Genomic DNA, 116,224 nt, shown 5'->3' with positions numbered 1-116,224 from the left:
TCAAGCAGAGGAAGGGTGGAATTCCATCTGTTCCATCCAGTTCAGTTCAGTGAACTGGTTCGCTTTCAGTGGTTCACTGGGCTGTGACACTTTGTAGAAATTAGGCTAAATTAGAAAAAGGGGGGAAGCTTTAGATAATCATTTAAGAGGCTGCATGGTAGGATTGCCAGAAAGTCTCATTGCCTCAGGTTTCTCCTTTTTGCCATAAAGGCAAATTTAGCACATTCCATTAAGGATAAAGGATCCTACCTCCCAGATTTTAAACCTGTTAAAACAGACAACATCCTCTTGAAATTAATAAGATCTGCTTCAGTGTAAGCAGAGAAGCTTTCTCTGTCTCTCTGTCCCTGTCTCTGTCTCTCTCTCACACACACACACACACCACACATACGCACACACAAACACACAGAGATATCCTGCATGAACTCCTGCCTGATCCTTTCTCACCTTCTATGGCTGTCCACAGACTATGAGAGAATTAACAGCAAAATTGTACTTATGGCAATTTGAATAGAAAGCATGGTGTCTAGCTGATTGAATAGACTTTCATTTTGATTCAATGCCTTTTTTAATCAAGCAAGTCAGAATAATCCACATCCTTTGGCTAACTAGCAAAGCACTTCTCTTTTTTTGTTAAAAAAAAGAATCAAATGCCAAATATGAAAGTACATACTTTGTAATAAAAAGTTGCACTAAAAAGTCAGTTGTGTGCATAATTACATCAGTGTAAATTATGTTGATTTAATCGAGGTGCATATCTGTGAAAATATTAGTAACATCCAAAAATGTTAGTCCTTCCTTAATCAAACCAGAATGCTTTAGCACTGGCAATGTGATCTAGGAAGATTTAACACATGAGAAGCATCTATTCTGTGAGAGCAGCTTCACGATTTCACTTATTTTCTGGCTCATAAGAGCATGATTTAAAATGCACGAATGAGAATTGTAACAGTGAAACATCAGCAAGTGACACTGCTGGGATCTATTTTAGTTATGTAAGTGACAAAGGATTAAATGGTACAGCTACAACCAGGAAAGGAATCTGCAACTCCAAGCACGAATTAGCCTAGAACAAGGAGAGACCCTGTCTATATACCATGCAACAACAACAGAGTTTATGTTTGGGGGAAGCAGGAACAAAGGGTTGATTTCATCTCTCCATTGTCCCTAGCCTCCATGGCCAACAGTAATGGATGCAGAGAGTTGTGTAGTTCAGCCATAATTGGAGGATCAAATATATTCTATCCCTTGCCTAGAAACACAGCTTCCAGCAGCCGCAAAAAAATAACCATGGCTGAGATCCAATACTGGCCAACTGTCCATAGAATGGAGACCATAGGCAGAATGATCACATGCTTTTCAATGTTAGTTGAGGTTCAAAAATCTTCCAGATCAGATTTTGGGGGCAGGATATGAGCAAAGAAGACATCCTTAAGCATAGAAGCTGTCTGGGTGACTTTAGGCCGGTCACTCTCTCTCAGCTCATTCACCTCACTGGGTTATTGTGCAGAAAAAAAGAGTAAAAGGAAATATGTGTTCCCTGCCTTGTTTTATATATTTAAAAAGGCAGGATTAAAAAGAAACTTTGGCATCGGAGCTTTACTAGAGAAGCCTTTCGCATGATGCCTACTTATTTGTATTACTATAGTATTATTAATTAATTAAATGTATATGATGCCCAACTCCCAGTGACACTTGGCAATTACAGTGCTCCAAGAATGAAATAAGAATTATATTTTGGGGCACTAAGACCAAACCTTTCCATCCCATCAGACTGCAATGGGACCACTAAAGTTATCTTTTTGTTCCTTTGGGTTATTAATGCTTTGAACAGCCTTCCCCATATGTACACGTTACATTTTTTCAAGACATGACTTGAAATTATGGTTATGCATTAAAAACAAGTGGCAAAAGGACCAGCTTTTTGTTCCAAATGTTTATCTTAAATCCGTCTTCTTCCTGCTCTTCTTTGTCTATCTTTCTTCAATCTTTTCCTTTCTTTTTGAAACATTGAACATATTGACTAGCAAAAGTTCATATTTCTAGCAAATTAAAATATAGTAATTAAAAATAAATTTCATGTTACAAAAATATGGCAATAAAAATAACTGCAGCCCCAGTTAAAAGAGCTACCTGTTTCTTGTAAGTTTTGCTATTGTCTTCAAATGATATGGGATGTTGACTATTGATCCATACTCAAATGTGGCCAAAGTATAAAAATGGACAGATCGGATAAAACAAGCAAAGTAAGTTTTATTGTATCTAGTTATTCCTCTTAGCTGCTTAGAAATCTCTTCTGGAAACAATTGTGCAAAAAACCCAGCAGCTATTTTGCTTTTTTATCTTACTTCAAATTCAACTCTTTGTGTTACCAAACGTTTTTTTAGATATCACAGCAGGTGGCAGCACTTAGCTGATACTGGTTGATCTCAAAAAAGCTAAGCAGGGTCAAATCTGGTTAATATTTGGATGGGAGCACCCAAAAAAATCTAAGAGTTGCAAATTAGACTTACAAATAAATGAATACATTAAAAAAACACACACCAGGAGGAGGCAGCAATCTAAATTTGTGTTATTACCAAGATAACAACATGATGTTATTCATGTAATCATTAAGAGCTTGAAACTTACTTTATTTCTAGAAAGCTTATTCAGTAACATATGTGCTGGCTAAAGATTATGAGATGCAGATTAATGGGGTACAGACCTAATTGACAGCATATACCAGTCCCTGGATCACAGGCACTACACTTTAAATTCCAACTGAAATAGTGACCCACTTTGCCATGTTAGTAAGCTTCTCAAATGTGTCTCACTGGCTTCTATATGAGACAGATGTGGACTAGATGAGTCTTTAGCCTGCTCCCCCAAGGCTCCTTTTATGGTTTATGCTCACACATGGAGGGTATATGTTTAGAGAGGTTACACTGAGCAAAGTGGATGAAGTATTTCAGCAGGAAGATAGAGTTAAACATTATGTAGTGACTGCATCGATTTTTAGCAAATATATTTACAATTGAAATAGAAGGCAGTTTATCAATGATAGTTTTCTCTAAATAATCTTGTAAAATATAAATTATGGTGAAAAAGTTTTTCTACTCACTTGATTTTGCTTTTGAGTTTTTTTAATAAGAAACTAGTACAAAATTAGCAGCTAGGACTCCTAGGGAATACAAACTACCCAATTTAAATTTAAAGATATACCCATATTTGCTGCATATAAAATGTCATTTCTATAAATCATAATTCCTACAGGCACTGGAAGCATAGTGAAGGCGACAATTGGGATTTTTTTTTCAAAAAATCTAGAAGGTACATACTTCACATTTCTATTTAATGAAGATCATGTAAAGAAAGAACTGAAATAGAAAACGGATACTGTAAGACAAAACTCTTTGAACCTGAGTAACATGGACTTCATAGGCAGTTCAACTTAGAGCTTTTAGCAGTCATACAGAAATTGTCTACCCTTGCCTCCTGCCAAGGTGTTTGTTTGTCCTCATAGATGAGACCAAATCCCTGGGATTTAATTTATTTCAGTTTGTCCCTATTGATTCTTCTGTTCAAATGTCTCCAAAGTCTGTTCCTTTCTTTCCAGCTTTTCTTGCAGAACTCCAGTAAAAGTTCTGCAGGTGAAAAAGATAAAAAATAACAAGGGCAGTTAATTTAGAAAATGTCCTCCTTTCACTCACCAATTATTTAAACCTCTTTATTCCTTTTGCTGCCAACATGGCTCCCCCAAAGTATGAAATAGAAAGGCAGATGATGTAGAACATCATGATCAGATAAATACTCAAGAGATTTTTCCCTATATTTTGACCTATTTTTATCATAGCTAATTTTTTTTAAAAAAACCTCTCAAGAACTGGAAATGAAGATATCAAACTGAAAGACATTTTGCTTTCTGGATTTATCCCAGAGTAGATGATTTTTGATCTAAGATTATAGAGCAGTTTTAGGTATGGTTTCAAAAGTATATCCCTATGCCCTGATTGGTTTGGGATGTTGGGATCATGTCTTATGGGACAAGAACTGATTATAATTATTTGTAGCAGCTGCCAATAACTGCAATTCTACATTATGGTGACAAGAGTAATCTCCCCCAAGGGAACACGGTTTACAAAATGAAAAGAGTTTACAGAGAGGAAAAAGATTATTGCCATAATAAAACTGATTCCTGAAATTATGGCATGATGCCAAAAACTTCTCTTCCTGCAAATAAATACAGCATATGGGAGATTTTCCAGAATATGTTTCCTCTGTGAATAAAAGCTTATGCCAAAATCATATATGATCTCTTGACAAAAAAATCATAGATGACTTCTTGCATTTTTGGCCAGTGAAACAAATCACCCAGTAGAGTTCTTCTGTGTTTCCTGCAGCACAGGTAGCTTGCAAAGTCTCTCATGAGCTTTTAATAGGGGAATTTCCCAGTGTTTATCTGAAGATACTGAAGATTAAAACTGGCCTTTCAAATGCACAGATATGCTCAGTCCTTCAGGGCTTGTCTGATGCCAGTAGTAACAGGAGCTATTTTGCAGGAGTCAATTAATTAATCAGCTCCCAGTAATAGACAACTGATCTACACTGTATCCTCAAGCAGAAAGACATCCAGAAATTGAGATTTCAGTCCATTTGGTAAATCTTTCTTGAAATGGAGTGTATTGCACTAGCCCAGTGTCTATTATGCCAAAAATCATATATATATATATATATATATATTCTTAAGTTTTCGTGGGTACTTACATGTATGGTATTCAGCTTTGTTGGTATTTTCCCACGTCATTATAGTTGTGCTTTTAAAGTTGTAGCAACGTTTCATCAGAATCTCATCTGCCATCATCAGGCTTCTGTATTGTGTTGTATCTGCAAACGCTTGCTACAACTTTCAGCACAACTACAATGACATGGGAAAATACCAACAAAGCTGAATACCTATATATATGCCATACATGTAAGTACACGAAACTTAAGAAACTATATATGTATGTATGTGTGTGTGTGTGTGTGTGTGTGTGTGTGTGTATATATATATATATATATATATATATATATATATATATATATATATATATATATATATATATATATGGTATTCAGCTTTGTTCGGGTATTTTCCCACGTCATTGTAGTTGTGCTTTTAGTTGTAGCAACGTTTGAAAATCTCATCTGCCATCATCAGGCTTCTGTATGAGGCTTCAGGCTCAGATGAACACTACAGAAGCCTGATGATGGCAGATGAGATTCTGCTGAAACGTTGCTACAACTTTAAAAGCACAACTGTAATGTCTTGGGAAAATACCCGAACAAAGCTGAATACCATACATGGAAGTACCTGCGAAAACTTAAGAATATATATATATAATATATATATATAACATGAATGCTAAATATACATCTGATTTAATGTATATTTAATATATACCAGCAATATATATATGTTGGAGGGAGCTTGAGATCCAAAGCAAGCTTTCTTGACAACAAGCATAACCCTTGGCAATGTTTGGCTACTGTTTACTCATTACTAAATCTATCCCAATTATAGTTTTTTATCTGAATTTACAAAAGGAGAGAGAAAAATGCATTTACATTTCTCTGCAAACTAGAATGCAGAACAGAATTTTGCAAAGAACAAAACACATACTAATGACTTTCTTGACATTACTACTAGTAATTCTAGTCAAGTGCATGCCACTCCTAAAATGTGACTTCAAGGAAGTTAGTATTTATTTCCTGCACAGGACAACTTCAGGAAGAAATCCTAAATTTTCAGGTGATGTTTCCGTATAACCAAATGATCCCCTCAAATTTGGGGATCCTTTCATTGTTTCTGCATGAAAATGAGTAAAGGTCTGCTCAGAGTAAGAAACCTAAGATGTGATTGATGGCTAAAGTGAACTGATGCTATTTTATTTCCCATCTCCTGCTCTGACTTCTCTTTAACACTCAGGTAACTGTCAAAAAATGGACCTAGCTATTAAGGATGACAAGGGGTAAATGCCTTCGTGTTGTCCTCCAAAGGTTAAAGTTTACCAGCTCAGTTGGAAGCCACAATCTCCAATAACCATTAATCCACTAAACTGCAGTAGGAGTGAACATATTTATTGCTGTAGTCACTAAAGGGTGAAATAAAGATTAGTTTTTAGTTAGGAACGCAAAGCTTTTTAGATCAATACAGACCCACTGCTGGAATCAATCTAAAGTTTGAAATTTTTAGGTAAAGATTTACAGGGTTATTTTTTGCACTGTTAATATTCTAAAAGTAAAGGCTTGGAGGGGGGGGGAGAGAGAAAACCACTCTCTCCTACATTATATAATAATCAAATGGAAAAAAATACTCACAACTTTATAACTGACATCAACTGTGCTTCTAGCAAATGAGTCAACCACCAGTAATGTGGGCCATAAATTTGCCAATAAACAGGTAAAGCCAAAATACATTCATAAACTAATATGATAAAATAGTAGCTGCATTTGCCTATTTAAAAATATACATAATCAATAAACATTAATAATGGAATTGTTGTTGCATTTCTTTATTACTATGCATATTAAGCATTTCAATTATTTCTACTTAGTTTGATAGATAAATGTACATACATGGTTTATATTTGGCCTTGAGAAGAATATAGATTTGCTTTATAAAAATAAAAGTCATTGTTTCTCAGTCCACTGGGAATAGGTATGTAATTTATTATGTAATTTCTTCAGATCTGATAAAGTAATTGTCTGGCAAACCATGCAAAGTGTCTGAAGGTGGAGTAGCGACTTAATAGATCAGTTTCTGTTAAGATATTACTAAATCTGGCTGAAACATCTTTGAATATTAGTAGCTCGGGTTGGTAGTTATATTGTTGGTTTGAGCTCTGAGCTTGACAATTATTAAATCTTTTAGATTTGAGGCAGAACCCAAATTATCATGAACATTACATGAACATACTGCGGCATTCCATATATTAAATTCATTGTCATCAACAAAGCCAACATCAACATGTATTCCTGAACCAAACAGGTATTTCCCAATTACATGTGGTGTAGGTTTATATGCACTGTTTAATATAACTGAAAAAAAGAAAAGAAAATCCTTGCTCAGCACGAAGGCAACTTTTTCCACATGGCTTATAATGTTCTCATATTATAGACTGTAGTATATACCTTATTATGTAGATCAGATAAAAATATATTGTAATCATTAAGGCATATTTACCTGTTGTTCAATTATTACATAAAATAATCTTCCAACTCAACCAATCAAAAGAGAAACATTTTATTTAGCTCTCTGCAATCCTTCAGTTGGGTCTAACAATGCAAAATGTAGCAGAATTATATGTTGAACATAAGCAGGTATAGAGCTCAGGACCTATATGGTCCACATTATGATATTTAATTATGAAAAAACCCAGAGTATAAAGGGGAATATACATGAGGCTTTGATGAGCTAGCCCATACATGCAAGGTGTGCATTGCCCAGACTTTTTTGAGAAGCAAGCCAAAAAGAGTACAATTGAAGGACCTCCTGCATCCATCACTGACAATGAAGGCACATGGGAAAGTAGAATGAATGCCTTTTACTGGCTTGAGATAACAGCTTTACAGATGTATACAAGTCTTTGATGGCAGGAATAACCTGGCACAAGTTCTGCATACACTGGTGACCTCAAGGAAGAAAGGTCTTATGGTATACCCTTATCAAAGAGGCATGTATAGCTTACATGCCTCTAGTTAAATATTTTGGAAGTTTAGACAAGCCATTCCTTCAAGTTTTCTATATTCAATTTGTTATAAAGTGTTCATGCTACAGTAAGATAATGCATTTGACTTTTCTGTGTTGATTATTGACAGAATTTTTAGTGTTTCTTCCTCCTAAAAACATTTTAACATTATAATACGTCTTAATAATGTTGATTATTGGGAGTTTTTAAATTATAAGGATATCCTCATGAGAAGCAAGCGCTAAAAGATGCAATCAGCTTACCAAAAATAATAAAAGGGCTGTACATTATCACTGCCTATACTCTCTGCAATTCCTTTAGAAGAACATCAAAATCAGTTAAAGAAATATCTATTTATCTCTTTATATTTGTTTATTTCATTATGAATCTATAGAACTTTATAATGAAAACATTTACACTACAGCAGAAGTTGGAATTTATTACAATAGAAGAGCATCTAAGGCAGGTGCAATTAAAATACAGCCAAAATGAAATAGGTATGTAAAAATCTTTCAGATCCTCGCTAATCTCTGTTTTTGTAGTCCTACAGAAGAATGTTTCACTTAATTATTTCGTTTGTAGTTACATTTTAAGGGATACAATATTATGAGTTACCCTGAATTATCACTCTTATATTAACTAATGTTTTGGAAACAACAGCCAACATTTCCCAGTTATCACCACCAATTGTTTAAAACAAAGCAATAATAAATAGGCAGGGCTTCAAAAGTAACTTTTTCAAAGAGATTAGGTCTTCCTTGAGCTAATAGCCAATCAACCTGTTTTTATTCCTTTCACCCAAAGGAATGTTGAAAAGAAATTGCATAAAGGGACTCAGGAATCTCTTCTGTTTGACTATAAGGAGTATTACTCTCCCCAAACAGAACTGAACAAGATCAAATTTGTTTTGATAGGAGAAGTTGGAAAAGAACAGACAAATGTTCCTAGAACTTGAGTGTTTTCTGATGAGACCAATCTATCAGGGCAACCTGGTCTACCCAAATATGGGACAGAACATACTGCTTCCACTTAGTACCCCAGGTTCGAATCACAGAAAGGGTATGGCTAGCTGACGAGAGCTAAAAAGCTAAATAGCTTGAAATAGATCTATACTAATCTCCCTTTACTTGTTGTTAAAATATAAGTTCCTAGAGCTTGTGAAGGAAAAGAAGAAGAAAAAGGAGAAGCAGTGGCTGGAGAACTTCTAGCTCCATAATTAAGTCCTTCCCCGACTTAGTCTCATGATCCAGAATGAAGCAGCCATTGAAGGGTTAGAAAAAATTCCAGGTTGCTTTCCATATGCAACCTGTCTTGTGCACTCATACAAACACATGAAACATAATGGAACAGAGAAACACAGGGAGAAACAACCTCTACTAATCTATCCTGGTTATACCATCACTTATGCACATACCTGCATTAATCCTTGGGGAGAAAGGAAACGTATACAAGTAAACAAATGATATAATACCTGGCAAGAATAGAAAACATATATACAGGTAATACATGTGCACAAACCTTGATTAGACATTGGGGAAAAAGTGCATCCATATAGATACTCTCATGTCATTATTTATTTAGTGTATGATAAGAATGTGGCAGAAGAGAAATAAACATATACACACAATTCATATAATTATATACAAAAACTTCTATGGGTATATGGCAGTGGCCTCATAACTGGATGTCCAATTCAGCTATCCAGGTGATCACCTCTGGTGTTTCATGCAGATCTTCTAGGGGAACCAGAGAATGCACATTGTGGAAAATCTTGCATAATATGTTTAATAGTTTGCATATCAGCACCACGGTTGCAACAAGGGGAACCTTTCCATCCCTACTGATAGTTACATAACAATGCATTACAAAGAGAGCAGAAATGCACACACATGGATGCAACAGGTTACCTATTAAAATACACACCTCCTTCCTATGGACACTGCTGGTGGAATAGATAGAAGGAATTCCAGAAACTGGACTCTCTCTACTTTGTTATTATTTCCAGCCCAAAAGAGTATCATGTAAACTGGTTCAGAAACCTGCTGTCATCAGGAAAACTAAAAGTTGACCAGAATTTCAACAAATTTGGTATGGTGAAAAAGCAATAGCAATAGCACTTAAACTTATATACCGCTTTAGTGCTTTATAGCCCTCTCTAAGCAGTTTACAGAGTCAGCATATTGCCCCCAAACAATTTGGGTCTTCATTTTACCCACCTTGGAAGGATGGAAGGATGAGTCAACCTTGAGCCTGGTGAGATTCGAACTGCCATATTGCAGGCAGCCGGCAAGCAACAGAAGTAGCCTGCAGTACTGCACTCTAACTACTGCGCAACAATGGCTCAAAGGTTAGCAAAAAACATTTATGTTAAAAAAATGGACCTGATCCTTTTATGAGTTGAGAATAAAACTATTCAAGAAAAAGTTTCCTTAAATGCATCCTTATGGAAAAGGCATTTGAACAGCACCATGGCTTGGAAATATGGTTACCTCTTCCATTTTGACCCTTCTTCCCTCCTGTTTACATGCACACACACACACACACACACACACACACACACAAATGTGCAGAGACACAACATGAGGTGGGAGCAGAACCACACAGATGCATTAGGTTACTTCTTCACGCAAAAAGAAAATGGGCTATAAGCTCTGCCAGTAAAGTGGCTAGAAAGAATTATAGTAGCAATATTTACTCTACATGTGTTCCCTACTTTGCTTATTATTTATATGACATTGTGATCTGTCTTGTTCCTGGCAGGGGATGGTTAAAGAAGAGTTGCAAAATGTAATTTTTATGGTGCTTTTTACATAGTTATATAATCCCTGTGTTTTGGTTAGCTGAACAATATTAGTACTAATGTTGCTTTTTTTTAGTAACCACTCAAAAATATTTATTTTGGAATTATCTTTATAATGAAAAGTATCACAACTGAAGCTATCAATTCATCACATCTAAGTTTGCAGCTATCATGGGTCCATAATTATTTTTGGTCTCTCCTGACCAAAGTCCGATTTCAGTTGATGATTGGATCATGAACATTTCTATAAACTATTATCAGTTGCCTAAGGCATCCAGCTCCCCCATAGTTTCTTACTGTAATTTACCTTTTTTAGAGTCCCCTGGAAGTTGAACAATTCACTATTTTTAAAGAAGATAACCCATTTACTGACTGTACAATTTTTACACTGCTAAAGAACTATCATAATGTTATTTCTCATCTGCAATGTTCATATATAAACCAAGAAAATAGCAAAAATACTTTAGCTCTTCCCCCAATGAGATTAAGCCAAAATAGTGTAAATGTTGGGCCCAATATGCACAGACTGGATATTTTAAGCTTTAATCCTGGTGTATTGTTGTTTTATTTTATCCTTAACTTCCTACACAAATAAAAGCAACATTAGGAAGTGGGGCAATTATGCACAGCTAGTGGAGCAGGATTAGAATCTCCCTGTGACCAATGCCCCATCAGTTCTAAGGCCAATACCATTACAAGGGTTTCTATCAGTATGTCCACACTAAGTTGGGTTTCATTTTTATGTGCCTTTCTCATTTACTTGGTTTACACTGAATGTATTTTTAATTTATTCTTCTAATTAAAAATATTTAAACATTGAAAGCATTTTAATTACTTGCATTTGCAAATCAAATTGACAATATTTAGATAGATTTTCTACTGGAAAAGGTTAAGAATTCCGCTTCTTCCCTGGCATTTCTTTGCATTGATATATTTTTAAATACTCAGATTTATTATTATATAGATTTATTTTTATCATAAACATTTCCTCTTTGCTTTTTAATATTTTTTTTAGTTTGCTGGCTCCATGTTTTATCTATGACTTTGCAGACAGTTATCTGCTTCCCTATTGTTTTTATAGATATTATGATAGTGTTTTTCAAAAACATTTTCAAAAACATTTCAAAAACATTTGAAACAGGATTAAATGGGTTTATCAAATAAACCCAAGATGTTTTAAAGCAAGTCTACACTGAAGACTATAATGTTGCCAGTCTTAACTAAACCAAGCTTTTATTAGTAACCACATAAAAATGACCATAAAAATTAAGAGGGAGGAATTTCAAATTTTCTACAGATTTTTTGATAATTCTCTTTTTTCTCTCCCACCATTATGGAGTTATACTGAATAAACCATTTAACTTAATGCAATTCCACTTCTGGCTGGGATAATATTTAGTTTGAAGGAGATTTTACTTTCAATTTAGCACAGCTGAAGATATTTCATAAGGAAATAAACCTGCACAGCAAAACTTCACATTCTCATAGATCTAATAAACATTTATAACAAAGGGGAATAGTAACCTCTTTTCCATCCATTTGCAGTACCACATATAAATTTTTGTAAATTATTCAGGGAACAAAGTTCAGTAGAAGAAAGCAGCTTCCTACTGAGCAAATATTGGTGCATGAAAACACTTTAAAATCAAGTTTACTTGCCATAACTCTATTGATTTCAATAAATCTTATTTTTTGCAAATACATTAAGGATTGTTCAATTGGTTTCTTGAAGCTTTGATGAAGAATAGGAAGCAGCAAAGCCTGGAAAGGCTAAATCTATCCTTTGAATATTATCCACTGAAAGTAATACGAATACAAATTCAAGAAGAATAAATAATATAATCAGAAAAAATGTTTGTATTGTATGATTTAAATAAGGATTTGAAAATATTAAAAAAGTTATTTGCCCCAAAGAGCCAAAAAAATGGTTACAGAATTATTTGTTTCACAAAGCTAGAATCTTAAATTCTGAGTTGGAAGATTTTGAAATTAATAGTCATTCAAAAGTGATTTTAAACTGTACTGCAAATCTTGGCCTAATGTGTAAATTTTTGGTGTCACTCAAGAGTAAGACAGTCCAGCTGTATTTAACCCTTAAATTTATGAGCATAAAACTACCGATGCATCATTAAGCACAAGTGGCATGACATGAAAACCTTTATGACCAAAGAGGCAGTCTGGAGGATAATCTGGTCCTTGTGAAGAAGAATAGGAGCTTGGGATCTTCCCCATTCCCCTTCCATTATACATTCCCACTTCCCAGCTTGCTTCACCTTCCTTGTTCCTCCTAGCAGCCAAATCACAAATGGCTATGGAAAGAGCGGTGCTCTAGGGGGGCAATTGAACCCCTGCAAATTACTGAACCCTCTCAGACTCTTCCTGCATGCAATATTGAATGTTCAACTACAAAAAACTTGTTCCCTTTTCTCTTGGAGAATACCACTTTCTGACCACTCTACTTTGATCCCGCCTCTACCTGCCTCAGCAGCAGGCTTGCCACAGGACGAAGACTCCAGTCGAGGACATCTTCCATAAATGGTAAATACTGTATCTTGTAGCTTGGAGAGGGATTATTGGTAGGTGAACTCTTTGTGATGAACTATTTTTGTTTCCTTTTTTTCCATTAGGTCTTAATCTTGGGAACTTTTATTTTTATTTTGGTCTTTTGCTTCTTTCCAATACTCCATTTCAGTTACATGACAAGGAATAAAGGCTTAAAAAATGCATGCACCATATTATGTGATTCTCAATAACATACATAAAAAGGAATATATTACTCTTTTTGAGATCTGTAAATTGTTACATTTGTACAAAATCAAAAAAAAAACCTAATAGCAATAGCATTTATTTATTTATTTTTGATTTGTCAATCGCTTACAAGATAATAGGTATAAGTATATACATAGTTATGAATACATGAAATGGGTACAAATAAGAAAAATAAAAGATGCAATAGGACAGGGATGGTAGGCACATTGGTGCGCTTATGCGTGCCCTACAGACCTCTTAGGAAAGGGATGAGGTCAATAGTAGACAGTTTAAGGTTAAAGTTTTTGAGGTTTGGGGAAGAAACTACAGAGTCAGGTAGAGTATTCCAGACATTGACCACTCTGTTGCTGAAGCTGTATTTTCTGCAATCAAGTTTGGTGCGGTTAACCTTGAGTTTGTATCTATTGTGTGCTCTTGTGTTGTTATGGTTGAAGCTGAAGTATTCATTGACATGTAAGTCACTCCAATGTATGATTTTATATACTATACTTAGATCAGACTGAAGACGGCGTAATTCAAGGTTTTCTAGGTCTAGAATTTCAAATCTGGTGGCATAAAGTATTCTATAACGAATAGAGGAATGGAGAACTCTTCTTGTGAAATATTTCTGGACTTTCTCAACTGTGCTAATATTGGATACGTAATATGGGTTCCAGACTGATGAGCTGTATTTGAGTATTGGTCTAGCAAATGTTTTGTATGCTCTAGTTAGTAGTGCAATATTACCAGAGAAAAAGCTGCGTAGGATTAGGTTCACAACTCTGAATGTCTTTTTGGCTATGTAGTTACAGTGGGTCTAGCACTTAGATCATTAGAGATGAGTATTCCAAGGTCCTTTACAGAGCTTGGATCATCAACAAGGTCTTGACTATTTAGACTTATGTACCATTTCACAATGCTTTACAGCCCTTTCTGAGTGGTTTACATATATTTTCCCCAACAATCTGGGTCCTTATTTTACAGACCTTGAAAGAATGGAAGGCTGACTTAACTTTGAGTCAGTCAGGACTGAAGGATTCAAACTCCTGAAAATGTGACAAGTTAGCCTGCAATACTGCATTCTAACCACTGCATCACCATGGCTCTAGTTCAACTATTTATAACTACAGTATATTGGAGCAGATAGACATTATACTTTGAAAATGTATTAGTATAATAACCACTGTCAGCAATGGTCTATCCTTACTGGTCCTGCCATCACCAATGGGTTAGAGCAGCACTCCCCAACCTTTCTGGCACTATTCCATGGACCGGGAGGGGTTCTGTGTGCAACCTAGATCCTGCGTATGTGCAGATGAAGCTTTGCTCGCTTGCATGGCCTAGTTCCTAACAGGCCATGGACCCGTACCAGTCTGCAACCTGGGGGCTGGGAACTCAGGATTAGACGAACTCTCAGACCAGATTCTGGATATACAAGTCAAGCTGTAGAGAAGAGAAAGAATTATAAAAAAAATGCTCAGCACACCATTTTGTAGGTAGATGTTTCTCATAACTTAGTGCAGAAACCCATTTAATCTGGACTACTGACCATGTTTGGAATGTTAATGCTCAGTCAGGTGCTACAGGTGAGAAGAGGGCAATCCCAAAAGAAAAGAACAAAAAACAAAATCAGATAGGGGATAGAGGCTGGAAGTTCCTAAAAGAGAGGTCTGCCAGCACATTGGTACGGACAGAAGACTCCAGGTGTTATGTCTAGAGCTCCATGTCCAACAAAAAGAATGTTTTGGTAAAGAGATCAGGATGAAAAGAAAATCCTGGGCAACAAGTTCCAGATGTCCAAAAATGTTTTGACTAGAGTTCTGTAACTACTATAGTATCTAATTGCCATCCTTCCCATGGCAAAGTACTTTTAAAACTGGGAAAAAAAGATATGTAATATCTTCTATTGGGATTTGTAGTTTCATAGGGAAAGACTTTTTAATTCTTCAGTTTAGCACTATTATGCAGAAAAAGAACTCCTTTAAAAGGTTTGGAAAATAATTATAAATTCATATGAATAATGTAAGTAATAGGTAAGCTACTTCTCAGAGGCAGAACAGAACATAATCATGGAGCATTTTTATTTTGCAATAATTTGTCATCAGTACAAGGTATGGCATCATTTAATATCACTTTGTAGTCCAGTAATGCAGATTTTCCTGATCTCACTCTTTTCAAGATGTGTCAGATTAAACTACTATCACCTCCTTCTGACCAAGGACTTCTGTTTGCAGATGACAGGAATGGCTTCCCATCATACCTGAGATGCATCAGAGTGGGGAAAGTTGTTTGAGTTTCATTTGGATTTCAAGTATCTATTGTCACTTGATTGGATAGACTGGTGTGAAGACATGAAACAAAGGAGAAATTCTACACTATCATGAAAAAAAGGTTATGGATATCTTTTCATTTGCACCAGGATGTTATGCACCAGAGACAAATTCCTTGTGTGTTCAATCTTTTATTCTATTCTATTCTATTCTATTCTATTCTATTCTATTCTATTCTATTCTATTCTATTCTATTCTATTCTAGTCTATTCTAGTCTAGTCTAGTCTAGTCTAGTCTAGTCTATTTCTATGCTCTTATTCTATCCTATTCTAATTTGGTGCATTGTTATAAGATTATACGCGACTCCTTTGAAAATCATAATACAAATTGAGTTGTGAATCTCATAACAATGCCTTCAAGATGTGAATTATACATTTACACTGGGTTTATGATCACATTTACACTGCAGATGAGACAGTGTAGATCAAAATAAATATGACATGACTTGTAAACATAATAGGGTTAGCAACAGTAATTGCACAAGTGTGATACAAAACCTTATATTTCGTAGAAAAGACACTTATGGTTGCTACTCAGTATCTGTTCTTTAGTTATATATCCACAAGTGGAAGTACTGGAGCAATTGTTGGAAATGAGAGAAGTTCTCTGCCTTGTTCTCTTGGTGAACAGTTATTGAGCATAAAAGAATTACAGTAACATTTAGTGGATATTTAGCATTATGTCTTTTGTTAGTAAAAATTTAAAAACCTAATGTACATGGTTGTTCCTCATGTTGAATGATATTGAATGATAGTTCTTTGGATACCTAAGAGGAAAACTGTTGCTCAGCTGAATAGGTTAGAAAATTTCTGCACAGTGAAAATCAATAAATCATAGGATATAATACTATACAGACCCTTTCTACATACAAAAAAAAAAAAAATCTAAACTAACTATATATTTTCTACAATATGAAAACAGGCTATGGTCTATATATGAAATGCCATCCTTCTTTCCAGTTTCTAGAGACAACTGGAATTATATTGCTGGAATGCAGTGACAAATCAACACGAGGAGATATCCCCACTTTTCCAGCCAGAATCAAGAAAATTGACAAAGAAGCAAACTCCCAAACACAAATTAAAATTCGACCCTATTCAGTAGTATGATAGTGATGATATCTTAATGCAACAAAATTACCTATGTTCTATAACCGGAAAAATTGAAATCTATACATTACATACATAAATGTTTTCTTAAGTTTTTGCGGGTATTTATATGTATGGTATTCATACATATACATACATATACATATTTGTATATCTAGATTATATAATGCTGAGATTTCACCATACCAAGAGTGCAGTGAAGAACTTACTATAGTTTACAAAAGTTCTAACGCATCTCTTTGAAAATTAAATGTTTTCCAGTATTAGAATTTTTGAATACAATGAAACTTACCATCAAGTCTATCATGTTGTAACATCTTAACAAGTAGCACTTTATGCTTTTGACACAACATAGCAAGTGATAGAAATGTAACAGATTTGGTCTTATGAGTTTCCAAGAGTTTTGTGCCTCTGTATAGACACAATAGACTAGGTAATGTATTTACCAGGCTATACTGGGTGGAAACCAGAGGAACTATAGCTCAGCATAGATGCCTGGCAGCACGTTGGCAAAGGCTAATGTCAAGCTAAGGCTAAAATTGTCAATGCAATTAATCCAAAACATTGGATAATGTTTAATAACAACCATTTTAGAGACAACAAGATGTAAATTATATTACAAAATGTGTACAGTAATTTGAATCATTTGACATTAGCACTATTTTATGGTATTAGGGACCTCATCACAATCAGGGTCCACCCGCTTTATGATTCAACTTCCAGCTGGTTTTCTCCTCTCAGCATATACTTTTGCATCTTCTGCAAACTAAGAAGAAAATAAGGACATCTCTTCTTCTAAAAATCTAGCTTCAAATTCTTAAGATTCTTTTATTCCAAACTTCCTCTGAATTGCTGATCTTCAGCTTCCTTTAGCTTCTTCAAGGTTGTATTTTCTTTTGGGGCAACTGAAAATTTGAGCAGAACTATAAATCTGAGAAGGTAATGTATCATGCGATCAATTGTGGAGACCTTACCCTCTGCTTGAGTTCCTACTCATAGAAGGAATAGCCTAAAATATCCCCAACCAACTATTATAAACCAACTAAAAGAAAAATGTGTTCCTCAGAAAGGAACATAACTGTCTCCAGATCAAGGGAAAAGTTGAAAGGGTTTGTCTAAAGACTAGTCACCTCTCTACTCTTCAAGTCATCTCCTGCACGGCAAAGTCTCTAGACTCCAAAAGAAATCTGACAATATGCTAATCTGATAATAAAAGTGACTTCTGATGTTATCCGTTCAGCTGACAGTGAAGTACAGAGACGGTTGTCTAACCAGATAAAATGATAGAGAAAATATGCTTTCAAACTAGGGTATAAATCTCAGATGGCCCAGATGAACTATTAAAATGGAATAGTTATAGTAGCCATACTATGCACTAGCCTCATTTTACCTCCATCTTTTCCTTTCACAGATGCATGAACGAGGATGTACCCTGTCAAGCTAATAACATAGAGTTAAGAGGGTGGCAATATCTCTTATACCTAGATCAGAGTTTCCATCACAAGGGAGGGGGCAGAAAAGAAAATAATGGCTAGTATGAATCTCGGAGCATACTGTACAGGCACCAAAGTTTGCATATTGCACTTGGTGCCTGAAGATCATAAATCTATGCATGAGAAAGATGTAGTGGAAATTTTTTGGGGGGGATTAGAGTTTATTTTTGTCATCTCTGTGAGACAGCTACTCATTCATCCAGATCACAGCTAAGAAAAAAAGCTGGTCACAGAAATTAGCAGTTTCAGCTCAGCAGCAAAGTCGCCAGCCTGTGAAGGCAGAGAGAAATTGACTAATTAGCAATGCGCACTAAAACTTGACGGTTCTTTATAGAGAGAGAGAGGAGCGAGAGGCAGAGGAAGGGAGGGGGGGGTCGCTTTCTCCCCTTCTTTCTTCCAAAGATGTTTGAAATCGCAGTCATTTACGCTCGACAATTTTTACAATAGCCTTGAGCCATAATTTTGCGAGTCTCTCCAGCATCCATCCCCCTGTATGGTCTCTCTCCACTGGCCATGCACGACCGTTTCTCTCCCCAACCGTGGATTTCCTATTACTCTCGTTACGACTCACTGAGCCCCAGGCCCAAGGATAATGATGTGTTGTTTCTTGGTAGCATAATTTGTCACACGTACATTTTTTCTTCTTCTTCTCTTGCAGAAAGCTCTGCGCGCTCTCTCTTTCTCTCTCCCCTTCTCCCTCTCGTACATTTTCTTGCTGTTGCTAATTCATGGTGATCAAATGATGTACGACAAAATAAATTGTAAAGAGTGACTGCTTGGAATTGGGAACGAGAAGGTTTTTTTTGTTTTTGTTTTGAAGGAGCGATCAAACCTTTAAAAAGGAAGGACAATTGATTTTTTGGGGGGGAGCTTAAGTGAACCTTTACTTTGGCAGCTGGTTTGTGAAGCAGGTAAGTTTCTGGCCTTCGGTCTAACCGTCTTGGCTGTATTTTCTTGTGGCTTGTTTATTGTCGTGAAGACGGTGTATGCCTGTATGTGTGTATGCGCGCGATTTTTGTGGACGAGAAGTACGGAGGGGGACTTGTATTGCACACACGTCTTTGGAGAATAAACTCGAATTGTAAGAAATGGCCAGAGGAGGGGAAAAGAAAAAGGGGGAGGGAGAATGGGAGGTGTGTATATGTGGATGGAGGAGAGGAATGACCAGATCCACTTAAAGGGAGAGGCTCTCGGAGGTTTCTTAAAACCTGACTGCTGGGAGGGCAGGAAAGTGGCCGGCAAAAGGGACTCCTCCGGTCGCAGGAGAAAGCGGGGAGTGCAAGCAGTGCCGAAAAAAGGGGGACGGCACAATGGAAGTAGCTGGAATCCTGCAGAGGAGAGGCGGCGGCGGCGGCGGCACCGGCACTTGCCGTGCTGTGGCGGGCTCTGCTGTCCCCGAGGCGGGCTAAAGCCACCGCGGGTCCCTTTCCTCTTCACCGCTAGCAGGTGCAACTGGCAGCAGGTCTTTCAAGGCTCGTCTTTTTCCTTCCCCGCCGCCTCCGCCCTCTCAAGAGTCCCGCGACTTTGGCAGGGACGCTTTCTCGCGGCGCAGGGACGCTTTTTCCCGCCTGTATTTTCCTCCTCCTTTTTCCCAGTCGCTCCCAGGCCCTCCGAGTTCGCTCCCCCGCCCGCTCCCCTCCCCTCCCCGCCCCCGAAGTTCCCAGAGTTGCCCGAGTTAAAGCGCCGCCGAAGAAAAAACCCATCCCGGACAACACGAGCACCGGGCGCAGAGCCGACCGGCCTGCCTCTCTGCCCCTATGCCCAGTGTTCAAATGCAGCAGGCGCCCGAAGCTCTGGCCAAGAGTTCGGTGCACGCGGCTGCGCTCCCCCTCGCTCGGCACCGAGAGCCTTTCCCCTCCCTCCTTTCACGTACTGCCTGCTTCAAGGCGAAGCGTCTCTCGCTCTGCAGAAACAGTGGCTTTTGCAAAGGCGGGAAAGGCGCAGTTGGGGAGGGAGGAAGGGGAGGGGCATCCGAAGGGGGGCAGCTCAGTCTGCTTGGCTCAAGGGATGGCCTGGCTCTGGACTTTGGAAGGACGGGCTGGCTTCTCTTTCCTTTCCTCTCCTTTCCGTGGGGTCATCGGGGGAGTCGTTCTGCGAGCTTTCCCCAGCTAACGGAACAACAACCCCAAACTCTTCTTGTGTCTCTATTCCCTCCCCCCACACACACAAACCTTCCGCCTTTCCCTCGCCTCCCCCTCCCCGCCCCCTCGCATGGGAAATGCCCCGTTGCAAATTAGACAGCAACCTGCTCGCAAGTGGCGCGCGCGCCTCGGTTTCTAAGCGGAAAGAAAGTAGTTGCCCGCAACCCCCACCCACTTTGGGGAGGGAACCCGCCTCGCCTGCCGATGAAGGACGAAGCCCCTTGGCGGGGGGGTGCAGAAAATGCCATGCAGCCCGAAGGCTGCCGCGATGGGGGGAAGGGGACGGCTGGCTGGGAAACCTCTCGGCTCTTGCAAGTCGGGTGGGCAAGCCAGGCCTGCAAAGCTCCCTGTGTATGACTACTCTGTGTGCCCCCTCCCAACCACTCATTCTTCCTTATTCCCCCACCCCCGCCTTGCCCCTCTTTGCCCAGGTCGGAGGTGGGTTTCCAGTCAGGTGCGCTGAGGCTGCTCGCCATGTCACGGTCCGGGGACAGGACGTCTACCTTCGACCCCAGCCATAGCGACAACCTGCTTCACGGCCTCAACCTGCTGTGGAGGAAGCAGCTCTTTTGCGACGTGACCCTGACGGCCCAAGGCCAGCAGTTCCATTGCCACAAGGCCGTGCTGGCCTCCTGCTCCCAATACTTCCGATCGCTCTTCTCCAGCACCGCCGCTGGAGGAGGCGGGGGAGGCGGCGGCGGCGGCGGCGGCGGGGGGAGCGGGCTTAATCACCCCTTAGGCGTTGGACCGGGAGCTCAGGACGGCCTGCTTCCGAAGGAGCAGCAGCAGGAGGAGCCCGGCACGCCCTCCTCCTCTCCGGAGGACAAGCTGTTGGCCAGCCCTAGGGCCATCAACAACCTGGTGTTGCAAGGCTGCTCGTCGATCGGACTGCGACTGGTGCTCGAGTACCTGTATACCGCCAACGTGACCCTCTCCTTGGATACGGTGGAGGAGGTCTTGTCGGTCAGCAAGATCCTGCACATCCCGCAGGTCACCAAGTTGTGCGTGCAGTTCCTCAACGACCAGATTTCCGTCCAGAATTACAAGCAAGTGTGCAAGATCGCAGCCTTACACGGCCTCGAAGAGACCAAGAAACTGGCCAACAAGTACCTTGTGGAGGACGTGCTGCTGCTCAACTTCGAGGAGATGCGCGCCCTACTAGACTCATTGCCTCCCCCGGTAGAATCGGAGCTGGCGCTCTTCCAGATGTCCGTCCTGTGGCTGGAGCACGATCGGGAGACCCGCATGCAGTACGCCCCGGACCTCATGAAGCGCCTACGCTTCGCCCTTATCCCGGCTCCGGAGCTTGTTGAGCGAGTCCAGTCGGTGGATTTCATGCGTACGGATCCGGTCTGCCAGAAGCTACTTCTGGATGCCATGAACTACCACCTGATGCCTTTCAGGCAGCACTGCAGACAAAGTCTGGCCAGCAGGTAAAAGAAGCGGGGGGTGGGGGGTGGGGGGGGAGGTAGTGGAATTCAGCAGAAATCTAGTACTTCACAGGGCATTAACTAAGTGTACATGAAACAAAGTTCAAAAGTTGACATCAGCTGAAGCAGCTAAGGGGGTGCCTGAGAGGGATTTGCTGAGTAGAGTTTAAGGGCGGGGTGAATGTACTTCCCATAGGTATTGTAGGAAAATAGAAAATAGCCGAAAATCTATTCTAGCAAAAAAACACAGGTATATAACTTAGGTCGCAAAAAGGAACATCAGGGGCCAATTCATCGCCTTTGAAAATTGTAATTTATTATTTGGTGAGTCTGATTGTTGAAAGTTTGCAGGATTGGTCAGAATCTATTTTTGACAATACTGATTGTCAAAATGATCGAGGACTGTTGATCAAGGACTGTTATCTTAAGGCAATGCTTTTAGAAAAAAAGTTTCTGAAGAACAATCAAAATGATTACAATGCGTTTCCCCCTCCCTTTTACTGGAAGAGATGTTGTTTGGGTAATTGAAGAAAGAAAGTTATGGAGTCCTCCTCCTTCTAATTATAGGGCTTATTAATTTGGGGGACAGGAGAATGAACTATTGGAGAAGATGTATAAAAAGAAGAGCCTATTGAGAGCAAAGAGTATAAGTGAGGACACTCCTAGGTAACATATTGTTCTGTTCTTCGGGTTCTGTACTGTTAGATGGATTTAAAATGCCTTGTCCATCCAACCAATTTTAGAGGAGCTGTGTGCAATACAGCAAGTAAGATTGGTAACAGGGGAAAGTGAAATGTGCTGGATAATTCAGTAGACATCTCTTAAAATACAATATGGGAAGGAAGGCAAGCAGCCATGCCTTGGTACCATTAGTTTTAAAACCCATTAGGAGCTCCCTGGATTCTCTGGGCCTTTTCTACTTAGAATTAGTGTTTTGCTGGTTTGTTATCTGTGATCACAAAAATAACAAACGCAGTGATGCTACATTAAATGTAAATATTATATTTAGTTATCAGAACAGGCAAATAATTATGGTCTCTTACCTTTTTTCCAGTTTAACATTTTAAATTTTAAAAAGCAATTCAGAAATGGAGTAGATTTTAATGGTCTGAGTTTATATCTTACAATCAGATTATGTATATATTAATACTAGACATAATGAAATAATCCCTGTTGTATTGAAAAAAATGAGTATCATGTCTATGACATCACAAGCATTTCCCTTTAAGGGAATAAAGCTGTGAATATGATATCAGAGTGGAAAGTGGCTCATACAAAAATTTAAATGGATAATTTAGGAAATAAATGTACAAAATAAACAGAACACACACATATAAATTATGCTTCATATTAAGTAAACAAACTGAAAGTTTGCATATATCAAAACTTTTACATTTTTCTACACAAAGCAATACTTTCCGACCTAATGTATCAGAACATAAATCGGATTTGTAGTATTTTGAAGTGTATTTTGTTGCTTTGTGTAGAAGAACTTATACAAAGTTTGTATAGCATTCAGTAAGGGATACCTGAAGAATTTCTCATGTTCGTTTCTTGAAGGCTTTTTAAAAATACCCAACTGCATTATGAACTATTAAGTATCTTGGGGGCTCAGCACTGTTAGATCATCTCTGAGATGAAATAGCTTTCCCATATGGTGGAAGATTGTGGTGCTTTCCTTAGCTTGAATTCTGTGCACCACTTGTGATACGATGGGTCTTTCCTTGAGGTGGATTTGGTTCAGTGCAAATACCTTCCAGCTTCATTGGTCCATATCATTTGAAGGATGTGACTTCGGAACGTTTACAAGTGTCAAAAATAGTGATAGTGGCCTTCCTTTGCTGTCATCTTATTTAAGCCTGGGTGGAACCTACTATCCAAATTCAGTGAGGTTTGTTTTCAAGAAAACACACGTAGGTTTGCATTGTATTACCTTTTATATCTAAAAACATACTCAGATTTGGATATAGAATAATGTTGGACATATTTAGAATATTAAATGAAAGAAATTACTCTCATATGAAAAACAATGTTATCTGATTAACTCTGTTTTTCTGATCTTATCTTAATGGTAATATTATTCAGCTTTATCACTTAGATTGCTAACAGGCCTAACCATACTATTGTGCTGAATTATCACACATATATAAAAAGAATAAAGATCAGATCAAGTACCTTAAGAAATGAAAAAGTACATATACACTAAAGGTGTAAGTGTACGATTTATGCCATATGATTTTGTAAAAGCTGTGATTGAACAACCAAGACCCATTTTAGATACTCAGTGAAAAACTGGGCCATAAATATTTAAAAATAAAATGCTCTTAATAAGTAGCATTAAACAGAAGAAATATTTTAGAAGATGTGCACATATCAGATATAAGGTTTTAATTTTTTAAGGAAGTTATGAAAGTAAAATAAATTAAGATAAATGAACTCAGTGAATGGTTTTTAGGTACCTTTATTGATTTCTGGAGGAAATAATGACATTGTAAATTATCATGACAAAAAAATGCAAGCATTGGGAAGTAATACACAAATCTGATGCTTTCCCACCTTCTGATAGTTTTGGGTACTGAGAGATAAACAATGGAATGCCATAAGTAACTTCTTGCTGTTCAAGAGTGAAGAAACAGAATCAATACATCTACTCTTAAATTAACATTTAATAAAAACCCTTATTTCCTTTAATAAGGCTGTCTCAGGCCTTCAGCATATTTAGTAATCATATTCCTTATTTGCTTAAAATAATACCTTTGTTTCCCAAACCCTACTTATGTAGTACAGTACATAGTACATAGTTGCTTTGGGATTTGTAGTAATTATCTATTTTAAACTGTTATAAAAGAAAGCAAAACTAAATAGCAAAAATGTAAAAACACCTGTAGTACAATGCTGATATTTTTGATAATGATCTTTATTAAACTGACATTTAATTTGAAGCATGGGGCCATCATTAAAATTTCTTTCATTTCAAAATTATTAAGTTTACAGTTCTGAGTTTCAGACTTAGAATAAAATAACTTCTTTGACACTACATTAATATGTATGTGTGTTCTACAACCTATTTAACAGCAAAACAAAATGAAATTAAACCTCTGTTAAACCTCTACATTTTGAATAAGGTGAAATTGAAAAAATCTAGCTCAGGTTTTAATCTCTGAAATTAACAGGAATTCATTCTAAAAATACTTAAGGAAATTGCAACTCTGTAAAGTACTAGGTGTTCTGTATTCGGTTGGTAAAGAGTTAACTTTTAATTATATGTACATTTCATTCTCATTATTTAAAAGTTTAAAATGAGAATTTTTTTAAAAATGATGTTTTTGTATGCTTACATTCAAATGCTGTAATTATAGTTGTAGGTAGGGTGGACCAGTTCCAATAATGGAAAGCTGGAATGTGTCTTTGCCCTTCACTGTCTGTATTCAAACTCTTAAGACCATCCTGGAAAATACTGCTCTGGATGTTTTCTGTTGAAGATCTTGAGCTTTCAATTATTCTCCCCCGGGTGGCATGTCTAGTGCCTGTAACCTTTCTGACTTAAAGTAAAAACTTTTGTGTTCCCTTTAATTCTAGCGTATTCATGTTTTGTACTTGATTTTACCTTTCATTTTTTAAAGCTAATATTATCACCAGTTTAGTTTGATTCTAACTAATCATTTAAATGCTAATGTTTTAAGGCTTATACATGTGTTTTATAAAGCTGTTTTTGTTTGGAGTCATTCTATGCTATTTTCAATATGGCTTTTTAAATTGATTTTTAAATTATTTACATATACTATTTTAGCAACATTTCTAACCATAAACTGGAGAATGAATTCAGTTGAAATTAGTATGGTACAAATAGAACCTATCACAAGATAAGTACTGTGATGCATGTCTGATTTACCCTTTGTTCTTGATTCAGTAAGTGCTAACAGCCTTGCTTCTGCACACTGATCTTGCTGGTTGAAGTGAAAATCTGATTTTATGGTTGCAATTTTGAAAATGGCAGTTTTATAAGTTTTCCTTTAGCCAGAAAGAACTTGTTTTTGAGAAAAGGGGTTCTGAAGAAATGCCTTGCTATGTTAGAACTATGTGAAGGATTGCTTAAATTGTGTCTTGTTGAATGCCCACCCTGCCCCTTCAAAAAGATTTATTTAGGATAAATTGCTCTAGGAACTACAGACAGCAGACAAATGATGTCACTGTATGATTGACCTCATTATGACTTCTGCTGAACACCTATGCTCAGAAAATATGAAAAAGCCTAACTACATTTTTATCCCTTTAGTGGGAGTTGGGAACTAGTCAATCCATGCAGCTTCAGGCTGCTTTCATTTACTGACACAATAAACATAGCACACTTGTGCAGAGTGGACTTTAAAGCAAATTTTTTCATGGTCAGTTTATTGCAAGCAGCATACCCTCATTTGTAAGTATTAAGTTAAGCTCACTATGTAAACAGAAGCATTTTTAGATCTTTAGAATCCAAACAGTATCTCTTCCTACTGAATATGCAATGGCCTGTATTAACTGTGCCAAAAAAATTGATTTGAATATAGATCTGTTTTCTATGAAGAAATTCTAAGACAAATACATGCATTTTGAGAATATGTTACAACTTTGCCCAAAGAGATTATGCACTATAATTTTTCTTAGAAACTTCTTACTTGGGGTCTTTACCTGCCAAGTTATCATAGTCATTGTGATATCAATCCTGCTTCAGTGACAATCTTCTTCAATCCATTTTCATTGCATTATACATTTGCTGCCAACCAATCTGGAGTATGAGAACATAGTATAACATCATCTATTCTGTTCTATTCTATTCTATTCTATTCTATTCTATTCTATTCCATCTACAGTTAATACAATCTTAATGATTAATTTTGGCCATGTCCTATTATTTCCCTAGCATACAATTATGGATATTGTTATATTTATTACTAGTTAAAGAATATATGTATTCACTTATTTATTAAATTTATTAAATTTATCTGTCACACATAGTGTATATATTCCATTCTTCTGCCAGAAGGATTGGTATTAGGTGTGAAATCATTCTATTTTATCTTCTCTGCTTTGAATTCACTAGATTAGATTGAAATGAATGGGAATATTCAATGATCAACTTGTAACAGCATGTCTGGTTATGATTTGAACCTAAGTCTCAATTGAAAAATTCATAGCATTTGGGTCAATTTACTTCTCATCTCACAAGAAATGCTGGTCTCCAGTTACTGAATATTTTGTTTTGAAGTAAACAAATGTGTTTAATGTTGTTTTATACATGCAAAAATGTTTTTTAAGGATATCTCTTGTATTTGGTTGGAAGCTGTACTTATCTATAGTTCAGTATGATTTAATTGTTATATCAATCACATGAGAAGCAGTTCTATTTTAAGAAATACCTAAAATACAAGTAAGCAGTATAAACTTGTATTTAATTTATTTTTTCTCTTGGGCAGCAACCCTGCACACTGGGATTTACTGGGATTTAAGCAATTTAACTGTAGAGGATTGCAGAGGTACTGAATAGTGATTTAAATCAAAGTATCCTGCTGAGTAATAGAGGGTCAATCTACTACCTGCTGGTTTTGAGCTTAATAAAATAAATATTGGCCTGTGGTTGCCATTTCTTCATCTTCTAGGTAAATTTCCAAATCTGAAGTTGTTTGGTTTTCCTAAATCCTTTTTCCAAAGAGCCACTTTTCTTTGGCATTATTGTTTGAGTTCTCTGTAGAAAGCCTGATACATGATATGTTTCTATCACACTGGCATGAATAATTCCTAACTTTAAAATAGTATCATTATTTATATTTGGCAAAAATGAATTAGATTGAGTTATTCTGACAAATAATCAAATATGCAACAATATGCTGTAGGTGAGTGTTTCCTAAAGGAAAGTCATTAGCTGTTTATCAAATTATAATATTCTAACAAAATTTGTTTTTAAAGAATCTTGTCCTCAGCTTTATGAATCTGATTAAATTGCCACCCTGGAATGCTTTCAGAAAGATCATGGTTCCCAAGATTTCTTTGAACATAGTATAGCTGTGTCATTTCAAGGGATATAACTGATTTAGCACATATACACCCTGCCAAGATTAACAGAAGCAGACTGATTGGGGGGTGTCTGGAGAAAGTAATGGCTGAGAAAGCAGACACACACAGACATACCCGCACCTCTGAAAACTCTTGTCTTAAAGGAAATCTCCGAGAAAATATTGTCTGACTTAATAAAGGAACAACTATCTGTGGAAGGTTAAATTTAGCAAAAGATTCAGAATACAACATTTGTAATGTTTGGATTTGGTAAAATAAAAAAGATAATCACCATATAATCAAATATTTGATAACTCCATATAGGTAGGCCCCAAATTTGAATGTAGTGAGGATCCAGGGTGGCACCAAGTAGTTATGAGGGTAGTTAGGCACATTTTTGAAGTGACAGACAGAATGAGATATCACATTAATTGTCTAGCTTTTCAAGGAAAGGGAATGTTGACAGTGTGGTGCCTGTCCTTTCTTCTAATCCATCTGCCTCTTCCCTGGTCTCTCTATTTCTTGCCTTTAGTGAATGCCAATTTTCTTGGCAAGTTTTTTCAGAAGATGTTTGCCATCTCCTTCCTAGAACTGAGTGAGAATGACTAACCAGAGGTGACCTGCTAATTCAAATGCTGAGAATTAACAGATACATAGAATTCTGTTAACAGAATTAACAGAACCGTAATTTAAAATCTGGTAGATTCACCTCTGTCCAGGAGTGCAATATTATCTTCTTCTCAATGGTCCATATGTGATTTAAGCAAAGTTCTCAAGTAATGGATAAATTCTCAATTTTTGGAATGAAATTTAACAAGATACTGACATCTGCACTTGGAGCAGTAGCAAAGAGCCAGTAATAGAAGTCTTCTCCATGGTTGCTACCACTAGGCTGTGATAGCGACTACTAGGGTGTGACATTTGATGCTATAAATGTTGCTGCCACTAGGCTGTGACATTTAATGCTATATAAGAATGACAGGCTGAGTGACCTGAATTGGCCACAATGCACTGCCTCAGCCTTTGGGGCTAGAGCCACCTAGCAGCAGTTGCCTTCTGAAGCTCTCTTTCCTTCAAGGATAGGATTCACCAGCACATGTATTTGCTTCCCTCTGTTGAAATTTCATGCCAGACTATAAATAGGCAGTTCAGTTGGCAGTGATTAGAAAGGAACAAGCTCTATATGGGGGTGAGGGGTGGTGGGGAGCAGAGGGCTCACCTCTTTCCCTCATATTGTTAATCATGTAAATGAAATTACTGAGTGACATCATGTATTGTTTCAAGATTGAGGTATCATCAATACCCAGTTCTTTGCTTCTATTCTGGGCTGGATAGAAGATTCAGTAAATGCCCTCACCTGGGGCATAGAAGCACTAAGGGGATTGGATAGGACAAAACAATTTGCAACTGAATCACAGCAAGAAAAAGTAACATGGTTAATCCTTATGCTGTTTCTGGATGTAATCATTTTCCCTCTAAGATGCCAAGTCTATGACATGAGCGTTTCATGAATTCAGAGCACCTGCTTAATCAACAATAGAGACTGTGGCTCATGGGCTTTTTGGACCAGGAGGTGCTAGAAACAGTTACACGTGACTTTATCTTGAGACTTGGATATTTCAATTGCACTATTTGGGGCTCTCTGTGAAAGACTACCTTTAGCGGGTACAGGTGGTTTATGAAAGTCACGTTAGCAGTTCTCCTATGGCTGGTTATCCAATGGTTACCAAATTGTTTCTGAGTACAATTCAAGTGAGTACTTGAGTACTAAGTACAATTCAAAGTGCTTTTTTTGACCTACAAAAGGCTATTTAGTTTGAGTCCAGATTATTTAAGGGACTATCACTTTCAGATAGAATCTATGTGCCCTGTTTGAGCAGCAGAGGAAGGGCTTATTTGGTGCTATTTAGATTTTAAGGCACAGCCTGGAAACTTTCAGTGATGCCCTTGTATCTCTGGAACATGCTACCTCTTATCCTCCTGATCCAAATGGCCTACACACTTTTATTATTTCACAAACAGGTAAACACCTGTCTGTTTCATCAAATCGTTGAGAATTAAAATTTCAGTTACATCCAGCTGTTTTAATTTTATTTTAATGATTGATTTTTAAAAAAACATTTAATTGCCAGTAATTTTCTTAGTGGCCTCCATTATTTGTAACTTGCTTACCTTGGAGTTTCATACAGTATCTTCTTTCCTAAACTATTCTAATCTACTTCTAACTCAAATTAATTTTATATGGGCATTTGGGGGTGAGATGATTAGTTTTAATGTTTTGCTTTTTATACAACTACTTTGTTTTGTACTGCCCAGTGTCTTTTGATTTGGGTGATTGGGCAGACAATAATCTGGAGACTCAAAAGATTTATAAAGAAATGAGATGGCTAAAATTAATAATGACAAAACAAAGAATACCAGTCTCAATTCTGAACATTTGCATATAAAATACCACTCACAAATGTAAATGATAAGAATTAGGATAGTTAATCATTTCTTGACAAACTATTAAGGGAGGTGCATTGAAAACCAAAAAGGAAATTAATATATAGCTATGAAATTCTGTTCATAGCAGAGTAGGAAACAATAGGGTTGAAGAAAACCAAGTGTTACATGGCAATTCATTTAAACAGGGCAGAAATCTGAAGTCCCATTTAGCTGAATGAGCAGGAGGACGTCCAAATGAAGCAGGGTTAAACTTACACATTTTGAAGTGAATGAAGTAATGCGTATTATCATCTAAAGAGTATCTCCAATTAAGTCTTTAGCCTAAGATTATCTTTTTGTATCTCTTCTCATTAGATTTGGATTAGTAGCATCTGGGGAATATCAAATTGGTGGGAAAGCATGTAATATCTAGAATGAGGTGGAATATAGGGAAATAAGATCAAAATAGTTAAACATGTTACAATTTAATACAATTTAATAAAAACAACTTGTCCCAGAAGATGATTTGATGAAATCAACCATGAGAACTGTTGCTTTGTCCTGGGAATTTCAGGTTCATCAAAGAAAGATAAAGTAAACAATAAATTAGACTGTGGCCATCAAGGAGATTTTGTACAAACAAAATTACAAGAAGACAAATGAGACCTCTGTAATGGATAGAAAAACATTTTCAGGTACCAGAAAAAATGATTTTAAAGCAGGAGATTATTTGATATAATTGATCTTTATCCAGGAATAGAAATAGGAATTTGGATGTATTTTAAACTTTGGGGTGATCCTGGGAAAATCCTTTCACTAACACAACACTGAAATGTGTTCTGGATTTACAGTCTGTTACATTTCTTTGAAATTTGGTTCTTTTCTCCTTAATGTAGTTGCTATACTGGCTGTGTGTGTGTGCGCGTGTGCACATATGTGTCTGAATGATACCAATGCTTTCTGTATCATACATTATTTGTGTCAGACCTTTTGGTTCTTCACTTTTTGTTTATCACCATTATAGCTGTCAAAGTGCGATACTTTAAAAGATGAACCTTCTACCTGTGATTGCACAAGTTTGGATGTGTTTTTAGAATGACTGCTACAGCAATAATTAATTCAGTTTAACCTAATAGAATGAATACCTCAATTTTTTACACACACACACACACACACACCAATTTTCATTTTCTACAGCTCTAACACAACAGAAAATTATTTACTTTTAAAAATAAAGTTATGCTTTACTTTAAACATAAGTTTTTTCTTCATCAGGCCCTGGCAAACATAAAAACACTTCATTCATGTAAATCATTTGGCTATTCAGAATGTTTTATTCGTTATATCTGTTCATTTGATGTCAATATTGCTTTTCCAAGCACACATAGCTTCTGATCAGAAGCACCAAATCATTCAAACAATATTACCTCTGAAAGGACCTAATGGCAAAGACTGCAATGACGACACCATCAAAGCAAACCTCTTTAACACGTTCTTTGGCTCAGTATTTGTAAACAGCAATGGATCAAGCCCAGTACTTCCTAGTCAAACCACAGACAACTACAATGATCTAATACATATCGATTTTACAGAAGACATTGTTGAAAAAGCACTACACAATCTAAATCTATCTCTATCTATTGGACCAGACGGAATATGTGCCTACTTCTTAAAAAAGCTATCCACTGCCATAGCAGAACCTCTAAGCTTCTTGCCAAACCTATGGTCACTAGCCACGGCCATCCCCATCTTCAAAAAGGGAGACCCCAGCCTAGTTGAAAATTACAGACCAATCTCCTTATGCTGTGTCAACTGTAAAGTCATGGAATCAATTACTAACCAAACCATTATCCTCCACTTAGAAACAATAAACAATTTGGTTTCAGAAAAAAACTATCCTGTAATCTGCAACTCTTACACTGCAAAAACATATGGACTACACAACTCGATCAGGGCAAAGCAATAGACGCAACCTACATAGACTTCTGTAAAGCCTTTGATTCAGTGGTACACGACAAACTACTACTAAAACTAAAATCTTATGGTATCTCTGGACACTTATATAACTGGATAGAAGCATTCCTGTAAAACAGACAACAAATGGTCAAAATTGGGAGTGTCCTATCAAATTCTGTACCTGCCAATAGTGGTGTCCCCCAAGGCAGTGTTTTAGGACCAACTCTCTTCATACTCTACATAAATGACCTCTGTGATCATATTAAGAGCAACTGCGTTCTCTTCGCTGATGATGTAAAGCTATTCAACACCACAGATAATACTACTACACTCCAAAAAGACCTTGACTATGTATCAGAATGGTCAATCAAATGGCAACTTCAAATCTCAACAAATAAATGCTCTGTCTTATGTATTGGCAAAAAAATCAGAAAATAAAATACAAGCTAAATAGTCAAGACCTTGTTGAGGATCCAAACTCTGTCAAGGACCTTGGAGTATTCATCTCTAATGATTTAAGTGCTAGAGCCCACTGTAACTACAAAGCCAAAAAGGCATTATGAGTTGTTAATCTAATCCTATGTAGCTTCTTCTCTGGTAATATCACACTACTAATTAGAGCATACAAAACATTTGCTAGACCTATACTCGAATACAGCTCATCAGTCTGGAACCCATATCATGTATCTGATATAAACACAATTGAAAAAGTCCAGAAATATTTCACAAGAAGAGTTCTCTGCTCCTCTACTCATTGCAGAATACCTTATGCCACCAGACTTGAAACTCTAGACCTAGAAAACCTAGAATTACACCGCCTTCGGTCCGGTCTAAATATAGTATATAAAATCTTACATCGCAATGTCCTACCTGCAAATGAATACTTCAGCTTCAATCATAACAATACAAGAGCACACAATAGATACAAACTCAAGGTTAACCGCACCAAACTTGATTGCAGGAAATACGACTTCAGCAACTGAGTGATCAGTGTCTGGAATACTCTACCTGACTCTGTGGTTTCTTCCCCAAACGCCAAAAACTTTAACCTTAGACTGTCTGTTGACCTCACCCCTTTCCTAAGAGGCCTGTAGGGGGCGTGCATAAGCACACCAATCGTGCCTACCGTCCCTGTCCTATTGTTTCTTTTTATTTTTCCTATAAGTATCTATCTCATGTATTCAAAACTATGTTTATTCTTATACCTGTATCTTGTAAGCAATTGACAAATCAAATAAAAATAAATAAAAATAAATAAATATTTCCATGTTAGCAGACTGAAGGCAGTACAACAGTTCCAAAACAATTGCCCTCAGGATTGTCTTTATGATATTGCCAAATACGTTGATATATTTGTACTCTTGGTAAGATTTATACTTCTGTGTTCAGTTTTATGTTTGATCTGCCTGTTTGAAATCTCACCTAAGCTTTCAGTTAAAATAACTAAGCCTCAGGCTTAAAGAAAAATCCAAAGCCATAAAACAACTTGAATGGGAAGGCATGGTAGTAATTAATAAGATTTTTTTTTCTATGCAGAACTAGTAGTTGTGTATTTTGTCACTTGTGCATAGATGGCCTTCTTTACACTGCAAATGTATCTTCTTCTCTCTTTTTAATTAAAAACAACTATTACTTCATTACATTACACCTGAACAGAAAACAGTTAGATAGATAGATAGATAGATAGATAGATAGATAGATAGATAGATAGATAGATAGATAGATAGATAGATAGATAGAAATTTCTAGGCAACTCTTCATATTATTGTATATGAAACACATATTAATGTAATTGATTTATGGCTTAATACATGCTAGTTGCAAAATTTGAAAATCTTTAGTTTGAAGTTTCAGAGTTTCCATCACTCCATCATTCAGTACCATTTTATACATCCCTTATTTGCAGGGAGTATTGTCATCATCCATTCAGGAGAGACTTGTAGCTTATTATGGATTTTCAACAAACATTTATACAGGATGTCTTCATTTCCAAATGTATGTACCATACACACGCAAATTCTCCCTCCCTCTCTCTTGAACACACACACTATCTACAGTTCTAATGAGAGAAATAGGGTAGGTTTTGCCATAATTATTTCAGTAATAATTGATTCAACCATCAGTGGTATGAGAGTTACAACAGTAGTAATTACCAAAGAAAAGCAATACGTTGTAAGAACGTATGCCACATCTTAAAATATACACACTGCTGTTTAAATGATTCATTGGAATAGTGCACTGATACACAAGATACCTTTTAATAATTCATTAAGGTAACCATTTTTTTCAGGTTTCTGATTGAGCCTGAAGAAAGATACCGCTGTTTTAAACATACATTAAATTTAATGAATGGCTGTGACTAGCTAGTTTTTATTTATGTTTACTTTGTTGGCATAATAATTTGGGATTACTAAAGTCCATTCGTGTCCAAAAGTTATTGTAATTAATTATTTTTGTAAGGAAGATAAAAATAATTTCTTTGTTGTAAAGTGTATCATAATTAATTTCTATAATGCATTGCCGATAGAATGAAGAGTACTGATTATTTCCTTATGCCTCTTCTTGAATTTATAGGTAAAAGTCCTTTGAAAGAATATCTTGAATAAAGATGACTAAGCTTGTTACTTCAAGATGTACCAGTTGAATACAGTTTTAAATACCTATCCTAAGCTGGGGTCTTCTAGGTGTGCTGGAGACAGAGTTGGCTATTGGAAGCTGTAGGTCTGATAGGTCTTAGGCTGGGAACAGTTACTATAGAGCTTACTTTATAGGGTTATTGTCAAAGATTCACCAGTGAATTTTATCAATGCATTCAGCAGAATTTTAATCCAGTAAGCTTTTTCTTACGAGTTCCCAGAATAATCTACCCTTATCTACCCTTATATCCATGTTATGACATATATGCAAATATTTTCTGAATAAAATAGCTCACAGTCATTCCAAGCTATCAGATGCATTGGCTACAGTGTAGATGTCATTTCCCTCCCTTAAGTTGCTTTGATTATTTTTGCTTTGATTTATTTCAATTACTTAAAGATGGAGGAAAGATTGTGTGCAGCCTTCTGCTTATATTACCCTTGTCCTTTTTGGCTGATTATATATATATCTTATATGGAGAAATGGCTGGAAACATTGATTTGGGTGATAAGGACTGACTTACTGAAGAAGGAAAGTATGAAATTGTTCTTAAAATTCTTGAAGTTGGATAATGCTTAGACATTAATTTGATGTATTTGTTAAGGCACTGGCCTAGAAACCAGGAGACTGTGAGTTCTAGTCCCACCGCAGGCATGAAAACCAGCTGGATAACTTTGAGCCAATCTCAATCTCTCAGTCCAATTTACTCAATAGGTTGCTGTTGTGGAGAAAAAGAGGAAGAGGAATAAGTATTGTGAATGTTTGCCATCTTGAGTTACTTACAGAGTAATAAGGGCAGGATAAAAAATCTAATAAATAAATAAATACACACACTCACACACACACACAAACATACATTCCTGATATTCTTGGAAGGCATATATTAATAAAACTTTTTTGGTTTGGCTTTAGGCATGGCTTTGGATCAAAATATATTTAGTTGTTCTGATGAACAAGAAAAGTTGAGAGAACAGAGAAAATAAGACTCATTCTTGCTGAAAGCATTTAATTTTAGTGGCTTATAATAGCTTCTTGAGCTACAGTTAGGATAGGAGTCATAAGCGCTGGCATAGCAAAAACATATGGCAACTATTCCATCTCCTTACCCATATTTTTAATATTTAATTAAAGATCATAAGTGATCTGAGGATAACGTCTATATGAAGCTTGCCAGTGTGTTAAGGATTTTAACTGCATTGCTGATTAAATTTTTTTCATCTTTTAAATTTAGTTGACTGACTCAACCTGCACGTCTTTGCTGTGATTTAACTGAAGATAGTCTTTATGGGTGCTGACTATTCTGTTAATCTGTGTTACAGTTAATTATATTTTCTAACGGTAGGCTTTTATAATATTTGTCTAAACTGTCAGACATATATATGAAATAAGTGAGAATTAAATCCATTTCCAAATTCATACCTAACAATATTAAACATTCCCATTTTGGTGTAGGATAAATTGAAAAAAAGTGCCTGGACATATGAATGTATGACTATAGTGAAATTTTAATCTGGCAGTCGTGATAAAATAGGCTTATTTAATTAAATGAAAAGTCCATTCCTAAATGTGCTTGCATAGAAGGAATTCCCAGTGATTTTGTTATTTCCAAGTACACTTCTCAATTGGCAGAAATAGTCTTTCATGTACATATCTAAATAGATTGGAATCTATCAGTACAATGGATGTTTTGAATACTGATGTGTGGCAGTGGATATTTGGTTTTAATTAATTCTGATCCTCTGCTTTTTCATCTGCACTGAACAGGTAAGCTGACAGTTTCCGCTAATTTCAGATGCCTATGCTTCTGTGCATAACACTAATACTTGTGCAATTTTTCACTGGTTCCAAGCATGTGCTGCACATTCTGTTAGACTTGAATAAATATTAACTTTTATTCTACATCAAAGACAAATGAACCTGTATTGTTCTTCATTCTGTTATAATGCTTTGAGGCTGGAAAGGGTGATTTGGGAAAGATTAAAATGTAAAAACTAATACAAAATTGAAAAAAGTTTTCTTATTGACTAACCTTAAAGCGTTTTGAATTTTAAAGAACAGCTGAAGTTAATTGCTATAAAAACAGAACATGTTTCACAAAGAGGTTGAAATGAACAATTCATTTGCTTATTAAGGATGACAATGCTTTAGTGAGTTATGGCTTAACATCACTGAGGCTCTTGTAATATATTTAGCCATATACATTTCACATTTAACAGTGTTATAATCTACCTCCTAGACAAAGAATTTGAAGCATATGGAAATTTTTATGATTCAGTCGTGAGATTGAAGATAATCCTGGATTGATTCTGAATTTGAGGGTCAAAATAAGGCGAGTTCTATGCTTACTAATTTGTTAAGGATTTTCTATATTAAGTTTCTTTATACATTTGATTATAAGAGACAATCATAATAACAATTTTAAATAGGTTGGCTAGAAAACTAATTCTAAGCATCTTTCTTCATATAGTGATGGACACACACTAGATCAGGGGTGTCAAACTGAAGGCTGGGGGGGAGCAATCCGGTGTGCAGGGTGCTTAGATCTGGTCCATGGGGCTGCCCTGGAAACAGCAAAGGACCGGCCCGCGGTGCCTCTGCTAGCAAAAATGGAGCTCGCTAGCACCGTTTTCCCTGGCAGAAGGTTGCAGAAGGCCATCACAGCCGAAATCAGAGCTCAAGAGCCACTCGCGCTGCAATTGCTCTCTCTCTCAACTGGCTAGCCAGCGCTCCCTTTCCTTGGGCAGCCTGCCTAGCAGGAGGGTCTGTGCCAAAAACGCTCCCAGTACCTTGATCTTGGCTCTGGGAGCGATATTGTAGTTCGGTGCTTTGGTGTGAAAACAGGAGCTCCTTTGCAATTTTGCAGGCACGAAGTTGTATCTATGCCTGCAGCTGTATTGCATTGAGCATGAAGGCAGAAGGAAGCACTTTGTGCTTTTAGTCCTCTTAGGGCTGTTTGTGGATCAATTCCAAAATAAAAGAGAATTAAACTGCCAGCATTCCTCTATTTGTAAAAATAGAGGAGCTATCAAACAGCACGTCTGTTCAGCCAAGACTGAATAGAATAACTAGGGAAGGTGGCCCAAAGGGGGCGTGTCTTCAGTTTTTTCTATTCAGTCTACAGCCAAGCACAGCTGAATATATCCCACACATGGATCCTGTTGAAACCATTCTGGAGAATGTTTCCACTGGCAGAATGCTCAAGCCACCACAGGTGTCCCCCAACGCAAGTGATGTCATGCTGGCCCCACCCACCCTGCCCCCCGAGGTCAAACACAACCCTGATGTAGCCTTCAATGAAATCAAGTTTGACACCCCTGCACTAGATTATATTGTATTTCCTTATTGAAATGCATATTGTAAATGGGGAAGATTCAGCACACTTTATTAAGCATCAGAAACTCTGATTGTAATCTGAATGCAATTCAGAAATGGACTCCAAACATATTTTTAATGTTCTTCCCACTGCAAAGGACGAATTACTATCCCAAAAGTTATTAACAAATAAGAATTGAGTCAGGGTCAGTGAGGAACAGGGTTTCACACCATTCTCTCGCTCTTCCATATCAATACTAGCTGCTTTCTCTTTAGCTTTGATTTTTCTTTTATGATACTAATGACAAAAGGCACTAGTTTCTTCCTCCTTCCCCTTTCTAAATATCCAGCACCACTGTATCTATGTGCTGAAAAGCAAAGATTGGTGGGAATGCTGCTTCCAATCTTTGCTTTCCAGCACATAGATACAGTGGTGCTAGATATTGCTGCTTCCAATGCCACTAGTGCTGGGCAAATGGTTTTGTTCAGTGCTCAAAGCCAAATAAAGCCTATATTAGCATGGATATTGGGGAAAAGAGAAGAAGCAGGAAGTAGGTGGGAGTTAGCCTGATGGGCGAATTGGGAAAAGGAAGGATCTAACACTGTTTCATTCCAGTATCATAATTTCAAATGACAAAAATGGACCTGTTCTCTGAACCCAGTTTTAAACAAAATCAAGGTGGGAATGTCCCATCAAAAGCTATTAATGACATAGATAAAATGGGAAAGCTAGCACTTTTGGACATGAACATAGTTTTCTAGTTGCAGGTGCTTGAACTTGAGTTGGTTAGGCCCAATATAAAACCATCCTATGACATAGTAATGAGTAGCGTAATTTTGGCAGTGTGATATTATATATGATATGTACCATATTTTAATACATTGGTATAATCCTTTGCACATTCCAGAAGGCTTTCTCAGTAAGAACTTTCTGTTTTAATTGTTATTAATTCATTCTTAATATACTAATTATAGGATGTACAGAAAATGTTACAAATGTCTTATTTTGCTTGGTTGTTTCTAGTAGATTACTGTGCCAATTATGTACATGCACACTACATGCTAAGCAGGCGGATCTTTTAGAGATTTCAGCACATTGACATTGGTAATAAAGCTCCCTCTCAGGAACTTTTATTATTATGATTGGTCACACAGTCATCCAGATGTTTAGCCTGGAATTGACTGGAATTTATCCATCTATTAAGTAGTTCCTGAGGACCTGGGATAGACAAATTTTATTGTTTGATAGTGTTAAAGGTATTATTGCGGAATATAAGCTGTTATAAGTAAAGTGGCCTTTTGCAATTGACTATGACTATGGTGATTTTGTTAATGCCAGTGCTGTTCAAGTGGTGCTCTAGATGTTTTGGAGTTGACTCTGTTGATAGCACCTTTACTTTTCTTTTGAAAGCAGAGATTATTGTTATCATTATCACTAAGCATATACATCAGAAATGTTGTCCACTTTCTACATGTGTCCAAATAATTCAGTCATAATGCAGAATGATGAATGGAAAAGAAATCTCCTAAGGATTAATACAGCTGTGTGAAGGATTAATATAGTGAATAATAGAAGCTAACTTCAGTAATATCAAGTAGCTCAGTGGCACAAAAACTGGTATTATATGGTAATACATAATTTTGGGCATATATTATGCAATGTATGTTATTTTTTATTATACTAGAATGAATTACTTAACACAATTCCCTTTTTGGGGCTTTTATTACTTTCCAGGCTTTGTATAACTGTTAGATACTCAATTATATGTAAAGTGACTATTAAAGAATCAGTACTCATCTAGGGGTCTAGGTCTCCTTTCCTCTTTTCTCTTGAATTTGTGTTAAAACCATTAGTGTTGCAAAGAAATGTGCATTCATCAGGTATAGTGATGGAGGCCAGGGTGCATATTACAGCTTTTACTGCCTATGAGACATTGAAGCCCTGTTCTTAAGAACTGCCAGGAAGATTGGGAATCACGGTCACGGTTAATAGCAGCGAATTGCCAGTTCTTGATGGGTGGGTAGTCACTCTTCTCAGTGGCTGCCCCCTGGGGGAGAAGGTAGAAAAACAGAGGGAGGGAATTAGAGTGACTTTGCACAGTTGAGCAGGTTCATGCTGCTGGATCAGTGGCAGGCATTGGCAGGACTCCACTCTGGGGAGGCTCTAAACAACATCAGACTCTCATTTTTACCAATTGGTGTTGCTATAGATGGCAAAGAAAGGAGGGGCAATGGGATGGGGGCAGAACGGAGGAAATTGGAAGGCCAGGCTAAAGTAAGCAACAGAAAAGTTCTTTAGATCTAAGTAGAGTACAGTGTATAACTATGGTTGAAATGCTTCTAATTGTACTGGTATGTTGGAATTTAACTTGAAGTATGTAATTAAGGAGTTGGCTTGCAAATTCTTTGCATTCTCCAATGGTATAAACATGGGGAACGCTGGAGAAGCAGCTGACTTGGGGCACTGAGGCATGTGGGACATGCTTTAATTTTCCTTGTCCCACACATTCAACAAATCTGGTTACCAATCCTGGATGCAAAAATGCAGAAACCAACAAAGAGTTTGCAGCATCTCTTTGCAAACAGTACGATATAGTGAAGAGAAGCACAAAAAGAAGGAACAATGAAGTAGGGATGATCCACTGCTTTTACATAATAGGGTTATGGTTTCAAACTCCAACCTTAGGAAAGAAAGCAGAAATATTTGATGTATTTTTTGATGCAGGGCCTTTTTTCTCACTGTTCCCCTAGACTTTCTATTATTTCTGCCCTCTAGGTTTCTTATTTTCCTCCCTCATTTGAAAGTCCTCTTTGTGGAGTAACATCTGTAAACTGTCATTTGGAAAATAAAATGATGGGATAAGAATTTTTTTGAAAGCAAGTGTAACAATTACGAAACTTGTCAGGGACTTGGCACCCAGGCCATCCTACTACTAGTGTGGTACCTCAGTGGGGTTTTTTTTTTTGGGGGGGAGGACTAGATAACACAGCTTAGGTGTCATTGTCTTAATTTTTTTTTCATGGTTCTTTGGGTTTAGGATGGCTTATAATAATAATTTTGACTAATACGATTTTGACATGCAACTTTAATGCTTAACCTTAGTACAACTCCAGAGCATTCCGTGTGCATTCAGCTGTAAAGAGTGATGATTTAAGGGAATGATATGAAGAAAAAGGTCGTTCTAGATTGAACCTTTAACAAATTGCATGAAGAAAACATATTATCCCACAAGTAAAAGGCTGCAAAGCTTTTCGGATTTTTTTTCCTGTTTGATTCAGAAAGTTGTTGAGACATAATAAAGAAAATAAGGAAATAAAGGGAAAAAACAAAAAAGTGGATTAGAAAATTGTAAACAGTGAAAATTCTTGTGAGATTTCTGATTGCTATTGCTAAAACACTCTCCAATAACATAAGATTTTTATTTTCTCTCTTTTTGGGGGTGAAGAATTCGTTCCAACAAGAAAATGCTTTTATTGGTTGGAGGGCTGCCTCCTGGACCTGACCGGCTTCCCAGCAATTTGGTTCAGTATTATGATGATGAAAAGAAGACATGGAAAATACTGACAAGTAAGCAATTTATTTATGCTAAGTTACCTTGATGAATTTTAAAACATGGTTAATCAAATTAGGCACTTTATTGATTTGCTTCCCTAAAGAGATTTGTTTATATAGCAATGGAATTTAACAAAGGACAAATAAATTGAGATAGAGGAAGGTAATATATTTTCTGTGAATAAGCCCAAATTAAAACTGGCTTAAAATCATTTAATAATGGTTTAGCTTTCTTACCTTCTCTAAATAAGCAGGCATTTTTAGTGCAGGGCATGTTACACACTATGGCTACTGTCCAGTAAAACTGAATTTCAAGAACAGTTATGTCTGTAGGACAACTGCACACTGTTTATATCATAAACACTACAGCTAATAAAGTTTGGGAAGTTTAACCTTGGCTGAACTGTGTCTAATTTATATTGTATTTTGAAATTCATGGCATTCTGTATTACATTCTATTATGTATCTTTTACTGTGGTGCGATTACTGTATTACTCTGAATATGTGTACAATTTTATTGAGAATTTTAAACACAAGAATGAAACTAATACAAATTTAAAAAGAGCAAAAAAAGAAAAAGAAAAGGAAGATTTTTTAGGGAAAAAAAGATAAAAATATAAAAGATCTTCCGATCTCCTTCACAGCAGCTATATAGGTATGGTTATAAATTGATCTCTTTCCAAAGTTATATCATGACTCTCTTTTTGTATACTTTATCTCTCTCTCTGATCGTTAAAACCATAAATCATAAGTTCACGTTTTGTTGTTGCTTTTTACACAAAAGGTCCATAAGGGATTTCCAGTCACCACAAAACATAGATTTTGTCTTATCAGTAAAGGGGAATATTTGTAGTTCAGGACTGAAATGAGTGGTCCTTTGTGTTCTCTGAGCTTAGTTGTTTCCTTGCAGACATTTCATTACCCAAACTAGGTGATACCATGCTGATGATGTTACCTACTTTGGGTAATGAAATGTCTACAAGAAAACAACCAAGCTCAGAGGATACGAAAGACCCTTCAAATTTTGTCTTTCCATGAGTTCAGTCATCTTTAGTCTTTCCTCTGTAATAGTTACTGCTGAGACTTTCTATCTTTGTACATACAATAATGTTGCAATCATTATATAACAATGGTCCGTGATTCTTTTCCAACTGTTTGTCCAAAGAGGAAAAGTTCTGATTTCAGTTGACTATTAATCTTTAAAATTCCCTAAATAATTGAATGTATTTGAATCCAAAACTTTTTAACTTTTTTGCATGTCCACTAAGCATAGTAAAATGTTGTATTTTTATTAGTTAATTTTCCCATTAATGTTTCTGTTTCCTTTAGTGGTCCTTCAAAACCAAGATCAAGTTAACAGCAAATGCCCTTAAGTTTTTACATCTTTATTCCCACAATTCAGTCATCTTGACTTATATTCAGTGATTCAGTAACTAAAATAAATAGGACAGGAGACAACTGGCATCCCTGTCTTGTCCCTTTTTGCATCTTAGAGTTTTTATTAAATCTCCATTGACAATGGTATGTGCTTTCTATGAAGTATAAATTGATTTCTATGAATTATAAATGTAACTTACAATTACTTACTTATTGTATACATTCTCTCCCATATTCCTATCTTCCAAAATTTTAAACAGGAAAGCCCAGTTCAAATTGTCAAAGGCCTTTTCTGCATCTAAGACAATCAATGTGGCTGATTTTTCATTATGTTCCTCCCAGTAATCCAAAATATCCAAAGTATTTTAACATTATCCTTTAAAAATCTTTTAGATAAAAATCTACGTTTATCCTCATAAATAAATTATTGAATAACTATTTTCAATCTCTCAGTCAGAACCACTATAAACAACTTATAATAATGATTCAATCATGATATTGGCTGATAGTTTCCTATTAAAGTCAATTGTTGTCCCTCCTGAAATATTAATGCTCTTTCCAGTTCTCTGGTATCTTTATACTCTATAACAGGGGTCTTCAAACTTGACAGCTTTAAGACTTGTGGACTTCAACTCCCAGAATTCCTCCTCCAGCCATGTTAACTCAGGAATTCTGGGAGTTGAAGTCCACAAGTCTTAAATTTGCCAAGTTTGAAGACCCTTGCTCTATAAAGTAGAATTCAACATATTTTGTAAAGATAGTAAGAAAAGTGTAACCCATGTATGGTCCAGGAACCATTCCTGTTTTAGACTTTTTCTAGTTTTACAAACTTTCCTTATTGTTGTAAGTCCATTTGTAATCTATTTCTTTTTTCTCTGCAATCCACAATAAATTTTGTGCCTTTAAATATTGATCTATTTCCTCCAAAAATTATTGTCCTTTATCTAAATTAGAATAATATTGATTAAATAAGTTTTTATAGCCACATTATCTGCTATTACAGCCACATTATCTGCAATTTCAATATCATTTTCTTTTCATAATTTGTATGCCAATCATTTCCTTGGTTTATTTGCAAACTCAAAATTCTTTTATCTTCCATAATTCATTTTCATTTCATATATTTTTTACATAGATAATTGTTTCTGTAAAAGCTTAATTTGTTGAGAAATACTGATCTTTTCTGGGAACTTCTATAAATCTTTTCTTCTTTTTATATAATTTAAAGTAGCTTGTGTTTTCTTTTATCTCTTTTCTTTGAGTTTACCATTATGTTGTAAAAAGTAACCACTAATGGGAGCTTTGCTTATGTACCAAACCATTCTTAAGTCTGTAGCTTAATTACGATTAAGGTTAAGTACCTTAACTTCTGTACTCTTTTAGCTTCTTTTTACAGTCTCAGTTTTGCCTCTTTCTGTAACAGTATTTTATTTAACCTTCATCTCATATGTAAACACCAATCTGAAATCTCCATTTAAAAACCGACTCACTGAATTAAGAGCAGAAAAAAGTATTTGGTAGTATGTCTACTTTATAAACCTTAGTGGCTAAATTGATACCTATTCTTTGAAAAGACCTATGTTTAATTTCCATTTTTGTGCTTATACCCACGCTAGATGAGTCTGTCTTGTATCTCTCTCTGATGCGGCCTTGTGTCAATGCACAATATTACTTATAATTGCCCAACTCTGTTCATCTCTTTTCTTAAAGGGAACCTGTATACTGAGATTTAGAAAATACTATTTGATCAATTACAATTTCCAAACTTACTTGGTTGTAGAATCAAATAAATGTTTTTTGGGGTTGATTGGCTGCATTTATATATCAGTTCCTTTGTGGGTAGGTTAGCTCCATTGGTCAATAAAGCTAAAATTTTCATTGTCAGAATTGCCTAAAGCTATTCAGATAAAATTATAAATGAGCACTTTTCATCCATAAATCAGATCTATACTTTAACAGCTTGACTAGTGAAATTGGAGGCTTCTAAAATAAATGTTTTCTAGCAATCTGATCCTAAGAGCAATTTTATCTAAAGTCATAAAAGTAGGAACTTGGAAAAAGTACAGAATTGAAAAATACTATACAGAGGCATGTACCTACAGATTAATTGATTAATTAAATGCCATCAAGTGGGTGTTAACTTTTAATAACCACATAGCTACCATCAAACTTCTCCATGAAGATTTGACCCCAACCTAACACTTCAGGTATTCTAATAGTACACCCATTGTGTCTGTAATCAATTCTATCCACTGTCATCCACTTTGCTTTCCTTCACATTTTTTAGTATTACACAAACACAAGAGTGTGAGTTCTTCACCTAATGTGTCCAGAATATTACAATTTGAGCAAGTCTTTTGTAGTCTTGAGTGAGAATTCAACATAACACAAACACAAGCAACAGAACATAATGACACCAGAATCTTGGGTTTTAAAAGAGCTGATTTTAATAAACGCAGAGAGAACTTGGGAAAGATTCCATGGATGAAAATCCTAAAGGGGAAAAGAACTCAAGAATCTTGGGAAACTGAAAAATATGATCATAGAAGCCCAGACCAGCACAATACCACTGAGAAAGATAAACAAAAAATCCAAGAAGAAATCAGCATGGCTGCACAAAGATCTCTCTGGCAAATTGAAAGAAAAAAAGGTATACAACTAAGGCAGAATATCAGCAGATAGCCAGAATCTGCAAAGACGAAAAACATCAAGGAAACAGTCAGTCCACTAAAGAGAGAAGACGGCAAGCAAGTAACAGGCAACATAGAGAAAGCAGAACTGCTTAACTCATTCTTTGCATCGGTCTTCACGCAAAAAGAAACTATAGTTCAACCCACCAAAAACATAACTGTGAAAGACAGACCAGTACTCAATGTGTAGTCCTTGATGGGTCTAAGTCTACATGGAGGGAAGTAAGCAGTGGGGTACTACAAGGTTCTGTCTTAGGCCCAGTACTCTTCAATATCTTCATTAATGACTTGGATGAGGGAATAGAGGGGAATTTGCCAAATTTACAGATGATACTAAACTGGCAGGAATAGCTAACACCCAAGAAGATAGGCTCAAGATCCAGATGGATCTTTTTTTTTTAAACAAATTTTATTCAGTTTTTCACATAAAAACAAAAAGCTCTTTTTAGTGGACAACATATTTCCGAGTCATCACTTTTACATACAAATATGACAATAGTTATACATTCATATATGCATACTTAATTCTATTATTACCTTTTCCATTCCAAACTTTCAGAAAGAAGAGAAACAAGCAATTTAATCATAGTCTCTGCTTAATTTCAATCCAAACATCTTTTCATTTCATTTCAATTATTTCAAATATAATCCTTTGATATTTATTTTAAAAACAAAAAATAACAATATATGTTTACCTAATAATAAAAATAATAATAATAAAGTTACCAATATTTCTCCTTCCTTTTAATAGTCTGTATTAGCTTATTAATTAAACTAATTCTTTAATCTGTCATATTTGTTTTCCATCACACATTCTTTCTATAAATTCTAGATTAATACAAGTTTTAACACAAAAGGAAAAGAAACAAACATAGGTTTCCCCCCTTTTACTGCTTTGAGTGTGACACCTCAGTGGTTAAAATATACCTTTATTCCCTTATCTTAATTCCCAATAAACCTTTATTTTTAAGTAGTTACAATAATAATCATTACATCTTTTCATTTGGATTCCGCAATATATTTTCCCCCCTTAATTTTATTTCTAATTTCAAAAAAAAGAGAGGGGGGAGGAAAGATTGACTATTTAATTCCTGGTCACTGATATTGACCTCATTTTTAAACATCTTCACATTCATTTCAATTATTACAATTTCTTCAATGGACCTTAACTTTTCTTTTAAAGATAAAAATAAAAATGTATATTCATCTAATAAGAGTTATCAGTATCTGTTCCTCCATTAATAATCTATATTACCCTATTTTCTAAATATTTTTAATTGCAAATATATTCTTGTTACCCCTTGTCACCCTGCAGAATCCCCCTTTTAATTCATCAACCATTATCTCTGAAAAAAACATTTCTTTTCGTCATTTTAATATTTTAATATTTCTTTATTTCCTGCACCTGTTTCTTACTGCCTCTCCTCCCCCTCTTTTTCCCATATCTTTTCTCATTCCGGTTTATATCCCTCTCTTTCTTGATATCTTCCTTTCCCCTTTTCTGCTGTGCCTTTCTACCTCTCCTGATTTCACATGTATTCCCCTTTTTGATTGTCTTCTTAAATCTCAACTTTTTAGCCTTCCTTCTTTCCTCTCGTCTTTGTAGTGTTCTTTGTGTTAATTGGCTATTTAAAATGGCTTCTCCTTGAGTCGACTCCTCCTCCTCTGAAGCTCTTTCTTCTTGTTCTTCAATCGCCATTTCCATTTCTTCTAACACAGAGCAAAGTGAGTCGCCTCTTTCCTGTAGTAATTCTCTCATATTTTTAAGTTCCATTTTTAATTCCCGAAGAGATATCATCATTACACACTCTTATATTTTATAATCATTGAAATCCACAAAAAACACTTTTACTTTCCTTCTTTCTTCTTCAAGTTTTCTAAAGTTCTCAATTGTTCCAGCCCAGGGTCTATAGCAAAAACATCAATCAATCCCACAGGCAGTCTTTCCTTGCTTCTTTCTTTATTCTGGTTCCACTTTCACTTTCTAAAATTCTTACTTTGTTTCAATATTTCTTTAACATTATATTGACATAAGTTCATACAAAAACAGGATGATTTCCCTTTTGTTGGAGTTTAAGTTATTTGTCAGAAGATGGCACTCTCCGTTATACAAAGTCTTCACCTTTTTCCCCCTATTTTATTATTTAGGGTTTTTCGAACCTCAATATCCCAGCACAATCCAATCTCCAGTTTATAAATTTTATTATTATTTTTTGACAATCTTAAGTCCAGCTTTATTTTATGCCTTTTTATTGCCAAAATATTTTAGTCCAATTTAATTCTTTAGTTCCAGCTTCTTCCTTTCCCGGTTCGAAGCCCTGCTTAGCTGTCAAAATTATTGTCTTATTTTTTTCCTGTCCCTTTGTATTTCCGCCACTCACTTTTCTTTTCTTAAAAGTTTGATGTTACCTTAATCCTGGGGTACTTTTGTTTAGTTGTTTCGCCCAATTGTCCCGGCTCAGATGTTATCCATCTCTTTCTTCACTCCTGCACAAATCTTAGTCCAGCTGAGTCCTCCTCTTCAGGTTGGCCATTTTGGACCACTGCTTCAGTTGTCTTTGGGGGGGAAAGAACCAAGCCCAGGAGGGGAGATGTGGCTCCCCTCAACCTGGCTTGTGGCTTCCCCTCACTCCACCACCCCTCCAAGGCAGCTTCAGCCCCTAATCACAGTGATCGGGGCTCTTCAATGAAAGAGCATGGACCATAGCCGTGGACATTCGCAATCTATGGTCCATCAGCGAGGAGGGCTCAACTCAGAAGTCCAAGATCCTAATGGATCTTGACAGACTAGAACACTGGGCTGTATCTAGCAAAATAAAATTCAATATAGAGAAAAGTAAAGTCCTACACTTAGGCAAGAAAAACCAAAAGTACACATATAGACTGGATGAAACCAGGCTCAATAGCAGTAACTGTGAGAGGGATGTTGGAGTCTTAGTGGACAACCAGCTAAATATGAGCCAGCAGTGTGCAGCAGCAGCCAAAAAAGCTAGTGTAATCCTAAATTGCATTAACAGAGGGACACAATCAAGATCAAGTGAGGTACTAATACCACTCTATAAAGCCTTAGTAAGACCACAGCTAGAGTACTATATCCAGTTTTGGTCACCACATTATAAAAAAGATGTTGAGACTCTAGAAAAAGTACAGAGAAGAGCAACCAGGATGAATGGGGGCCTGGAAACTAAAACATACGAAGAATGGTTACAGGAACTGGGCATGACTAGTCTAGTGAAGAGAAGGACCAGGGGAGACATGATAGCAGTCTTCCAATATTTGAAGGGCTGCCACAGGGAGGAAGGGGTCAAGCTATTTTCTGAAGAGCCTGTAGGCCAGACAAGGAACAATGGATGGAAATTGAACAAGGAGAGATTTAACCTGGAAATAAGGAGAAACTTTCTGACAGTAGGAACAATCAACCAACAGAACAATTTGCCCTCAGAAGTTGTGGGAGCATCATCACTTGAGACTTTCAAGAAGAAATTGGACTGCCATTTGTCAGAGATGGTGTAGGGGGGTTGGACTAGATGACCTACAAGGTTCCTTCCAACTCTGATTATCTGTTATCTGTTAACTCTTGATTGATTTGTTTGACGATGCATTTGTTGGGGTTTGGGGGGCGTATTTCTAGCATTCTTAGGAGTTTTCTTCAACACTAAAGATAAAAAGAGCAGTGTTTTTTCTGTCCTGCTTCTTCAAACTTTCTGTATGGTATCTCAGGGGAAACCATTGTCTGCATGATTCTGATCTTTGTAGGTATTAGTACATCATCACAATTTATGAATAAATTTTCCAGGGCCTTCCCAGCTTGCTTTACCAAGTGCTGATCTAAGACATATTTTTAACAGCTTATTTTTACTGTTCATGATTGATCCTAAAAGGCAAAAACTATATACCATTTCTTCAGTGTCAATTTAAGAGTGGTTGCTATGTTTGTCATTAGTTGGTCTTTCTAAGTTTATGGTACTCCTTGATTCTCATTATTAGAGTTTACGGATCATTTGCATTTCAGCTATTGGAATACCAATATCAACATAGAGCAAGTTATTGATGTTTCTTCCTGCAATTTTATAATTCCACTGGTCTTCTTCCAATCTAACTTACCTCAATATATTGTCAACATGCAGGTAGTCCTTGACTTACAACCACAATTAGGATCAGAATTTTCATCACTAAGTGACACAGCTATTAAGTGAATTACAGATTATGCCCTTTTTACCATGGTATTAAGTGAATCACCATAGCCATTAAATGAATCTCACTTCCCTCGTTGGTTTTGCATGTTGGAAGCCAGTTGGGAAGATTACAAATGGTGATCATCTGTTTCCAAGATGCTGCAACTATCATAAACACATGCTGATGGCCAAGCACCTAAGTTAATAATTGTAAGCGTGAGGACCGATTGTAAGTCAGGACTGTCCTAACAAATTGCAGTTCCATTGAGTTCCATTGTTATTTGGCCTGGAGTAGAGCTGTTAAAGTTGGGTGTCATCAGCATATTGAAGATAATTAGCCATAAATGGATGGATGACTTCTCTCAGTGGTTTCATGTAGATGATAAATAAAATGGGGAGGATGAACAAACCCCTGAAGCACCTCACTGAATTGTCCAAGAGCTTGTATTCTTCCTCTCAACACCAAACTCTCCACTCAGGATGGAACCACATAAAAGCAGCCGTAAGTGTTGCCCAAAAGGGTACTATGACTGATAAAACAGAACATGGAGAGGCACTCTCCTAAAACTCATGGGAAGGGATCCATATATTTCAGTTTATCTAAAGTTTCTGTAGTTGAAATTAAGTTTTCACTTAACAAGAAACGATAGATTGGAGACTGATAATAATTATCAGTCATAATATTAATAATTCATATTTATCATAATATTAATAATTATTATGTAAAATAGTTGAGTCTAAGTGTTGCCTTTTGGAGGACAAGGCACACCATTTCCTCCTTCAAGGCAGATTAAAGCAACCTCTGTGCTATGTAAAAAATAGAATTTTCTCAAGTGATGGGAAAATTAAAATGTGTGGTTATATTTGTAAGCTATAACAGCCAATTTTCTCCCCCTTTCTCTGATATGATTGTAAGGTATGCAAAAATTTTAGCTTCAGTCTTCATTAATTTCAGCTTGCTAACTCTGAACACAAGAAACTATCATTAATCTTAACATTAAAAAAAACAAAATTAAAAATGATTTATTTTATTTCATCAAGCCCTGGTTAAGACTTTGAGTGATATACTTATGCAAGATACAAGAAAAGGGATTTGAAAAAGTGGAAGATATAGTTATCCTTTCTACATTCACTCTCTATAAATTTTTCATCCAAGCTGAACTTCCCACAGTTCTGCTTATTTTTAATCAGGACAAAGGGAGAACTAAAATGGCCTAAAGAAGCAGTTCCTGAGAAGGCTTGGTAAGTTCAAGAAGAATTATGTATTTTATGCTTGTCAGCTCTCTGTCATTTCCTCTCCTCTGTCTATTGCCATATTTGAGGTAACTTGTTTCATGGACAGTTTTATTAACTACTTCTGCTGACGAGAACAAGGCCCCAGAAGGATATCTCTTCCATTAGCATAAGTTAATGCAATCTTTAATTAAAATATTATTTAGCTCCCAATTTCTTTTTTGGGTCAATTTTATATCCATATAGTTATGTGTATTACTCTGCAAATTTAGAAATATACTTTTGCTATCTTTTAAATTTGACATTGATTAATTTGATTTAATGCTAGTAAATTTACTGTATTCTTTCCAGACTTAAAAATTCAATACTGAAGGAATATTTTCATTAATATCTTAGGAATTCAAGATGTTACGCTGATTCTAGTTTCCCATTTTAATTCAGCAGATCAAAGCTTTTTTAAAATCTGTTTATGTCACATGTAGTCTATTCTCATTTCACCAGTAGATCTCAGTAGCAATAATCAATTTGGTGTTGAGATTGTTATCTCATGAATAAGTTTCTATCAAAGTTTCTAATTTGTTAAAGTTTTATAGTTAGTTTTCATATTATCTTGCCTAGTGTCTTACCTTCCATATAAATTTATGTGAGCAAAGTGAAACATCACAAAACTATCTCTATCAGACCCCTGGCTGATCCGCAAGTAATAATAGGATGGATGGACATATTTATGCAGTTTTAAATCTGCTGCAGAGAGTTGGGGAACACTCTGGAGTAGATTTGGGGTGTGAGCTAGTTTGTAGGAGGAAGGAGAACAAAGGTAACTTCCATTGCAGATGCGGAAACCCTTTTATGTGATATTTGATGTAGCAGCTTATCAGTGTAATTTCAACAAGCAATATATGTATAGTATGACTCAGAATTTATGTGCCTGTGAAATTGGACAGGAGTGAGGGAGCATAAACATAAAGGATTAATGATTTATTGTTTTATATAAAGATGAAAAATGTGTTGGAACTATGTATGGAGCACATCAAATGGAACCATGATTGGGAATGGATGCAAGAGAGAAGAATAGTTTCCTTCTGTATTTTTTTACCTCCACAGGGAAAACTAACATTTAACTTGCTTCAGTTGACTTTATTTCATAAAGTGGTATAAATATATCACATCTTTCAGTTTCCATATAAACTAGCATACCCAGTACCATGTAAAAAATTACAAGTTGAGTGTGCTTATACTAGTTTTTGAAAATTAAAAAAAAATCTTTTGCCTTGCATAATTCATAAAATCTATTAAGGATTTCACTCGGGTCTGTGTGATAGTGCATATTTGTGTTCTGTGTCTATCTATACATAGTCATTTCGGGCATCTTCCACAGCTCCAGAGACTTCGATAGAACTTAATGATCTAAGATTTTCCTCCTTTCCTCTCAGTTTTCTCTGATCAGCAGGAAAGCCTTTGCATATTTTCCGTCAAGTGTGAAGCTAAAAATCTTTCCTTTGCTTAATTATATTTACTCTTAATCTCTTTCATTATTTTCATTTTCATTTCACTTTAGAGAGATTGAGTGTGAAATGCAGGCTTTCATGCAGTCGTTCCCCTACCCTCATTCTCAAGACTTTGTAGTTGTAAGGACTCTGTTTTGCAAACACTCAGAAGTGCAGTTGTACATTACTACCATCTGATGTCCATTTCTTCTGTTTGATGTGTATTTGGAAAGGCCAGAACGTGAAGATGTGTATTCCTTTCTAAAAGTCCATCAAGAAAACAGTGAGGAATTTCTCTGCCTGGTTTTTCAGCATTGCTATGGGAGAAAGTGTTACAGGCCAGTTACATCTTAAACCATACATCTGTTCCAGGCTGTTATATTCTGTGGAACAGTTAGTTTAGCAATAGTAAATGCCATTTCTAACTTCATTGACAAACTCAGTCCAGTGACCTCTGGCATTCAGTGGAATCCTTGATTGGTTATTGTCTTTGAGCAAATCGAAGTAGAATAACATGAAGAAAAATTCCTCTAAACATCATTTTGGTCATATAAAGAAAAAGGAGAAGTAGCTGACAGAATCAGCTATTCTGGTGATTCCAACTGAGGTGCTGTCTGTGATTCCAAAGTTTCAATTGATTCCAGCAGCACGTTCTACATTGCCGTTTCCATTCATTTACGTCTACTTCTTCTCCATTCATTTACTTCTGAGAAAATAGGTACAGTAATCTTCTTACAGGGGGAATCTCTCTTCATTTTTATCCTTACAACAACTTCAGCTAAGGTAGCCTTTGATGGAAGGAAAGTGATTTCCACAAATGACTGCCAACATTGGGCAACCTAGCAAGTGATTCTGTCAAATTGGTATTGCCCATCTGACCAACCTTTATTCTTTTGCTAAATCTGATGATGGGTGATTAATCCAGAGCTTTGCCATCTCAAAATAACACGTTCTATGTGGTGCATTTATCTTGCAGGTGGCAAAAGCAATGGGCTTAGATATCTGACAAACTCCACAGTAACTTCATCCAGTACAAGTAGTCCTTGACTTAAGATTGCTTGTTTCACAGTGGCCCCAGAAAGTCACTTACGATCTGAATTTGCATGTACAACCATCAGAAACTATCTCACCCTGCAGTCACATGATACATGGAAACTGGCTAACATTTATGACTGTAGTGTTCTGCAATCACATGACCACAATTTGTGACATTTTTTGCTAGTTTCTGGCAAAAAAAAATCAATTGAGAAAGCTGGATTTACTCAATAGCTACATGATACACTTCATGTCCTCAATGATTCAGCTAACCATCATAAAATGGTTATAAAATCAGATCCAGTCACATTGTGACTAGACTGATGACCACAATGACCTATGATGGAAATTCCAGTCCCAAGTGTGGTAAGTAAGTTGAGTATTACCTGTATTCCAAACTGTTCATTGTTATCAATTACTTAAAAACATCAAGGAAGATAATTGTCAGATCTATGCCAGTATCCTCCAATAAATCCTTAACAAACTGGATAAATCAAGCAGAAATGCATTTCACATGTATTTAAAATTTGACTTCCATAAAATGATCCCAACATTTCATGCAGAAGAAAATTCCACCTTTGTAAAGAGAACTAAATATGAGTAAAAAGTGGTGCTTTGCTTACCCATCCACTGTTTCCATGCATAGGACATGCATTTTATATAAATTAGTATTAGCCGTGACATAATTAGGTGATTCAGGTGAGCAGCACAAAACTTCGTTGTTAGCACCTTTATCAGCATAAATATATGATTAATTAAACTTTAAAGCTTCAAATCTGTACCCACTTACCTGTGAGCAAATACCAGTGAATTCAATGAAAAATAGTTCCAAGAAATATGCATAAGATTGTGAAGCAAATTGATTTTTTTTTCAGTTGAACATTGAAATTGAACAGAGAGCCAGTTTGGTGCCAGCTTAAGGCACCGGGCTAGAAAAGCAGGAGACTGTGAATTCTAGTCTCACCTTAGCCATGAAAGGCAGCTGGGTGACCTTGGGCCAGTCAATCTCCCTCAGCCAACTCATCTCTCAGGGTTGGTGCTGTGGAGAAAATAGGTGTGCCGGATATGTTTGCTGCCTTGAATTACTTGTAAAAATAATAAAGGCAGGATATAAATAAATAAATTTGTCTTGGCTTATCAATAGAATTGTTCAAATAAAAATCAGATACAGTACCAAAGCTTAGACTTTTAGTTGTGTTATGTAAAATCTGCAGCAGTTTGTTCAGTTCTAAAAAATAATTTATTTTAAAATGATTGAGCCAAATTACAATTACCAAAAGGATTTTGGAGGAATTGCTTTATTTGTTGGAAATGAACTAAAGTAATTGTCACCTATAAGAGACAGAGTTATTCAAAGCTGTATAGTTCTTTAAAAAATCCAGCCACTAAGGCAATGATGTATCACTTTTACTTTCATTATATGTTTTTAATCAGAGCGAGACTTCAGTAGACAAAGCGATGCTTTCTGCATGATCTCACTTGTTTTTGCTAAAATCCTTTGACATGATTAATTTTACTTTAATGCTTTTGTCTTGTTGTACTTGTTAAAATGATAAGGATGAACTGGGGCTAAAACCCTTGCATTTTTACCCTACTATCAATGAACATTTTAAAAAAGCCAATTAGATGAGACAGAAAGAAAAAAATTAAATTTCTTGCTGTCCAAACATCAGGGTGCATTCTATTAAGAAAGAATATAATTATTTGGTATTAATTTTATTACTGCGGTTTCTTTTATAATATCATTTTTCTCATGTTATTACTTGCAATAAGAAAGACTGGATTTTATATCTAGATGAACTAAGTGTACTGACAAGTAATTTGCATTGGTTGGAATGGAATTTCTGAATGCCGATCTTTGCACTGGTATAACTTGATGTTTTGGGATTTTTTAAAAAGGAGGACAATTACATGTTTTACATAAGCAGATAAATAAATGTTTTTAGGAATGCTTAAGTCTTAAGTGATAAGGATCATCTTAGACATTTCATACTATATGGAATACAATGTGAATTTATGTATTATGAAACTTGCAAATTATTTGATGGTCAGATTGTGACATTAATTATAAAAATCTATTCATATTAGTGGCTAAAATATAGTTTAAAATATTAAATAAACTCTCCAGTTTTCTGCTAAAAATATATTTTAAGAATATAGGGACTTTTGAAGGATTGCTTCAATTGAACACAGCTTCAGTCAAACTCTTCTTTTGAAGCAAAGGGCTAAATTAAACTCCTTTTTGAAGTTCTGGGTTAGATCCACATGCCAAATATGGGATTCTGAGCATACTTGATGTTTTATGCATTGGATTGGAAGGAGACTGGAACCCCGCGTAGCTCACACAACACTGATATTACAAAGGAAAATCTAGGGGCACTATCACTACATGTGCTACAACATTCAAATCAGTCTGCAGCCCCTTGTAGAATGCACAATTCAAACCAGAGTTTTGGAGATGACCAAAACGTGAGTTATGGTGAGCAAGGCCCTCCCAGTGAAGGAAAAGGTTTCACTGAGCATTTTACTAACCACTGTAATGGTTTGATACCGTAAGATATATACTTTAATGACTGTATGATTTTTTAAAAGTGTTACCCAATTTTTTCTGACTTTTGGCTAGCATAGACTAAAATGCCTCTCCTCCTACATGGTTCACAACAAAGTATAAAATGCATAGTCTTAAAATGTGAGACATTTTGTATCAGATGAGCATTAACATTTAAGTTTAATATTGTTTTCATACTGACTGATTGCTGCTTTCCCAGATTTCAAACTATGCTTTTTTCAGTCCCATCGGAGAATATTGGGAACCAAACCTTCGATCTTTGGGATGGAAAAAAAGCAACAAATGAATAAAAATCATTAAAAGCAGAAGTGAGCATAAAATCTGCTTAGCTTCCTTATGACGCAAGTTCTTTTTTCTTGGTAAAAGAACCACAAAAGAAGAGAAGATCAATAGACTGAAAAACAAAATGAAAAAATCTATAGCTATTGTGTAAGCCAATTTCCATTTCATGGGAAATGACAATGAACAAGATGAATACATGGAGCTTAAACTGAATACATATTATACATGTGTCAGATTAGAGAAACTTGGTGAATATGCTTTATATCTGTTTGGATCTCTGGTACTTGTTATTACATCATTTTAACAAGTTTTGCACCAAAAAGCATCCTCAAAATATATATATCTCCCCCCCACTCTCCTGTATCTATCTAGCTATTTATATCTATCTATCATCCATCCATCCATCTATCCAGCTATATGCTGTGTTACTTTGTTGCATTTGTTCCAAAGAGGCAAAATGTTTTAATGCTATTTCTAAACTTTGCTCATTTATACTGTATCTTGGGGCTGTGCTATGCTTCAGATTTGAACTTCAAGAGATGCTTCATGGGAGCACAAACCTAACACCTGTCTGCAACCTATTGCAGGTGAGGGCACATTCATTTGTTGCAGATAGGTGCTACATTTGTGCACCTGTCATTCCAAATAATATTTTACAGACTGACTTTTAAGTACTGCACAATCCAACTTTACACTTGCAAAGGGTAGCACTCCTGTGGCAACCTTATATAACCCGGTGTCTTCATGTGGATTGAATATCAATCCCCCAAATTTCCAGCCTGCATGACCACTTTCAAGCAAATTGCTAGTGGCACTAGCAAGTGCTGTAATTTGCTGGCAAATTAAAAGCTTTCCCAACAGACGGCTATTGTTGGAGAACATCAGAAAATGATAACAGGCAATTGGGAGTAGAGTGCTGCAGACACATTTTTTCACTAGAGGTCAGGCACAAAGTTAGAAGTGCACAGTTCATGGCTGCTATCCTCATACTGACTGCACATCTTTCAGTGCTGACATCAGATTCAAATTCTGTACTCTTCTTTCATATGATCTCCAATAGAAAGTGTAATGCTGCCTTTTGTAGCAGCACTTTTCACTACCATATACACACATAGTTTAACAGTGAACTAATTGTCATGGCATTTTGGCAATGGTAAAGAAATTGATCCATTTAGGGATAGATGTTACAGATTTATAGACTGTGATAGTTGTCCCCTTGAAATCCTGCTTTAAAGATGCTATAATGTTAGCAAATGCACTCTCCAAGAACTGTACATCTATTTTTGGTTTATGCCCTTTTTTCCTTTCTGCATATCCAGTTGTGGCAATGTATAGTTGACATAATCTGTGTCATGTTAAACCTTCTCTCTTCAGTTGTTATTTTAGTTCTGTTTGGTTTTTGGAACTTCTTGCATTCCTTGAGGGAAGGATGTTTTGTAAAAATAGGGGAAAGTGGCACTTTTATACAACAGACATTTTTCAGATCATCAGCACTGTATCAAAGAACCTCATTTCTTTGAAAAAAGATATCAAAATTATACAGGGGTGAGATTCAACCAGTGTTACTACCGGTTCGGTACTTACATTTTGTACAAACATATGTGATATCTAATGGAAAAATTGTGTTCACAAGAGATGCTGCAAAATCTGCAGGAAAATGAAGTCACTACCTATTTGTAACTCATTAAATCAGCCATATTTTTCCTACAATCATAGGGCTGCTGTGGGGATGCTTCTGCAGTTTTGCAGTCCTATAAATGGACATAGCTGTTTTAATAAGTTATAGACAGGTGCTGACAAATTTCAAAGCAGCTTTTGTGAATCAAATTTAAAGTATTGCAATTCAGAGTTGCATTTGAAATCTGCAGTTTTATTTTCATGTGTTTAGTTAGTGTATTTTTTTCAAAGTGCAATTTTTTAAATTTAATTTATTAACTTTTGCAGACTTACTATTCCAGCCATGTGTTTATAGTTAGATTTCAATCATAAGAAAACAGAAAAAAATATAGCTAACAAAAAAGAGAAGCTGCAGGAACTTGTTTAATGTAATGCATGAGACAGCCATAAGGCAGCAAACAGAAGCAATTCTGTTTCTAGCACTGAAGTGCAGAATTAAAACCAGATGTGTCTGAACTGCCAGAGAAATCAAGAACTAATTCACATCCAATTTTGGCATAGGGTCTGAGACAAGAAAAGCAGATAATTAGGATTTAGTGCTAAATTTAATCAATGGAAGGTGTAGGAGCTCACTACTTATCAGGATCAGCACCAAATATATGTTTCCTCTCTTGATTCCTTGATTTCTTCTCTTCAAATTGAACAAGAGGAACAAACAAGAAGCTTATTGCTAGAAAGAAATCCGCAATGTCATTTTTGTTGCATTTCACTTCTTTGTTTTTGGTTGGCTGGAAATTCCGATTAATACAATAATTCAAATCATCTTGAGGTAGGCCATAGGCAGAAAGGCATCTGTGAACCATCTAATAGTTTATTCTACAATTGCAATACATGAGGGGATGACTAGCTTTAAAACAAAAAACAAGGTAGCAAATATACTGTAACTATTATGATTAATTTGATAGGCTGACAGTGTAACCTCACATATGGCTACTCAAAAATAAGAACTGCTAGATCTTATGAACACTGAATCCAGCATGTGTAGATAGATATAGGACTGAAGGTTTTATTTCCCTGGAAATCCGTTCCATTGACTATGGTATGGATTACTTGTGAGTGCATGAACATAGAATTTCGTGGAAATCATTTGAATCAATGATTCATGATCTTCTCTTTTATAACGAGGTATAAAACTGACAATATGTAGTATTTATAATTTGAAATGCTATTTTTAAAACTTTTGCATAATAGCACTTGCTGCTACTTATTTAGGGAAATACTACTTTTTCCATGGAGCTGCTACGAGCGTCCAGATTGGGAGGTGCTTCAGTCTCGGCTCCTACAGGCTGAGCTTGAAATTGAGGAACGCCTCTTGCCATCACGTGGTCCTCCGGCGTCCCGTTTTTAGCTCAGCCTCGTGGCAGTCAGGCTGTTCGCTCCTTAGCTCCTTGGCTGATCGTTTTTCTACTCATTCTACTCATTTTATTGGACCCTCTCTTCAACCAGCGCAGGAAAATTGAGGTTTGGACTCTCAAGGGAGTACCCTGATACAAGGGGGAGAATTTTATCGCGTATTTCAGGGGCAGAGGCTAGCCTTCTGAACGCCCCCACCCACCCCCACCCCCCACCCCTCCTTCGCTGGTCGTTCCTTCGCTCCGGTGAAAACGCATCGTTTCTTGCCTGCCTTGACTTTCTCTTCTCACTGTTTACCCCCCACGAACGCCTTTAGCTCAGGGGAAACCACTCCCCTGCCTCTTCCTTCATTAGGAGAGTTCCGCCGCTGGGTTTAGCTCAAATTGTTTGCGGCCGCCATTTTGGGGCTCCGCATGGCGTCCGCCATTTTGAATGTGGCCTCAGCATGGCGTCCGCCATTTTGAATGTGGCCTCACCACATGGCGTCCGCCATTTTGAATGTGGCTTCAGCCAGCGACGCCATCTTGAATGTGGCCTCACCACATGACGTCCGCCATTTTGAATGTGGCTTTAGACAGCGACGCCATTTTGAATGTGGCCTCACCGCATGGCGTTGGCCATTTTGAATGTGGCTTCAGACAGCGACACCATTTTGAATGTGGCTTTCCGGCCTATCTTTCTTGTCTGAGGCACTCTGTTACAGGCTGCAGGTAATTGAGACTCTAGGCAGCCCCGGGACTACCTAGACTACCGCTCGTTTTCCCAGGCCTCTCACAAGGCTTACAGAGCTTCAAGGGTCCGCTGGCTTCGCAGCCTACCCAGCAGGCGAGGTAGCAGCATAGTAATCCCCCACCCGGTCCGTCCGGAGAGGGTAGCTGCTTGGCGTTCACCTTTTGGCTGATTGGTTTCAGGGCCAGGCCCTCAACTCGATAGCAGTTCACCCAAAAAAATAATAAAAAAAAAAAAAATTTTTGATCAAAGGGGCGTGAAACAGTTGCTAGGATTCCTGGCCTTCCGTAGGCCACATCCAGGCGTGCCAACCGTCTAATACTAACCCAAAATTCCTCTTTTTGCTCCTTCAGATGGCAGATGACAAAACACCTCGTGGCCCTTCCTTGAAGGCCAAATCAAAGACTCATCACCTGCGTAAACAGACCCAGGAAGCCTCTAAAGCCTCCCAGAGAGATGCCCTCAGGCGACACAGGGCACTTGAGAAGGAGATCGACAGGCGGTCCAGAGAGTTAGGCTCCGTGCCTCTGGCTCCTTCCGCCCTACTCCCTCAACTTCCACCCAACCCCCCTCCCCTCCTCCCCGGCACCCTCCTCTCACTCTCAGCCTAGACAGGCCCCTGAGGCCACATTTACTCCCACCGCTGCAGGTCTACGCCCAGAGGAGCCTCACCCACCTCCCGTGCTGGAAATCCCGGAGAATCTCAGGCAGTGGATGGAGTTGGCCATCCGACAAAGCATAACGCAAGAGCTCCAGCATATAGCCGGCCCGGCTCCACGGCCCGCGACCTCTGAAGCGCAGGCACCTTCCGTTCGCTCATTCTCCGGATCCGAGGCCTCGCACGGGCAGGTAGCATCCCACGGGAATTTCCCCCTGTCTTTGGAGGAGGAGATAGAAACTCAGGAGCTCGGGGATCCTACCCAATTTGGGGAAGGCGAGGACCTAGACTTGGGGTCCATTTCTGGCAGTGAGCCCTTCTCGGGAGCAGACCCACTGGAGGGGACATGTCGGAGGACGAGGGCCTCACTCCGGACCAACCCGCCTTCGTGGGCTTGTTCAAGCCGCACCTGTTTAGGTCCATTCTATTTAAGGCCAAGAATACCTCCGGCCTGACCTCCCCACTCCTTCCCAACCAGCGGCTTCGGGGAACCCCTCGACTCCATCTTTTCCCAGCCCATGGTGGAGACCGATGTGGTCCCCGTCCCACCTATCTTCTCGGACATGGTCTCCAGGCAGCTAGCCTCCTCAGGACCTCCCCCCTCCCTCTGCCCAAGATAAACGCTTCTTTAATCTTGACCCGCAGTTCACTCTTTTGCTAGATCCCCCCTGTGGGCGAGCCCATTGTAGGACTAGCTTCCCGGTCTACCCCTAGCGATGCTCTCGAGGCCCTCAAGCCCGAGGACAAGCGAGCCGAGCTGGCCCTACGCCGCGCTCATCATTCCGATGCCTGGGCAGTCAGGGCATCCACTGCTGCTTCTTTCTTCATTAGGTCCTCGATTAAATGGCTCCAACAACTCAAACAACATGTCCCTGCGGCCAACCTCAGAGCCCAACAGGACATCGCCAAACTTGTGGCCGCGGCTGAATTCTCGGCGGATGCCACCTTTCAAGCCGCCAAGTTCTCCACCAAGGCCATTTCCTCCCAAGTCACTGCCCGCCGCTTGCTCTGGCTCCGCCACTGGCAAGCGGATGTCAAAACAAGGCCAAGCTGGCCTCAGCCCCCATCTCTGGGGAAACTTTTGGACCGGCCCTCGATCCCTTTCTGGCCGAGACTCGGAACAAACGCACGTACCTCCCTCTCTCTTTTTCGGAGGCCCGACCCCAGAGGCCCCTCCCCTCCCCTCGTCGAGGCTCCTTTCGTCCCTCCAGATTCTCCCAACCTCCCTACAGAACCCCCTCCTCGCAGGTCCGGTCAGACTCGTTTGACAGGTCCAGACGAGGTTCCTTCAAGAGGCCTTTCCGGGGATCCGGAAACCGACCTTTCCGTCGATCTCGCTAGGGCAAACCTTCCCATAGGCGGCCGCCTCAAGCATTTTGCTCACCAATGGGAGGCCATCACTACTGACGCATGGGTCAGAGATACGGTTCGTCTCGGACTGGCACTCGAGTTCCACTCCTCCCCCGAATTCTTTATGTCTTCCCCCCTTCCAGGAACCCTGCAAAACGGGCCCTCATGGAGGCCGCCATTCACCACCTCCTAGATATAAGGGCCATCCAGCCCGTTCCCTCCTCTGAGCGGGGCGAGGCTTCTCTCCCACCTGTTTGTAGTGCCCAAGAGCTCGGGGGTTGGAGGGCGATCCTAGACCTTAAAAGACTAAATCGCTACATTGCCCCCGCAAATTTAAGATGCACACTTTGCAGTCGATACTTATGGGAACCCGTCGAGGGGACTGGCTATCCTCAATTGACCTTTCCGAGGCATACTTGCACATTGCTATTCGTCCCTCCCACCACAGGTTTCTACGTTTTGCCTATAATAGACAACATTTCCAGTACGTCGCTTCCCTTTGGTCTGTCCTCCGCTCCCAGGGTGTTCACGAAGGTTTTGGCGGCCCTTGCCGCCCACCTGCGTTCCTTCCCGTCCGACTTCACTGTTATCTGGACGATATCCTCATCCTCTCATCCTCTAGAGCTCTCGCCCTAAGAGATACCAAAGTCACCCTTAATACCCTGCAAAACCATGGGTTCATTATCAACTGGAGGAAAAGTCACCTTTCCCCTCTACCCAACTTACTCACCTGGGGCAGTGATTGACTCCAACCGGGAACTAGTTTTCCTGTCCCCAGACAGGTGGCTTAGCATCCAACAGTCAATTAAGGAGGTCAGGAGGGCAAGAACAGTTTCTCTCTTAGAACTGTCTAAGTTGCTGGGGAAGCTTATTTCATGCATATCTATCATTCCCTGGGCCTGTTTCCATTCCAGGTCTCTACAATGGTTCCTGCTGCCGTATCAACGTTCCGGAAGGAGCAACTCCCGACTTCGGGTCAGAGTTCCTCCGAGAGTTCTTACGTCCCTCCTTTGGTGGACCAGGCGGCCATAAACAAAGGTCATTACTTCAAAGAGCCCGACAGGCTATCCGTCACCACGGACGCGAGCCTACTCGGTTGGGGAGCTCACGTCCTCTCCATATCGTCACAGGGCAAATGGTCACCAACAGAGCAATTCTGCTCCATAAACTGGCTGGAGCTTCACGCTGTCCTCCTGGCGCTTCGCAGCTTCCTACCCCAGGTACGCGGTCGTCATATCCTGGTCCTCACGGACAACATCACCGCAAAGGCCCACATCAACAGGCAGGGGGCACTCAGTCAGCAAGCCTCATGAGAGAAGCCGAGCGCCTTTGCAGGTGGGCGAATCAAACCTGGCCTCCATCAGGGCAGATCACATATCCGGGGTCCTAAACATTCAAGCGGACTGGCTCAGCAGAGCCACCCTAGACCAAGCGGAATGGCGCCTCCACCCTTCTCTGTTCAGGGAAGCAGCCTCCATCTTCGGGCCCCCCTTGGTGGATCTCTTCGCTTCCCCTCTGAACGCTCAACTTCCGAGGTTCATTTCAAGGTACCCCTCTCCCGGGGCAGAGAACCACAATGCCCTCTGCTGCCCTTGGCCCCCAGGGCTCCTTTATGCCTTTCCCCTATCCATCATCCCCAGGGTGATCCACAAGTTGATCCTGGAGCAGGCAGAGATCCTCCTAGTAGCTCCCTTTTGGCCCAGGCGCCCTTGGTTTGCGGACCTCCGCAACCTCTCGGTGGCCCCTCCTGGAGGATCCCCCAGACAGGATCTCCCTGTCTCAGGGCCCCCTACTTCATCCCAAACCCCAATGGCTCCAGTTAGCCGTTTGGAGGTTGAGCGGAGCCGTCTAAGGGCTCAGGGAATTTCTAACCAGGCTATACACACCATCCTGGCAGCCAGGCGATCCTCGACCAACTGCATATACAATGCCACATGGGCTGCTTTTCGTTCTTGGGCCCTCAGGCGTCGAATTAATCCTCTTTCTCCTTCCATACCCCAAATCCTTGACTTCCTCCAGGTGGGTCTCGACAAGGGTCTTTCTACCAATACCCTAAGACGCCAGGTTGCTGCCCTTGCAACCGTTGTCCCCTCAGACACTGGGGGTTCCATCTCCCACCACCCCTTGTCAAGACCTTTCTTAGGGGAGCTGCCAACCTCCGCCCCCAACCATACACCGTTTTCCGACCTGGGACCTCAACAAGGTTCTGGTCGCCCTCACCAAGTCCCCCTTTGAACCCATAAGGGAGATTCCCTTACAGCTCCTCACCTTCAAGACCGTCTTTCTCGTGGCCATCACATCCGCCCGTCGGATCTCGGAGTTAGCGGCCCTCTCTATTAGACAGGATCTTTGTACTTTTCACTCTGACAGAGTCATCCTCCGTCCCGACCCCACCTTCCTCCCTAAAGTGAACTCGGCATTTCACAGAAATCAGGAGCTCATACTTCCTGATTTCTGCCCCAATCCTTCTCACGAGAAAGAGAGGCAGTGGCACTTCCTTGATGTAAGACGCGCCTTGAGGATGTATATCACACGCACCCAGCCCTTTCGCAAGTCAGAGGCCTTATTTGTGTCTTTCCATCCTGCTTCTCTCGGTCGCAAGGTGGCGCCCTCAACTGTGGGCCGCTGGATTAGGGCCGCTATCGCCAAATCCTACCAGGCTCAGTCACTTTCCGCTCCAGTGGGCATCACCGCCCACTCCACCAGAAGTGCGGCTACTTCTGCCGCATGGGCCACGCAAGCCTCGATACTTGACATCTGTAGGGCTGCCACCTGGACATCCCCTCTCCCTTCATCAAGCACTATAAGATTGATATATTTGCATCCGCTGAGGCTTCCTTTGGCAGGCGTGTCCTTCAGCGTGTTATCGAAGTTCCAGAGGAGGTTCCACCCCAGACGGGAACCCACCCGGAGGACTAGCCAAGCTTTGGTATGTCCCAATCTGGACGCTCGTAGCAGCTCCATGGAAAAGGGCGTTGGTTCTTACCTGATACGCTTCTTTTCATGGGGCTGCGGAGAGCGTCCAGCCCCACCCATTAATAGCCGTCTGGTGGGGAACCTCATCGTTCAGCCAAGCACATTAACGTTCTTTAGTTAGCACGAGTACAGGGCCTGCCTTTTCGTCTTCGCAAAACTGGGACGCCGGAGGACCACGTGATGGCAAGAGGCGTTCCTCAATTTCAAGCTCAGCCTGTAGGAGCCGAGACTGAAGCACCTCCCAATCTGGACGCTCTCCGCAGCCCCATGAAAAGAAGCGTATCAGGTAAGAACCAACGCCCCTTCCCCATCGTACGCACTTTATACAATGGTCTATATAGAATTATTTTGACTGTTTATTTCTGAACAATAATATTTCATATTTTAACAGAAAATAGTTTCCAGTGTTAATACAAAAACATAGATTTGTTTTAAAAGACCTATAGTTCTATGGAGTAGAATTAAGAATTGATTTCTCCTTAGAATTTTCTCATTTTTTTCATATATTTGCAGCTGAATATTATCTGACCTTCTCATGGGTCTTTCTATTTATACTGAGGGAGTTTGAATGAATACATAACACCAAGGTTTAGTGCTTGTTTCATTTGTTTCATAAAGTTATTCTATACCAGTGTAGAAAAGTAATCACAATTTCTCTCGCACACACACACACACACACACACTGAATTCAGTTAAAGGAATAATTCATGGCAATTGCATAACTACTTCATTAAACAATCAACCCTACCCTATTATACATCTCTCAGCTTTGGTTTCTTCATCCCATGAAGTTCTCATAATTCTGACATATTATATCCTGCTATTAAAAACTCAATGATATCATTAATCCAGAAAAGCTACTCATTTTTAAACTATGGAGTACCAGTAGTCTACAGTCAGAGAAAGTCTTTTTTTTTTTTTGAAAATTTTATTTGGGTTTTCACAAAAACAAAATACAAATAAAACATCTTTTTTGAAAATAGCATGGTCCCAGGTTATCACTTCTTCATACAGACACAAAACTCAATTTCATGCTCATTTTTATATTCTGTTCCATATCTTATTACCATTTTATATTTTCTACATAGTTTTTCCCCTCTTCTAATTTTCTCAACTTTGTTTTAATTATCTCAGTTCAAATCATTATATTTATACTTTTGTCTGTCCTGTTACAATTTCACATCATCTTTTCCTATTAAGCAAATTTTTCCCTGTAGTTACCAATTAGAGTATGACACCTTTATATCCTTTAATTTTATCCATTCAAGCTCTTATTTAAGCTTCAATGTATAGCTTTAAGATTATAGCATTCAATATAATACATAACTTCCAATCGAATTGTGCTTGGTACATTCTTAAAATAGACACTATATTCTTAAAAAGAAAAAATATTATATATATATATATATATATGTTTTCTGAGGTTCTCATGGGTATTTGTATGTGGATCTTTGGTTGTTCGGGTTTTCTCCCGCGTAAGATTCGAAGTATATAGGCAACGTTTCGATGAAGTCTCATTCATCATCTTCAGGCTTTTGTCTCCGGCTCTGTGCTTTCTCAGAGTAATGGAGATTGCAGCTGCTTCCTCCTTTTAACTGCCAGTGGGGGTGGGACTTGATTGGGTGGGGGCTTGGCTGTGTTCTGATTGGGTGGGGGTGTGTTCTCATTGGTAGGGGTTTGGCTGTGTTCTGATTGGTTGGGGGGTAAGCCGTGTTCTGATTGGATGGAGGCGTGTTCTGTTCAGGTGGGGGCTTGGTTGTGCTCAGGTTAGTCTTAGTTGCTGGGGATTTGAGCTGGTGAGTTGTGATCTTGCTGTTTGGCTTCTAGTTCGTGGTCCTGCTGCATCTTCATAGTGGGTGTCGGTTTGCTTCATGTATGGCTCAGAGGGGTTTGAAGTGGGTAGTGATGCAGCTGCAGTGCGCAGCTTCTGGTCCATGGTCGTTTCTCATTTTCTGAATGGGTGGGAGTCTGTTTTCTACATGGAAGTGTGGTGGTGGCATCTTGTGTGGCTCTCATGGGTGTGGGTCCGGTGTCCTTTTTCATGTTAGGTACTCGTCTGTTCATGAGGGCGGGTTTCCAAATGGCTGGAAGGCGGGAGGTGTCATCTCGTTTGTTCATGCTGTGTGGGCGTTTTTCTATCTCTATGGCTTCTCTGATTATTCTGCTGTTGAAGTGTTCGGTTTTGCGATAGTTCTGGTATTTTTAAAATCAATTTCATGTCCTGTGGCTTTGAGGTGTTGGACCAGGGAAGAGGTCGCTTTCTTCTTTTTGATTGAGTTCTTATGTTCTTCAATGCGTGCACTTATTCTTCTGTTAGTTTGTCCAATGTATGTGGTAGGTCAGGCAGTGCAGGGGATTTTGTATACTCCTTGGTTTTCTAATTCGATTTTGTCTTTGGGGTTTCTTAGGATGGTGGATATTTTTCTGTTTGTGCAGAATGCTGTTTTGATGTTGTGTTTTTGGAGGATCTTGCTAATTTTGTCTGTAGTGCCTTTTATATATGGGAGGAGGGCTTTGCCGTTTTCTTGTTCTCTGTCTTGGATTTTGGTTGGGGTTTCTTTTTGGATTAGGTGGGTAATCTTCTTTCTTTGGAATCCATTGGCTGTAAGTACGTTGGTGAGAGTGTAGTTCGGTTTTTGGTGTTGTTCATCGCTAAGCATTTTGTTCTGGAGATGAGTGTCTTGGCTACGGAATTGATCTGTGCTGGGTGGTGGTGTGAGAGTGCATGTAGATAGCGGTTAGTATGTGTTTTCTTCTGGTAGATGGTGTGTCCTAGGGAGCCATTGGATCTTTTGTATACCAAGACATCTAGGAAGGGAAGTTGATTGTTGGCTTCTGTTTCCATGGTGAATTGTATTTTGAGGTGTAGGCTGTTGAGGTATGTGAGGAAGTTGTTCAGTTTTTCTTTCCCGTGTGGCCAGATTATGAAGGTGTCATCTACGTATCTGAGCCAGAGTTTGGGTTTGTGGTCGTATTTTTCTAGAGCTTGTGTTTCAAAGTGTTCCATGTAGAGGTTTGCGATGACAGGTGAGAGGGGTGATCCCATGGGTGCTCCTTCTATTTGTTTGTATTTTTGTCCATTGTAGGTGAAGTAAGTTTTGGATAGGCAGTGGTTGGTTAGATCTAGGATGTGCTTGGGGGTTGTATTTGTTTTGGATGGCTGTCAAGGCTTCTTTTATTGGCACTTGGGTGAAGAGGGATATGACATCTAAGCTTACTAGTAGGTCGCTAGGTTGTAAGTTTTGTTTCTTTATGATCTCGATGAACTGGAATGAGTTTCTTACGTGTGAGTTGATGGATTCTGCATAGGGCTGTAGTTGTTTGGCGAGGAATTTGGCCAGGTTTTGTAGAGGTGAGCCTATGGAGCTGACTATTGGTCTGAGTGGGGTTCCTTCTTTGTGTATTTTGGGGAGACCATAAAGCTTGGGGCATCTGGATGATTTTTCTCTGGGTATGATTCCTTGCTGGATTTCTTCACTGATGGGGGAGGCTTTTATTTTGGATTTGGTAGTTTTTTCTAGGTAGGTGGTGGGGTCTGTCTTTAGGGGTTTGTATGTGGGGTCTTGGAGTAGGTTGGTTAACTTGGTTTGGTAGTCAGATGTGTTCATTACCACTGTCGCGTTGCCCTTGTCTGCTGGTAGGATTATTATGCTGGTGTCTTCTTTTAGGTTAAGTAGTGCAGTTTGTTCTTCTTTGGATAAGATAAACCCCAAAGACAAAATCGAATTAGAAAACCAAGGAGTATACGAAATCCCCTGCACTGCCTGCCCTACCACATGCATTGGACAAACTAACAGAAGAATAAGTGCACGCATTGAAGAACATAAGAACTCAATCAAAAAAGAAGAAACGACCTCTTCCCTGGTCCAACACCTCAAAGCCACAGGACATGAAATTGATTTTAAAAATACCAGAACTATCGCCAAAACCGAACACTTCAACAGCAGAATAATCAGAGAAGCCATAGAGATAGAAAAACGCCCACACAGCATGAACAAACGAGATGATACCTCCCGCCTTCCAGCCATTTGGAAACCCGCCCTCATGAACAGACAAGTACCTAACATGAAAAAGGACACCGGACCCACACCCATGAGAGCCACACAAGATGCCACCACCACACTTCCATGTAGAAAACAGACTCCCACCCATTCAGAAAATGAGAAACGACCATGGACCAGAAGCTGCACTGCAGCTGCATCACTACCCACTTCAAACCCCTCTGAGCCATACATGAAGCAAACCGACACCCACTATGAAGATGCAGCAGGACCACGAACTAGAAGCCAAACAGCAAGATCACAACTCTCCAGCTCAAATCCCCAGCAACTAAGACTAACCTGAGCACAACCAAGCCCCCACCTGAACAGAACACGCCTCCAACCAATCAGAACATGGCTAACCCCCAACCAATCAGAACACAGCCAAACCCCTACCAATGAGAACACACCCCCACCCAATCAGAACACAGCCAAGCCCCCACCCAATCAAGTCCCACCCCACTGGCAGTTAAAAGGAGGAAGCAGCTGCAATCTCCATTACTCTGAGAAGCACAGAGCCGGAGACAAAAGCCTGAAGATGATGAATGAGACTTCATCGAAACGTTGCCTATATACTTCGAATCTTACGCGGGAGAAAACCCGAACAACCAAAGATCCATATATATATATATATATGTATATGTATATGTATATATGTATATATGTATATATGTATATGTGTGTGTGTGTGTGTAAATAAAACAGATTCCATTCCACTTCAATTCTATCATTAATATGCATTAAAATCTTAACATATTTAACATTTCTTTTCAATTGAATATCATACTTCCTTGGGAACACTTATAAACTTTCTATAGTTAATTCTTTTTTTCCCCCATATTTCTCACTTATATTTTTATAAATCATTACTAATAATTAAAAATGTTCCAGATCTCCATTTCTAAGAATTGAAACACGAAGCCAAAAGAACTTCTCCCTTCTTGTGCATCTTCTTTCCATTTTTTAAAGTTCCATTTTCAGTTCTTCTAAGAGTGATACCATGTTAAAAACTTTTAAACAACCATACAGTTAATTTTAGTCATCTAGATGCAAAAACCCCAAATCACCAAGTAATTCAAATAATCCAAGGCTGTTTCTACTTGCTTCTTTTTTCTACTTTCTCTTCCTGGGGTTCTATTATTTTGTTACCAAGTTTCCATTAAAATGTATCTTTGAGGAATCTTGTTAAAATTTCACTGTAAGTTCCTTTCAATTACAGTTCCATTCCTTAATTCCAGGCAGTCTCCTCCATTTTTCCAGATCCTGCCCTTCTATTCTTTTTTTTTCTCCTTTCCAGCTTTTAAAAACTTTTAAATGTTCAGAAATCTTTATTTATCCCTTTGACTTTTATTTTCAGCTTAGATGCCTATTAATGTCAAAGTGGTTTTTTTTTTTCAGTTTCTTGCTTAAGTCTCTTAGCTGTCAGTATAAGGAAGGGAAGAAAAAAAAACGAATCCTTTCCCTTCTCTCTCTCCTTCGCAGCTTCAAAATCTTCTTTGGGAACAATGTTGTTAAATTTAAATTCCAGGGTACCTTATTTGTTGCTTTTGCTGTTTGACCTGGTCAACCAAAACCTTCTCTTCTTATCTTCCTCCTGCACATTCTTTTCTGGTCGAGTTCTTCTTTGTGGTGGCCATTTGTGACCACCACTGCAACCGCCTTCGGGAAAGGGAGTAATGGCCAGCTGGGGAGGAGAGATGCGGCTCTCCTCAACCCTGCAGGCAGTCTCCCCGCTCTTCACCACCTCTATGGGGTGGCTTAGCCCCGAAACCAGCCGGCTCGGGGTGCTCCAGCGGCGAGCACAGATCAAAGCCTCAGAGAGACGAGGTTTCAGTCTGTCGCCGAAGAAGCTCAAACCGGAAGTTCAGAGAAACAGTCTTGAAATGGAAAAGTTTTGAGAACATTGACTTTTTCCAAGAATCACTTTTGAGTCAAAATAATTCCAGCAAAATAGCATGCAATAATCCATAAATCCCAAAGAACGCTAGAATATCATCCAAAGATCTGTAATCTTGGTTAAATATACTGTTTATTATTTTACCATAAGAAAAGTCCCCAAAAATGGGAGAATAGGATGAATCAAGGCAAAAGCCATTAGTGCCAGTATTTAAGTTGATAATATATGCTGAGGAAGTTGCTAATATACCTTTTCATTCAGCAATCATCTCTCTCCATTTTGATGAGTAAAACCCAATTCCCACCCACCCCCATCCCATTTTTAAAAAAATCCTGTTTCAAGGGCAGATAAAGAGAGAGATCTTACCAGGGAAAGGTGAAAGGAAAATGATTCTTTGTAGAATGTCCTTCCACTGTGTAGAGAAGGGCTTTATAGAAAATCATTTTCATCAATATATCCAGTTCGTATGTCACAGTCAGCTGTAATGTTGGAATGGCCGAAAGGATTTGTGATATGGTTAGTCAAACCTATCATAAGGTATGAACAAGGGACTTTATCTTTGTCCATCTGTGTAAAGCCACAGAACCAAGCCATTAATATATTTTTAAAAACCCCAACTTAGGTTTTCTTCAAGATAGACAAAGGTACAGTACTGTGTCATGCTAAACTTGGCAAAAACAACCCATGGCTTGGAGATATAGCCAGTGTATACATATTTTACCTTTAAAGTACCAATTCTACATTTTCCAAAAATAAAAAGGTTAATATCTTTAGGATTTCCCACTTTAGGTATGTTATATTTCTTGCAAAAATCTCACATGATATTAAAAAAAACATGTGTATCCTTAAATTAGCTAGCAACTACATTAATACTAATTTTTCTCAGTTCTTTTGTAAATGTAGGATTTAGATAAGCATGTTTCATATGTGACAGAGCTCATATTATTTCAAGCTGTGTTGCCTTTTTTATTGGTTGCAATGCACTAGCAATGAATATAAGGTTGGAAGTAGCAGTATGTTCAACAAATACGATGCAGTACATTAATATTTTTCCCTTTTGCTTGTCCCTGATTTTTGGCTGGATACTTTTCATCATTTTTCACAAATTGGTTAAATTTGATAGACAGAAACAAACTCCTACAGTCCAATTAGTATACATAGTAGAAAGAGTAGAATGTCCTCTCAAACAGTTATTGGAAAAAATCAAGTTTGTCTTTGCTTGGAAGAAGCTCCTCATCCCGCAGAATAAGACACTTTATATAGATACAGATAATCAGAGTTGGAAGGACCTTGTAGGTCATCTAGTCCAACCCCCTGCCCAAGCGGGAGACCCTACACCATTTCTGACAAATCTCTTCTTGAAAGTCTCAAGTGATAGCCTCCCACAACTTCCAAGGGCAAACTTTTCCATTGGTTGATTGTTCTCACTGTCAGAAAGTTTCTCCTTGTTTCCAGGTTAAATCTCTAATATAATTCTGAATGAGTACTATTTAGCCCAATACTGCACCTTTATTTTAGAACCTTGGGATTAAAAAACAAAGATTGTTTTTAAATGTGTATTTTCAAGTGTTAAAATTGTCCTCTTATTTGTTGGTCTTTATTCTTTCACTTCACTTTTTGTTAATAAAGCTGAGAGCTTCTTTGCAAAGCTTTATAAACTCATGTTCTTAAATTTTTGAATCACTTTTGAAAGTGGCTCTATCCTACTTCTTTCTAGTAAAGTGACCTTTTTTAAATGGAGAGAAGTGGGTTTAGATGACAGTCATGATAAATGCGGTCATGTTCACTCAATAAAATAAGGCCCAGTGCATTTGAGGATAAATCAGTGAAATGTACAGCCCCACCTGTCTGTCTCCATCATTCATTTCCACTGTCACTTTCACAGTGGCTGATGGATCACAGTTGCTGTAAAATTAGACAGCCTTTAATCTCATTTCATCCTGATTAGCTTCTCTTTACCCTTTCCCTCTAACTCACTGACTGACACGCTAAAAACTCACACTGGGCTGTGTTTGAGCGTGGCGTTCAAACTTCTTTTCAAATCCCTTTTTGGAGGGGAAAATAGGTACTCACCTAAGCTGAAATGAAATGCAAAGATGAGTGAGCCTGAGACTCATATTAAAATAAATCAGCAAAGCAGAAGACAGTATACAATTAATGAAAGAGATGGTTTGCATCACTAGACTGAAGACTGGCCTGTACATTGTATTATTTACACCCATGAATTCTTAGTGAATTGTTGTAAGATTAGTTGAATGGTATTGTGGAGCAAGAGGATTGTCTCAGCAGTACAAAAAAATTAAGTTACGTCCTCCAAAATTCAGCCATGTGTGTTGCATAGTTCAAATGGCTATTTTAGGCATGCACATTCGTATATCTTACACCTAAGCGTTTCATCCTCTTTTCCATTGTTCTGTTTAAATATTGCAATTCTATTCAGTGTTCTACCTTTATTTGAACTAAAATGTAGAGAGTTGTACTATGATCTCCATAAATTACATTTTTAGACTTTTTTTTAGTTGACATTCTTGGACTTTCCTTTCTTTGCTTATTACTTTAGAGTTTGAAAATCATAATATAGAGAATCTTATAGGTTTTTCAGTCTCTGCTCTGATAAGTTATTTGCCTTATGTTTGCATTTCACTGCATATCAACAGACATGCTCAATAACATGAAAATACCTCAACCACTAAAATATAACAATGTAATGTACTATAATTAGATGCACATGTAGTTTATCTCCTACCTAAGAAGACCGAATTTAAGGGGGTAGTACAGCTGATTGCATTAACAGATAATTGGCATTGTTTGAAATTTAAAGCTCACTCATAGGCCCAAGTATTTCAGATGCATGATTTTTCAGTATAACATCACATCATTTTGGTAAGGCTCATGGATATGCTGTTGAAGGGCACTGCGGTATAATATCAACCAAAAACACGACTGGAGTTCAATGAGTTTCATCTGAATAAATATGTCAAAAAATTAATTCCTATGAAGATACAATTGGCTTGTCATTTGTCACAAATTAAAATCAAACAGCACATTAATTGTATCCGTTGCTTGTAAGATATACCACCAATATATAATGTTAATTAATGCATTTTTTACTAAACTTATCTGCCTATCAGTTGCTTTTGCTTAGACAGCTGCATGAGCACAGGCAATGAAAATGATATTTAACCTTTACTGGAAACTAAATATGCACCTTGCTTATTCATCATTGCTTTAGCAAAAAAAAAAAAAACAGTAAGAAGCTTAAGTGGGACTACTTGGTCTTTAAGAAAATGTGTCCTACACAAGGAAGCTGCACATATTTCTTATTGTTATTTGCATATGCTACATTCAATTGCACTAAGAAAAATAAAAGATAATAAAACAAATGAAATGAGAGATATATCACCCAAAATAATTCAAGTGTGAGATAGGCTTCCTCTTTTTTTGGCACTGGCAAAACAGCACAAAGTAAGAGCTGGCCCTGAGTCATATTGATTTCCCACTGCATTGGTTTCCTAAGTGCTCTATTGATCCGTGTCAAGCAATAAGTTCCCTGCCTATACATGCACATCACCTCCCCATTTGTCCTCACCTAGATTTAAGGTGCCCATATGATGAGCAGAACAAGGACATTATTTTTCCTACTGGTGACAACCAGCCAGAACTGCTGCATGTGGTACAATTTAGCTATGTGAGTATGCATTTCAACATATGATGTTTAATAGTGCCACATACCACAAAGCAATTCATTTTATGGCATTAATGCTTCATTTTTTTTCTAGTACCTCTGTAACCTTAGGGAAAACATATCAGAAAAGGGACTGTCTCATTTTTCTCCCCTTCATAGTTACAGCTTATCCACAACAGTTTTTAAAGGAATGTTGCTCTTTCAACAAAGAGATTCCTGATTCAGTGGATGGAAAATGTTTGATTGTGCTGCTAATGACATTGTATAGGAAATTAAGCATATATAGATTTGGAGGAGGCATTAAATCAGCAGGACTTTAATTTAAAAACTGAAAACTATATGGAATACAGCATGCATATTGCTGTGTGAGAGAAAGCTATTGAATAGTTTGAAGTTTTGATATGGAAATGTTGCCTACAGACTGGATCTTGGCATTATATGATTATAGAGCACTCTCTAACTATTGCATTTCATGAAACATTTCTATTTTGTAGAATACTGTTTATATACAATATTTACTGCATTTTTTTGTTAGCAAGCTAAACTTTGTCCAGAGTGGATGCTAAGATTGCCTCAATCCAAAATCTAATTGATAATGCTATTGAGACTGGCTGTGCATGCTAATGAGACCTTCTGCATGCTTTAGGAAGCTATGGTGGCAGATCATTCAAATAACAGAATGCCAGAAACTGTTACAAACTTCTCTGAGCTCTTTTGTTTTGAAATATCAATTATGCTGGAGTTTTCCAAGGCTGCTAAATTTCTTTCAGTTGCAAATGCAGAACAAAATGTTTTGATCAGGAGTACTTCCGGTTTGAGCTTCTTCAACGACAGACTGAAACCTCGTCTCTGTGAGGCTTCGATCCGTGCATGCCGCTGGAGCGCCCCGAGCCGGTTGGTTTCGGGGCTAAGCCACCCCATAGAGGTGGTGAAGAGGGAGGAGACTGCCTGCAGGGTTGAGGAGAGCCGCATCTCTCCTCCCCAGCTGGCCATTACTTCCTTTCCCAAAGGCAGCTGCAGCGGTGGTCAGAAATGGTCATCACAAAGAAGAACTCAACCGGAAAAGAATGTGCAGGAGGAAGATAAGAAGAGAAAGTTTTGGTTGACCAGGTCAAACAGCAAAAGCAACAAATAAGTGCCCTGGAATTGAAACTATTAAAAAAAAAACAATAACATTGTTCCCTAAGAAGATTTTTAAGCTGCGAAGGAGAGAAAAAAGGGAAAAGATTTGGTTTTCTCCTTTTCCTATACTGACAGCTAAGAGACTTAAGCAAGAAATTGGAAAAAAATCCACCTTGACATCAATAGGCATTTAATGCTGAAAATAAAAAGTCAAAGGGATAATAAAGATTTCTGGATAATTAAAAGCTTTTGAAAACAGGAAAGGAGAGAAAAAGAATAAAAGGGCAGGATCTGGAAGGAAGGAGACTGCCTGGAATTAAAAAAGAACTTACAGCAAAATCTCAACAAGACTTCCAAAAGATACATTCTAACTGAATTATTGCAACAAAAACCCCAGGAAGAGAAAGTCGAAAAAGAAATAAGAAGATATAACTCGGGACTATCTGGATTACTTGATGATTTCTGGATTCTTGGTTATTGTTTGAAATGACTAAAATCAATCGAGTGGTTGTTTAAAACTGTTTAAAATGGCTACACTTTTAGAAGAACTGAAAATGGAACTTAAAAAGTATAAAGAAGATGCACAAGAAGGGAGAGGTTCTTTTGGCTTCGTATTTCAGTTTTTAGAAATGGAGATTTGGAATTATGAGAAACAACAAGAAATGCCTGCAGAACAAGAAGATTGCGACAAAGAAGAAGCCATCTTTAATGAACAAGTAATCTTAGATGGAGGGAATAAAGGAAAGGGGGGAAAGAGAATGGAAAGTTTAAGATTGGGAAAAACAACTCCAAAAAAAATAGAATGAAAAATAAGTATAAAATCAGAAAGCAACAGAAGAGGGAAATGCAGAAGAGAGAATTAGAACTAGAGAGACAAGGGGGTAGAAAGGGGAGGGAGAAGATGAGAGGGAAGAAAGAAAGGAAAAGAAGTTATAAAGGACAGAAGCAAAATATAGAGAAACAGGGCCTATTTAGAGATAATGGGTGAAAACTTAATGGAAAAAGGGGTTCTGCAAAGGTACAAAAGATAGTATGGTTATATTAGAAGCAGAAATAATTTTAGAAAATATGAAACAATGTATGATTAAAATGTCTGATAAAATAGCTATCATAATTCAGTGGAATGCTTGTCAATAAATAAATGTAACAAAAGGTATATTTAATTATTTATAAAACATATGTGAAGAGAAATAAGGGAAAAAATTATGGAGATTGTATGTGCTTTTAAGGAAGTATGATATTTAATTGAAAAGAAGTGTTAAAGATGTTATGATTTTAATGATTATTAATGATAGAACTGAAGTGGAATGGAATGAGGGTTTATAATTACATATATTTACAATCTTTCTTTTTTTCTTAAAGAATATAGTGTGTATTATAAGAATGTGCCAAGCAGAATTCGATTGGAAGTTATGTATTATGTATTATATTGAAGGTCATAACCTTAAGGTATATATTGAAGTTTAAATAAGAGTTGAATGGGTGTAATTAAAAGATATAAAGGTGTCATACTCCAATTAGTAACTACAGGAGAAAATTTGTTTAATGAGAAAATATGAAATTGAAACAGAACAGACAAAAGTATAAATATAATGATTTGAATTGAGATGAGATAATCAAAATAAAATTGAGAAAATTAAAAGAGGGGAAAAACTATATAGAAAATGTAAAATAGTATAAGATATGGAATAGAATACAAAAAGGAGCCTGAAATTGAGTTTTGTGTTTAAAGAAATTCAACCCAGGACCATGCTATTTTCAAAAAAGATGTTTTATTTGTATTTTGTGTGTGAAAACCCAAATAAAACTTTATTGGAAAAAAAATGTTTTGATCAGAACAGTAAGCAGATATGACAATGCCACTGACCATCTAAACAGGTTATAAGGATTGATTCACAGCAGGTTTTAGATCACTGAGCGCATTTACTGGGACTAAAACATTAAAGTCTAAATTTGAAGGCAAATATAGGTCTCACAGGATAATGTTGCAGGATCCAATCTGGGTCAGTCACTGGGACAGAAGTTTTTTCTTCCGAGCTTTTGGACTCGTGCTGGAGCCCATCTTCAGGGAACTTTACTCCAACAGCACACACTTTGCCAGAGAGAAGTTCGCTGAAGATGAGCTCCAGCATGAGTCCAGAAGTTCGGAAGATAAAACCTCTGGTCCTGGTGACTGACCCAGATTGGATTCTAAATTTGAACTTCCCTGAAATCATCAGAATAACCATACTATTACACCGACTGTTGAAATGTATCTTAATAAAATATATCTACTTTATTCACAGTTATGCCATACAATAGTGCCCATCACTGTGTTGTGGAAGTAGAAAATTTCTTGTTCGTTCTGGGAGGAGAAGATCAGTGGAATCCTAATGGTACGTATGCAATAATTAGTTGAACTATGAAGAAATACATAAATAACATCCTCCACACAAATAACTAATGGGTAGGAAATCCATGAACTGCTACTTATACATGAAATAGCAGTATGGTAAATTTCCTTCATTTTTATAAGCTGATTTGCCCCATCTCACGCTCTAATCTCATCTGATCAGATCAGAAGAGCAGATTATTTAATGTTAGCTTGTTTGCTAAAAAAAAAAATATCAGAAAACACTGAAGGAAATATTAGGAATCTAGAAGCAACCTTGAGCAACTTTCTTGGGCTTCAGATTATATACCAATGATTTAGGCTGCGATTTAAAATTCATTTATGGCAATAAAGTCTCATCTCTGAATCATTGATTGTCCAACATTACACAGTTGTAGAAGAACAAATTAGAACACAGAGTTCTAATTATCAAATTACAACACAAATTTTTTAGGCCTATTAAAACATTAAGGTGTATGTTTCAAAATCTACGCATGTATAAAGAGAGGATCCACAACACAAGCATTTTTATAGATCCAGTTGCAGTTACTGCAGAAACATATGCATAAATTCTACACATTTAAAACCAAATATATATGCTAATATGAAGCTTGAAAGTATTGTATTAGAAGGATAATCTCTTAAAATAGCTATGTAAACTACTACATGCACATATATGTCTAACGAAAGAAATTAAAGCAACAAGCTTCTGTACTCCAAATCACGTTTTTAATTCAACAATCAAACCCTTCCGCTTTAGCAGAATACTTCTACCTTGTGATGGGAGAATAGAAAGTGGAAACTAATTTCATGAGTTGCCCCTCTAATTACAGTTACATCACTGATTTGGGATTTCAGTATTTCTGGTATTCACTCATAATCTCTAAAATGTTTGAATAGTTATTCCTTAATTAAGACATTTGTTGAGAATTGTTTAAAATTGTATCAATGTTTTTGTGTACCTTTATATTTCTTGTGTTTCCATTATTCGCTTTTTTTTCTAATGCCAATCTGATATGATCATGTAAAATTCTCAAATGGCTTCAGATTTTTCTGGTACTCCTGTATCTCTAGTCTTATCAGTGATTTACATAATGATTATGGTAAGGGCTTTTTAACGAGATTACTTTATAAGTTTTCTGTGGAGAGAAATGAAATCATTTAACAGGCTTCTGAACAAAGCAAAAGAACAATATGCCTTGCAAAATTTAGAATATTGTCAAGACATTATTGAAAGGCTCGTACATAAAGGCAGAGTTGCAGCTGTAGCAGTCTGTGTAACATAGATAATTATGACTTAGAAAGTATAAAACAGCTTGCAGGTACACATTTTCACTTCAAAATGCCAGAAGATCCAGCTGAAATTACATATACTGCATATATTTTATTTGAAAAGCCCATTGCAGCATCTGTGCTAAACCAAACTGTATCAAAGCATTACATCTGTTCATTTCTTTATAAACTAAGCTAAGCAATCTTCTCTAATAGCATTATTTCAATACAGTTTTAAAAATTATTTATTTAAGTCAGTGATCTGGAAAAAATAACTTTTGCAGTCTGTTCTTAACAAGCTATTCTAAAAAAAGATTACAGATAATTTATTTATAGAAGTATATGCTATAGAGCTTACCTGAAGGTTGATGTTATTGAATTTCTTTAACCAAAAAAATGTGCAAACACCTACATTAGACTACTTGGATGGTAGGTCTCCCCAACTGCTACATTAAATTCAGAAGGATAATTTCTGAGTTATTTCACTCAAATTGAAATTGTTGGTTTTGTTTTTGGCCAGTTTGTTTGTTTAGCCGTTTGTTTGTCTGTTTAGTCATCTCAAGTACATAACTAGGAGGCTCATAACATTAGAACCAAAATATATTAGAACCAAAATATTAAACTCAATCAAGAAATAAAATGCACATACTCAGAGAATCATAGAATCATGAACACGAAATGTGCTCCATTTCACATACAGGACTCCAGGATCAGCCACCGAATCAGAGCCTTCCAAAGGGCCAGCAGATTGGAGGCCAACCTAATTTCAGGAAGGGTGATGTTCCAGAAGATGGGCACCACAGCAGAAAAGGCTTTTTTTCCCTAGGGGGCTCAGCCAACACTTCTTAATTGATGGAATGCCTCACTTGCTAGATTTGACAAGATGGGTAAAAACAGTCCGTTTGAAATGGTCCCATAAGTAATCCAGGCCCAAGCCATATAGGGCAGTGATGACTAACTTTTTCAGCACTGAGTGCGCATAGCCCGTACACACACACGCATCCCCAAATGCAATATGCATGCATCCCCCATGCATGCACTTTGCCCCCACGCATGTGCACATGTCCCCTGCACATGCGCCGTCATGCATGCATGTGCATCCCATGCATGTGCCCTGCCCCACGCATGTCCCCCACGCATGCGTGGCAGAGACCCAAAGACCAGCTGAGAGGTGTATGCACACATGCACGGCCGAGCAGAGCTAGGGCGACGGCTCACATGCCCATAGAGAAGGCTCTGCGTGCCACCTCTGGCATGCGTGTCATAGGTTCACCATCATGGATGTAGGGTTTTTAAAGGTAATTACCAGAATGTTGAATTGCATCCGGAAGCAAACTGATAATGGTGATGCGGTGGTGTTACATGCTCCATATAGCTAGTACAGTTAGTCCTCGACTTACAATCACCATTGAACCCAAAATTTATGTTGCTAAATGAAACATACGTTAGGAGAGTTTTGCCCCATTTTACAACTTTTCTTGTCACAGTTGTTACGTAAATCATTGCATTGATTAAATTAGTAGCATGGTTGCTAAGTGAATCTGGATTCCACATTGTCTGGGATTGTCAGAAGTTTGCAAAAGCTGATCACATGGCCCCAGGACAGTGCAACCACCATTAGTACGAACCACTTGTCAAGCATCTGAATTTTGATCGCACAACCATGGAGATGCTGCAACGGTCATAAGTGGGAAAAGTGGGGGAAAAGTCCTTTTTTCAGTGCCGTTGAACTTTGAATGGTGACTAAATGAACTGTCAAGGACTACCTGTACCACTAATTACCTGTGCTGCCATATGTTGCCTCAACTGAAGTTTATGAATGCTTTTCTTGGGCAGCCCCAGGCACAGCACATAACAGTCATCCAAATGGGAGGTGACAAGGAACATGAGTGATCTCTGAATGGGCACAACTGATACATAACATGAAGACATACAAAGGCCCTCCTATCCATAACTCCCACTGGTTCTTTGAGCAGGAGCCAAGGGTCTGGGAAGACCCCAAATTGCTCACTGCTTCTGCCTGAGACAGTGTCACCACATCCAGAAATAACAATGGAAGGATCCCAGAATAGGAAGTCCCCCAAACCACACAATTTTATACGGGTTGAGTTGAAGCCTGTCGTGCCCCTTCAGCCTCTTGTGCACAGCCTTCAGGCACTAAGATACGACTTCTGTTGTATCATCAAAATGGCCTGGGGTAGAGATAAAAAAGCTGGGCATTAGTAGCAGATTCACCCAAACTGTTAAAACACCTTTCTGGCAGCTTCATGAAGATGTTAAACAAGAGGAGGGGAGAACATACCAAGCCTTGGAGCACATTACATAAGAGTAGATGAAATTACGATGGAGAAATACTTTATTGATTTTTCTTCTCAAACTCCAGAAATGGATTTGGAAGATCAAAAAACTGTTTCTCCCAGCTTTTAACCTTGATGTTCATGTTTCCTCAGGAAAGCTACAGGAAAGCTACACAGAATATTCTGGTGACCCACAGGAAGGGACATGATAACATAACGCTGAAAAACCTGAAACCAAGGAATTTTCCCTTTGCCTCCATTTTTAAAACCTGGACATAAGGCTTGACTTTTTTTCATAATTTGTAAATAAATTTAAGTACCCCTACTTTAACAATAGAAAACAAGGAGTCATCTTTCTGACAGAGATGTATTTTAGGAGTGATATATGGGGTACAATAAATATACATGCCCCACAGCTTTGCTTACCATTTATCAGCAAAGAACAAAAATCTTCTTTAGCTCATACTTAGTTTTGTCTAAACAAATTTCTTATATCAATTTCTGTATATCAGAAGACAGACAAAGAAGAACTAGAAAGAGAGAAATGGAGAAGGTGTAAATGGAAGATGAAAGATTAATAATAATAAATGGGAGATTTGGAAGGGATAGGTATAGATGAAGGGAAAAGAGAAGTGATATTCTAGGAGAAATGGAATTATCCTGGGAGGTACTGATTGACATGACAGACAGTATTTCTGGGTAACTTGTGTTAATAGGAGTTAGAAATTCATATAAATAAGGGACTCCTTAGTGCTCCTTAGAAGTATGAAAGTATCCAAATCACACGACATAAATACAAAATATAAATCAAATTATGATTAGTTTTGAATGCCAAAAATCTATATTTCATTGGCACTGAATTTTGAATTTAATTCCCATGAAAAAAGCACTTTGTAAGCATCATGGTTTTGATAGAGAAATACATGATTTAACTGTGGTGTAGTTATGCTATAATTATAAGTTGCATGCAAAGAATAATTTTTTAAAATTTCTGCATTGAAAGCTCAGGTATCAAACATAAATTGTAGTGCACTCTCCTTGCTCAAGTCTTTCTTTGGATTTTAATAAGAATACAGCAATGCATTCAATATAGCTTAATATCTTGGAGGCATAGATTTTTCTTGACTGGCATATAGAAGTCCTTATGAAATACAGGGTGAAGTAATAACTAATGCTTTTTCATATTTGACTAAATAAATTTGATTAGATAAAGCTGCAGGGAAGTGTTGTTAATTTTTTATCGGTCTAAATAAAATCATCCGTAATTGTCATTCACAAGTAAAAGACTGATGCTATAAAACTGTGACTTGCAAATCATACAGCATCAGCAGCCACCCTACTATTAAAACAGAATGAGGCAAATGGCAAATGCTCAGGGGCATGGAACAGTAATGAAAACTGAGAGTCTTATGTTCATCTACTCAGATGTTATGAAGAATGCTACTTACTCCTATACTATCTGAGAAACAAATATGGCTGGTTTAATAAGTTACATGTGTGTGCCCCTTCTTATTATTCTGGATTAGGTTCAAAGCATTGCTAGTCCTCCTGTACATCCTAATACTGGAATGAGAAGCTTTTTTGGTCAGCTTAATCATCTGTATGTGAACAGAATTTTTTTTTCCATTTTGATCTTCAAGCAACAAAAGGCTTTGGGTTAGTCCTTCAAAAAGCAAAGAGCTAAATGTGAAATTAATCTCTTTACAGGCAAACACAGTACAAACTTCGTCAGCCGGTATGATCCTAGGTTTAACAGCTGGATACAACTTCCACCTATGCAAGAAAGGTAAAACTTACTAGATGTTTGGAAAGTGGTAGTGTCACAATGAACGGTAGTACTTTCTCTCAGACAGAGCAGCGAGAGAGAGAAATGAAATGCTATGGTTTTTTTCTTAATAATAAGAAAAAAGAATCATTTTGAGTTATGAAATTAATGTTCTGTTTGGAAGCCTTAAATATATAATTTCTACATTTCTTAACATTTGATTGTAGCATGTCATATAAAATCTAACATTGTTGTTTTCTCTTAAGATTGAAAAAAGTTATGATATTCATTCATGGCTTTTCTTAAATTCAGTATGGTTGGAAAATTGCCTTCCTAGGGCAGCTTAGGAACTGATAGGTCATATGCATTGACTGTTAAACCACAGCATCTGGATATCTGCTGTGGGGCTGAAGTTTTTGTATAATCAGGCAGAGAAAGTTGATTGAAGCATGCTAGCAATGAAGGGATTTCTTCTTTTGATCTGAACCTTATAAACCCATTTTTAAAATTGAAATATTTATATTGCTTATTTTATTCAAGCCCACCTGCTAACAAATACACTTTAAATCAGTCCTGTATTATTCAAACTGATACTAAAGTACTGATATATCAAATAATTAAACTGTTACAAGGTTAGGTTCCAACAGTTTTAAAATACACCGCACAAATTTACTAAACGGAACAAACAAAGCATTGGTATTCAGCCATAGGAAATATAGTGTAACGCCTTTGAACAAAGCAGTAAAAGCTGCACTTCCAAGCTTTCTGTTTGTTTGTTTATTTGCCATATGGAGTGAAAGCTAATTAGGGAACCCCTAAATTTAATGTGGCTGATTACATGGGTAGCTTGTAAATCAAGAGTTGCAATTTTAAGATGAAAGTCAGAATTCGGATCTTAAGATACTGATGAACACTATATAAAGCATTTGGAGATACCCTTTAGCTAGGACATCCATAAAAATGGAAGATGTTCAGCTCATTATCCATTTGAATAAATCTACTTCTCCCAGCCTCACTGCCTCTAACTTAAAGCAGATTTAATGTCTGTACTGAGTATATTACATCTACAGATATATTGAGGTAGAGAAATCCTCAATATTTTGCTACAAGCCTAACTCATATTTCAAGTATAAATAAAAGCACCAAAACTCTGCAATCTATTAAATATTGTGGGGTTTGTTGCTATTTTGGTAGGGTTTCATAGTAAGGTCATTGATCTTTACAGCATAGTCTATATAACTTTTAAAGTGTTTCAAGGCAAATTTTAAGCACCTAGTAATTCTTTAACAAAAAAAATATTATATAATCCTGCAGTTTTCTAACAGAATATCTGTGAACCTTCACATTTTTTTCAAAATTTTATTTATGTTCCTATTATCATATCTATAAGACAAGCCACTGAAGAAATACAATAATTTAAAAAATATAATCTAGTGGTTTAATGTTTTTGCTGTACATCTTTTAGAACAAAGACAGTTATGGGTGAAAGAGGACAATTTCAATGGCTTCCAAATTGTCTAGCAAAATAGCTTACAGACAAGCTTCCCCTCATCACTGGTCTATAGTACATAGACAGGGAAGCATGTGGACATAATTTGGATTTTTTTTCTAAAAAGCAAGACTTGGAAGAATCAGAGGTTCTTCCAAGTTTTGCTTTTTGGAAGAAGCCGTGTTGGGAGATTTCACTCTGTATGCTTTTGATAATTGTAGTGCCTAGAAGATTGACATAGCTAAAAAGCAATCTTAGCTTCTCTTGGAAAGAAAATTCTCATATCCTGACAGGGCTTGGCTACTATATCAAGGTTGTAACCTGATGGTAATGTGAGACACAGTATCACAAAGATTCACAGACTACAGAGGAAGACACAATGAGGGCACAACAAAAGATGAAATTGCAGTATTGCTACGCCCTTATTTTACAACAGTAAACGTTTGGCCAGCAACTGAATTAGCCTGGTATCTATTCACTTAATTTCAAGAGACATGTTGCAGCCATGTAAACTTTAAAACTACCAGTAAGAGCAGTTTGAATCCATATTCAGAATACTGAAGGCTAAATTTAATTTCCAGTTACAGTATATTACATTTCAGAAATGTAGCATTAATTTGTACAAACTATATTAAAGCTTGTGGCGTATTTGAAAAATGTAACAGAAAATGTTAATACTGTCACTCAAGGAAACTCTGATAATGAAAGAGTTTAGTACAGGATTAAATTGTTTGGCAGTTATCAATATCAAAGTGTCCATATCGCGCATTACCCTCTTTCATACAAAACAGTAGGAAATTAGGAGTCTTTGGTGCTCTCTGTGTTTGGTTGTTTTCTTGCAGACATTTCATTACCCAAACTAGATAACATCAACATTCGCAATCTAAAACCATCTCTATCTATTGGACTGGATGGAATATGTGCCTATTTCTTAAAAAATCTATCCACTGCCATAGCCAAACCTCTAAGCATAATCTTTGAAAAATCTTTCAGGACCAGTTCCTTGCCTAACCTATGGTCACTAGCCACAGTCATCCCCATCTTCAAAAAGGGAGACCCTAGTCTAGTTGAAAATTACAGACCAATCTCCTTATGCTGCGTCACCTGTAAAGTCATGGAATCAATTATTAACCAATCCATCATCCTCCACTTAGAGATAAACAACCTACTCTCCAATAAACAATTTGGTTTCAGAAAAAAACTATCCTGTAATCTGCAACTCTTACAGTGCAAAAACATATGGACTACACAACTTGATCAGGGCAAAACAATAGATGCAATCTACATAGACTTCTGTAAAGCCTTTGATTCAGTGGTACATGACAAACTACTACTGTTAGTGTTTGGGGACAAACCCCCAAGCAGAGTGCGCAGCAGCAGTCAAGCCAGGCAGCCAAATGAGAGAGAGGCTGGGCCCAAGAGTATACACACACTGGAGACAAAAACACTGTTTGTAGTTTTAAATAGTTATTTAATTCATTTAGAGTTTAAGCAGTGTCATTCAGTCCATATGTCATTATCCAATATATCCATCCAGTAACCTAGTCCATTAACTAGTCAGTACAATGTCTTTATCTGCTTGTAAATCTTCTCCTTCCGATACCTTTTTCTCGAAGACAACGCTGAGTATGCACAGGATATCAGCTCACCAAGTAAACAGTCCTTTTGTTCAGCACAGTGGCCAACAAGCATTAACAAGCAGACGTCTCATACAGGAGTAAACAGCAGGCAGCAGAGAGCAGAGAGACCAGCGACCAGCAGCCAGAAAGTGTTACGTTTCTCTTACTGCCTTATATTGCTGCTTGCAACCACACCCTTAATTATCTAATTACATTGCAGTTTTGTGCTTAAAGCTACAAACACTTAAACCTAGGTTTATACATTTATTCACCCAAACCTAGTTGGTGTATCAATATACCCAACATTCTCCCCTTTTGGGTGATATAAATATATAATACCCTTACAATTTAAACCCATACTTTTCACAACTCTCTAGGTGCTTAATGGCACCTTGGGCTTTAGTAAAATTATCAGCTATATTGTCCTCCGACATGCAGTACTCCAGCTGTATCATTTTACTCTTTACAGATTGTCTAACGTTTAGGTACCTTAAATCTGTATGCTTGCTCCTAGTTTTTACTGCAATATTTGTGGCCATTTGAATTGCTGCCTGATTATCTTCATGTACGATTATAGGATAATTTACAGTTATACCCATATCATTCATCATTTGTTTATACATAATTAATTCAGTACATAATAGCGATAAACAGGAGAATTCTGCCTCCATAGTAGACAAACTTATATGCTGTTGTCTAATTGACTTCCAACCTATTAATGTCTTACCCAGCATTATGGCTGTTCCTGAAGTCGACTTTCTTGTGTCTCTTTCTGATGCAAAACTAGCATCTGCATAAGCACTCAGTATGAGATCACCTTTTGGTTCTAGATACAGTGCATGGTGTAATGTTCCTTTAAGATATCTTAAGATTCTCTTCAATGCATTCCAATGACATTGAAGCGGATCATTATTATGTCGTGCCAGCTGATTAATACTATAAGCTATATCTGGCCTTGACCAATTGCTAATGTATGATAAGCTACCAATCAAAGATTGATATATTGCCTTATCAAACTTGGGACTTTGAGTATCCATTTTGCAAATATCCTGACTCATTGGAGTCTTTGCAGGCTTACAAAGTTCCATTTTATAATCTATTAGCAATTTAGATATCTTATCCTCCTGAGATATCTTAAAACCTTTCTGTGTTTTCAGTATATTCAAACCTAGATATTTCTTTATCTCCCCTAATTGCTTGATTTTTATTTTCTTACCTAATGATGCTATAATTTTATTTGCTTCATCATTAGTCTCAGTAATCAAGGCAATATCATCAGTGAACAATAATAATAATGATATTTTCCCATTTGTCTCCCTTTTAAACAGACATGGGTCGGCTAAACCAGCTTTAAACCCTATATTGTTCAGTTCCTTTACAATATACTGGTTCCATTCATAGCCTGATTGTTTAAGACCATAGAGGCTCTTCTTTAACAACCAACAATCATTATTATTTTCACCTTTAATTCCAATAGGCTTTTTCATGTATACAGTATGTCTTAGTGGAGCGTGCAAGTAAGCAGTTTCCACATCTAAATGGTTAACTATATATTTCTTGCTTGCTGCCCACACTAAAGCTGCCCTTAATGTTGCTGCTTTAAGACTAGGTGCAAATACTTCATCATAGTCATTGGCACTTTGTCTAAAACCTTGGGCTACTAATCTTGCCTTATGGATTATATTTCCATCCTTATCAGTTTTTATCTTAAAAATCCATTTGCAGCCAATGGGTTTTATATCAACAGGTAATCTCGCATTTTCATAAACTTTCATATCCTTCAAGGATCTCAATTCCTTATTCATTGCTGCATACCAACTTTCCTTATCTTTAGAAGGATACTTTTTTATCTGATCCACAGTATATGGAACTCTATTTACCTGGCACACTGTGTTAGCCTGGTATCTATCAGGCGGTCTAGATATACGTGTAGTTCTTCTGGGGATTACAGGGCTTGTATGAGGACTTTTTTGAATTACTACCTGTTCATGTTCCTCATCTTGCTCAGCTATTGGTTCTATTTCTTCTTCTATGGGCACAATGTCTTCCTGTATTTCTCTCTTTACTTTATTTTTAAAGTTACAGGGATAATTAATGGGATTTCTGTAGGATTCAATAATCACTTCTTTATTGTTATCCTGTTCTAACTTATCCCATCCTACGTGCTCTAGAAATTGGGCATTGGCACTACATAACACCTTAGATGTGCCTTTCTCCCAAAATCTATATGCCCTATGGTTAGCTTGGTAACCAACGAAGAAAAATTGTTTAGCTCTGTGTTGCCCTTTACGCCTGAGTTGTGTAGGGATATGCACCCATGCTGGTGCACCAAATGTGTGCAGGTAACTCAGATCAGGCTTCCTGCCATGCCACATGGTGAATGGTATTTCACCAGTAGTTGAGTTAACAACGTTGTTCAATATGTTATTAGCACACATTGCAGCCTCCCCCCACACAGAATCAGGTAATCCAGAATCAGTTAACATTGTTCTAACCATTGCCTGTAGTGTTTGGCCTCTTCTCTCTATAAATGCGTTGTGTTGTGGTCTGTATGGTGCAGATTTCTTGTGCTCTATTCCAGCTACCTTTAATCTATTCTGGAATTTGCTGTTAACAAATTCCGTACCATTATCTGTCACCAGGGTTATCAGTTGCCGTTTAGTCTTTCTTTCTGCAAACTTTAACCAGTTGAAGAAATGTTGATATGTTTCAGTTTTGCTTTTCATTAAGTAGCAAAACCCATATCTAGAGTAATGGTCCATAATGCTCAGTATATATCGAGCACCCCCCCATACTGGGTTTCTTTGGACCTATAATGTCTGCAAATACAACTTCTAAAGGTTCTTTAGTTTTGAAACCATTTAGCCTATTTGCAGGCAATATTTTACTCTTATCTTCACAGCAGACATTACAACGCAAATATTTATCACAAGGTTTTAACCTTATTCCATCAGATAACTCTACTGTACGTTTTAGCATTTTAAAATTTACATGCCCCAAACGCCTATGCAATAAATGGATACATTCATTATGAGGCTTTATATTGTTAAATACAGTCTGTGCCTCCCCTTTCTTACTATCATGCAATATATACAATGTTCCATTTAAAGCTGCAGTTACCCTTTTGTTATCTCTTTCAAGTATGCACTTATTATTTTTAAATGTAATTACATAACCTAGTTTATCTAATACTCTTACAGAAAGTAAGTTCATCTTTAACTGTGGTACATACAACATTTTTATATTCTGGTTTAAACATGGACAGTATGCAATACCTTCACCCTTGGCCTTGAGGTGCCAGCCATTCGCGAGTGATATATGTTGAGAGCTTGTAGACATTTTTATAAATTTTGTCTTATCTCTCGTGATGCAGTGGGATGCACCACTGTCCACCACCCATAAATCATTCTTCACATCACAGTTGCTAAACGTGGCTAGTTCAAAAGATTTCTTTGGCTTCTTTACATTCTGGCTTTTTCCTTTTCTGCAGAATCTTGCCAAATGTCCTCTGCCTCCACAATTAAAACACTTTTTAATTGTGTATGCCGTCGAAGATAAATTCTCTTCTTCCGGATGCTTTACTTTACAAAGTTGGTTTCTTTCAAGCTTTGAAGATAATTTCTCTTCTTTATTAGGCTTATCTTCTCTCAGCTGGTCACGTTCACACCTTCTTCTGGCTTCTTCTAATAGCCTGCTGGTAATCTCAGTTACTGATAAACTGTCTTTTGGCAATACTTCTAAAGCAGTCACAAAATCATCATAGCTTCGATCCAAAGAAGACAGTATGATGTATACTTGTTGCAACTCATTAAATATAAGCTCTTTTTCTTGTAATACCTGAAAAATGCTTTTCATACAGTTTAAATGAGTTAACATGTCTCCATTCTTCTCAAGATGTGTTCTAAACAGCTTCCGTGTAAGATTGATATGAGCTCCTACACTGTCTCGAACATAAATCTTCCTGAGACTCTCCCAGCAGTTTGCAGCATTTTCCTCTCCACGGATATGAATGAGTTGCTGGTCAGAGAGAGTCAGTCCTATGATGCATAAAGCCTGCTCATTCTTTCGTTCATAGTCTTGTATCAGTTTATCATCCTCTTCATCATTAGGATCTAAGTTAGATACATCTGGTGGGTTTGTTATTATGTCCCACAAACCTTCTCTTCGTAGCAGTAAACTACATTTCATTGACCATGAAACATAGTTTGTTCCATCTAGTCTGGATATCATGGACAGATTTGCCAAATTTACTTGTGCCATTGCTCCTCAGATATATAACTATTCAACAAACAGTTTGTACAGTAATGTGCAACTCACCCCAAAACTCTCACTGCTATAACCTGGTTAGTTAGACTGTGCGCACTGCTGGGCCCATAACCAATGTTAGTGTTTGGGGACAAACCCCCAAGCAGAGTGCGCAGCAGCAGTCAAGCCAGGCAGCCAAATGAGAGAGAGGCTGGGCCCAAGAGTATACACACACTGGAGACAAAAACACTGTTTGTAGTTTTAAATAGTTATTTAATTCATTTAGAGTTTAAGCAGTGTCATTCAGTCCATATGTCATTATCCAATATATCCATCCAGTAACCTAGTCCATTAACTAGTCAGTACAATGTCTTTATCTGCTTGTAAATCTTCTCCTTCCGATACCTTTCTCTCGAAGACAACGCTGAGTATGCACAGGATATCAGCTCACCAAGTAAACAGTCCTTTTGTTCAGCACAGTGGCCAACAAGCATTAACAAGCAGACGTCTCATACAGGAGTAAACAGCAGGCAGCAGAGAGCAGAGAGACCAGCGACCAGCAGCCAGAAAGTGTTACGTTTCTCTTACTGCCTTATATTGCTGCTTGCAACCGCACCCTTAATTATCTAATTACATTGCAGTTTTGTGCTTAAAGCTACAAACACTTAAACCTAGGTTTATACATTTATTCACCCAAACCTAGTTGGTATATCAATATACCCAACAACTACAAAAATAAAATCCTATGGTATCTCTGGACAACTGCATAACTGGATAGAAGCATTCCTGTCAAGCAGACAACAAATGGTCAAAGTTGGGAGCATCCTATCAAATTCTGTACCTGTCAACAGTGGTGTCCCCCAAGGCAGTGTTTTAGGACCAACTCTCTTCATACTCTACATAAATGACCTCTGTGATCATATTAAGAGCAACTGCGTTCTTTTCGCTGATGATGTAAAGCTGTTCAATACCACAGACAATACTGCTACCCTTCAAAAAGATCTTGACTGTGTATCAGAATGGTCAAACAAATGGCAACTTCAAATCTCAACAAATAAATGCTCTGTCTTACATATTGGCAAAAAAAATCCGAAAATAAAATACAAGCTGAATAGTCAAGATCTTGTTGATGATCCAAGCTCTGTAAAGGACCTTGGAATACTCACCTCTAATGATCTAAGTGCTAGAGCCCACTGCAACTACATAGCCAAAAGGCATTAAGAGTTGTTAACCTAATCTTACGTAGCTTTTTCTCTGGTAATATCACACTACTAACTAGAGCATACAAAACATTTGCTAGACCAATACTCGAATACAGCTCATCAGTCTGGAACCCACATTACATATCTGATATTAGCACAATTGAGAAAGTCCAGAAATATTTCACAAGAAGAGTTCTCCACTCCTCTACTCATTGTAGAATACCTTATGCCACCAGACTTGAAATTCTAGAACTAGAAAACCTTGAATTACGCCGTCTTCGGTCTGATTTAAGCATGGTATATAAAATCATACATTGCAATGTCCTACCTGTCAATGAATACTTCAGCTTCAGCCATAACAACACAAGAGCACACAACAGATACAAACTCAAGGTTAACCGCACCAAGCTTGATTGCAGGAAATACAACTTCAGCAACAGAGTGATCAATGTCTGGAATACTCTACCCGACTCTGTAGTTTCTTCCCCAAACCCCAAAAACTTTAACCTTAGACTGTCTACTATTGACCTCACCCCTTTCCTAAGAGGTCTCTAGGGGGCGTGCATAAGCGCACCAACGTGCCTACCGTCCCTGTCCTATTGTTTATTTTATTTTTCTTCTATTTTTCTTATATGTACCCATCTCATGTATTCATAACTATGTATACACTTATACTTATTATCTTGTAAACAATTGACAAATCAAATAAAAAAAATAAAAAAAACATGCATCAACAATAGGAAATTCATTCAATCTGGAAAGCTCTGGAAGGAAGCATTGTTACCTCCCACTGGGAGTTACCTTTTTTAATTTGCAGCTTGTTTCATCTCATGAATCTCCTTTATGGGGAAATTCTTGTTTCACTTCATGGATCTCCTTTGTGGGATTATTGAGTCAAAACTTCATCAAATCAAAATGTTTCTTCAAGACCTAATATCTTTGCTTTAAACGCTCTACTATCATCCCAGTGCCAAAGAAGCCCTCCATCAAGGAACTGAATGACTACAGACCAGTTGCTCTAACATCTGTAGTTATGAAAATCTTTGAAAGGCTAGTGCTGTCCCACCTAAAAACCATCATGGATCCTCTGTTAGATCCCATGCACTTTGCATACTGAGCAAATAGACTGACAGATGATGCTGTTAGTATGGCTCTGCACTACATCCTGCAACACCTTGAATCTCCAAATACTTACACAAGGGTCCTCTTTGTAGACTTCAGTTCAGCATTCAATACCATCATTCCAGACATTCTTCTAACTAAATTAAACCAGCTAGTGGGACCTGAACACACAGGTGAAGCTAGGCAAAATCACATCTGATACCTGTACAATTAACACAGGGGCTCCCCAAGGCTGTGTGCTTTCTCCACTTCTCTTCTCCCTATGTACCAATGACTGCATCTCAAACAATCCATCTGTTAAAATACTGAAGTTTGCTGATGATACAACAGTGATTGGTCTCATTCGAGACAACAATGAATCTGCATACAGACAGGAGGTTGTATAACTTGCCTCGTGGTGTAACCGGAACAATCTGGAACTGAACACACTCAATATGATTTGATTGCTTATTGTACCCTATGACTATTATTAAGTGTTGTACCTTGTGATTCTTGACTCCTGATGAATGTATCTTTTCTTTTATGTATACTGAGAGCATTTGCACCAAGACAAATTCCTTGTGTTTCCAATCACACTTGGCCAATAGAGTTCTCTTCTATTCTACTCTTTATTTTTTGTAGTAATGGGCTGAAATAGCATGATATATTGTTAAACAGAGATAATCTTAGGAAAAATCCAATTAATTTGAATGGAAATTACTTTTATTTCTATTATCTACATATTTGTTTACCTACATTTCAAAATACCCAACTCCTAAAGTCCTTTAAAATTGTTTATATTTCTCTCTTCTCTCTCAATTCATACTAAAGTTCCATTTCACTCAGCTACCTACTATAAGGCACCTCTTCTGGTCATGTTCATTTAATATCAGTATGATTGTCACAAGGGCACACTGTAGTCTTCACATATTTCCTCAGTTTGATTGTATCAACACTTCTTTTTTTGTTCTAATCTGTAACTCAATTTTCAAATAGGCATTTGATTCAAATGGGTATTTTGTGACATAACCCTAATATGATTTGCACCACTTCCATCTCCTCAAACACACAGTCATTTTGTCTTCTCTGTCATTGAAAAGAATTACCACAACAGTTCTTATCCAGTTAACAATGATTACTTACAATTAGATTCATTCAGATATCACTGTTAGGGACTTTAATCTTATATTGCTTTGGAATAAAGGAAGGTATTAGTTTTAACAGAGAGGAGATAACTTGCTTACAGAAAGAATTGAGGTAGATTCAGTTTGTGGAACCATGTTAACTATTTACTTATGTTTTTGGAATCCAAAAGCCAAGAAGCTTTATAAACTACATTAATTACAAACAGTTCTCTATTGTGATTGCAACCCAGTTGTTGTGGTTCACTGGCAGCAGGTGCAGACAACAATCCTTGATAGCAAGGATTTGGATAAGGGGCCTGCGTGTGATGCAGGGATGGGGCCAGGACTATCTGGTGCTGCCTTTGGAGCTTATGGAGTCTGGCAACAGTGATGCAGAGGACCCAGGGATCCTGTTCCCAGTGCATGCAGCGCTGCCGAAGGAAAGAGCAGCTGAAGCAGCAAGGGCAACTCAGGAGTAAGCCTGGAAGATGATGGCCCATCCCATAAGGGATAAAAACCAGCCCTCGGGGATGTGTTCTTTGCAGGAAGCAAAGAAGTTCTTTAGACTCATAGACCTCGTTGAATCCCTGCTTACTCCAATTTGTTTTTGAAACTTCTCTCAGTGGATTAGTCTTCTATTCTTGGCAGCCTTTTGCAACCTTGAAAGGACTTGCTTTTGATATCAGACAATTAGGTTTACATGTCTCTTGGCTGGGAATGCACTGAATTCCCAGCGCCGCATTAAAAAAGGTTTGCTTTTATACACAATTGGTGTCTGCTTAATTTGAACAAGGTTTGGGTCATAATGCCAGTTGAAGGGTTGATAAACTTCTCCTATGTTTCTTTTCTTTTAAAAATTAAAGACCTATATGCCATTTGTCCATTGAATGTGCAGTACCTTGTAGAACTTTGGCTTAAGTACTATATGTTTTGCTTAAGCTAAGTGGCATTGATCAATTATTACTTGTTTTAAAAAACTAGTTTATAAAAGTTTCGTGGAGAATTCTCAGTTGTCATTACTGTTATAAGTGGTCAGCCATTAGGGCTATGACTGCTGGTAAGAAGTATCTATTCTTCTGGAGAAAAATGTCCCAATGCCAGTCTAAATGGATATGAACAACCTCTCCATGAATTCCCAGTTTAAAGTTTTCAAATTCCAAGCTTCACTGGATAATTCTGAGTCAGTGCAATGTAGCTGAAAATATTAGCTTTTCTGTTAGCTTATAGAAAATACTCAGAAATGGATACAATATGCATCTTGTGTTATCATTATCTCTATAGTTTAATCACTAAGACTATTATAAGGCTAACATGGTTCTGTTAGCAGAGAAAATGGTGTTTAGATGGTGGAATTGGATCAGCTTGGAGCTTCTTGGAGCATTTCTCCATTCTGAATGTCAACCAAAGGTTGACCAGATTGTAAATGGGATACATCATTTTCCTGAGCTTTATAACAATGACTTTCACTCATACTTTAAGAAGTCAGGGTGCCACCTTCCCTCCTCATTTAGCCACTGACCCAATCTGGCCTTGTCTTAAGGTATCTAAAATATGAAAAACAGCACAGTGTTTCAACCATAAACTATTCAATGGAAAGTGTCCCACTAAAAGAATTTGGTGTTGGTAAAGAAAGATGTTCTTAACTTTGTCATATATCTACATTGTAAAAGTTACCTGAGTATGTTTATTAAGTTTATATGTTGCCGGTCTCACTGTCCAAAGTTCAATTACAGGGCCTTTTTTCACAAGGCTCTGAAGGATTTATGATTGAACCAATATCTGATATGGAAGAACAATTCAATGTAATATATTTTACCAGAGATAGCAAGGTATTTCTGGTGATCCGATATATGTGAGGAGGTTATTCCTTTCTGAAATTGCATTTTTAATGTAATATTTTAGCATGGAAGTTTTTTTATAGCAATTACATGTTACCTTAATTAATCAGAGCTCTGTGGTTCAAATATAAATTATTTGGTGGCACTACTAAGAGTTTGCCAATAAAGTACACTTTTAAACTTCAAACACAATGTTATATTTTTGTTCCTAACAGTGACACTATGTGGATGAAGTAAAAAAATGCACACAGACAATAAGTTTGTTACAAAAAATGTTTCTAAATAAAGAGTTTTTTTTAAAAAAGACAGTATTTTAAATTATACATTTGTAATTGTTTAAACATGCATACCAGCATATTGTATGGACCTTATATTTGCATAAATGCAGTTATGAAATAATTGACACAAATGTGTTAGAAATGAAGGTTAGCAAGAACTGTTGCATGTAGTATGAATATGACTGATGTTGTTAATCCAAGTCTATACCTATATCTTAATATAAGAATTGTGTGAAACTATAATTTGGCCAAAATCATAATGTGAGGTGGAGATCTATAATTATGAGGCCATCTGGACAGAGCATATGGAGGACTATGACTTGGATTGTAACAGCATGAATCAACAAATGAAATTAAGGGAAAATAGATTTATCATCTGTGTATGAGAAAATAAAGAGAAAGTACAGTTGAAGTGTGGAGGAAGGGGAGTGGTTACATCAGAAAATATGAATACATATCTGTAGGCAATTATGCATGTGTATAAAATTTGGAATCATTATTTTGGTGGAATCCTACTACAGTCTGGTAAATGTGATAATGAAAGAAACAGTAGTGAATTCTGCAAAAATTGTGAAACTTTTTGTTAGGTGACATGAATGGATGAATAAATAGGGAACAAGACAAGAGAGTTCTAAAAAAGTAAGTTTTTTTAGAGACTCACGAGTGAATTAAAATAATGACCTGGAGTATTTGCTTTAAAAAGGAACTCTGTTTTGAATATTTGGTGTATTCATTTTAATATTGCAAGAAAATGAACATAAATCTGTTTTGTTACATGACTAATTTGTTTGTTATGAAAAACATGAGAGAATAAGTGAAAAAGATATACAGTGTGAATGTGAAACTAGATTATTTTGTTGATAATGTCAAGAGTGAATCTTTGGAAAAAGTTACATATGGAATAAAAGCAGTAAGGTTAAAGAAACCAAAAAGACAATAAAGACTTTAGGAAAGAAAGTATGAGCTTAGTATAAAAAAAAGAATCTCCCAAAAGTGAAAAGAAAGACATTACAGTGAGCCACATAAGCATGTGGAAGTATTGTAATGGGAAATAGGGGAAAAAATGCTTGAGGAATGATGATGAAGAAGCAACTGTGGATGAGGAAAATGGAGAACAAGAATTATTGCTGCAAAAATTGAGAGAAATATATGGACAGAAATAAAGTTGAAAAAATATAGCTAAGTGAGCAAAGAATAGTTAAAATTAAGGAAAGGAAGAAAATGGAGAATGATTTAGATAGAAATAATTGTTTTGAAAATGAATGAAGAGAGCTGAAAAAAAAAGACTCCATAAGAGCAAATGGAATTAAAAATCATGAAATAATTTGGAATATGTCCTACATTACTCCTAAGCCACTGCACCAATTCTCTCTCTTGGAATTCAAATGCACACTGGAGTTTTCATTGCGAAAAAACACAATTGAGATAAATTGCTTTTATAAGTTACCATTGTAGCAACAAAGATCTATTTCTACAGACTTTTAAGGAATGACATTTCAATCCTTAGCCATTTTTTCTTGTTTTAAGGATATTGTAAGGAATTTTTGCTAGGCTCTATACTCTGTTTACATAAATTTATTGTCCTCAAGTTTCTTATTCCACACTTCAACATCCCTGACTTTCAGAAGAAGAACCTGAAGTGAGGAAATGCTTGAAGAAGTATTTTAGACAACTTCATGGGAATGAATGTAATATGTAGAAGAAGGGAATTGAAACACGTATTCTAAATGTTAGTGTTCAAGAAAAATGAAATAGAGGTATATAAAGTTTAAAAATGATAAAGCTGCAGGTATAGATAATATGGTTGGAGAAACATTAAAAGATGTATGTGGTATGCTTAGGAGTGGCAGTGTGATTTATCAACACAGCTGAAGACTGCATGTGTGCGTAATGATTGGAAAAATGATACTTTTGCTTCCCAATACAGAGGGGAATAAATTTTTAAATTTATTCCATATGTGGTGGACATGTCCATATGCTCAGAAGTTTTGGAAAAATATCAAAAATTGGATTCTAAATATAGCTAAACAAGAAGTAAAACTTGAACCCAAAACCTTTTTGCTAGGTATGATACTCAAAAATAGAAAAAAATATCAATATTTAATCTTGCACATTATAACGGCAGCCAGAATAAGTTATGCTCAAAATTGGAAACTGTCTATTGTCCCTTCAGAGGAGATGGTCATTAAAAAAATTCACAAGTGTGCAGAGATGGACAGCCTGACCAAATTACTAAAAAACAACAAAGATAGTGAATACTACAAAGTTTGGAAGTGTTGGTACGAATGGTTAAAGAAAAAGCAACATTTGACAACTGAATAAGTTATGAAACTATGAAGGACGTGCATTTAATCATAAAGTATTCTGTGAAATTAAAACATTAAAAGAACGAGAAAGGTATTGTAACAAGGTAGATCATGTCAATGTTATGGGGTGAAAGAAAAAAAGAAAAGAAAAATGTAACCAATGCTCAATACCTGCTGCAAAATGTATATATGTATATATATATATATATATATATATATATATATATATATATATATATATATATATATATATATATATATATATTTGTTTATATAGTTATTTGTTTCTTTTTAAATGTTTTAAATATATGAAACTTAAACTTTATTTTAATTTTTTAAAAAATTAAAAGGGGGAGTCCACTTGTGAAATGTGTCTGGGGAAATGTTTGGTATAATTTTGAGATAAATTATACAACAGGTATAAGTTAAATTTGAGAGACAGAATGAGGCTTTCCACTAAACAGAACTAGCATAGAAAATCTGATGTCCATCTTATTAAACACATTTTTGTCACGTATAGTATGTACCTATGTATCTTTTTTATGAATCAGTTTAAACTCAGATCCGTTAATACCATTTTAACATTTCTAAAGACATGAGCTTTAATGGAGATTCTAGTACTTTGGAACTTCCATGAAATTTTCATGTTTGAAATGGCATAGAAAATATTATTTAACTTTTCATAGAAATATGTTATAGGTTTTAACTCTGCTATTTTAATTTTATTAAACAGATGAAAACTAAGAAACAATACAGCTGTAGTAAAGACTTAAAAAGCTCGAGCACTTCACACACACACCGATCTAAGTGTTCCTTTAAAGTAGCCATGTGTGCTTTAGTAATCAATCTTCAAAGTTTTGTTTTGCATTGAAAAGTAAACAAAATAGATTTTTCTCACATGAGAGAATCTTTCTAATTAGTTTCCAAGTCTTTCTCTAAAGCAGTCACCCAGCAATTTGTAGGCTCACAGTTCCAAAGGTTTTTTCCATCTTAAAGAGGCAGTACAAAAAATACACTTCAAAGTTATTAAAAAGATGAGATCAAACCTTGAATCCCTGAAAAGTTTCATTTGTGGCTTAGATTTAGAGCACGATTGAACCTGTGACCTTCAGCTGATTGCAAGAAGCTGCAAAAATGTCGATTTCTGCCATCTATTCACAAAAGTCAGCTGTAGGAGATTACATATGGACTGTCTCTAGAGTTGTCTTTGTTCTAGAGAGAATTTCAGCAGTCTGGTTCTCAGATATCTAACTGCCTTTTCTGCAATAATTCCCCTGTAATCTGTAGAGTGGGAAAAATGTGGGTGTTAGTTTATCTTGCCTCATCTGATGTCTGAATTCTGGTTTTCTTTTTTAGTAAAAATACTTAACAGTCCTTGCAATAAAACAACATCTGGAATGTGTTTGAGTTGAAATTGAATTATCTTAAACTTTGGTTCTTGGCTTATTTATACCCCAAAACAACCGGGATGCCAGGTTACTTTTAATGAATAAATGAAATGAGTGTCCAAAAAAATAGTTTTGGATTTTCAGAAGCACTGAAAATTATTGATTCTGTCTGTCTGAAAAGATGTTAAGTAGCAGCATAGATTCCTTAAAGTTTTGTATTTCTTTTGAAATATGACCATGGAAACAAGCAGATAAATAAGATTTTGTTCAGAGTTAGCCAGAGAACTCCTTTTTGGAAAGAACGAATGTAATACAAGGAAAGTTGTTCTGTTTGCAGTAGTGCAGAAAGAAGAAGAAAAGCGATAATTGAAGAAAAAATTTGATGATGTGGTTCTCTTAGTAAATTGAGAACAATGACCCTTGAAGGACCATAAAGAAAGTGAATGTCAAGCTAATTTATTATTGTTACATTATCTGTCCTAACTTTAAACTTGTCTTACTGAGTTGTTAAATCCTAGCCTGACTATCTGAATAAATCCAACACTGTCAACATTACATTGTTTCTGTCTTCTGTCTCACCTATAATGTTCCATCTATAATATATCACCTATATATCTTCCTAATATCAGCTTACTTAGAATATAGCATCTTTTATACAGGACACTGCTTCTCCCTTTCTTATAAAAGGTCTCTGCCTCCATACTTTTGAAACAAGTGGGCAATCATTACACTTATGATATGTTAATCATTACATTTATGAAATCTTACAGTTAGGTCATAAAAGCAGTTGCTCTTTTAAAGGTTATTCTGGGGTTCTTTTCTGTATCTCTGATCTGTTTAACAATGTCTCTTCTATCCTGAACAGTAGTCATTAATACCATCCTTTATACATTATGAATTTGTTTTATCTTTTTTACAGTCATCTGTGTTATTGGCATAAAATTCCAAAATTTAACAATATGCTGTGTGAAGTATTCCATCGGTTTGAGTTTTCCGTTATTAGATGACTCTTAAGTTCTAACATTTTAAGAATGTGGAAAATCATTGTCTGTATATACTATTTTTCCATACAAACATGCTCCCAGGCCACCTTTTTCAAAACTGAAAAGATACAAATCTTTCCTTATAGCATGAGTTTCCAGCTTCCTAATTAAAAAAAAAAATTGTATTTTTTTTTCTAGCTCTACAGTATCCTTTCTAGAGAATTATATCAAGTATTTTAAGGGTACCTACATTAAAAAGTTTTGAAATGTTGGCTTTTATTTCTTTTTCTTAGTATTTAAAGTCGGGGCTTGAGTGGAAGTTCAACCGTTTGAGAAACCACAATTTGAATTCTTTGAAGTATATTAGGAAACAAATGCTTTTCAACTTTTGTAAATAATTATGGTAGAATTAATTTTAGACAACTGGAAACTAACTGCTCTATTTGTTATTTTTGTCCTCCAGGAGAGCTAGTTTTTATGCATGTCGGCTTGATAAGAACTTGTATGTGATTGGAGGGAGAAATGAAACTGGCTACTTGTCAAGTGTGGAATGTTATAATTTAGAGACAAATGAGTGGCGTTATGTATCTTCCCTACCACAGCCTTTGGCAGCCCATGCAGGAGCTGTACATAATGGAAAAATCTATATTTCAGGTAAGCTGTTTTCTAGGTTCCATTTGATTGACTTGAAAATTTGGTTGAGCCCAAATTTTATTTTAAAAACTGTAACTAATGGAGCTTTTTGATTTATAGGTGGTGTCCATAATGGTGAATATGTCCCCTGGCTCTATTGCTATGACCCTATAATGGATGTCTGGGCTAGAAAACAAGACATGAACACAAAAAGAGCTATCCACACACTGGCCGTAATGAATGACCGACTGTATGCAATTGGAGGAAATCATTTGAAAGGTCACTTTTTAAATAGCAAAATACTGTACTTTTCTGATTTTTTTAAATCAAAAATTGTTTTTTCTCTGTTATCATAGTTAAAAACCTGCCACGAATTTTAGTATCATGCCTCACTAACATTTTGAGGAAAGAAAAATTTATAACACCAGATTAAATAAATGAGTAATGAATGCTTGAGATAATAAAAAAGAGAATTTTCATTACTCAGAATCATGGATGATTTGTCTTCCCTATGAATTCATTGTTACAAACGGATTGTTATTAACCCAAATTCCCTGCAATGTTTGCCTCTGTAAATTATTTTCCATCCTAAGAAGTAATACAAGAGTTCCAAGGAGAAACTCTTTTCTAGATTTCATGAAGAAACTGTAAATATTAAGCTGCCTTTACCTGGGGACTTCTGAATTGGCATAAATACAATTGATCTAAATTAGTTTTTTATTCATGTTAACATTTTATTAATGCTAAAAACATGTATTATGTCTTTGTATTCATATTGCAAAAATATTGTGCTACAATACTGAACAAGTATTGTATATCTAAAATAATTTTGTCTGAGGCATTGTGCCCAGAAAAGGCAAGATTACTTTCAATCTTTTATATGTTCCCCTCCCCTCCCCCAAAAAATCTTGCTCCCATTAATTTAGAGAAAGCACCAGTAACCATCAATTCCTGATTGTTTTTGTTATTTAAAACAGAAGATATAACTTGCAACCTCAGAGATGTATGTGCAAAATTGTTGATTATACTCCCTGGAACTGTTGCAGAAGTTCCCAGCAACTTGTCATTTAATGTGGCAGAAGATAGAAATTATTGAAAAGACAAAGAATAGCAACAGTAATTAATTAAAATGAAGTTTAAATTAAAGCCAATCATGTTCAGCTTTTTTGGCTTGGCTTTTCAGTGGCAGTGTTTAGAATACTACTCCGGAGAAGTGTAGCTTTTGACAGAAAAAACAACCTATTACTAAGTGCATTTAAATAAAAGGGTCATTGAGTTTAATTTTTGTAAAGTCAATCCAAATTTTATTATGTTTTTAAAAAGAATTTCTAATTTTTGGTTTACTTTGGTTTTATTCACAGTTCTCCATTTCATTTAATGCACTACTAAACTTTGTTAAAAGGATTACGTTTATATCATTTTCATTTGGAAAAATGAAATGTATGGGACGGTACAACTATCTAAAAGAAGATATTTCTTTTCAATCTGTGTGATGGATTTGCACTGAAGAATTCTGGACTATAGCCCATAAATGGTTATGAGAGTTTCTGCTAACATATTTTCCTTATGTTAGTATTCTGTACCAATGTTTTTATAGGTAGTCCTCAAGTTATAGCTATTCGTTTAGCGACTATTCAAAGTTATAATCGCATTAAAAAATGTGACGACCAGTCCTCGCCCTAATGATCATTGCAGCAGCGCCATGTGGCATGATCAAAATTTGGCCATTTGGAAACCGCATGTACAGGTAGTCCTTGACTTATGTCCACAGTTGAGCCCAAAATTGCTGTTGCTAAGTGAGATATTCATTAAGTGAGTTTTGCCCTAATTTATGACCTTTCTTGCCACAGTTGTTAAGCGAATCACTGCAGTTGATAAGTTAGTAACATGTTTGTTAAGTGAATTTGGCTTCCCCATTGACTTTGCTTCAGTGGTGGGATTCTGCCGGTTCAGGGGAACTGGTAGTAAAAAAATGCTATTGTTCAGCCGAACCAGTAATAAAAAAACAGCTACTGGTTTGGTTGAACCAGTATTTCTTTTTCTTTTTTTCCTCCTGACGATCAGCTGTTCTGATGATCAGCTGTGCTGGGATCCCCTTCACTGTCTTATTGCTTAGCCCAGGAGGCTTCCCTGGGGCCCAGGAGGCAAAAAGGGTTGTGCTGGTGTGTGTATGCTGCGTGGTCCCCCCATGCTCCATTTTTTGCTTTCCTAGGCCTCAGGGAAGCCTCCTGGGAGCAAAAACGCCCCCCCAGGAGGCTTCCCTGAGGCCCAGGAGGCCAAAAAACAGAGCGCAGGGGGGGTGTTGCACAAAAAAGCCATGCGTACCCAGTCACATGGCCATGCCCACTTAGCCACTCCTACCTAGCCACGCCCACAGAACTGGTAGTAAAAATATTTGCATCCCACCCCTGCTTTGCTGGTCAGAAAGTTAACAAAGGTTACAAAAGGTAATCACATGAACCCGGGACACTGCAACCATCATAAATATGAGTCAGTTGCTAGGCATCTGAATTTTGATCACATGACCACAAGATGCTGCAAAGGTCATAACTGAAGAACAATCATGTTGCTTTTTCAGTGTCAATATAATTTTGAACGGCACTAAATGAACAGGTTGTAAGCTGAGGACTGCCTGTATTTATAGTGGTTGCATCATTCAGGGGTCATGTGATTGCCATTTGTGCCCTTTCCAGCCAGCTTTTGACAAGCAAAGGCAATGGGGGATGCTGAATTCACTTAATAACTGCAATGATTCATTTTACAACCATGGCAAAAAGGGTAGTAAAATCAGGCCTGACTTACTTAGCAACCGTATTGCTTAGCGATGGAAATTCTGGCCCCAATTGTGGTCGTAAGTTGATAACTACTGTACCTGTACTTAGGGATCTTTGGAATTTTACAATTCCTTGCAAGTGACATTGCAACATACTATATTTTTCTATGCACATTAGTATTGCTTGTTTGTTTGATTTGCCTGGTAATATTTTTCTTTTGCTCTGTTTTCAAAACCACCAAATACAAGAAGAGATTACATGTCTCTTACAAAGCACACTGTAAACATCAGAATATTGTCAAAGATAGAATTTACAAGAAATTCCTCAGTGCAAACTCTATGAAGTGAAAAAAAAAGCTTTACTATAAGAATTCCTAATCCCCTTAAACCATGAAAACAAAATATATTGTAGGAGTAGAAATTTTTTTCATCTCATGTTATTATCAGCCATAGCTATTGTAGTTGTTAGAGGTCTGTCATGGGTGCATCTTACCTATCCAAGCTTTATGAGCTGGCAGCCTGACATTAGCACCGGGTGGGGGCTAGATCTTGGAAGGTAAGGAAGGAGAGGATGGAAGCCCATGTGAGCCTTGTGAGAAGTTACAGCCAGGCAAGGTCACCTTACGATATGCAGAGCTGGGAACCAGCACCAGTTACTTGAACAATATACAAGCACCTGATTGGACTTTTGCAGAAAACCGGGAGATGTGGGGGCAACTTTCCTTTGTGTTTGTTTGCATTGGAAAACCTCAGATTCAGCTTATTTTACTGATGTGACCATGTAAGCTTCAGTAAAGTATACTCTTGGCAAAACAAATGGCCAAGAGTATCTTTCTTTGCACTAAATGACTGAGTCATACAGTTGACAAAGTCACTGTATGTTTGCTATTAAGAATGGCCAATAATTAAGAAGTTGAAGTTCAGTACAATATCCTATGATGATGTTAGCTGAATATCAGAGGAAAAATCAAAGGAAAATTTTTGGAATGTTTTATTTTAACAGGCTCATTCCTCTTATTTCTAACAAGTACCTTTTATCCTGCTGAGAAATTATTTTTAATAGTGACCGTAGTCATTATTTTAAGATAAGTGGATTCAAATTATTTTATGAATGTGTGATACAGGTTTTTCTCACCTTGATGTCATGCTTGTGGAATGTTATGACCCAAAGGGCGACCAATGGAATATTTTGCAAACTCCTATTTTGGAGGGTCGAAGTGGTCCTGGATGTGCAGTCCTTGATGACAACATATACCTTGTTGGGGGCTACAGCTGGAGTATGGTATGCATTCATTTGAACATGAAGTCTTAACTAGGTCATCTGGTTATAATTTTATAGCATGCTGTTTATTTACTTAACCAATTACCACAGTTTACCACCACCTATCTCATGGCAGTGACTAAGCATAGAGGATTATAAACAAGACAATACAAAAAACCCTCCTCATTCCATCCTAAATAATAGTGCAAGTGAGAGTAGCAGTACCATAGTAGTAATAACAGAAAACAGCATACATCAGGGACCAAAACATTCCATTTTCAATCCATATACGCCAAAATAAACTAATCTGCCTCCCTCCCCCGAGCTGCTCAGAATTCTGATCCAACTATTTGAGAAAACATCCAGATCTACAGTACCTTGCCAAGGGTCAGGGCCTTCCTGATCTCTAAAGGGATACTGTTTCATAGGGCCAGTGATGTTACACAATTCCAGGTCCCACAAGATGGGATTTTCTAATAGAAGAGACCCAGATCATGCCATCCCTTTGGTACTGATGGGTCAAGCTGGAATGTGAGGAGATAGATAATTCTGCAAATAACCTGGCTGCCTGCCATGTAGGGTTTTATAGTGACATCCAGCATCTTGAATTTAACTGAAACTCACTGGAAACTAATGCACCTCATATTAGACAAATCTCACTAGAGGAGCCAAGAGAAGAGTGTCTTTCCCATAAAAAAAATATGGTGAGACATAAATTACAAAAAACACATTCCGGTTCAGTCATTGCCCAGTTCAATGTGGACCACACTATGTGTTGTTGCTCCTGGGTGAAAATGGGCTTCGGGACCCTTGGCTGAGCAATCAGGGCCAGCAGCTACAGAATTACTGGGAAAAAGCGTGTTTACCCATTGCAAATACAAAATGATTGGAAATAAAGTAATAATCTATTATTACAGATCAAGTCCAGCAAGAAGACAATGTTTGAAACCAGTTCTGGAAAGAATAAAATACAAAATCAGAAATAACAGAACAGAGGTTATAGCAGATCAATGTCAATTTATAATACAAAGTATCCATAGAAGCAGAATTGGAAGAATTGCAAAGGTCTTCCCAATGCAAAGAAATCAAAGCCTTGCCAGAAGTAATTTAGATTGTAGAGGTAAACCAGGGGAAGTCAGTAGATGAAGGCAGCACAGCTATTGCATTGTTTTCATTCCAGAACTAGGCAATCTCTCCTCTGCCTCAGAAAGAACAAAGCTCTCTAGACAAAGAAGTGGAAGAATTGAAACAAAGTGAACATCTAGAATGGCATAAAACAATAGAATAAAGTTGCCTGCATTGAAGCTTGTTCCAAAGAAACAGTTAGCACAAGCATTAAAAGATACCGGTACTGTAATATCAAATATGCAGCAACCAACTCACTGCAAGAAACATTGACTCCATTATGGCCACAAGCCCTGCAAGACATTTGGGTGCAAGGGATATTATCTAGTCATAAAGCTTTCAATCATCATATATATACAAAATATGTAATCTATGCTAGAATTTCTGTAATTACTGCACTGGTGTATTGATTCTTTGTTCTCAATAAGCATTTTTGTAAGTTTCTTAAATCAAGCAGTAGTATTCTTTTGTGTCTAGAAAATACATTACATCTGCCCTGTTGTCCGAAAGGTATCTTATTAATTTCAAGCCCCATTGTCAAAGGGAATATTAGGAATTGTTTTGAGGGAGTATTAGCAAGATAGCAACAACTTGTCTGACCACTGCTGACCTTAAGGAGGTCCCCGAGTCCTGCTGTTTTCCAGTGGACTTCCCATAAAAGGAAGATACTGATGTTAATTGGATTATTTCCCTCAATCATTATTAGGTTCTTATTAATTTTTACACTGACCACTCTGAATCCTAAAATTCCATTGTCATTTTTAAAAATAAAATCTTACAACAATAGCACTCAGACTTATATACTGCTCCATAATGGGCAGCATATACAGCACTTTCTGGGTATTTTACAATGTCAGCATATTTCCCCCAATAATCTTGATCCTTGTTATACTGACCTCAAAATTGGAAGGCTGAGTGATGGAAAGTCTAATGTCTGAAAGGCTGAGTTAGCCTAATGTGTGAGTCGATCTGATGTCTGAAAGCAGATAGTTTGTATGAACATAACACTCTGAGGATTAATACATTGCAGGTTCTTGAATAGCAATAGCACTTAGACTTATACAGACTTTACAGCCTCTCTAAGCAGTTTACAGAGCCAGCATATTTGCCCTCAACAATCTGGGTCCTCATTTTACCGACCTCAAAAGGATGGAAGGCTGAGTCAACCTTGAGCCAGTGAGGCTCGAACTGCCAAATTGCAGACAGCCAGCAGACAGCAGAAGTAGCCTGCAAGTACTGCATTCTAATTACTGCATCACCGTGGATCTTAATATGAATCATGTTACAGTTATCTACATTTTGAGTTGATATTTTTCAGCTAATTAAACAAGCCTCTATATTGTATTACAGGGAGCCTACAAATCTTCTACTATTTGTTATAGTCCTGAGAAAGGATCCTGGACAGAGCTTGAAGGAGATGTAGCTGAGCCACTTGCAGGTCCCGCTTGCTCTACTGTCATACTTCCTGCATGTGTGCCGTACAACAAATAAGTCCTGAAAATGGAGAAGTGGACATTGATGCATTCAGAAAAGGAATGATGGGAGGCATAATTATTTTAAAGAACAATTCTTTGGACCATAGACCACAAGATCCTACTTCTACACCTGCATTTATGGTTGTTGTTTTTTTTTAAAAAAAAGAAACTAAGCAAATTCCCACCTCAGATGAATTGGTATCTTGTCAGAAAAGTAGGCTAAACGCATGGAACACTGCACATGTTGACAGATGGCCATTTTTGATTGATATTTTTCCTGCTGCAGACCCATATATCGATACTAAATTTAAAGAAAATGAACAAGAACATTACTGCACATTCTGTTTTAACTGCATGGAATTGGTGTTGAAGTAACAATGACAGTCCACTTGTAATTCAAAATTGCAGTACTGAAAAGCACTGAATCGCAGAATGGTCTGCTCCATTTCAGTTTTAATCCTTGACTGCTTTACATACTCTGCAAGCGACAAACATCAGAAGAAAACTCAGAGGTAATAATGTAATGCTTCTATTGCAAACAAATTGGTTGACCTGATATACACTTTGCCCTAACATTCTCCTCATTAAGAATTGAAAAAAAGTTATGGCAGCTTTCATGATCTGTGCCAATCTTTAATGTTATTTGCAAGAGTATAAATCCAAAATAACTACTCAAAAAGTTCAAAGATTCTAGTTTTCCTTCTTTCCACAGCATATAAGCATGTACTGTTTAGAAGTGTTTTATAAAAGTTTTGATTAATGTTTAAAATCTTATAATTACAAATGCTATTTTGCAGAAATGGTAAATATTCTTTACTTTTCATTTCCAAAGACAAAATTCAAGCACAGTACTTTTATAACATGAGGATTTTGGTGATATACAATATTAGCAAAGGTTGACAAATTTCCTAATTGTTTAACATTGATATTATTATAAAGTACCCTTATCATAGAATAAAAATATATGCAGGCCTAATTCTGAGAGCTAACATACTAGGGTATGTTCTTGACTAAATCCAATACAGGTAGTCCACAACTTATGACAACAATTGAGCCCAAAATGTCTGCTGCTAAGTGAGACATTCATTAAATGAGTTTTGCCCCATTTTACAATCTTTTTGTCACAATAGTTAAGTGAATCACTGCAGGTGTCATTGACTTTGCTTGTCAAAAGGTTACAAAAAGTAATCACTTGACCCTAGGACACGGCAACAGTTATAAATATGGAGTCAGTTGCGAAGCATGTAAATTTTGATCACATGAGCTTGGGGATGCTGCAGTGAAAATTGGTCATAAGTCACCTTTTTCAGTGATGTTATAACTTTGAATGGTCACTAAATGAACTGTTGTAAGTCAAGGACTACCCGTATAGTTTGCAGCTTCAAGAGCAAAGCAAAACTGAACTGAAAGTAAGGCAGATGATGAGGATAAATGTAGAGTTGGAATCTTCCAGATAGGAAATGCAACACAGAAAGATTTGGGCAGAAAAATACAGAAGGAACATATAGCTTGAAGCTGTCATGTTCTTTATAGTAATTGCTGTCTTTGGAATTGTTCTTTAAAAATTGGCAGCTGATTACCTGCCTATGTTTAATGTCTATTAAGCTGTATAATATACACACACCCAAACAGTAACCTTTGTGAACAGTACATGCAGAATGCAAGACTGCAGAGACTGCAGAATTTTTGTATACTTCCTTTCAACTATTGTGTGTTGGGTGCCATCCCTGCCGTTTTAAATATTTAAATGTGGGTACAACAAATATTGTAATTAATCATATCTTAAGCTTGGGGATGAATGCTTGTAAATCTGCATTTCAGAATGGAAACAGATGTGATATAAAAACCTAGTGGCTCCCCCTAAGCTATAAACAATGAATCAGATGCTGGGTTTTGATCTGCCTTTCTCACATTCTTCAAGTGAGCGGTCTGTTCCTTTTTATATTACAAAGAATTCATGAAAAGGATACAAACAATAATTTTTGAATGATGGAAACAAGCAGGAAGAGAGGAAACAAGCCGGAAGAACAGTCAGAATATGGAAAGCTGCTTCATATAAAATCAGACCTCTAGTTCTATCTTGTTCAGCACACTGATCTATCACTTGTATCCAACTGATATCTTCAAACTGGGACTGTGGTTGAGTTAAGGATCAAAGTCTGTTGGAGATTTTTAGAAATAAACAAAATGGTCACTAATTTTTGAGCTTCTTCAACTTACAATAGCTCACGCATGCAAGGTCTCTTCCTCTCTCCCTCTCTTTCCTCCCTCCCCCCTCTATTTCTCTCCTTCTTTTCCTGTCCCTTAAAAAAATTGGAACAAGGTTCAGATTTGCTGTCCCCTGACCCAGAACTCAAGACTTGGATTGAACAGTGTGCATTGCCACGAAAAGTTTGATTTTGATCTATACCTACTTTCACATTTTCCACTCTTATTTCCCTATTTTGATACGGAATGTTTTGATATCCCATTGCCTAACTCAGGGGTGTCCAACCTTGGCAACTTTAAGACTTGTGGACTTCAACTCCCAGAATTAAAGTTACCAAGGTTGGACACCCCTGGCCTAACTGATGCTCAGCATTCTCAGGCCATTGAGCATTATTGGTCTTTTGGTTTTGGGGGAAATTAGGGGTTTCTTTGACTTACCAGATAATGTTCAGGAACATCACAAAAGAAAGAGGAGTATTGTCCTTGTACTGTCCAATATTTGAACTTCAGTCCTTTGATTAATTCCACTGAGCAGCTAGATTTACCTTGGGGGAGGGGGGACAATATGGGTTCAGCTCCAAAATGGATGTTTGTCCTCACTACTAGGTTGAATTACATATACATATATATTTACTTAGAACTAATAGGAATTTAGACTCATCTATATTTTGTTTAGGCTTTGAGCAATGAAATTCCTTTCTCCTATTCTCAAGGCTTAGATTAAAATATAGCAGAGTATGCAAAACCTTCCACTGCTGGAGTCAAGATTTAATCATATACCTAGTTGAGACAACTGGCTTTGCCCTGTGGTCTAAGAATCCCATACCTTTGTTAGGCTGAAAAATAGGACCATTTCTCATCAATACTATACAAAAATTGGAGGGTATGTTGCTTCTATCACTTCTTCCTTCCACTGGAATCAACTGAGGGCCCTTGCACTATGCAGTTCTCTTGCTTAGGACTCAGGAAGAGTAGACAAAGATTGGGATTGAGTCATAATATAAATAAATAGATATATCTTGACTTTCTTGGGACTCTATAAACATCTCATTTCAGCAGCTTATAACAAGCCATAGATGATATTTTTGAACTCCAGTGTTCAGTACAAATCCTAAATTCATGTAGATTAGCACAGTTTCTGGAAATTAAGTGAACTCGTGGTATGTCTGTTTCAAAGTCTAGCTTGTAATTTGTATGAATATTGTATATTCGAAAATGCAAGGCAAAACATAACTTCAAATGGGATACAAATGCAAAACATATAAATAGGCAGAATAAAAGAAGTAATTTACTAGATAATTTTCCATAAGGTTTGGGCTATTCAGAAAATATTAAAAATAAAAATTCATATGTGTTATACCACTACGCCATGATTGTTATTATTACTACTATTATTACTACCTGTAATTTTTTTTACTAATGTTTACTCCAATTATGCTATATAATTTCACCAAAATTGGCTGGGTACTGCCTTACCCAGGTAACAAATCATTTGTTGAAGGAATTGTATCTAAAGGGGAAAAGGGAAAACAATAACATTGTTCATAAATTCATCAAAATTAAAATATTTATCCTGGAACTTCATTCCATTTTTGCTTACGTTGTGGAAATCAGATAGATTGTATTTATTTGTGTTATTCAATTCAAATAATTTTTGTAAAATAATACACTGTGCAATCATCAATTGGGTGAAGGGATGGTATTTAGAAATATATATCTGTGTATATAAATATGTGAAAAGGAAGCCTGTCACAAACACTACATTAGAGAATATTTTATGGCATTCAAAAAAAAAAAAGTCAAACACTGAACATGATCATGTGCCACTGATAAATGCCACTTTAAGGGATAGGGATGGGGGGGGGTCTTGTCATTTAAAATTCTTTTCTAAGAAATATAATTAAAGAATTTATGAGTATTATATGTAAATCTTTTTAATTCTCTAGAAGGCATGACCAAGGAAATCATACAAGGCACCAACAGTGTAAATTTTGTACAGTATTATGCGTGTGTAAATGAAGCTTGCTTGTAGGGTGAGGGGACTTTAAATAAAATCTTATGTACTAACATGCCTGTCTGACAGATCTCTCTTTAAGAATGTTTAAATCACATTTCATCACATAGATACATAAAAATCTTACTATTAACCACAATTATTTTAAATTGTTCCTTTGGCCTAAACCCTATGTAGAAATGCCAGATTGTTGTTTATTTTAAATATGTATTAATATTTTGAACATCTCATTTTAATAGGCCAACTCTCTTTAAAGGTGTCTCTTTTTAACTAAAAAGCTCAGTTTTTAAAAATAATAATAATAATAAACAATACAGTTGTATATTTAATCATTAATGTACGCTGATTAAAAAATGTTGGTGTATGAGAAAAGAGAATGAACGAGAGGAAAAAATTTAACAGGGCATCTTGTGTTGTGTTTTGTTCCAGGTTTCTAAATTCATGACAGTCCCAAAAAATTTAGTGGTATTAGAGGTCAGAGTAGTTAGTGGGAGAGGAAACTAATGAATTCTAGAGAGCTTTTAATGCCATAAATGATTCTGTTAATCTGCAGCATAGATGTTGATCATTGGAACTGAACTCAGCTCCTTGGACCTTGTCAGATTTATTCTGTGCATGTTCCACACCAATTACAGATTTTAGAAGAGGTTCTCATGCAAAACTCTGCACCCTAATATTTAAGCCAACTTATATGTCATTGAAATTAAAATCTAGCTGTGGAAAATCTCTATGATCCTGATATATGAAAATCCAAATAAATTATTTGTTCACAGAAATGAAAAATAACTTCAGCAGGAAAATTTAGAAATTACTTATGCAGGATTAATCCAGTTCAATGAATGCATCTTGCATTGATTAATAAACCATCCATGAATTGCAAACTAAAACTACAGAGGTTGTGCTGTCATGTCTTTTATTGAAACTAAAACAGAGTGCATATTCTACAAAATACACAATTGTGTATGTATTTTAATTCTAAAGGATTGTATGGGTACAATTGCATTATTACTGCATTGGCATGTTTATGATAAACTATATTATTAGATTTAATTGTTTTACTTTTGAAAAAAACAACTTTGGTGAAGCCCAACCTGGGCACAACTGAGTCCATTTACTTCTTTTTTGTAGTTTTAAATGTAATGTTTTTTCTCATTTCCTCAAACTTCCCACTGATACTTTTTGCAGTGTTAATTTGGGATAAATAATTTTATACCCTGAAATTCCATATTGTTGTTGCTTCTGAATTCACTCCATGAATAAATGCTAGACAGTAATCCTAATGAAGTAATAATTTGAAGGATGACTTGAGAAATATTTCCCCTACTTTCCATTAGACAGTTGGGACATAGACTTTTCTCTCTTTCTAAGAGAAAAGTCTTTGACTTTATCCTAAATTCTGACTATCACTATATCTTGGAAGGACTGAAGCTACACCTTTCAGGATATAAAAATATTGCTTCCCCCTAATGGCTATTTCCTAAAAATATAGCATCAAATAGAATATTTTATTGACTTCATACAAATTTAAGACTTTGCTTTCCAGGCATTACAGCCTTCATCTTTAAATAGTAACATCATAGTAAATAAAAGATTTTTAGGGTGGCCAACTTATTTAATTGAGGACAAGAAAGCCAATATTTATTATCAATGAAGTCGATTAGAAGGACCTCATTGAGCTATCCATTGGTCCTAGCTGAGCATGAAAGAAGAGAAGCTTTATGGGTAAGTTTTATAGGGATTTCATTCATATTGATTAAATTATGCTCTGGGTCCAATGAAACTATATAGGAAGATGGGCTGCTGAATACTTGGCAAAACTGTAAACTGAGCATTGCTTACAGTTTTAGGTAATTAACTTCTTCCTATATCCTTTTGTGTGCTTAGGTATTAAGGCATTAGGACTAAAGGCATTAGGTATTAAGGCATTAGGACTAAAGAACATTTGATAACGGCATTTTATGGAATTTTAGAATTTTTGCCACATTTTATCACCATTTTGTCTTTTACTAAGCACTGTCCCTGAAGAAATGTCAATTCTAAATAACAACAAATTAGAGAAACAAATCAATTTCTTAGAATTTGCCAGAAATAAGATGGTCAGTCTTTAGAGTTGTATATTAAAAATCCTGAGTTGTGGACCTGATAGAGCAAAATTCTTATGTTGTTCCAGCAGCTGAGCTCTACCAGTAATAAGCACATCACATCAAAGAAACAAGAATGGCCTAGGAATCAACAACACTGATTCATACGTTTGCAGCTTTTGGAGAATGAAGTTTGTTCAGATGTTATAGCTAACATAAATTTAGAACAACTAGAAACATATGTTCCCCTAGGACCAGGCATATGAAAGAACATAGCCAAGAAAATAAACTTTTATGAAATATGTACATAAAAATATGTACATAAAAAAAAAATATGGTCATAAAAAATATTGTAGGAGAGCAATGTTTCTGTAGAGTGGCCAAAAATCGGGATTAGTGAGAAATATTATCAGACTCATGCTTCTATAAGGAACTCAATTTGTAGATTAGTGTTTTGTTTTTAAGCCTTAAATGTTTTCATGGCTTTGCCTAGAGCAATATCATAAGTCATTTTCTTAATAAATCTGCTTTGATAAAATTTTACTGCATAACTTGCTGAAAAGATACAAGGTGGTCATTGAAAGAATATAGTCCTCCTCAAGTAAATCTCAACTCTGAATAATTGTGGTTTTGGCATTGGTGTAGAAGTGATTTGCCACTGCTTCCCTTCAGAATGTTTTTCAACTTCTGTCTAGTCTACCACCTTGGGAGTTCAGGTCTCCTATCCCACTGTGAACTAAGCCTGACACCTAGATCAAATAGATGCTGCCATCTGCTGTGATAATTTCAGAATATTTTCTAGTAATCCATTCAGGCACATTCATCAATAAGCCTTATCGCTACAACAATTACAAGAGACAAAACCCCAGTAAGTGGCCTATATCTTCTCATATTCTTTCGTGGCCTGTTGTTACTAACCTCTCTCTTGTCATTAATTTCACTAATGGAACTCTATTAACTGCATCTTCTTGATTGCCTTGTAATAAGCTTGCTGAAAAGCAGTTTCTTGGCACAGTCCAAAAGGGTTAAAGCTTTCTCATAGGAAGAGTGCACTCTGAAATGTTCTCTTCCCTGAAATTCATAACCCACCTATTAACCTTTACTAGGCAGTTGCTTAATTCTTTGTCTAGGCTTTCCCTAGATGAATGGTTGCATGAACAGTTGATTTTATTTTTCTTTCCCCACGTATGAAGGCTGAAGCAAAATATGAAGAGAGTCGGAGATCAAACACTGAAAATATTCTTGCAGAGAAACAGGCAATAAAGAGTTCATTTCTATGTAAGGTAGAAGAAAGACACATAGTTTAATTGGAAGCTGATCTAAAAGTATTCTTAGGTTCTGAAGGACTTCTGGTTTTCATGA

The 116,224-nt window shown here is 37.1% G+C and overlaps 1 protein-coding gene across 1 annotated transcript; it reads left to right on the top strand.

Moving 5' to 3' along the window:
* Window positions 1–20,472: 20,472 nt before the first annotated feature.
* Window positions 20,473–108,751, top strand: KLHL14 (kelch like family member 14). Its single transcript, XM_026699141.2, has 8 exons — window positions 20,473–21,767; window positions 41,573–41,694; window positions 78,300–78,389; window positions 83,662–83,740; window positions 101,756–101,946; window positions 102,046–102,204; window positions 105,823–105,980; window positions 108,435–108,751. The coding sequence occupies exons 1-8, from the start codon at window positions 20,809–20,811 to the stop codon at window positions 108,573–108,575; spliced, it is 1,899 nt and encodes a 632-aa protein (XP_026554926.1). The 5' UTR covers window positions 20,473–20,808; the 3' UTR covers window positions 108,576–108,751.
* The last annotated feature ends 7,473 nt before the right edge of the window (window positions 108,752–116,224 follow it).

This window comes from Pseudonaja textilis, chromosome 3 (assembly GCF_049901715.1).
Source record: "Pseudonaja textilis isolate UNSWEBS1 chromosome 3, rPseTex1.2, whole genome shotgun sequence".
NCBI classification, from domain to species: Eukaryota; Metazoa; Chordata; class Lepidosauria; order Squamata; family Elapidae; genus Pseudonaja; species Pseudonaja textilis.
The sequence above is the reverse complement of the archived record's forward strand: the minus strand, read 5'-3'. Positions and strand labels throughout refer to the sequence as shown.

Bases quoted from the DNA above. Each gene is read 5' to 3' on its own strand.
- KLHL14 (XM_026699141.2), top strand. From the start codon at position 20,809: ATGTCACGGTCCGGGGACAGGACGTCTACCTTCGACCCCAGCCATAGC. The intron at 41,695-78,299 runs GTAAGCAATTTA...CTTTATTCACAG, and splicing joins GACATGGAAAATACTGACAA to TTATGCCATACAATAGTGCC. The intron at 105,981-108,434 runs GTATGCATTCAT...ATTGTATTACAG, and splicing joins GGGGCTACAGCTGGAGTATG to GGAGCCTACAAATCTTCTAC.